Source organism: Acipenser ruthenus, chromosome 6, assembly GCF_902713425.1.
Source record: "Acipenser ruthenus chromosome 6, fAciRut3.2 maternal haplotype, whole genome shotgun sequence".
Taxonomy (NCBI): Eukaryota; Metazoa; Chordata; class Actinopteri; order Acipenseriformes; family Acipenseridae; genus Acipenser; species Acipenser ruthenus.
The window spans coordinates 1,324,896-1,449,427 of NC_081194.1; the positions used below are offsets into that span (position 1 = coordinate 1,324,896).

A 124,532-nucleotide genomic window follows, 5' to 3' on the forward strand; every position below is an offset into this window, starting at 1 on the left:
CTAAATATTTATTTTATTTAGTTTGCTTTCTGCTAATTCTCACAGTTCTTTAAAAATGTAATAAATGCACTTTATAAACATACGTACCCTGTGTGTGTCTCTGTGTCACTGTGTCTAGAATGATGGCTATGTGCAAAAAACAGAAAAAAAACATCTCAGCTCACGTGGACAATCTGTAAAAATAGCTGGAAAAAAAGACGGATATAACAGTTCCTTTAAAGACATTGTAGGGGACACACCCATCATCAAAATAACATATCTTCGTAGCAAAGACAGTGTACATTATTATTATTATTATTATTATTATTATTATTATTATTATTATTATTATTATTATTATCCAGTACTAGTTGATGGTAAAAATACATCTGAATATATGGCTGAAACACATTCAAAGTTATAAATATATGTTTAAACATTCATTCTAATCTCTATAACCCACATACATTGGCAACAAACACGGAGAAAGAATAAAAGAACACTTTCCAATTCAGATTTCTACAGATTCGTTATATGTTCCTAATTACTTACTGCTACATTGTGTTCATATGCAGTTTATAATTCTTTTTATAGGTATCTAAGTCACTGCTAGTGTTTTTTATTATTATTATTTTGTATTATTGCAAAAAAATGTTCTAATATACAACAATAAACAGAACAAGAGGTAAGAGAAAATAACGTATATATATATGTGTGTGTGTGTGTGTGTGTGTGTGTGTGTGTGTGTGTGTGTGTGTATGTTAGGTTTAAATTATAACAAAGATCGGATGTAAGTAATTTGGGGATTTAAAGAACAATAGAGTATTCTTAAACTTGTCTAGGTCTTGTTTGAAAAGCCTGAAAGAAGGGTTAATGTTTGTAAATTTGGATTTATGAATATGAAACTTTCCCAATAACATAATGCCGTTAACAAAACTGGACAGCTTACTGACATTTTCTTCATAACCAAAAATAATATTCTTTATGTCAAATGAAACAAAATGAGAGGTTTTCCTTAAAATAAACAATGAAACATCAGTCCAGAAAGACTTCGTGTAATCACAGATTACAAATAAATGACATGAATCCTCCTCTTCTGACCACAGAAAGCACAGGCACTGGAGATATATCTTTCATTGAGATATAAATCACTGCTAGTGCTATCCGAATGAGCTTTGGAAGAATAAACATCACCTCCCAGAATCCCCAGAATGACGCGTGGATACGTATTTGTGTGGAACGTCACAGAACCTGCGCTGTTTCCCATCGCAACGTTTACACTCGGTAACTTCTTTATTGTAAATACAATCTCGAAACGTCAAAAAGACAGCGATCAGGATAAGTGCAAATTTGCAACTGTTATTAACTGTTTATTGAAAACAATGCCGAAAGCAAGGTAGGTGTTTTCTACGGGTAACTTAATGATATGTGATTCAGTCTGAAAACCAGGACATTTTAGGAAACATAACTCATTCGAGAAGCTCACTTATCTGATAAGTACATGTGATAAACATCATTTATTTTTCAATCGATGGTCCAAATGAATTTGAACTGACCAAACTGTCTGTAGTGGACGGGGGATTATTATACACGGTCGTTTTGCAGCGTGTACTGCTGGTAGTAATTGCAGAGGCATCCTCGTTGCTACAGTAAAATTGGTTATAGATTTTACGAGCTCACTATATTTTCATTACTATTATGTATGTATTATTTGTGACTAGCACAAAAAGTGCAATATTACATTCAAATAATATCTACATGTATTTCAAGGTAATTCAAATTTCATTCGATTAATAAAGTTTTCTTTAGCTGAATTGCAGCGTCCAAATTGCACAGATAATGTCCTCAAAACTAGAATTATTTATTTTGTAATAAATCAAAGTACTTTCTTCCTGTTTTTCTCTTATCTTGTTGTTTTTCTCTTATTTATATGTAATACACATACTGGTTAAAAATAAAAATAATAATATTAAAAACGGAGAGAGAATGTATTAAAATGTCGTGTTTGTGTGTCAGAGCTGGGACAGCAACACTCATTGAAAAGGAGGATTATAAGTGGGTTCCTGTGGCTCGTCCCTGAGTCAGCATTGACCAATCAAGACAGTCTGCCAGGCCCTCCAGGATGGGCAACGCTCCCAGTAAACCACTAGAAAGGAAGCGCAACTCCAGTTGTGATCGCATTCATGGAAATAAGACTCCTGTTGCAGAGTAGCTCCACCCTTTCCAGGTTTTACTACGAGCTTGATTAGCCACAGTGTATAGATAACAAGCTCAGGTGTGTATTTTATTAAACTCATAGCAAAACCAGGAATGGATCAAACCGCTATGCAATGGGAGTCTTTATAAGTAGATGGCTCCAGCTTGGAGATGCATTGTGACAAGCAACAGGTGTGTGCACCACTGGACGAGACACACCTGGTGCTAATGGAACAATGAGCCGGGAGCCGTGTGGTTCTACTCGCTAGTAAGGCTGTTTTGTTCAGTGTTGAAATAGAGCTGTTCTGCTGTTCTGCTGCAGTGACAGCCTGTGGGAGATTGCTGTGGCCGAGGTGCAGAGCCGAGAGACTGAAGGCAGCAGGGAGACGGAGGTCGGGGAGAGAGCCGTGTTCTTCATGGGCAACAAGAGCGGGGTAAACACTCTCCTCATCCTCATCATCTTCATCACAGTACAGCACACCGCTTCAGCATTGTCATTTAACTTTTTATCCATGTGTACCGCTGTAAAAAAAATAAAATAAAACATAGCACAGCATGGAAACTATAAGAAACATTTGTCTACTTGACTCTATTTCTTATAGTTTTAGCTTAGAATTCTGATTGAGGATTTTCAAGTTATGGACAAATCATAGTAAAGCATTGTTAAAGCATAACTGTTCTCTATGCTTTTAGGGCTGTGACTGGGAGATTGTGGTTTTAATTACCAATGCAGCGATTGTACTGACTACTTACAAACCACTCCAAGTAGCATAGTAATGTATTTTAATGGTGTAATATAGAAGGCTGTTGCTTGCAAAGCAGATAAATAAACCACTTTCTCTGATTTCCTGAAGATGTACACAGGCACCCTGCAACAGTTTTTGTAAGCTTGTGCCGTCATTCATGTGTGAATCTCTGCATTTTGTTTCAGTCTGCCCTTCTGTTTCTTTCGCACAAGCATGACCTCTCGTGGTTGTTACAAGGAATGGCAGCTTCTTTTTGTAATACACAAGAACATTTCCCTGTGCACTGAGCTGACTTACATCTTCCGTTTTGAACATTTTTAGGGCAAGACGTCGATTATTCTGAGGTGTCTCGACAGGTATGTGCCAGCTTGTTGTAAACCCACTGATTATTGATAAGCACTGAATACAATTATAGACTACACACCCCTGTTAAACCCATTGATTATTGGTAAGAACTCAATACAGTAATAGACTGCACACCCCTGTTGTCCACTATTTGTTTATTACACAGAGACGAAGCACCGAAACCCACTCTAGCACTGGAATACACTTTCGGAAGGAGAGCGCGAGGACACAACACGGTGTGTAACTGCAAACCCAGCTGGCTTACATATTTCCTATTGTATGTTTACTACCCATGTGTGATGCATTACCTTATGCTGCACTAAACTATGTTGCGCCTGCCATTTATTTTACTCGACTTTCATTAAAACCAATGACAATCCAGCCCACAATTCCATATGGAATTATGGTGTGTTTTCCTGTTTGGCCCTTTTTGGCCTGGCGTGTTTCTTAAAAACAAAAAGAGCTAGTTTACATCGACTCACAATGGTACCTGTATGCTGTACCTGTGGGCGCATGTTCTGTTTATGTTGTAAGGAGCACACGGAAATCTCTCTGATTGTTGTTGGTAAACATTTGTTTCTGTTGCAGCCAAAAGACATTGCTCATTTTTGGGAATTAGGCGGAGGTACCTCCCTCTCGGATCTCATACAGATTCCCATTACAACCGACAATGTAAGGTGAGACATGTTGGTATTATTATTAATGCGCTTCGTAGACAATTCTTCATTCCTGTTCTTAAATGAGCTCTCTAACAGTGGAGGACCCTTTCTGTCCGTCTACAGTTTTCTATTTGATGTGAAACATTTCTCGTTGGGTTTATATTGTACATGCCACTGATGCTGACACAGCCGCTTGTATTTCCTTTCTGAAGGTCTCTGTCTGTCGTTGTTGTTCTGGACCTCTCGAAACCCAGTGATCTGTGGCTCACCATGGAGAAGCTCCTGCAGGTGACGGGAGCCCAGGTGGACAAGGTCTTCACTGAGCTGGTGAAGAGTGACACCAAAGCCAACAAAGAGACAAGACAGCGAGGCGCGAGGACTCTACCAAAGGACTATCCGGTGAGTACCGACTGCCCAGCCTGCTAGATGCCATACATACACCAGGTCTAAACTATATCCATGGTTCCATATTGAATCAGTTTGAGAAAACTCAATACTAATACTGTATAATGCATGCTACAGTCAAGGAGGTTATAAACTCAAAGTGATTCAAATGTAGTTTGATAATGTCAAATGAATAATCCTCACCGAGACTAACACTAATACTACCACACACATTCCATATCTCAACAGGACCGTGAGTTAATTGATCCGTTCCCTGTTCCTCTGCTTATAATAGGAAGCAAGTTTGATATTTTTCAGGTAAGGTTTTCGACTTCTAATGAAATCACTACCAGTCCATTAAAATGTACTTCTTGATTTTATCTGAAGTGTGCTTTGTAATCCTTCCTTGGTTTAGGATTTTGACTCGGAGAAGAGGAAGGTCATTTGCAAGACACTGCGGTTCATCGCGCATTATCATGGAGCCTCATTAGTTGTAAGGAAAGATCTTCTTTTGTTTTAGAGCAGTGAGCTATGTAAAGTCTTCCTCTTCTAGATTTAGTGGTTCCACTCCAGCCCCAAATGCATATTGACATGACTGCAAATATTTGCTCTAAATGACCATGGAAGAGGGGATGTATTGCTGAATGTTTTTTAAAAGTTTTAGGAACCAGTGTCTTGTTTTCCAGCCCGGTCAATATATAATGGTATTGTATTGTGTGTCTGTGCAGTAGCCAAGACTGACTTGATTGTCCTGTTGTGTATTGTCTTCTATTTCCCAGTTCACTAGCAGCAAGACTGAAAGTCTAATGTCTAAGACACGGAGTCTGATTAATCACCTCGCGTTCGGAACAGAAAGAGGGTGAGCACGTGTTGATTTATCTCGTTTAAAAATGTTTTTCTTTATTACTGCTTGTTTTGTAATGCCTCAAAATCCTTCTGTAAAAACTCTTAGCTGATTGTGGGGAAGTGAATTGGGGAAACATGTCAGCGTTGTGCTGTGCACTGCATCCTGGAGGGGAAGCATAACGCACTGAAGTGCGTGCTAAAGGAGTCTTTTCAGAAGCATTGGAATAGTTAGTAAGCATGGTAAATAATGATATAAGCTGAAGCGACAATAGACAATCATAGAGAACACATATGATAGGATTTTAAACAGGTAAATAATTCAACATTGAGAAATATAGAGGATTCCTTTTAGCAGTGCAGTAATGCTTCTGGTCATTGGCTACAGCCCCCTCAATGGGCTTCATCTGGCGCAGTTCAGTCTTCTGTAGTTAACAGTTTGTGTACAGCAAGTGTCTTTGTAAACACTCTGTATATTGCACCTCCCCACACACAGATACAGCACACACGCGCACACACACACACACAGAACACACACACAGAACACACACACACAGATACAGCACACACGCACATACACACAGATACAGCACACACGCGCACACACACACACACAGATACAGCACACACGCACACATATAGAAATGTGGCACTCTTACTCTGTGAGTGCAATGTATATGTTACTAGCACACACGCACACATATAGAAATGTGGCACTCTTACTCTGTGAGTGCAATGTATATGTTACTAGAACATTAGCATAATCTGTCATTTTACTAAGTAATATAATGTCATTGTTCTCCATAACAGTAAATCTGTATCCTTGGACCAGAACAAGCCATTGTTAATCCCTGCAGGGATGGATTCACTGGGTCAGATTGGTAAGCACACTTAGTAGTTGACTTGTTTATTTCTTATTTTTAGTTCATTAGATTGAAATGTTAATGTTAAGTGTGCTTTGTTTTCTTGTTGCTTGTCCTGAGTTAGCATCCTGAAGATTTTCAATTCTAACAGGAAGAGCCAGAGTTTCAGTGAGGACTTGAATGCATCAAACTCTGCTGCAGTTCTGCCTATTATGCACTGGGTGGAGCTAGATCAACACAGTGAATTGAAGTACAATGAAAATCTCTTAATGTGCAACTTCTCATTACAAGATTTGTTTTATTGAATTGTATTTCGTGGTTTTTACTACATTTACAGTAACGTCAGTGCTCTTCATGTTGTCTTAATAACCGTTCCTGTGTCTGAGAGAGTGGTCCTTTATAAGAGGATGTAAGGGGGTCTGCTTGTTAATGCCCAGTCACAACTGCTGAAACCCACCTTCATTGGATACTCTCTATACCATCTACATAATATATTCTAATATTTAATCATATGTGTGTTTAATGTGTGCTCTTTATAATTATGTAATATTGTTTATTTGCCTGTCTAACTACTAAATCAAAAAAATATTATTAAATGCAGAATTTCTGAAGTGTGGGGTTGTTTTTTTATTTATTAAATGCCCACTACAGTAGGTGGTGTGCAGCTGTGGCAAATGGAAAAATCTGTAATTAAATGTTTTATCTGAAAACTAATTTGACAGCCCATCACTGTAATCCTCTCTGATGCTCCTGTCGTTTCCCTGACCGCTGGTGTTTTATTTGCAGGTTCTCCCCCTGCCTCCGATGCTGATATTGGGAAGCTGCAGGCTAAGACCCCCCTGGACCTGTGGAAGAAGGTGTACGAGAGGCTGTTCCCACCCCAGGTACTGCATGTGCTTCTCTCAGACCATGTGGCAGCTGTGTGTGTTTCATACAGTAGCTCCCCAGGACTCAGCACCCCAACAGATCCCTGCAAAGAAGGAATATTCATACGTCCGGTCATTTCAAAGCCTCCTGATGTTGTTGTATTATTATTATTATTTATTTCTTAGTAGACACCCTTATCCAGGGTGATTTACAATTGTTACAAGATATCACATTATTTTTATATACAATTAATTTTTTTTTTTTTTTTTTTTTTTTTTTTACACATTATTTGTACATACAATTACCCATTTATATAGTTGGGTTTTTACTGGAGCAATCTAGGTAAAGTACCTTGCTCAAGGGTACAGCAGCAGTGTCCCCCACCTGGGATTGAACCCACGACCCTCCGTTCAAGAGTCCAGAGCCCTAACCACTACTCCACACTGCTGACCCATGTAGTGCCGAAGGTGCTGATGCGTGGGGTCCGCTGATGTTTCAATAGCTGTTGCTAATGCAAAGGTGTAGGGTTTTGCTGTTGTGCTTATTTGGGGTGTGTTCGGTGGGTACTTCACAATCAGTGACCGGCTGTTTCTGAGTGAAGTGCAGAACTTCGTATTGTTTCTTTTTGTTAGTGTTTTCATGCCAGTTTCTAGTGTAACATGTTTACATATCAAACTCTCAAAAAAAACAAACCAATCTTTAACCTTAGACCAGATAGTCAAAGATTCATCAAACCTGACAAGAGACATTTCATAAGTCATAAAAATTAGATAATTGCTTGCAAACGCAAAACTGTAAAATTACTGTGGCAATTTTTTGGAAGGGTGTAAATTACCCAAAAAGATACCATTACTCCATCTCATCCCAGTAACAACTGCAACTGATTTTAATGCTTATTTGGTATGTTATCGGCCCACTACTGTTTATTCAAATTAGATGGTTTAAGATAGTCCTCTTCCTGTATTTTGCTGTTTGTCATTGATTATCATCTATTTCAGAGTACCAGCACTCTGAAAGACATCAAAGACCCAGCCAAAGATCCACAGTATTCAGAACCTGAGATCGATGCAATGAGAGCACAGAAGGACCAGGTACTCAAACCCTGTAATCTGTATCTGCTCTGTCACTGTCCTCTTACTCAAACCCTGTAATCTGTATCTGCTCTGTCACTGTCCTCTTACTCAAACCCTGTAATCTGTATCTGCTCTGTCACTGTCCTCTTACTCAAACCCTGTAATCTGTATCTGCTCTGTCACTGTCTTCTTACTCAAACCCTGTAATCTGTATCTGCTCTGTCACTGTCCTCTTACTCAAACCCTGTAATCTGTATCTGCTCTGTCACTGTCCTCTTACTCAAACCCTGTAATCTGTATCTGCTCTGTCACTGTCCTCTTACTCAAACCCTGTAATCTGTATCTGCTCTGTCACTGTCTTCTTACTCAAACCCTGTAATCTGTATCTGCTCTGTCACTGTCCTCTTACTCAAACCCTATAATCTGTATATGCTCTGTCACTGTCCTTTTTACTCAAACCCTGCAATCTGTATCTGCTCTGTCACTGTCCTCGTACTCAAACCCTGCAATCTGTATCTGCTCTGTCACTGTCCTTTTTACTCAAACCCTGCAATCTGTATCTGCTCTGTCACTGTCCTCGTACTCAAACCCTGCAATCTGTATCTGCTCTGTCACTGTCCTTTTTACTCAAACCCTGCAATCTGTATCTGCTCTGTCACTGTCCTCTTACTCAAACCCTATAATCTGTATCTGATCTGTCACTGTCCTCTTACTCAAACCCTGTAATCTGTATCTGCTCTGTCACTGTCCTCTTACTCAAACCCTATAATCTGTATCTGCTCTGTCACTGTCCTCTTACTCAAACCCTGTAATCTGTATCTGCTCTGTCACTGTCCTCTTACTCAAACCCTGCAATCTGTATCTGCTCTGTCACTGTCCTCTTACTCAAACCCTATAATCTGTATCTGCTCTGTCACTGTCCTCTTACTCAAACCCTGTAATCTGTATCTGCTCTGTCACTGTCCTCTTACTCAAACCCTGTAATCTGTATCTGCTCTGTCACTGTCCTCGTACTCAAACCCTGTAATCTGTATCTGCTCTGTCACTGTCTTCTTACTCAAACCCTGTAATCTGTATCTGCTCTGTCACTGTCCTCTTACTCAAACCCTGTAATCTGTATCTGCTCTGTCACTGTCCTCTTACTCAAACCCTATAATCTGTATCTGCTCTGTCACTGTCCTCGTACTCAAACCCTGTAATCTGTATCTGCTCTGTCACTGTCCTCTTACTCAAACCCTGTAATCTGTATCTGCTCTGTCACTGTCTTCTTACTCAAACCCTGTAATCTGTATCTGCTCTGTCACTGTCTTCTTACTCAAACCCTGCAATCTGTATCTGCTCTGTCACTGTCCTCTTACTCAAACCCTGTAATCTGTATCTGCTCTGTCACTGTCTTCTTACTCAAACCCTATAATCTGTATCTGCTCTGTCACTGTCCTCGTACTCAAACCCTGCAATCTGTATCTGCTCTGTCACTGTCCTCTTACTCAAACCCTATAATCTGTATCTGCTCTGTCACTGTCCTCTTACTCAAACCCTGCAATCTGTATCTGCTCTGTCACTGTCCTCTTACTCAAACCCTATAATCTGTATCTGCTCTGTCACTGTCCTCTTACTCAAACCCTGTAATCTGTATCTGCTCTGTCACTGTCCTCTTACTCAAACCCTGTAATCTGTATCTGCTCTGTCACTGTCCTCTTACTCAAACCCTATAATCTGTATCTGCTCTGTCACTGTCCTCTTACTCAAACCCTATAATCTGTATCTGCTCTGTCACTGTCCTCTTACTCAAACCCTGCAATCTGTATCTGCTCTGTCACTGTCCTCTTACTCAAACCCTATAATCTGTATCTGCTCTGTCACTGTCCTCTTACTCAAACCCTGTAATCTGTATCTGCTCTGTCACTGTCCTCTTACTCAAACCCTGTAATCTGTATCTGCTCTGTCACTGTCCTCGTACTCAAACCCTGTAATCTGTATCTGCTCTGTCACTGTCTTCTTACTCAAACCCTGTAATCTGTATCTGCTCTGTCACTGTCCTCTTACTCAAACCCTGTAATCTGTATCTGCTCTGTCACTGTCCTCTTACTCAAACCCTATAATCTGTATCTGCTCTGTCACTGTCTTCTTACTCAAACCCTGTAATCTGTATCTGCTCTGTCACTGTCCTCTTACTCAAACCCTGTAATCTGTATCTGCTCTGTCACTGTCTTCTTACTCAAACCCTGTAATCTGTATCTGCTCTGTCACTGTCTTCTTACTCAAACCCTGCAATCTGTATCTGCTCTGTCACTGTCCTCTTACTCAAACCCTGTAATATGTATCTGCTCTGTCACTGTCTTCTTACTCAAACCCTGTAATCTGTATCTGCTCTGTCACTGTCCTCTTACTCAAACCCTGTAATCTGTATCTGCTCTGTCACTGTCCTCTTACTCAAACCCTGTAATCTGTATCTGCTCTGTCACTGTCCTTTTTACTCAAACCCTGTAATCTGTATCTGATCCGTCACTGTCCTCTTACTCAAACCCTATAATCTGTATATGCTCTGTCACTGTCCTTTTTACTCAAACCCTGCAATCTGTATCTGCTCTGTCACTGTCCTCGTACTCAAACCCTGCAATCTGTATCTGCTCTGTCACTGTCCTTTTTACTCAAACCCTGCAATCTGTATCTGCTCTGTCACTGTCCTCGTACTCAAACCCTGCAATCTGTATCTGCTCTGTCACTGTCCTTTTTACTCAAACCCTGCAATCTGTATCTGCTCTGTCACTGTCCTCTTACTCAAACCCTATAATCTGTATCTGATCTGTCACTGTCCTCTTACTCAAACCCTGTAATCTGTATCTGCTCTGTCACTGTCCTCTTACTCAAACCCTATAATCTGTATCTGCTCTGTCACTGTCCTCTTACTCAAACCCTGTAATCTGTATCTGCTCTGTCACTGTCCTCTTACTCAAACCCTATAATCTGTATCTGCTCTGTCACTGTCCTCGTACTCAAACCCTGCAATCGGTATCTGCTCTGTCACTGTCCTCTTACTCAAACCCTATAATCTGTATCTGCTCTGTCACTGTCCTCTTACTCAAACCCTGTAATCTGTATCTGCTCTGTCACTGTCCTCTTACTCAAACCCTATAATCTGTATCTGCTCTGTCACTGTCCTCTTACTCAAACCCTGTAATCTGTATCTGCTCTATCACTGTCCTCTTACTCAAACCCTGTAATCTGTATCTGCTCTGTCACTGTCCTCGTACTCAAACCCTGTAATCTGTATCTGCTCTGTCACTGTCTTCTTACTCAAACCCTGCAATCTGTATCTGCTCTGTCACTGTCCTTTTTACTCAAACCCTGCAATCTGTATCTGCTCTGTCACTGTCCTCTTACTCAAACCCTATAATCTGTATCTGATCTGTCACTGTCCTCTTACTCAAACCCTGTAATCTGTATCTGCTCTGTCACTGTCCTCTTACTCAAACCCTATAATCTGTATCTGCTCTGTCACTGTCCTCTTACTCAAACCCTGTAATCTGTATCTGCTCTGTCACTGTCCTCTTACTCAAACCCTATAATCTGTATCTGCTCTGTCACTGTCCTCGTACTCAAACCCTGCAATCTGTATCTGCTCTGTCACTGTCCTCTTACTCAAACCCTATAATCTGTATCTGCTCTGTCACTGTCCTCTTACTCAAACCCTGTAATCTGTATCTGCTCTGTCACTGTCCTCTTACTCAAACCCTATAATCTGTATCTGCTCTGTCACTGTCCTCTTACTCAAACCCTGTAATCTGTATCTGCTCTATCACTGTCCTCTTACTCAAACCCTGTAATCTGTATCTGCTCTGTCACTGTCCTCGTACTCAAACCCTGTAATCTGTATCTGCTCTGTCACTGTCTTCTTACTCAAACCCTGTAATCTGTATCTGCTCTGTCACTGTCCTCTTACTCAAACCCTGTAATCTGTATCTGCTCTGTCACTGTCCTCTTACTCAAACCCTATAATCTGTATCTGCTCTGTCACTGTCCTCGTACTCAAACCCTGTAATCTGTATCTGCTCTGTCACTGTCTTCTTACTCAAACCCTGTAATCTGTATCTGCTCTGTCACTGTCCTCTTACTCAAACCCTGTAATCTGTATCTGCTCTGTCACTGTCCTCTTACTCAAACCCTGTAATCTGTATCTGCTCTGTCACTGTCCTTTTTACTCAAACCCTATAATCTGTATCTGCTCTGTCACTGTCCTCTTACTCAAACCCTATAATCTGTATCTGCTCTGTCACTGTCCTTTTTACTCAAACCCTATAATCTGTATCTGCTCTGTCACTGTCCTTTTTACTCAAACCCTGCAATCTGTATCTGCTCTGTCACTGTCCTCTTTACTGTATATATTGCTCCAGTTCCAAAATTAAGGTTATTACCAGGTGCTCGTTTCTTCGTTTTGGTTAGTAAGGAACACGTTTGTCTGTGCATTTGCATTCCTTAACAAATCAGCATTTACCTAGCAGTGTCCAACCTCCTAACCTGTCAGATACAAATTACATAGATACAGTGAAAAACGCTGAACAGAATCACTTGTTATTTTTTAAAAGCTTGGTAAGAGGAGTATAAATCTGATTTGCTTTTGTATTTGAAAATGTGTTCCATTTTGCTGAGTTCTGCATGCGCACGATTCCACTTTTGAAGAAATCTTTAGTTTTTCCTGTTATCAAAGGAAACGAGATGGGAAACAGCATCATAAGGAGATGTCTGTCTGCATTAGTGTCCTTGTCTGCAGCGGGTTTTAACGGTCATTCTACCTGAATACTTCAGTTGAAATGTATAGCAGGTCAGTAGGTACATTGCTCTGTGCAGCATACCGCACAGAGGATAAGAGCTTAGCTTAGTATTTGGGTTTGGGTTGAGACTCTCGATAGAAATGCGATGGATTTAAACTTTTCAGGGTTTTTTATTTGCAGAGTAACTTGGAGTGTTTGCAGTTCATAGTGGGAGGAAATAAACAGGTGTTTCTCTAAACGAAGCTGGTTATTACATCATAGGCGAAGGGCTTCTGGGCGATGCGTGCAGGTGTTTGATATAATGGCACAAAGAGTAAACAATCGACATTAGAGTAGTCATTCATCAAGTCCTGTTCTTGTTAATATTTTGACGGTGGTCATTTGAGAATGTTTTGTTCAGGAAATCTCTTACTAACTTCACTTTCAGATAACGCCTAGGTAAAAAGAAAAGTTAGATAATGTTCTGTCCAGGAAATCTCTTAGTAGCTCCACTTTCAGGTAACACTGTGGACTGTTTACCTGTGACGATCCAATCAATTCGCACCACTGCGTCCTCCACCTGTAAAGATTGACCAGAAGTAACCCTCAGTGTTGCCCTCTTGTCTCATGGCCGCTATAGCCCAGCAATCCTTCTTCGTTTATATGCTTCCTTACTGTACATACTGTTCTGGAGCAACCCAGTGTCTTGTGTTGGCTTGCATAGCGCCTTGTATTGCATTGAACTGAAAACACATTGGTTTGTTTTTACTGCTGTCTTTCTAAGGAACTGGAACAATACAAGAGAAACGCATCAAAGTCCTGGAAAGGAATGGACCTGGATTCTCGGCCCAGTTAGGAGTTGCACTTCCATGGTCATCCCAGAGCGCCTCGACTCTCTAGTTAAGAGCAGAGATTCCATGGTCCGTGTGTCAACGGGTGATGCAGTACCATGAAACAATCACATTGCCACACAGAGAGCTACAAACACTGTGACTGTGTTCATGGAGTAGTGTCTCCAACACCGTGATGCAGGAAGCGTTTGAAAGCACACCCTGTACATACGTTTAATATTTTGTTTATAATAGTAATTGAATAAACTATACACAAATGCATTTTACGTAATAGTGTTTTTTTTGTGGATTTATGTTGCAGATTGCATAACAACAGTATATTTTTGGAAAACATATTTTTTTAATGATCAGGTAGAGACGTTCATCTAGTACTTTGGTTATTCCACAAATAACCGAATGAATAGCGAGCGGGTTGCTTATGTCCATTGCTATAAGTGAAATAAGCACAGGCCTCCATGGTTATTCACCATTTGAAATTATGAGGAGACAGACCTTGGACGGAGGGTCTGAGTAGTGAGTGCTGAGTGTATGGAATAGGTTACCAAGCCACACTATTGCTGCTCAATCTTAAAAAAAAAAAAAAAAAAAAAAAAAAACAGTAAGGTAAAGTTGTGGGTCAGTCTGCTAGTATTGAGGAACCAAACTAGCATTGATGGGATCAATGGCCTTCATAACTTTGCTCATATTTTTAGGTAAGATCAAGTACATAGAAAAAACAGGAATGTGCTTGCTCAGAAAGATTGTATAGGGTGTAGAATACAGGACAGATCAGAAGGCAAGCTTGTGCAGAAGCAGGGTGTTTCTGATGGTCCAAGAATGTTACTAACCCACTGGATAGACCCCCTTAAAAAACAGATCAAATAGTTCATAATAATAATACATTTTATGTCATAATATTTTATATATTTATATATTTACAGTACACCCTCACTAACAAACCTGTTGGGGTCCAAGCCTTTTGTTCGTTATTTTGAGGGGTTTGTTATAACGAAAGGACAATCAAAATGAATGATAACCTGTTGGAGTAAGTTAATGGGATGAGATTGTGAATACAAGTAGAATTACACGTAACTGTTTGTCTCATGTATGCAGTATCCTGCCTGTGCTTTATCCAATTCATTAAAGAATTAAAACACAGTACAAAAAGCAAAAATCCCAAACTGAAGCTGAACTTTTATTCAAAATCAATCTGACACGAATCGTTTCAAAGTGCACCATGTTTTTTTTTTCTTTAATCAGTTTTGCTTTGCCGCATGGTTCCTGAACAAGCCAAAAAACCAAGTGCTTTTTGACAACCTATATTCCTTTTTTCAAACGATCAATATAGTTACAAAGCGCACGCTTTTTATTAAGACAAAAGAGGTGGCATCCCATTCGTACAGACCGGGATGTTGACAGTGTGTGCTTATGTTTTTTTTTTTTATTATTTGGGGTCCAGGGGCCAGGTTCGTTATAATGAAGGGTGTTATAGCGAAGGTGTACTTTATTTACAATTGATTTACATATGATAACCTGAGCAACAACGCTCTGGTGCTGGATTGAAGCTAAAGGGGAGCAACAATTGGGCTGGGATTTCAAACTGCGTACTCACTATGCAACCATTAGACCAGCACATGACAGCATTGCAATATGACTCAGTGTGCTGGTAGAGTTCACACAGTGATATATTCATACTGCATACATTACCAAACACAAAAGGCTTAAATACATAAACCCATAATAAATGACAGACATCAAATGATTATCAGGATACAATTGATTGTTTCTGAGTATTTTATTTTTCAGACCAGCCTGAATAACATCAGTGGTTCCTCTCCTCCACATGGTTGGATAAAAAAAACACGTTATGTATTAAAAAGTGTCTTGAAGAAATAAAATCTAACTGACACATATCACTAACTGACACATATCACTAACTGACACATATCACTAACTGACACATATCACTAACTGACACATATCATTAACTGACACATATCACTAACTGACACATATCACTAACTGACACATATCACTAACTGACACATATCACTAACTGACACATATCACTAACTGACACATATCATTAACTGACACATATCACTAACTGACACATATCACTAACTGACACATATCATTAACTGACACATATCACTAACTGACACATATCACTAACTGACACATATCACTAACTGACACATATCACTAACTGACACATATCACTAACTGACACATATCATTAACTGACACATATCACTAACTGACACATATCACTAACTGACACATATCACTAACTGACACATATCACTAACTGACACATATCATTAACTGACACATATCATTTTTCACAGGACGCGTTTTGAATCTTGATGACATTAAACATAAAACCTTGTCTACCAGCAATTGTAATTCCTGCCCATCTCAGAACCTAGAATGATTATAACATATACTTAATGACAGAACCATTAAGTCACAATGAAAGAGCTTGAGAGAGAGGACAGTCTTTTTACCAGTGGATACCACACGGAGCACTAATGCAATACATGATCACCAGGCGAGGGTCAGAACTATCCCATTACCTCATCGTACCAAGCAGCATTATTCAGAACAACAGTGCCTGATCGCCTAACACTGCATGATCAATGAGTTACCGTAGCAGGACCCTGTGGCCACGCACTGTAGAGCTGCCAGTGCCTCATCATGCGCTGCCCTGAGTGTCTGTCTCACCTGAGGAAGCCCGAGTCTGCCAGGATGCCGGCGATGTTGAGCAGAGCCACTCTGCTGTTGATGAGATTGAGGTTCTGGACAATCCACAGTGCAAGCAGCTCACCCACCATATTGGGCACCAGGATCACAGTGGAGAAGCAGGTGAAGCGGGTCAGGTCAAGGTACATCCCCACTGTCCTGGTGCAGGGAAAGCAGGGGGTGAACCCGGACATGCAGCACAGCACAGCACAGCACCGCACAGCACAGCACAGCACAGCACAAGACCATTTCCGGACATATACACTTCCAAGTTGTATTGATTGCATACCAAGCAATGACGTCACTGTGATGAAGTCATTTCCCTAGTGCAGTGACATCAAGCAATGACCATCCACAGCATAGTATGGTAAAATTCAGGAAAGGAGCAACTGTGCTGTATTTTTTGCTCATTGCTCACATCGTGTTGCCTGAGGACATTTCACGCTTGTATTCATAATTGTTCAAAGCGTACAGTGACTTGTAATCTAAAGCAGACTCTGCCTAATGCCTGTCTTCCCCTTGGAGATGTTAACAATCGACAGATTTGGCACCACCTAATTCAAAATAAATGATTGGATTAGTCTATTGCTGTCGAAATTAATGTGGATTTTATCTGTTTGAAAAAAAAAATGGATAGACTTAGTTTTATTTAATTTGCCATTCGATACACATGAATAACCCACAATGGATTATAAAACGGTATCTCAAATTCAGACTCGTTTCTGTCTTAAAGTTTGAGCTGTCCTTCTTAAGAGTGAACTTTTTCTTGATAGATACCAAAAGCCACCGTTCCCAGTAGAGGATTAATCTCAGAACTTTGTCAAATTGGGTCTTAAAGGCCTCAACAACATTGAGTAGGTTAGTTAGGGGATAGTGATCCCATGTGATGTACAGCGAGGGTTACGTGGTGTAGCCGGTTCCTGGAGCGGGACGCCTCGTTTTAAGGCTAGCGCTCGCCCTCTGGGGCACCTTTTGTTTGTAGTTTTTGTACTGTGTTTAATTTTTGCCTTTTGTACAGCTTGCTGTATGTGTTCTCTGTGCGTTACCATGGCTCGTACCGTCACATGACCACCTTTACTTTCATTTCTGTTTGTATTAATAAATCCTGCGCGCCTGTGCCGGCGTTTCAACTCCACCCCCAGTTGTCTCTCTGTGTTGCAAACAGCGGCTATCCACGCACGTGACGTAAGACCCGGTCACAGAGTCATGTACGGGTTAGTATCATGAACTGATGAGCCACTAGGTGGGGATTCATTACATGATACAAGGTAGCCCATCTTAATGCATGTGATGCTATAAAGCTTGTTGTGTTCAGAAATCAACCTGAAGGATGTATGAGAAGCAGTCCTGGAACTGCTCTCTTCAGCTTGCCCCCGTTCACGTACACATCTCCTAGCAGGGTCCCCGTGCTCCCAAGCCGCCCCACTATCGCATCCAGCAGGGTGGTCTTCCCAGAGCCTGCATCATCATCAGAAAACAGTCAGATCAGCAGGGTACTGGGAATGGGAACTGTGGGCTCTATTGCAATACATACCAGAGAACAATCAGATCAGCGGGGGACTGGGAATGGGAACTGTGGGCTCTATTGCAATACATACCAGAGAACAGTCAGATCAGCGGGGGACTGGGAATGGGAACTGTGGGCTCTATTGCAATACATACCAGAGAACAATCAGATCAGCGGGGGACTGGGAATGGGAACTGTGGGCTCTATTGCAATACATACCAGAGAACAGTCAGATCAGCGGGGGACTGTGAATGGGAACTGTGGGCTCTATTGCAATACATACCAGAGAACAGTCAGATCAGCGGGGGACTGGGAATGGGAACTGTGGGCTCTATTGCAATACATACCAGAGAACAGTCAGATCAGCAGGGTACTGGGAATGGGAACTGTGGGCTCTATTGCAATACATACCAGAGAACAATCAGATCAGCAGGGTACTGGGAATGGGAACTGTGGGCTCTATTGCAATACATACCAGAGAACAGTCAGATCAGCAGGGTACTGGGAATGGGAACTGTGGGCTCTATTGCAATACATACCAGAGAACAGTCAGATCAGCGGGAGACTGGGAATGGGAACTGTGGGCTCTATTGCAATATATACCAGAGAACAATCAGATCAGCGGGGTACTGGGAATGGGAACTGTGGGCTCTATTGCAATACATACCAGAGAACAGTCAGATCAGCAGGGTACTGGGAATGGGAACTGTGGGCTCTATTGCAATACATACCAGAGAACAGTCAGATCAGTAGGGTACTGGGAATGGGAACTGTGGGCTCTATTGCAATACATACCAGAGAACAATCAGATCAGCGAGGGACTGGGAATGGGAACTGTGGGCTCTATTGCAATACATACCAGAGAACAGTCAGATCAGCGGGGGACTGGGAATGGGAACTGTGGGCTCTATTGCAATACATACCAGAGAACAGTCAGATCAGCGAGGGACTGGGAATGGGAACTGTGGGCTCTATTGCAATACATACCAGAGAACAGTCAGATCAGCGGGGGACTGGGAATGGGAACTGTGGGATCTATTGCAATACATACCAGAGAACAGTCAGATCAGCAGGGTACTGAGAATGGGAACTGTGGGCTCTATTGCAATACATACCAGAGAACAGTCAGATCAGCAGGGTACTGGGAATGGGAACTGTGGGCTCTATTGCAATACATACCAGAGAACAGTCAGATCAGCGGGAGACTGGGAATGGGAACTGTGGGCTCTATTGCAATACATACCAGAGAACAGTCAGATCAGCAGGGTACTGGGAATGGGAACTGTGGGCTCTATTGCAATACATACCAGAGAACAGTCAGATCAGCGAGGGACTGGGAATGGGAACTGTGGGCTCTATTGCAATACATACCAGAGAACAATCAGATCAGCGGGGGACTGGGAATGGGAACTGTGGGCTCTATTGCAATACATACAAGAGAACAGTCAGATCAGCAGGGTACTGGGAATGGGAACTGTGGGCTCTATTGCAATACATACCAGAGAACAGTCAGATCAGCAGGGTACTGGGAATGGGAACTGTGGGCTCTATTGCAATACATACCACAATGCAAAATCCCATACAGTATGGCTCGGGTAAAGTGCATTCATTGGCTGTTTGCAGTTCTGGAAACCTCTAACTAACTTTTTGGTATTTACACTATGATAGATGCCCATGATCTGACCGCTTTCCACATAGAAGGAGACGTCTTTGAGGATCTGCCAGGTCCAGTTCTTACAATAGGAGGGTATATCCCACCAGGGGCCCACTCGCTCGCTGGAAGAGGAGGAGGAGGAGGAGGAAGAAGAAGAATGATGATGATCGCAGCTCAGTAGATCCTCTGTCAGTTGGATCACTAGTGTAGAATTTTACATCTAAACCACCTCCATACCCAGATTACTGGTGCTGTTGCTACCAATTCATTGGGATCCTTCAAGAGGTGGCTGGGCGTGCTTCACAGAACATTTAGCTACCTGTATTAGTTTACAGGCCCTCTGCAAGAACTTGCAAGGCGATATAAATGGGACATAACAAGGTAACTATTAAAAATGCACAGGCTACTAGCCTTTTCAGAGATGGGGACCAGCAATTCAGCATTACACTTTTCCTAATTTAGACCTGATTAAGCACCTTGGAAGATTGGTCCATTCTGTATTGTGTGTGACGGTACTTTAAATGGTTGAAAGTGATAAAAGACAACATTTGAGCATGTGCCTTTTAATATTACTGGTGTAAAAATGGTTAAAAAAACACTACTTTTTTTTTTTTTTCGCAACCCTTAAAAAAAACAGATTACAAAATTTCAATATGAAAAGCAAAATAAAAAAATGTATTTTACCTGATCGAGTAGGAAACTCCGCTGAGGCTGGGGCGACTTCAACAAAAGGCAAGCTCGATTTGCTTTGGTCTGACTTTTTCAGATATCGATTTGAAGGATTCCTGATAACTTGTCTTCTTCTGAGTATAAGTTAATTTTCAAAATTAGCCCAAACTAAACAAATATACAGTATGTATTTGTGTTATTATTCATTTGGTAGTTACACAAGCTCACATGTCTGTACTGTTTGCCATAATAAATACATGTACTAGCGGTTGTTTGTTCTTATCTAAAGAACATTTGGCCTTATCTATGAATCTAGAACTAAAGTGGAAGGCAAACTTAATTATGTTGTCAGTGCAAAGAGTGAAAGAGAGATACTGTCATAGCGACTGCCTGTTCCTGCTGTAGCTCAATAAAGTGCACGCACCGCAGTGTGCAACACCTTGTAAGGCATCCACAGAGTCGCCAGGGCAAGGGTTATGAATGAAGGAAAACTGAATTAACTACACTGTTACGCTACATGGGTGAGACCAGACCATGTTTCAAGCTGTAACAATGTTTATCATTTATTAGTTCTAAATACCCAAGTTACATTCTACATTGAACGTTATTGTTTAGATACAATACATGCCACTAGCATTGACAGAGATCAGATTACCTGAACCCCTGGAGAGACAGCCTCAGACTGACACATTGATGGTCCACGTTGATTCCTGGAGGTATTGGAGCTTCTATATCTGTGTCACCTCCATGCCTGGTATTTATACTATATGGGCTCAGGACATACATGAGTACAGTTTTTTTTTTGTTATCTTACTAATTATCATTAGAAATTAGTCATTCAGCTGTTACTCCATTGAAGTGCAACCAACCACTAACTACTCTTGTTTACAAGGTTGTTCACCATATCTTCCAGTTCTCTCTCCAGGACACCATGGCTCTGCTCTACATGTGCACTTTCCAATTTTCTGCAGCTTACTAACAGCTCACATGTATATAGTGTGCCGCGCCTCTGAATAGCACTGCTTCATGATGTGCATACTTTGTTTCTTTATGCTGTAGTTCCTAATATACTGTAATGGGTAATAGAAACAAATCGCTCTGATAGAAAACCTTGCATGTACAGCAGCTGTGTCTTTGGTCTACGCACAGAGACATCGTATAATTCTTCTCTGTGGGGATGTGGAAGCTGCAGTATGGAGCCTATCACTGAATTGAGCAGAGGGTCAGTCTGCTTTTAGTCATCCTAAGTCACTGTGGATACTGCAGCTTGATGAATTACGTTCCCCACCGGGAGTGCAATTTATAATTTTTTTTTTGGTAGTGTCACGTGAGCTGTTCAGTGTGTTGATATGTAAATAAATCCTGTTTGCCTGGGCATATCAACTTCAACCTCTGTCTCGATCTCCTGTCTGTCACTCAGCAGCGAATGCACGCACCCACACTGCAGACGGCTACCCTGTCACAAGCATTAATACCCTGTACCTTTCTAAACAAGGGATTTAGGGGAGCTCCCTAATAAAAAATGAATCTCAAAACAGTAACTGTGTGAATATAGTAATTATTACAGCTGTGTATAATGGTATTTAAAACAGGATTCATTCATCTGACTTTTTACATATCCGCCCTTACTCTGGTACCTCCGCAGTCTGATATGCGACGGATTACTGTGCAGACATACACACTCATGCCCGCACATGCACTCAAACATGTATTCACTTTATGGTGGTACCTCCCCTCCCACCGCAAGGTTCTGCTAAGAAACGGGAATGGGTATCACTGGAGTCTGTTTGGTTTGTTACATACAACTGTATGTGTTAGAGTCATGCCAAAAACCCATTGCATTCTAGTAGATACAGCTTAGCTAATACCTGCTATCAGTGTTGGGTTATTGTGCACATTGAGTTCCCCTTCTCTCATCTGACATATCAGTCACCAGTCTCTTCTGCTTGCCAGCAGACAGATCATTAGAGTTGTCTTCTGGGATGTATAGTTCCTAATAAAGTGACCACAGCGAGTTGAAGAAAGCCCAGTGGGGTGGCTTGACTGAGAGAATCTGCCTTCAGTTGAACAAAAGTTTACTAGCTGTAGACTGCAGAGTTTCAGCTGAAGCCCTGTATTCTGGGTAACAAGTATATCACCTATCTGTAATGGATGTGTTTAGCCACTGGAGGTCACTGGTGCTCTATGTAAATGTGCCATCCGAAGAATGGTCACGTTTGATACACATCCCTTTCAGTCAACTTACATACACAGAGCAAACACACAAATGTCACGACCACATGTGTGGCCCCTTTTGGAATAGTGTGTTTACATCCAAGGGAAGAACAGCAACCCATTTATGTACACTATATGTACTGAACTGAGAAATCAGCTGGAATATACTGTTTTAATTTATTTAGACTTTAAAGTATTGCATTGTTCATGTAGTTCATGCATAATTCTATTCTGAGAGGTGTGCTCTGACATGTATTTATGACTTATTTAATTACTGCCTTGAGTGAGGACAGTGCCAAAGATCCTTCAGGAAAGAGCTTTTAAAACACTTTTATGATCTCATCAGGACCTGCTTCTCTCTTGCAGTGGGATCCTGGTTCTCCGAGATCTCCTTCATGGTGGGGCTTGGAGGGGATGATGGTCCAGTTCAAAGGGCTCAAGTACACGGTGCCCTTAGGAAACGCCACCAGTCAGATCAATGGGAAGAGTAAGTACTGCTGTATAATAATATAATGTACACGGTGCCCTTAGGAAACTCCACCAGCCAGATCAATGGGCAGAGTAAGTACTGCTGTATAATAATGCTGCTGTGTAGATTTGTGATTTATAGACATTTGCAACAGGTATATCTGAAGTATAACAAAGGTATTTGTGGAGACACCTTTTAATAGGATTTATTGCATACAAATATTGAATACAATAAATTTATTGAGTACAATAAAATACCTTGGCTTTCGAGACCACAAAAGCCTCAATCCAGACCCAACATGACAATGTTTTGAGATCACTCAGCTACTTGGAACTGGACGAGCTTAGATGGGCTGAACAGTTCAGCCTCAGCACGGATGGTCCAAATGCAAACAGATCCATTTGTGACGTGTAGCAAAACATGATTTAATACATGTTTAGGTATTTAAAGAGCACAAAGAAATCCCCATTAAGCGGAACGGAGTCTAAAAGAGGTTTCGATTAGAAGTCATTTTCAGTATCTTAAATTGAAGAGAAAGACTTTGTCGGAACGTTTGCCGTTGAACGTTTTCAGTTATGACGTTTCTTTTAGCGGCCTTTCTTGTTTTGTAGTTAGGTAAAGAGAACAGGACCAGCGCGGGGCTCCAGGTGGGTTGGTTAGATCTCCAGGATTCTTTGATTCCTTCCTCGATCAGGAGTTCTGAGAGGCTCCAGTGATGTTCTTGTTGCGTGTGTTCAGCAGATTCAGATGTTACATTCTCTATGAGAGAAGTGTTGCATTTCTTACCAGCATACTAATTACAGGGTTTGGAAGCTTAAAGCTACAGTTTGTTGCCTGGTAGGTTGAGGAAGTATATTTTTGTCCATGTGTCTGGAAATCTTCCTCTCCCACACTCCGAACTCACCTAGATGATGGATTCTCAAGACTAATTTCGTTTTTACAGTGTTACATTTCCCAGTTCTTTTATTTTTGTTAAATCAGGTTTTTTATCCATTCATTTTGCCCTCTATTAAAGTGTATGTGTGCTGCGTTTCTGTTCATGGAGCATCACTGGGGTTTCCTAGTAAATCTTTACATCCGTATAACTGTGCAGGTTGCTCTATTGCTCCCCTGGTTAGGCATCATGTGTGCAATACAGTAGATTTGGAATACATTTCTTAAACTCGCAGTAAAACCAGAAATGGATCAAACTGCTATGCAATGGGAGTCTCATTGCTATCCCCTGCAATACCCGGGGCCCTATTCGCCACTGTGATGTAATGACAGGGCATGACTTAGTTCTATTTCTGCAAGATCAAAAAAAAATGATGCTGTAGTATAATCACACTTTTTGTAATCACACCTGTTGGATATGGTCTCTTTTACTCTTGAACAACACTTATTTTCATATGGGGATATACAACTTACATGAATGGGGCATTTTGAACAACATAAAATTAGGGGAAGTGACATATCCTGGTCCAAGTCTCCCGATGAAAAGCTAAAGCAGCATGCCCTGGTGCATTAGTCTTGCAAACTCGTTGTAGAGCCGCTGTGCTGTATCTGCTATCGCCGGGGCCCCCTGTACTGGACACACGGTGTAGAAAGCAGACAGGACAGCATAGACAGGTACAGAGAGCTTTATTATGGGTTCCAGTGAACAGCAGCAGCTGTTCCCTAAATACACACACACACAGGGGTGGCAGAAAGCCCTTGGCAACTAGTTCTACAGCAGGCTGGCACAAAACTGGCAACTATTTCCAGCGCGTTCCACAAACGTGTCAGCGGAACCGCACAATTACCCCCCCCCCCCCCCCCCAAATAGAACTGTGTATGATCTCGCTACCTCTCAGCTGGAATGCGCTACAGTAATTTAGGGACTGGATGCTGTGTTAGCAAACAGCGTTAATGAAAGGATAATATGAATGCAGTCCTTTGCAATGCACAGTGGGGGGTGTAATTATGATGCTTAAAATGCAGAAGCACATGAAAACCTAGCCATGTGAAACATGTATCATAGCAGAGCTGAGAGAGAGCAGGCACAGGCACCGGGGAGCTCCTTCATACCACGAGCCAGCCTCCTCTATATTCAGCACAGTGCAGACCCGCTCTGAACAAAACATTACAATGATACAAGCATGCCCTTTGAAACCGGGGAAAGAGGATTCACGGAGCTCTGTGATGCACTGGGATCTGGACTGCAGCACCAGGTGCAGCTCTGTCTGTGATGCACTGGGATCAGGACTGCAGCACCAGGTGCAGCTCTGTCTGTGATGCACTGGGATCAGGACTGCAGCACCAGGTGCAGCTCTGTCTGTGGTGCACTGGGATCAGGACTGCAGCACCAGGTGCACCTCTGTCTGTGATGCACTGGGATCAGGACTGCAGCACCAGGTGCAGCTCTGTCTGTGATGCACTGGGATCAGGACTGCAGCACCAGGTGCAGCTCTGTCTGTGATGCACTGGGATCAGGACTGCAGCACCAGGTGCACCTCTGTCTGTGATGCACTGGGATCAGGACTGCAGCACCAGGTGCACCTCTGTCTGTGATGCACTGGGATCAGGACTGCAGCACCAGGTGCAGCTCTGTCCCGAGCACTCACCTGTCTTTGCTGTCGCCTGGAATGGCAAAGCTCCTTCTCTGCACCCACTCTGTCATTTTAATCACCAGTATCTATTGTTTATGAGATCACTAATATTGAGTTTTTGTTGCAAGGGTTGTCTTATTTTATAAGTCAGTAACATACGTCCTTCTCTACCATGACTGTAAAAACCAAGTCGGCAGTGTACTGAAAAAGTAAAATCACCATGACCTACTACCACCGTACACACACAAACACACATACACACACACACACACACCTGTGAGCATGCCATTCAGTACAGACACATGCTTCCTATACCTCCACCTCTACCCAGACTGTGATACATTCACACACACACACACCTGTGAGCATGCCATTCAGTACAGACACATGCTTCCTATACCTCCACCTCTACCCAGACTGTGATACATTCACACACACACACACCTGTGAGCATGCCATTCAGTAGACACACTTCCTATACCTCCACCTCTACCCAGACTGTGATACATTCACACACACACACACCTGTGAGCATGCCATTCAGTACAGACACACGCTTCCTATACCTCCACCTCTACCCAGACTGTGATACATTCACACACACACACACCTGTGAGCATGCCATTCAGTACAGACACACACTTCCTATACCTCCACCTCTACCCAGACTGTGATACATTCACACACACCTGTATTTTAAGTTTCTACTATACTCTTACACCCACACCTGGCGACCAATGCTATCTGAAAACCTAAACCTCGAATCCCTTTTCTTCTCATACAAATGTTGTGACGACACAGATCTCCGCTATCCCCCATCGTCGTGAAGCCCATTAGGAAAGTGTTGACATGTTCCAGATTTTATTGGCAAGGATAAATACTTCTGTACAGCGATGTGAGAAGAAATCACAGTAATAAACATTAATCCACAATTTTCAGCAGCAGTATACAGTATATATTATAAAAAAAAATAACAAAACAAAAAGAGCAATGAAATGAGATCTAGTCGTCCTCCGAGAGCTGGTTACTGCTGCCTCGTCTCAGCTTGTCTGCGTAAAACCTGAAGCTCTCCTGCAAGAAACAAATAAGGTAGCTGTTAGAATATCAGAAAGAGCTACTCTATTATAAAGGGTGACTCGCAGCTTTTACCAGGAATGTGGAAACACAATATCGCATTATTTCTCCTTATTGTCATGCGCTGGCTGAAGTTTCTGTACTAAGTCTGAAGTGAATTGTTATCTAGAACATATGCCATCAACTGGACAAATTACTTAATGGTGGTTTAAATCTGCAAGTAAAAATCCAATTGTCTCTCTCCTGATCTGAACTCAGTTGCTGCCTCGTATGCTGTGTTAAGGACGGTGTGATTTTAGAAGGGAACAGATTATAGCTCCTGGAACATCAGATTTAGAATCATTTTTCACTATAGATGTTAGATTCATTTTCATGCTTAAACCTTAGCATTAAAACATTAACGTGGAATGAAGCAACATACGTTCATTTTTATCATGGAGAAGATTACAGACGTGCTCAAATTTGTTGGTACCTCTCCACAAAAAACGAAGAATGCACAATTTTCTCTGAAATAACTTGAAACTGACAAAAGTAATTAGCATCCACCATTGTTTATTCCATATTCAATAGAAATCAGACTTTGCTTTTGATTTTTTATTCAACATAATATTGTAAATAATAAAACAAATGAAAATGGCATGGACAAAAATGATGGGACCGCTAACCTAATATTTTGTTGCACAACCTTTAGAGGCAATCACTGCAATCAAACATTTTCTGTAGCTCTCAATGAAACTTCTGCACCTGTTAACAGGTAGTTTGGCCCACTCTTCCTGAGCAAACTGCTCCAGCTGTCTCAGGTTTGATGGGTGCCTTCTCCAGACTGCAAGTTTCAGCTCTTTCCATAGATGTTCGATAGGATTCAGATCAGGACTCATAGAAGGCCACTTCAGAATAGTCCAATGTTTTGTTCTTATCCATTCTTGGGTGCTTTTAGCTGTGTGTTTTGGGTCATTATCCTGTTGGAGGACCCATGACCTGCGACTGAGACAGAGCTTTCTGACACTGGGCAGTATGTTTCGCTCCAGAATGCCTTGATAGTCTTGAGATTTCATTGTGCCCTGCACAGATTCAAGGCACCCTGTGCCAGGCACAGCAAAGCAGCCCCAAAACATAACTGAGCCTCCTCCATGTTTCACTGTAGGTATGGTGTTCGTTTCTTTGAAAGCTTCATTTTTTCGTCTGTGAACATAGAGCTGATGTGACTTGCCAAAAAGCTCCAGTTTTGACTCATCTGTCCAAAGGACATTCTTCCAGAAGGATTGTGGGTTGTCAATATCCATTTTAGCAAATTCCAGTCTGGCTTTTTTATTTTTTCTTTCAAAAGTGGAGTCCTCCTCGGTCTTCTTCCATGGAGCCCACATTCGCTCAAAAAGCGACGGATGGTGCGATCAGAAACTGACGTACCTTCACCTTGGAGTTCAGCTTGTATTTCTTTGGCAGTTATCCTTGGTTCTTTTTCTACCATTCGCACTATCCTTCTGTTCAATCTGGGGTCGATTTTCCTCTTGTGGCCGCGCCCAGGGAGGTTGGCTACAGTTCCATGGACCTTAAACTTCTTAATAATATTTGCAACTGTTGTCACAGGAACATCAAGCTGCTTGGAGATGGTCTTGTAGCCTTTACCTTTACCATGCTTGTCTATTATTTTCTTTCTGATCTCCTCAGACAACTCTCTCCTTTGCTTTCTCTGGTCCATGTTCAGTGTGGTGCACACAATGATACCAAACAGCACAGTGACTACTTTTCTCCATTTAAATAGGCTGAATGACTGATTACAAGATTGGAGACATGTGTGATACTAATTAAAGAAACTAATTATTTTGAAATATCACTATAATCCAATTATTTATTATCTTTTCTAAGGGGTACCAACAAATGTGTCCAGGCCATTTTAGAATATATTTGTAGAATAAGCAATAAATCATCTCTTTTCACAGCTTCTTTGCTTTATTCTATGACATACCAAAGGCATGCAAGTATACATGATAAAATAGCTTTTAATTTCATCACTTTTAAGGAGGAATGAAGCATTATTTCAATGAGCTGTAAGGGTACCAACAAATTTGAGCACGTCTGTATGTATTATGGAGAATTATGGTGAATAAATAACACTGCACTCCTCCTACTGTGTAAACACTACAGCTGACCCATACTTGACACTCATACAGTATCTTTGAAAATGGTTAAACTTTTAAGAACTATTCATTAACCCCTAGACTGCTAACATGCCTATCATCAATATATCTTCTTATAAACTCCCAACAGGCTCTGCATGTTTTTGCACATGTGACTTAGAACAGAGGTGGGCACCCTGTATTTGTTTGCAATGGAACCAAGTCTTGCTATTGGAACACAAGGCTGTCAACAGAATCAGGACTACGTGGTGCGCACAGAACAGTGCTGCCAATCATAATGCCCTGGGTCCCAGTCCTTAACCACAACCTATGTGCCACTAAGCCCTCTATTGCAAACACATCTCCAAATACCCACTCATTTCCAACAGCAACAGCTTACTGTTTAAATCTGTACTGCACAAAGCCTGGAGAAATCCTTTACATTGCCTTTGTTTAAAAAAGCCTTCTGAAGGGGCGTGCAATTGGATGATTAACATTTCCAGAACACTGTGAAATTCCCTCCATGCCAATGGAATTAAGCGTGATGAAGCGCATATTTAGAAAAAGTGCTGTTTGTTAAATCTGAGCTTGTTATCACCATGTCTGATAACACTGCATACACAGGTATGTGTAACTCTCCTGGGAGGGTTCCAGAAAATACTTAAACTTTAACCAGAAATGCTGGAAATGTCAAAATTATAAGGCCAGAAAGCATGCTAAAACATTGCTGTTCCACCAGCTTTTTGAATCCCTAATTGTAGATTTGGCCTCATTACAGTTTTTAACACTAAATTATAAGTATTTTAAATACCACAATTGTGTAAAAAATGAATTTAAGTCAGGAAGTGGGTTTAGAAATGACCACTAGGGATGTGCAACTGTACTTTGATTTTGAATAGAGATGTTTCCATTTACAAACTCAGTTACTGAGGGCACAGCAACAAATGCACATGTCCCTTCAAAAATTCAGCGCTTAAGGAGTCTTTTCAGAAGCTGACGCACTGATTGAAAAGGGACAGGTTTGCTGGAGCGCAGCACACACAAGACACACAGCAGGATATTAAGAAGGCAATAAATGAAATCTTAGTAAAATATACAGTAGATGAAACAAAGTATCCCTTCAATTTAACAATGAAACACAAACTGTGGTGTTGTGTGATCTACTGGACAGGCAGTATAACTGTGGTGTTGTGTGATCTACTGGACAACTGTGGTGTTGTGTGATCTATTAGTGATGAAATGCACACAGTGAAATGTGTTTAAATGGATGGCGTGAGTGGCATTCACGTTATGATTTTGCTGGGAAGATAAGCAACTGGGCTGTTTATATCCAATTAACCCTTTTTAAGCCAATTACTTTGTAGCATTAGTTTTTTTTTATTGTTATAAATAGAGCACACATTACAGCCCCGTCCCCCTGCGTACTGTCGATAACAGACTCTGGCATTTCTAGGTTTACTAAACAAGCAGAGACAAGCGCCCAGAGGAATGCAGTGTAACCAGCAACCCTCACATTGAGCACAATGAGCAGGCAGGCCAGCTTCCAGAGCGATGCGAGTTGGGCAGGCAGTGCACTGTCATGACAGGCCAGCTTCCAGAGTGATGTGAGTTGGGCAGGCAGTGCACTGTCATGACAGGCCAGCTTCCAGAGCGATGTGAGTTGGGCAGGCAGTGCACTGTCATGACAGGCCAGCTTCCAGAGTGATGCGAGTTGGGCAGGCAGTGCACTGTCATGACAGGCAGGCCCAGTACCAGCTTTATATCCATGTAAGGTGGCACTACCTACATGCTCTGGGAACAAACGCAATCATGTCCTTTTCCCAAGCAACCCTCCTCAGACGAACATCATCTGGCTCTGCTTTTAAGAGATTTATGTTTCATTATAAAATGCAAAGAAACAGAAACAGAAACTGGAGAACAGGTTTTTGAATGCTGTATTATCACAGCGAGGTGTCCTTGCAAGGACACTGTCTGGGACCTGACTGGAATCAGGCTTGAGTATTAGTTAGAACTACAGTACCGTTACCAAACCTGCTTGAAACAATACTTAACACTCGTCTAGACTGGCAAAACAGGTATCAGGAGATATGGGAATGAGGGTCTCAATCCCCAACCCTCCACACCTGCCTTGATTAGCCCCAGTGCATAAGTAACAAGCTTAGGTGTGTCTTAGTAAAAACCAGGAATGGATCAGACTGCTATGCAATGGGAGTTACTTCCATCCCTGGTATGACAGAGGCTGGCATGGGTTCTGTACTGGGAGTGAGTGAGTGGATCCCTGGTGTGACACAGGCCTGCATGCACTCTGTCCAGGGAGTGAGTGTGTGGATCCCTGGTGTGACACAGGCCTGCATGCACTCTGTACGGGGAGTGAGTGTGTGGATCCCTGGTGTGACACAGGCTGGCATGTACTCTGTACAGGGAGTGAGTGTGTACAGTTCCCGTTCTTACCGGGGGCTCCGTGAAGGGGACAGGTTCCCCAGCGCTCTTCAGCAGTAGGACCAGTCTCTTCAGGCACAGCTCGTCAGGCTGCATGTGCTCCTCCTGCTTCTGCTGGTACAGAGCCTTGGCTGCGGCGATGTCATTGTCTAACCCTGGGGTGGGGGGCAAGAGAAACAAATCAGAGGATCAGCACTGCTCTGTGACGGGTAAACACACAACTGGAAACAGTGTTCAGAACCACGGATCCTCAAGAAACTGAGAACAGATCGGAAATGTAGAAGCTTCCTTCAACCACACCCCATGAACCTTCAACCACACCCCATGAACCCTCAACCACACCCCATGAACCCTCAACCATCCATCCCCATCACCATTTTACACTTTTTCACCCAACTTTCTACAATCTCCTGGGAACACTACTAACTTGAGCGAATGTTTTAAAAAGTGTATCTTCAAATGAATTAAATAAATGAAATAAATTTTATTCCGTGCTCGATTAACCCCCCCGAGGGGAAAAAAAGAAAAGTTCTTTAAACGTAACAAAAAATATATGAACTCATACAGCTGCAAGGTCAATCTAAGGAATAACTTTGCAGCAGGTATGATGCATGGATTCTGTCTTCTAATATGAAGAGAGGCAGCCTTTTATATAAAGTAATGACAGCGCACACTATGTGAAATGGCATAAAACACACTTCAGATGACACATCTAACTACTTTAACATGTAACATTTCTGCCCCACCAAACCCCATCAGGATTTCATGAGCAGACACTTGTAAATGCACCAGTGATTAATGGATTAAAATTCAGCACGGCACTTTAAATCTTCTGTTATCAGCACAGGGACGGCTACTGATGCTAAAACACAGCAAGTTACATACTTCTTAGTGCGTAGGCATTTAACAAACTAATGTTTTCACAAAACTGTTCAATGCAAGATACGGCCAGTGAAGAGTTAATAGTTTAAAGATGCAACGGTTTCTGGTGTTTTACGGATCGGAAGAAGCTTTGAAATGTAATCATCTTCAATGGCTTTTTTAAACTTTTTTTTTTTTTTTAACCTGTATTTCACGGTCAGTCAGTCATTTCCAGGAGCTTTAGAACAAATCCATTCAAAACAGAAAGACTGCAACAATGGGGCACTGCTAATGTGTGATTGTACCGTAGCACTTCATGAGGTAGGCGTAAGCCATCTCCTTTTCAGGGAAGTCAGGTAAGATGTCAAGCAGAGCTTTGATCTTTGGAGCCTAAAAACAAACAAACGAGTTTAGTACTTTAATGAACAGTGGACCAACAATTATAACAAAACATAATGACTTGTCAGGCAGTAAAATCCAATGACTATATTTAGCATTTAATAAATGGCTAAACCAATTATCATCATCATCATCAATTAAATGACTAGAGATTTTCCTTCCTTAATCGTTTAAGAAAGCACTTGACGTCCATCTGCTTCATCTTTTCCAAATCAGCGATCAGAATTTCCTCTGAACTATTATGAGCGTCATTGCACTCAGTATTGTGAGACCATGATTTGAAGGAGTCCCATTGTTTTATGGTCCATACTTAGTGCTTCACAAACCAATTATTAAGACTGAGCTCTCCACAGAAGGCAGGTGCTGACAATCAGGTGAGGGTTATTGCTGTTGATCGGGCTAATTTACCATTCCAAGTGAAACAAGTGAAGAAACAGCTGCTTGGGTTTGAGATGATTGCTGCTTTTGTTGGACTCTGGAGAACAGCGATCCACACAAACCCAAGCAGCTGCTTCACTTGTTATGGTAAATCAACCCGATCAACACCAATGCCCCTCGCCTGTGGAGAGCTTGATCCGAATACTCAGATCATCGGTTCGTGCAGCACTAGTGGATACCATCAATGCTCTAAGCTACCAAACCCACACCATGGTTCACAGTGGCTAGAATCACTTGTTTCAGTATTTCACAATTGTGGTCTGCCCCGAGTTGGTCATATTGAACGGTGAAAGTGGTGTCAGTACCTGGTCAGGCTTCTGTGCTGCCCTGGTGATGTAGGCTACCAAGATCTCCTTCTGTTCTCCTACACCGGCACACCTCTGGAGAGAGAATAAAGAAACGCTGATGAGTGCAAAACCAAAACCAAAACATGGTCAACAAGCAGTGTGAGCACAGCGTAACCATCTGAAGGCTCTCTCTCATTCAACAGGTTATTGAAATACTGCTTCACTGCTGCAACCCACTGGAGTAATGACCAAACTCCATTCCTGCTGTAAATCCCTTCTTTTAACCTGCTGTCCATAAGCAGCAGATTTTACCAAGCTACTGAACCCTGTCGAGACCCTGATCACTGCATTGCAGCTTTATCCCTTCCTGGTTACCTATACACTGTGGCTAATCAAGCTCGCTGTAAAACCTAGAATGGGAGAAACTGTAATGCAATAGGAATTTTATTTCCATCCCAGCAACACCTAAGCGCTATGAGGTAAACTATCCCCAAGCGACTGGACTCCCAAACCTATGGACGCTCCAAAGATCGGCAAATTGATTAGGACAGGATGTGAACCTCGCTTGCATGACTCCCCCTCCACACCATACTGCAATGTTTTTGAATACATGAGCCCTACATGGGAGTGATTTCATGAGAAAGATCACACAGGGGGTATTATGATAAGGACCAGACAAGGGCAATGCATTCAAAGGCAATCAGCACTGAAAGCCACAGAACCCAGCCACTGCCGGGCTGAGAATAAAAATATAAAAATACAAACACAACACAACACAACACAACACAACACAACACAACACATTGAGTTTATTCATTTCCAGTTTAATGCATTGTGCAGTTTTCATTCTGTTCCTGTATTTCAGAAAGACTTTTGTAATAACGGGGGTGGGTTGGAGTCTTCTTCAATTATACTGCCAAACACTCACAAGTGAGCTGCAGACCAGAAGGTTAATTATACATTTAATAAGATGTCAGACAGATAACTGCTCATTTCTTCATAAAAATTAAACGAACAGAGCGAGTTCTCTTTAAAGTATAATTATCTACACTTACGCGTACAAAAGGACCGATTTCAATCTCTCAGCTTTTTCTAAAAGCCTCTTTCAGACTGCGAGACAGCCACGGTTTTCTTTTTTTCTTTTCCCTTTCTTTCTCTCATTTTAAAAATTCCGTCATCAAAAGTTAAGACTGCGAAGTTTGTGTGACAGCTCAGAGAGATCAGGCGTCTTCCAATCTTTAGAAATCAAAGGTGGTGCTGGAGGGGGTGGGGTGGGGGTTAGACATGATGAGTAAGATTGTGTTTGCAGTAAGTATAGCCTTGTCACATTTACAGCTTTTTACAAAATGCTGACTTTAATGATGTAAAAACACATGCCCATTGTATGTATGTATGTATGTATGTATGTATGTATGTATGCAGTGGTTTGCAGAAGTATTCACCCCCTACCAATAATGTCACATTTTGTTGAATTACAAATAATGTATGCAGTTGTTCAAACAATCTTTTTTTATTCAAAGCTGTAGTGGTTAAACTGACACTGTTATATGAGAAGGAGGGTAAATGTCAGTAAAACTTGCAAAGAAAATGTACAAAATAAAATGTAATGGTTGCATAAGTATTCAGCCCCTTAAGTCAGTACTTGGTAGAAGCTCCTTTTGCAGCAATTACTGCTTTGAGTCTCTTTGCATGGGTCTCTACTAGCTTTACACAGTAGAATGGTGACATGTTTGTCCATTCTTCACAGGAAAATTGCTCCAGTTCTGATAAGCTTGTTGGGGATCGTCGATGGACTGCAATCTTCAAGTCTCGCCATAAATTTTCAATTGGATTCAAGTTAGGACTTTGACTGGGCCACTCAAGAATATTAAATTCTCTTCTTGTTCAACCTCTCCAGCGTGGCTTTGGCTTTGTGCTTCAGGTAATTGTCCTGCTGAAATGTGAATTTCCTCCCAAGTTTCAGAGTCTTGGCTGACTCAAACAGGTTTTCCTCAAGGATTCGCCTGTACTTTGCACCATCCATTCTCCCCTCTATCCTGACAAGCTTCCCAGTCCCTGCTGAAGAGAAGCATCCCCATAACATGATGCTGCCACCACCATGCTTGACAGTTGGGATGGTGCTGACTGGGTCATGTGCAGTGTTGGACTTGCACCAGACATAATGCTTGTTGTCTCGTCTGACCACAAAACCTTTTTACACGTCTGCAGTATCACCTACATGCTTTTTCACAAACTCCATATGTGCTTTAAGATGAGGCTTTTTTAGTAATTCATTCTTGCCACCCGTCCATACAGGCCAGCTTATTGTAGGGACCGGCTTATTGTTGATGTGTGAACACTGGCTCCCATCTCAGACACAGAACTCATTGTTGGCTTCAGAGTGACATCCCGAACCAGTTTCCCGCTTGCCCGACTGCTCAGTTTGGGAGGACGACCTGATCTGGGTAGTGTTCGGGTGGTATGATGCATCTTCCACTTCTTAATGATGGACTTCACTGTGCTGAGAAGGATAATCAACACCTTTGACATTTTCTTGTAATCTTCTGCTCTGTGCCTCTCTACCACTTTATCCCTGACTTGTTTGAAAGCTCCTTGGTCTTCATGGTTGCTTTGTTGGATCACTATGTGAGTTGCAACTTGAAAGTATTTATATACCCGAGGGACATTATCTACAAGTTAAACCACTTTGGGTACACACAGGCTGAAACCATTTCATTAATTTTGTAACCTTTCAAACAAATAATTTGCCCCTGAGCTGATTTAGGGCTGCAGTAGCAAAGGAGTTGAATACTTATGCAACTGAGATGAATCTGTTTTTTTCTGTAAATCTTACTTATTTATATTCTATATGCTATTTTTAACTTTATCAATGTGGAGTAGTTTGTGTAGATTCTACATGTAAAGTGTAATTTGAAAGCGTCGTGGAGTACGCTCAGGTGCCAACAAAATGTGAAAACTTTGCAAGGGGTGAATACTTCTGCAAACCACTGTATGTATGTATGTATGTAGGTATGTATGTATGTATGTATGTATGTATGTATGTACTTTGTGTATGGTATTGAAGTCATGTAGCTATAGTTATTTTTAGTTATAGGCTAGCATTTATTTATCTAGATTTGTCATTTCCATGGCCAAGTCTTTCATGAAAGTTGCACTATTTTATTCCTGTGGTGCAGACCTACAGTGTCTCCTCCTTTAGCTTACAAGGCAGCAATCAGTCAATGGCAGAAGAGTTGTTTGTTACTGTTTTAAAGTGCTCAAGTCTTAATTTAGTTTTGGGACTATAATATGGACTCTCACTGATGACGCGCATTATACACATATTGCAGACTGAACCCCATGCAAGAACACAACTCAGTGTCAGCAAGACTTAGAGAATGTAACAAAAAGAGACTTCAAGCAGGGAGTTACAGCACTTACTGCCATTATCCTCCAAACACGCCTTGCATACTAAGGTGTGGAATTCAATCACAACAGCCAGTGCCCCTTTGTGACTTGTGGAATTCAATCAAACTCCCAGACACGTCCGAAACACAGAGAGAAAAACGTTGTCAATGTTGGATATGCTTTTCTCTCTGCGGTACGGGACCTCACACTGGACTAGAGCAAGCCACAGAAGAACCTCTTCATTGCCGTGTATCAGACACCGATTCTACATGTTACTTCTTTACCGCAGTATCACAATGGCAAAACAAAAGCACTATGCAGTTAGCACTTCTCTTGCCTCAGGGCTTTTATGTAGAGGGATCCGAGCTTGAAAGAACCATGGGAATGGAAAAGCATTCAGAGCTCAATCTCGCCTTGCCAGTAATCTGATTTTCTAGCTGCATTTTCAAAGCTGTGGCAGGTGTTAAGAATCCCCCCTTTGGATTGTGACTGTTCTGCCAGTTGTCCAGCATTACATGAGATCACGGAGCCAGCTGGCAGACAAAGTGGAGCCGGGTCTGGCAGGACACAGTCTGCGGAGAATCTGGCGGTTTATGAGATCTCTGAGATTGTTTGACTGCCCTCTGCTGGGCTGAGCCTCCTTGCCAGGGCCTGTGTGTATGTATATGTGTGTGCAGTGTGTGTGTGTGTGTGTGTGTACTGTCAATAGCAGAACTGATCCCTCACACATCGCAGTGCTGCAAGGCTAATGGAGAGGAGTGAAGACATCAAAAAGTGCTTCCTTTCTCATTAAGGGACAACATGAAAAGGGTATAAACACAGATCTAATTTCCAGTAGGAGGGAGAGGTATTTGGTTTTAAGAAAATATATATATATATATTTTATTGTCATTATGATACAAACTGTACACTTCAGGATTGTATTTAGATTCCTACACATATTTTTGTTATTATTATTTATTTCTTAGCAGATGCCCTTATCCAGGGCGACTTACAATTGTTACAAGATATCACGTTATTTTTACATACAATTACCCATTTATACAGTTGGGTTTTTACTAGAGTAATCTAGGTAAAGTACCTTTCTCAAGGGTACAGCAGCAGTGTCCCCCACCTGGGATTGAACCCATGACCCTCCGGTCAAGAGTCCAAAGCCCTAACCACTACTCCACACTGCTGCCCTGTTATATGATATCTACGTCTTGCTAATGATACGTTATCTGTATATTTAAAACACTTCATCTTTGGCTCTCTTATAAACCTACTTGACTGATATTAATCGCAAGCCCCACTTTTTTTTTTTTGTTTTGTTTTGTTCAATTTTACTCCAACAACAATGTAATCTATTTGAAAACAAGAAAAGGATTTACTATACACATTGCACTGCAGTGTCTAAAAACACTAGTAGTGAACACAGCAACACACACTGAGCATGGAGTAGGAGTCTGTTCTAACAGGCCCCCCGCGAGACCCTGACAGTCCCAGCTGCTCCAAAGCACTAAGAGTCTCTCCGTTAACTACTGAAGGTCTGGCTCACGATTGGCCACTAGCAGCCAACACATGGTCTTCTGTGTCAAGGCTCACCCTTAATGAATATGCCTCCTTGTTAAGAGGATTTCATGAAAGCAGACTGGGTGTTGCCCGTGACGACGGTGGAGTGTTTACCTGCAGAAGGAACTTGGCGTCTTCAGTCCTGCCAGTGTCCAGGAACAGCAGGAACAGGTCTGTGGCTGGTCTGTACACAGCAAAGTGGTTTGCCAGCCTCTCTGCCATGGTGCTTACTGCCCAACACAGACACACAGCAACATTAAGGGAAGCGCTCTTTAAAAATAAGTCATTAGGGAAAATAAAGAAACCCATGGGGACATATACAAAAAAAGAAATAGTAAAAACACAAGAGATGGGATATATTTTGAACAGTGAAGTAGCAAAGGGCCCTTATGAAGATTTATATACAGTGCCTTGCGAAAGTATTCGGCCCCCTTGAACTTTGCAACCTTTTGCCACATTTCAGGCTTCAAACATAAAGATATGAAACTGTAATTTTTTGTGAAGAATCAACAACAAGTGGGACACAATCATGAAGTGGAACGAAATTTATTGGATATTTCAAACTTTTTTAACAAATAAAAAACTGAAAAATTGGGCGTGCAAAATTATTCAGCCCCTTTACTTTCAGTGCAGCAAACTCTCTCCAGAAGTTCAGTGGGGATCTCTGAATGATCCAATGTTGACCTAAATGACTAATGATGATAAATAGAATCCACCTGTGTGTAATCAAGTCTCCGTATAAATGCACCTGCACTGTGATAGTCTCAGAGGTCCGTTTAAAGCGCAGAGAGCATCATGAAGAACAAGGAACACACCAGGCAGGTCCGAGATACTGTTGTGGAGAAGTTTAAAGCCGGATTTGGATACAAAAAGATTTCCCAAGCTTTAAACATCCCAAGGAGCACTGTGCAAGCGATAATATTGAAATGGAAGGAGTATCAGACCACTGCAAATCTACCAAGACCTGGCCGTCCCTCTAAACTTTCAGCTCATACAAGGAGAAGACTGATCAGAGATGCAGCCAAGAGGCCCATGATCACTCTGGATGAACTGCAGAGATCTACAGCTGAGGTGGGAGACTCTGTCCATAGGACAACAATCAGTCGTATACTGCACAAATCTGGCCTTTATGGAAGAGTGGCAAGAAGAAAGCCATTTCTTAAAGATATCCATAAAAAGTGTCGTTTACAGTTTGCCACAAGCCACCTGGGAGACACACCAAACATGTGGAAGAAGGTGCTCTGGTCAGATGAAACCAAAATCGAACTTTTTGGCAACAATGCAAAACGTTATGTTTGGCGTAAAAGCAACACAGCTCATCACCCTGAACACACCATCCCCACTGTCAAACATGGTGGTGGCAGCATCATGGTTTGGGCCTGCTTTTCTTCAGCAGGGACAGGGAAGATGGTTAAAATTGATGGGAAGATGGATGGAGCCAAATACAGGACCATTCTGGAAGAAAACCTGATGGAGTCTGCAAAAGACCTGAGACTGGGACGGAGATTTGTCTTCCAACAAGACAATGATCCAAAACATAAAGCAAAATCTACAATGGAATGGTTCACAAATAAACATATCCAGGTGTTAGAATGGCCAAGTCAAAGTCCGACCTGAATCCAATCGAGAATCTGTGGAAAGAACTGAAAACTGCTGTTCACAAATGCTCTCCATCCAACCTCACTGAGCTCGAGCTGTTTTGCAAGGAGGAATGGGCAAAAATTTCAGTCTCTCGATGTGCAAAACTGATAGAGACATACCCCAAGCGACTTACAGCTGTAATCGCAGCAAAAGGTGGCGCTACAAAGGGGGCTGAATAATTTTGCACGCCCAATTTTTCAGTTTTTTATTTGTTAAAAAAGTTTGAAATATCCAATAAATTTCGTTCCACTTCATGATTGTGTCCCACTTGTTGTTGATTCTTCACAAAAAATTACAGTTTCATATCTTTATGTTTGAAGCCTGAAATGTGGCAAAAGGTTGCAAAGTTCAAGGGGGCCGAATACTTTCGCAAGGCACTGTAGGATTTCTACACAGGAACAAAGTCCAACAGGGAATTAACCAAATCAGCTGATCAATAAATGGTTAAATACTGAGGGAGCACTGTACCACACTATAGAAACATGATTAAAACAAACCACCCAAGGGAGCACTGTACCACACTATAGAAACATGATTAAAACAAACCACCCAAGGGAGCACTGTACCACACTATAGAAGCATGATTAAAACAAACCACCCAAGGGAGCACCGTACCACACTATAGAAACATGATTAAAACAAACCACTCAAACTTACACTTGTCCAAAGCAGGCTCCAGCCTCTCTTCAATGACCTTCCTGAACATGAAGGAAACACTGCTGACCTGCGGCCCTGACCTCTGACCTCCGCTCTCCGGATAAACAGGGGCTCAATGAACTGCACTGCTGAGTCAACATCATTGCTGGATGTATTGAGAACAGAACAGGAAGAAGAAAGGGGGGGGGGGGGGGGGGGGGCGTGGGGGGGAATAACATTCATTGCTTTGCTTTTTAGCTCTCTGACTCAACAACGATTAAACAGAAACTGAATAAGTGCATGAAAGTTTTATTTTTAACATAAATATTACAGTTCGGATTAATGTAAAAAGGCTCCGGTACTCCATTTAAGCAGCCAGCACTGAAACACAAACTGAAAAGTATTCATGGCTCAGTGGGCAAAACTCTGCGTTAATCAGATGTCTTGCCAGGGTGAACTTTGACCCGGGCTCTGCTTAACTAGCAGTGACACAGATGCTGTTCTGCTGCTGAACAAAGCAGACCGTCGCCGCTCTACTTAAAAGGGTGGCTGACGGACCTCCAAACGAAAATATCACATTAGAGGAACGCAGAGTAAATAATTCAGACTGCAAAGTCATAACAATCTCGCAGATTATTCCATTAAATATTTATGTGGGTACGAGAACGTTTCCAAATACAGTGTGGATAGATGCCCTTTACTGCTGCTGTTCCAGGAGAGAGCTGGCAATGAGAGTTGATGCATTGTTACAGACCCCTCACTCCGCTGTTGGTAACCCAGGCTTTATCTAGCAGCAAGGATCCGGGAGAAAGCAGCCCTTTACCCCTAGATAATTCCCGGTCTTCAGGGAAGGTTGAAGGGCATTTTACTGTAACAAATGAGAGGGCATTGTTGCTGTAAAAACCCAACTGTCTTCCCCCATTTCCAAAATCCAAAAACTAATTTCCACAGCTAGCATTGCTTATTATAGCATATCCTTTTCTTCTTGATATTCCAGGTAGAAACCTGGTGCACTGGGTGTTTCTCAAGGTCTTGTGGATTCTACAGAACCGGTACCACAGTAAATATTTACAACCTCTTTCTGACCCAGAAGGGTAAACCAGTTTGGATCACAGAAATACTTTATCTAGACTTCACGATTGCACGACACAAAAAGACAAAGGTGAAAACGAAATGCATCCATTTTAGGACAGAACGTGCAAAGTCTTCTAAAGTCAGTTTAGTGAAGATTTTCTACTGAAAGCTTCGGTCTCAGAACTATATTGCTATATTGTCTATTTTAGCCTCTGGTTGAAGTCAGACAAACCCTAACCACACTGTGTACTGTAGCTGGGAGGTGCAGACCCTGCAGACAAACCCTAACCACACTGTGTACTGTAGCTGGGAGGTGCAGACCCTGCAGACAAACCCTAACCACACGGTGTACTGTAGCTGGGAGGTGCAGACCCTGCAGACAAACCCTAACCACACTGTGTACTGTAGCTGGGAGGTGCAGACCCTGCAGACAAACCCTAACCACACTGTGTACTGTAGCTGGGAGGTGCAGACCCTGCAATAGGTCTGAGTTCCAGCTGAAACACCGGGTCAGTGTGCAAGCATCTTATAAAACGAGACTGGCCAAAAAACGTTATACCATCAATGCTAACAAAAAAGCAAATGGTAAATCTGTACTGTATTTTCAACAGCCAACCCAATAACTGGTCATTTCTCCATATCCAGAACAGTAAAAAAAACAGCAAGTACATTTTGTGAATTAATAAATGCAATTAAAAAAAACATTGCATCTTGCTTGCTTACTACTTGATGTGCGCGATGGCTGTATTATTGATGAAAAGCATGAGTGATAAATTAATGGACTGTCCCAGGCTTTTTATCATGCTCTCCACTGCCTGAATGCTCTCCACAAATCCTTTCATTCCCAGCGCCTGGACCAGCCTGGTGACAGTCAGCTGTGTGGGGACCTGGTCAGCCTGCAGCATCCCCTTAAGCATGCTCAGGGCACCTGCAACGAGAGGGGAGTGAGAGACTACAGCAGCACCTACAACCAAGGGGAAAGTCCTACAAGCAAACTCTGCAACATGATATATGACAAATTCTACTACAAAAGTGCAGTGTACCAAACTTTAAAACATGATTTTACATGATTTCCTGGAGAAAATGATTGTTGTTGGTATTTTCTAACTATTAAAAATAAAGTACAACATAAATAAATAAAATTAAATAAATAAATAAATAAATAAATACATACACGCATGTATACACACGCATACACAAGCACACATACATACAAAAAAGCCTTAACGGTTTCATAGTTCTATACATTCTATATAAAAGGGAAAGATGATTCCTATCTTAGTATAATAATATATAAAACAGATCAGTTCCCCCTGACAGACGTATTACTACACAATGTGACCTGTAATGCCAGTGTCACTGTTTGGAGGTGTCATGTCTTTCAATTGCATTCAATTCCATTCTCAGTCTTTAAAAGAGGGGGCTGTCAGGGGACTACTTTAGATGTGACACCTGCCATGAGGGCAATCTGAGAAGAGGTGACACTGTCTCTCAGGAGGGATTACATTCATGATGACCTGATGCATCATCATTATTATTATTATTATTATTATTATTATTATTATTATTATTATTATTATTATTATTATTATTATTAATAATATTTCTATAGGTCTTGCTGGTACTGGGATTTACTATTATAAAAGCTGTGACTTTAGGCAAACACTGGAGCGGTTTGTCCCTTTACTTACAACTGTTTAAATGCAGCTACCTGCAATATAAAAGGCAGTTACACTAATAATAGCAGTAAGTTATGTTTAATGGAATGGAAACTGGACTAAGTGGCCAAATGACAAGCGCATTCCTATTGAAGCCGGTATTATAAATGCATGTATAGTAATTTCATGTCTCAGCTCCCACAAAAGGCTCTTGATAAGCAGGCAATTTGCTAAATGGACTCCTTTATAGGAGGATGCGAATAGCACAGCAGTGAGAGACTCCGGAGAAGCAGTGATGTGACGCCGAGGTCACACAGCGTGACATACCTTTCAGATTGTCCCGCCTCACTTGGGTGATGAGGAGGAGGCTGCTGGCCGTGTCGCTCAGAGTGAAGCCTGGGATTCGACTCCCACCTCTGAAAGAAACAGACAATTCCAAAGGAATTACTGACATGCATCTGATGCCATAATAAACGAGTGAGCAGCAAGGTGAAATTAGAGGAGAGAAAAAACAATGGAGACCATTAACTAGCGCATGCATGCATACATACATACATAAACATACATACATAATATTATATTATATATACCCCCCCCCCTCCCCTCCCCTCCCTCCCCGGACAGAGGAGAGACAGCTTTTGTATTCCTCTGTCAAACTGTTTCTTATTATTTCCCTTTTTGGTTTTTATTCTGACAGGGTTGACATGACAGGCAAAAGGAGCTACAAAGAGAATAAGGAAGAGATTTGGGACAGAAATGCTGGCTCTTGTGATTGGAGAAGAACAAAGAGAAATGTGATAAATATATGCATGTGTGTGTATGTGTGTGGTGTGTGAGGGGGTTTACCACTGTGTGTCACTTTGGATGTAAATCACTACATGTGGTCTTTGTAACTACAGTATCAGGCACTCTGTGAAGTTTCTGGTACAGGGCTGGAATTCTAAACAGAAATGTCCTGCAGCTGATCCCCCCCAAAAAAAAATCTATAATTGATTAAGTTTTAAGACCACTAAACTTAGTCCACTTAACCCAGCTACACTCAAGAGAGAGCAGGCAGGGAAACGCATTCCTCGGAAAGACACTAGTGTTGCTGTTTTGGACCTGACAAGGGAGCTGCGTGTATGGAGCTCTGGTGGTTTCAACAGCTGTGTGAAAATGCAATAGCTGTGTGTGTATCTCCAGGTTCAGAAATGTCACGTTCCTTGTACTGTAAAGCAAATGCAGCGAAAGCAGGCCTGTGGATTCCTCCTGGCCCCTTCGGTCAATCCTCTTAATCTCCACATAAGCGCCCTATTGCTCAGTTCGGATGTTTCCTTTGCCCATCTGTCCAAATCTCTTAAGTCCCCAGTTCGGATATGAGACTACATTACACACAACACAGGAATTATTACTTTTTCTCCTACTCCTCGATCTTTGCATCTCTGCAGTGATTAAAACTGTGTACCCCATGTCATAGCAGTAATCTCTGATTCCAACAACAAGAACAAACAAACAAAAAAAAAAAACTGTACCAACCAGCGGGTCAAGACTGGAGTAAAAAAAAGTTAGGCAAATAAAGGAGCTGCGAGCTGAATAGAAAGGAATCAAACAGGGATCGTTTATAACTGGGATTAGCTGACAAAGGGAGTTGGTGTGCAGATATTGTCTTTATTCAGGGGGCCGCGGATATGATCCCTGGCAGGATTTCAAATGATCGGTGCAGAGATGAGACAAGCTCAACTCGGCGAGGAACAACTGCTACTCTGTGTGCAGCTCTGCAGAGTTGAGTGCTGTTCTCTCTTCTAGACCTGTGTGCAGCTCTGCAGTGTTGAGTGCTGTTCTCTTTCCTAGACCTGTGTGCAGCTCTGCAGTGTTGAGTGCTGTTCTCTTTCCTAGACCTGTGTGCAGCTCTGCAGTGTTGAGTGCAGTTCTCTTTCCTAGACCTGTGTGCAGCTCTGCAGTGTTGAGTGCTGTTCTCTCTTCTAGACCTGTGTGCAGCTCTGCAGTGTTGAGTGCAGTTCTCTCTTCTAGACCTGTGTGCAGCTCTGCAGTGTTGAGTGCTGTTCTCTTTCCTAGACCTGTGTGCAGCTCTGCAGTGTTGAGTGCAGTTCTCTTTCCTAGACCTGTGTGCAGCTCTGCAGTGTTGAGTGCAGTTCTCTCTTCTAGACCTGTGTGCAGCTCTGCAGTGTTGAGTGCAGTTCTCTCTTCTAGACCTGTGTGCAGCTCTGCAGTGTTGAGTGCTGTTCTCTTTCCTAGACCTGTGTGCAGCTCTGCAGTGTTGAGTGCTGTTCTCTTTCCTAGACCTGTGTGCAGCTCTGCAGTGTTGAGTGCCATTCTCTTTCCAAGACCTGTGTGCAGCTCTGCAGTGTTGAGTGCTGTTCTCTCTTCTAGACCTGTGTGCAGCTCTGCAGTGTTGAGTGCTGTTCTCTTTCCTAGACCTGTGTGCAGCTCTGCAGTGTTGAGTGCCGTTCTCTTTCCTAGACCTGTGTGCAGCTCTGCAGTGTTGAGTGCAGTTCTCTTTCCTAGACCTGTGTGCAGCTCTGCAGTGTTGAGTGCTGTTCTCTCTTCTAGACCTGTGTGCAGCTCTGCAGTGTTGAGTGCTGTTCTCTTTCCTAGACCTGTGTGCAGCTCTGCAGTGTTGAGTGCTGTTCTCTTTCCTAGACCTGTGTGCAGCTCTGCAGTGTTGAGTGCAGTTCTCTTTCCTAGACCTGTGTGCAGCTCTGCAGTGTTGAGTGCTGTTCTCTCTTCTAGACCTGTGTGCAGCTCTGCAGTGTTGAGTGCAGTTCTCTCTTCTAGACCTGTGTGCAGCTCTGCAGTGTTGAGTGCTGTTCTCTTTCCTAGACCTGTGTGCAGCTCTGCAGTGTTGAGTGCAGTTCTCTTTCCTAGACCTGTGTGCAGCTCTGCAGTGTTGAGTGCTGTTCTCTTTCCTAGACCTGTGTGCAGCTCTGCAGTGTTGAGTGCTGTTCTCTTTCCTAGACCTGTGTGCAGCTCTGCAGTGTTGAGTGCTGTTCTCTTTCCTAGACCTGTGTGCAGCTCTGCAGTGTTGAGTGCCATTCTCTTTCCAAGACCTGTGTGCAGCTCTGCAGTGTTGTGCAGTTCTCTCTTCTAGACCTGTGTGCAGCTCTGCAGTGTTGAGTGCCGTTCTCTTTCCTAGACCTGTGTGCAGCTCTGCAGCATTGAGTGCAGTTCTCTCTTCTAGACCTGTGTGCAGCTCTGCAGTGTTGAGTGCCATTCTCTTTCCTAGACCTGTGTGCAGCTCTGCAGTGTTGAGTGCCGTTCTCTTTCCTAGACCTGTGTGCAGCTCTGCAGTGTTGAATGCCGTTCTCTCTTCTAGACCTGTGTGCAGCTCTGCAGTGTTGAGTACAGTTCTCTTTCCTAGACCTGTGTGCAGAAGGTAAATGTGACCCATGTCAAAGCTCTTGCTTAGAAGCCCTTCAGGGGTCAGCCAGTGTATCCTTGTTTCCTATAGCTGCTGAGCCAGTAAAGGGTTTATTAAGTCAATGCACATGTCTTTAACTTTCATGGCATCCTCCAGGTTGCCTTCGGCCAGCAGAGACTTGATAAGGCTGTTGTAGGCAGTGGAGTGGAGAGCCAGGTCTTTTCTCTCAGCGTCAGACAGGATCCTGTACGCCTCTGGACTGACCAAAAACAAACCCATACAATTAATACACAAGTGATTTGGACCCAGCGCAACATGTATTATTGAAATATTTCTTTAATAAGCAATGTTTCCAGAGTTCTCTCCCGACGTCGTATTATTATTTAAAAGAGAATGAGCCTGTTTCCCAGGGATGGCCTCCCCTTGTTAACTGAACCACTGTTTATATTTGGTAAGAACTGTATTGATGTGCATGTATCCATGACACCAGGGTCAACACCACACCTCTTCTTTGACAGATATCAAAGGGGTCTCTAATGCTCATATATTAGACAGGACCTTGGTTTAATATAGAGGACAGAAGCATGGCTCTACTCTTGGAGTTTTATAACAGCCTCATACCAGGTGCTGTCTCATAATCGGACGTCCTACAGTGAAACAACACACCTTCAATAACTTTATAGGTTTTTGTTGTCAGAAAAGCGCCGCGGAGAAATAAAAACAAACAATCAGGTAAGCAGTGACCTCCGCTCATGTTCTTCTTGCAGAGGGTCATGATGCGGCGCTGGTAGTCGACGGGCGAGTCAGCAGGGAGGGAGGCCGGGGGGCTGGCGGCTTTGCCCTTCGTCTTCTCCATCTCTACAGCCTCCTCAAACCATGCCTGCACGGTCACACACAGAGAAGGGGAGTCATGTTGGTTTTACTTTTAAACAGAATTCTGTTTGCATGTGCTTCCTGCACTGTGTAACTCAAGTCTGTCCAATAGCACTTGTTTGGTTGCACTGTGTGCTGGACATTTGGGCTGTATTCAGCCAGCATTGCCAGCATTACACATTATAACAATGGCAGAAACTGCAAGGAATAAAATGAAAAACAGGTTGCACTGCAATATCAAAGTTTGTCCGTATGTGATTTTGGGAACACTTTAGATTAAGGGGCATGCATGTAATTACATGGTAACTACTGGTGGAATAAGTGTGTAATTGCAATGGTCTGTGCCACGGTATTACCATGTTATTACATCAGGTAACATGATTATGTTGACAAGGTCATTTGCATGTAAGGACACACAAGGCAAGAACCATTGATAGCTAGCCAGATACTACAATGCAATTGCATGTTAATTCATGCCCTGTAATCCAAAGTGCTACCAGAATTGTCTAGGTGTCCTGTTTTAGAATGCTTTAAGGGTTTATTTGTGGCATCTGTGACCCAAAGAGAAGGGTGCATTATTATTAGGGTTATGATTAAGATGATTAGGGCAGTGGTACAAAAAATAAAAGGACACTGACCAAAAACAGCACAAAGTTAAATACATATAAAAAAAAAAGGTTGTTTTACTGCGGCAGAAAGTCGGTCAGATTCACTCATTTGTTGACCGCTGTCTGCAGGAGACGATAGACATATGGTGGCAGTTACGAGTGCAGAATTACTGAGGATTTAAGACCTGCTTACTTGCTGTAAATATCTGGATTTTACTGATCATCCAAAAATCCAATATTGCACCTTTAATAAAAGCACTGTGATTTATGGATCAGACAGAAGACTGATGAGGACCAAGTGATCTCACAAAACCGGCCTACCAAGAAGCCAGCATGGACGGGCAAAAGGAGGAACACTCTCAGACATAACATGGAGAGGGAAATGACTTGCAACGCTAAAGACCAGAGCACAAGACAGCATGGTCTCAACTCACTGCAGACTAAAATTAAGGTCTACTTGATCCTGTATACTTTTCAGTCATTCTGGCAGACACCTGCTCTCATCGGTATACTGCCCCCACGTTATTGCACACTCTAATTTAGGTCAGGGCCAGAAAACGACATGGTATGCCATAACCTCAGCAGCGGTCATGCAAGCTTTTAACACTTTACAAACACGGAGCTGGTTTTCTGATTTTAACTGAATCGTGGAGGGGGCTTTGCTAGGGTGTGGTAGACTTGTCTGAATGCCCTGCCAATAGATTGTACCTCAGGAACCTCGAAGGGCACCTCCTGCCCGGAGCTCATCAGAATGTCAGACAGCAGCCTCAGGGTCCGCTCCCGCGGGATGATGTTCTCCTCCTGCATCTTCATCCAGGTGGCTTCAGCCTTCCTCAAGTCATTGTTCTCCTCTGAACAAGGAGGAAACCAATGCAAATCAGTTAAAAGGGCTAAAGCGTCATCTCCAAAATACTGCTAACACAGATGTTATAAAAGCACCACATGTTACTGTCACGGATTCAAGCAGAAACAGAGTCTATTTTGCGTATTTTGTAAACACGAAGGCAGTGGTGTCCAGTCCTGGTCCTGGAGGGCTGGTGTCCCTCCTGGTTTTTGTTCCAACTGTGCCCTAAATTACTTAATTAGAACAATAATTGGTAATAATTGGTAATAACAAAAACCAGGAGGGACAGCAGCCCTCCAGGACCAGGACTGGACACCCCTGCACTAAGTGAACACATAGTTGGAAAATACTGTATTATACATCAAATGTTAAGCTACCAAACTGATCCATTTTAAACAGATCTGACTTCTTTCAGCATCCTTGCAGCATATGCAGTACAACACTCACCCACTAGCACTGTGTGATTAAAGGAGGGGGTGGGGGTGGGTTAAAGATTTGGAAATTACAACATCTGGTCCCCAGGTGGCACTGCATGCTATTCAGCTGTCATGCACATACTTTAGTTTAAAAGGAATTCCCCTGCTTACTGCAGAGTCTGATGAGACAGTAGTACATCTCGTCCCGATCGCACTCAAACAGCTTCCGAGTCATCTCCACCATGTTCTCCAGAGTCTCCACCTGCAGAAACAACAAGGTGACACGCCGCACTCTCACAGGCCTCTCCACTAGACAGCCTTCACTCCTCTGCACACGTCCCTACAGAACACAGCACTGACCAGAGCGATCCTGCTGTCAAACAGAGCATGGGAGTCTACAGTCTCTCCATGCAGTCTGCGAGATGCAATGAAGGAGCACATCATGGGCTAGTAAAACTATGTTCTGCAAAATATGGACTGTTTATACTGTAAACTAGCAGGACTTTAGCATTCTTTTTTTTTTTTTTTTTTTTTTTATATATTTTTTTTTCTTTTTTTTTTTTTTCGTCGCCAATTATTTTTACCCCGGTTTTCACCCCAATTTAGCATGCCCAATTATTATCTGTATCCCCGGCTCACCGCTCGCAACCCCCCCGCCGACTCAGGAAACGGAGGCTGAAACACGCGTCCTCCGAAACGTGCTCCTTCCAAGCCATCATTTTTCGCACTGCAGATCCACAGCAATGCTACCAGACCTATAGTGCCGGAGGACAACACAGATCTGGCGGCTCCGCTGCAGAGCCACAGGCGCCCTATCGGCCACAGGGGTCGCTGATGCGCGGTGAGCCGTGGATTCCCCTGCCGACCTAAGCCCTCCTTACCCGGGCAGCGCTCAGCCAATTGTGCGCCGCCCCCTAGGAACTCTCGGTCACGGTCAGCTGTGACATAGCCTGGATTCGAACCAGCGATCTCCAGGCTATAGGGCACATCCTGCGAGGAGCGCCTTTACTGGATGCGCCACTCGGGAGCCCCTATCATTCTTAACTATTCACACAAAGAGGTGTTGCAATACCTATGCAAGGGCTCTGTACTATTTGCATGTCCTCTTACTAGCTCATGGTACAGCTGGGTGGTATGGGGCTCCTACCTGGTTGGCAGCGATGCACTTCTCAGAAAACCACTGCAGCCGCCCAGGGTTACTGACAGACAGTTCCACTGTGCCAGCAATAAAGACTATAGAGGTTACTACAGGCAGCTCCACTGTGTCAGCAATGAAGACTATAGAGGTTACTACAGGCAGCTCCACTATGTCAGCAATGAAGACTATAGAGGTTACTACAGGCAGCTCCACTGTGTCAGCAATCCACACAAACCCAAGCAGCTGTTCCTTCACTTGGAATAGGAAATCAGCCCGATCAACACCAATGCCCCTCATCCGATTTCTGTGGAGATCTTAATCTGAATACTCCTATAAATGTATTTGTGAAGCACTATTTGCTACCAATTCTTGCAGAGAGCAACAGCCATTAAGTGGAAGGCAGGCTCTTTAAGCGTATTTATGGGCAGTAAAGCATCCCGTTGTGAGGACGGAGAGCAGAAACCACATTACATACCCTCTCAGGAAGCCTCTGCAGCCCCATTGTTGAGGGCTTTTAAAAACAAGCATCATATTTCACCCTCACTGAAGGTCAAAAGCTGTTCTTAGTTAGCTGGCCAGCATTTCATTCTCTATTAAAGCACTTAAGGACAAAAAAAACCCCAGCAGATATGAGTAAGGTTAGTTTATACTACAAATCTGCTTCAAACTATCTCTTTTATATAGCTACATGCCTGCCGCACCACTTTGGAAATGAGCTCGAACATGAACTATCCTGTTCACTCTTAATTCTGAGCACATCACTTCACATGTACAGTACAAGACAAGTTCGAATAAAGGGATTAGCCGCACTGTAAAACAATGTGATATCTGCAGTTTAGGGCCAAGTTATTAAGACTACGGTCCTATTACGAAGCAAAGTGCAAAGTAAACAATTCCGATACTCTTGTACAAAAGAAAGAATGTCCTAACCAAGTTTCATCACAATTGACCAAGCATGAAGCAGCACTAGATACACTGTATTGAGTACTTAAAAGGGTCTATTACTGTCCCTTAATTCTCCTAATCCCTCAAATAGGAAAACATTCCCGTGCGAAACGACTGATTACGTTCCTGTCGTGCAGTTCTGATGAGCACAGCAAATACAAACAATGTCATAAAAAGAAGGAGAGTCGGCATTCAAATCTTACACGACACAATCCCCCTCCTGACACATTAAACATTGTTCTGGTTTCAATCGCATTTAATCCGCTTCCTGGGACAAGACAAAGTGCAAGCGGTACAAGCTTCAATATGACCTGCGAGCCGCATGCCACCAATCCAGCCCGGTTGCAAATCCCTGGAGCAGCATGCTGCCTGGATGAGCACGTCACTGTGCACAGGGATCACCAGCGCAAGGCCCACATTCCACACTCTCATCTGCGCATTGAGATCTTTATCTTGCACGCAATACCCGTCAATCCTCAAAAGAACACCTTGGTCAGATTAAGTAAATCTCCGGGCTGGTGTGGGATTACTGTACTGCTCCCTCCCTGAGCACAGCGCTGGAGGAAGATGAAGGAAAGCAGCCCCACCAATACAATCAACGGGCACCTTCATCACTAGAGGCTGCGCTTTTCAGTTCAATAGATCTATATATTTTTGTAATTATCATTTCCATAATGGATGCTTGCAAAAAAATAGAGAATACACATTATATATATATATTTATTTTTTTCATTTTTAAATCATACATTTATATTACTTGGATTTTCTAACATCACTACATGTGTTAGTATTAATAAACATGAGCCGAAGTCAAGTGTTTCGATTGGTCAAGTGTAATCATTCCCATGGTTACCAGGCTGCTTCATTATTTAATTTATGCAGCGCTTTTATGGCTCCTCCTGTCAGTGTGAGTTCAGTGCCGGCTGGTCCAGCACAGGTATAGCGGCCTACATAGGAAGAGGTGCTGCTGCTGCTTCGGAGATGTCTGAACTGAAGCACTGCACATACATTCAGTGTAATTGAACTGTGAAGGAGGGTTCATCCGGCTGCCTGGCTATAATTGCACATTTAGCAGTATGACTGCATGGTTGAGGGTATGCTTACATGGTCTTGGTTAGAGTTGCGCTGTTGCTTTGTAATAAGACTGCCTATCTGTGCTGCAATGGTCTGAACTTTACATAAACCAATTTAGCCTTTCCCAAGCCACTAACAGCACTAGATAGTTAGCCTGATGGATTATTTAACACTGCGAATATGAAGGCAGTATCGCAAAACAGATATACAAGGAGGCAGTGCAGATTTAACTATCGGAAGTTTAATTAAACTACTGCAGAAACTGTGGTTTCATTGCATTTAGTTATATATGCAAGATACACAGCAGATCCTGGTTAGAATTGGTATGTAACATCTAGGGACAGAGAGAAAGTTCCCTACAAAAGCAATAGCAGATTTGACATTATCAAATTAAATTGTAGGACCATTTTGATTTAAATCAATAAATGCTGCAATACAGAATCAAACGCTGCCTGGATAACTAAAGAACATCTTTTGACCTCCCAGTTTGTGTCAAACATGATGCAAGTTTTAAAAACCCTCGACGCTTTCACCGAACGAGAGTGCTTTCCAAATTAAAGTTGTTTTCTCAAATCAAACAATTAACAGTTTGAGTGGGTTTCAAGCCCACAGAAAGCCACTTACATTTTTTAAGTATTAAAGAATACATGGAATGTATGTGGTCTCCTGGCATCCTCTTGTGTGTGCTGTTGATCTAACACACGGCTACAGTAGGCTGCTGTCCAGCACTCGCATGGTCTGCTCAACACAGTAGGTTTTTTTAAATTATTATTATTTTTTTTTAAAGTGGTGTGCAGTACTGACGTCTTGCAATCAGCAGCAATTAATGATTAAAAGCCCAAATGAACTGCTCATTATCACAAGTGTTGTGGTATTGCAATAGGGCAATGTGCATGTGTGACGGGTAACATTGTGTGACACACTGCTGTTACTGATTCTGTCCCGGTCGGTGAGATGAGATGAGAGAGTTAAAAGCTCTATAACCACGAATGCAAAAGAGCCTGGTTCTCTTGCATTGTGGTTAAAATGCTGGTTTGTGGTGTTGCAGGTTCACACCCAGCATCCACCCTGTTATAACGAAATTGTAATTGGGTAGATAAACGTTTGAGAATTAAGACAATGTGGGCGAAATTGAGATTTTTGTTTTATTATTATTATTATTATTATTATTATTATTATTATTATTATTATTACTTTATTTTACTTGGATGATTCTGGTTACTGGGTATCCGATTGCTAGAGTTCAATTTTCCAAGTAAACGTCTGGCCTACTACTCCCTGGGGTGTATTTCATATCTAAAACAGAGGCAGCGCTAAATACTGTCAACCCTAAAACTCTTTAAGGGATGGCAGCGGTGTCTAGATCTGCTGGCAATTAACCCTAACCCCTATCTTGTCCGATGACTTCTACAAACTGATAGCCTGACTTTGCCCCCGACCTCATTTCCTTTTCTGTTTCCCCCCCCCCCCCCCCCGCAATATGCAAAAGCCTGTCCTTAAAAAGGAGGCCACGATAGCTTATCTTGTAAACTATGCACACTAAGCCAGATCCTGAGAATTATTCAAGTCCAGTGCATATTAAAAGCAGTAAATCACTTTGTTACATACTAAATGTAACACTACCATTTCTTATCTGCAGGAGCAAGTCGTGTCATTTGATGATTTTTACAATGAGGATCTGTAAAATAACGAAAGCAATCTGGAAAGAGCATGGCTGTAATCCTCAGCCCTAAAACTTTCATTAGGTTCCCTGCAGATTAACGTCATCCAAAGCTACTCAAGTTCAGGAAAGCTGATGACTGTGTAATGTGCACTCACAAGCCTACGCCCTGTCCAGTGGGCTCGCGTGCCCTCTGTGCAGAACATGCTGCAGATCTACGAGACGTAAAACCAAGGTCCTATTGTAAGTGACTCTGAAGCAGTTGTTGATGCATAGTTCAAACCCTAGTCTATGTAAATTACTTTAGATAAAAGTGTCTACTAAATGACTAATTAATAATAATAATAATAATAATAATAATAATAATAATAATAATAATAATAATAATAATAATAATAAATCATCTATTGCTTTGCTTTCCAAAAGATCAGGGGGGGGGGTCTATCCAATCCTAAAGCAGAATCGGGTTACTTGCACTAAGCCCAGTTAAAGCAAAACACTTTCATAGGAATTGATACAGAAATGTTAAGAATTAAACAATACAAATTAAATGAATTTAGGATTGCAGCACTCCAAGTAAAACTGGCTATAGGAACAATCACACATGTAAAAATATAGGGGTCCTTTAAAATATTATAAGAATAAAAAATATATATTTTTATTCATTAACATGCATGTGTTAATTGTAACCACACGCAAAATGTTTAAAACATGTGACAGCATTGAGATTGCAGATCCTGCTTTGAATAAGGGAACGGAAGGCTAAACTTGAATTGAATATTGACATGAATATATTTGACAATGGTGCAGGAGTGAACAAATGTTAAACAAATACAGTGCGCATACCCGAGGAGTACTCTGCAAGGTATGCTGTTATCAACAGATGCTTTTCTGCTTGGAATTGGGAACTGATTTTAAAAAGGAATTAGAAATGGAATTGACCCCAACCCTGAATACAGCTGAAAACGTATGTGCGCTCGTAATAAAATATATTACAGCGGGCTCGTAATAAAATATATTACAGCGGGCTCGTAATAAAATACAAACCGCGGGCTCGTAATGAAATATATTACAGCGGGCTGGTAATAAAATATATTACAGCGGGCTCGTAATCAAATATATTACAGCGGGCTCGTAATCAAATATATTACAGCGGGCTCGTAATCAAATATATTACAGCGGGCTCGTAATAAAATATATTACAGCGGGCTCGTAATCAAATATATTACAGCGGGCTCGTAATCAAATATATTACAGCGGGCTCGTAATCAAATATATTACAGCGGGCTCGTAATCAAATATATTACAGCGGGCTCGTAATCAAATATATTACAGCGGGCTCGGAATAAAATATATTACAGCGGGCTGGTAATAAAATATATTACAGCGGGCTGGTAATAAAATATATTACAGCGGGCTGGTAATCAAATATATTACAGCGGGCTGGTAATCAAATATATTACAGCGGGCTCGTAATGAAATATATTACAGCGGGCTCGTAATCAAATATATTACCGCGGGCTCGTAATAAAATACATACCGCGGGCTCGTAATCAAATATATTACAGTGTGCTCGTAATAAAATATATTACAGCGGGCTGGTAATAAAATATATTACAGCGGGCTCGTAATCAAATATATTACAGCGGGCTCGTAATGAAATATATTACAGCGGGCTCGTAATCAAATATATTACAGCGGGCTCGTAATAAAATATATTACAGCGGGCTCGTAATAAAATATATTACAGCGGGCTCGTAATAAAATATATTACAGCGGGCTCGTAATCAAATATATTACAGCGGGCTCGTAATCAAATATATTACAGCGGGCTTGTAATAAAATATATTACAGCGGGCTCGTAATCAAATATATTACAGCGGGCTTGTAATAAAATATATTACAGCGGGCTCGTAATAAAATATATTACAGCGGGCTCGGAATAAAATATATTACAGCGGGCTCGTAATAAAATACAAACCGCGGGCTCGTAATAAAATATATTACAGCGGGCTCGTAATAAAATATATTACAGCGGGCTCGTAATTAAATACAAACCGCGGGCTCGTAATAAAATATATTACAGCGGGCTCGTAATTAAATACAAACCGCGGGCTCGTAATAAAATATATTACAGCGGGCTCGTAACCAAATAAATACAGCGGGCTCGTAATAAAATATATTACAGCGGGCTCGTAATAAAATATATTACAGCGGGCTCGTAATCAAATATATTACAGCGGGCTCGTAATAAAATATATTACAGCAGGCTCGTAATTAAATACAAACCGCGGGCTCGTAATCAAATATATTACAGCGGGCTGGTAATAAAATACAAACCGCGGGCTCGTAATAAAATATATTACAGCGGGCTCGTAATAAAATATATTACAGCGGGCTCGTAATAAAATATATTACAGCGGGCTGGTAATAAAATATATTACAGCGGGCTCGTAATAAAATATATTACAGCGGGCTCGTAATAAAATACAAACCGCGGGCTCGTAATAAAATATATTACAGCGGGCTCGTAATAAAATATATTACAGCGGGCTCGTAATTAAATACAAACCGCGGGCTCGTAATAAAATATATTACAGCGGGCTCGTAATTAAATACAAACCGCGGGCTCGTAATAAAATATATTACAGCGGGCTCGTAACCAAATAAATACAGCGGGCTCGTAATAAAATATATTACAGCGGGCTCGTAATAAAATATATTACAGCGGGCTCGTAATCAAATATATTACAGCGGGCTCGTAATAAAATATATTACAGCAGGCTCGTAATTAAATACAAACCGCGGGCTCGTAATCAAATATATTACAGCGGGCTGGTAATAAAATACAAACCGCGGGCTCGTAATAAAATATATTACAGCGGGCTCGTAATAAAATATATTACAGCGGGCTCGTAATAAAATATATTACAGCGGGCTGGTAATAAAATATATTACAGCGGGCTCGTAATAAAATATATTACAGCGGGCTCGTAATTAAATACAAACCGCGCGCTCGTAATCAAATATATTACAGCGGGCTCGTAACCAAATAAATACAGCGGGCTCGTAATAAAATATATTACAGCGGGCTCGTAATAAAATATATTACAGCGGGCTCGTAATGAAATATATTACAGCGGGCTCGGAATCAAATATATTACAGCGGGCTCGTAATCAAATATATTACAGCGGGCTCGTAATCAAATATATTACAGCGGGCTCGTAATAAAATATATTACAGCGGGCTTTTAATAAAATATATTACAGCGGGCTCGTAACCAAATAAATACAGCGGGCTCGTAATAAAATATATTACAGCGGGCTCGTAATAAAATATATTATAGCGGGCTCGTAATAAAATATATTACAGCGGGCTCGTAATCAAATACATACCACGGGCTCGTAATCAAATACATACCGCGGGCTCGTAATGAAATATATTACAGCAGGCTCGTAATCAAATATATACGCTCGGTACATTAAAATCGGTCAATTTATGTTTAATTGCAGCTTGCACAATGAAAGCCATACCAATCAATAATGGATTGATTGTTGCACCTCTACCGAACCCACACAACAAAACCAACTCAGTCTACTATGTGGATGTTCTAGTTTTATTCCCCACCATAAAGTATACGCTTCAGAAGCAGAATTATATATTTATTTAAAAAGCAAAATGGAAATAGATTAGGGTGTGTGAAGTGAGGTCAGTTTAATAATTGTAGTTAATTACCAAGCAACAAAGTCCTGTTGAGTGCTGGGCACATAGGGAGAAAAACCCTTTAAAACAGAAAAACAGAACGAGAAGGGAATTCAGATGAGCAATTAGGCAGACGAAGTGTAATTAAAACGAGACAAACATATTGTAGTACCCATGTTATTTCTTACGTTAATTGGCATTAGGATGAAATGTAACATTTTAATTAGGCATAGAGTTTAAAATACTGCATATAGTAATTGATAGATGGACAAGGGGACAGAGATGGACATACTGTAAAGAAACACAGATATGGCCATTGCACAGCGGTTGAGCAATTCCAGGTTTCAATACGCACTTGATTGCCCACAGCGTAGAGGGAACATGCACAGGCGCATCAGTAAAACCTGGAACAGATCAAACTGCTATACAAACAAACTATACATTGTATGCCATTGTTTATAGTGATTACCTCTCAGTTCAATCAGGATGTAGCAACTTCCTAGTGAGCGAGACCAACACCAAACCCTTCTAAGATACACCACCAAGTAGTTCCTGTGAACCCTGTAATCGGGGGCTGTGTGGTCCAGTGGTTAAAGAAACTGGCTTGTAACCAGTCACTGACTCACTGTGTGACCCTAGGCAAGTCACTTAACCTCCTTGTGCTCCGTCTTTCAGGTGAGACGTTGTTGTAAGTCTCTGCAGCTGATGCATAGTTCACACACCTTAGTCTCGTATCTTGTAAAGCGCTTTGTGATGGTGGTCCATTATGAAAGGCACTATATAAAAATAAAGATTATTATTATTTAATATCTGCACAGAGAGAGAAGCAGCTGCGCTGTGGCATTAAGGGACTGATTAATTGTAGCTGAAGTTTGATACATCACTGCCGGCCATTTCATTTGTTGAGCACCAAAAAGACAGAGCAGCAGCTAAATCAAGGGAGATCTGCTGATGTTGGAAGATAAGACAGCCTGGAAAACCTTAATCCCAGCAGCAGAGAGAGATAGAGAGAGAGAGAGAGAGACAGAGAGACAGAGAGAAGCACGTTGACCACCATCTGGCCCTCTTCATTACTGTGTGATTGCCTCTTCAAGCCGCCTTGAAAGGGTTCTATTAACCTTACTGCAGACAAGTGCCAGGACTCATTCCAGTACTTTAGCAGTTTTTAAGCCTTCCTTTTTCATTACATTTCGGTTTGAAAGTGACCGACAGTTTGGGGTTTAAGGTCTGCCAGCTGTTGACATCTGGACCTCCTTGAGCAGTAAATCAAATGAGAGATAGGACATGTAGGGTGGGATAGAAAGGAAAGAAGAGGGAGTTACATTTACAGAGAAGAGAAAAAATAAGAAACGAGACGGAATTACATATGGTAGAAATGACTGCGTTTGTTAGCATACAGGTAAGAGTTATAGTCTATTGTCCCATTTAGAAAATAAATAAAAGCATGTCAGATTCTGATACGCTCAGTTAGATTACTATAAAACAGTCACTCAGGAGCTGCAGCCACCATGGGCAGCCGTACTGAATCTGCAAGATGTTTAAACTGCTCTGTCAATTCCAGTTTGTACTTTTACCATTTGCACCTTTCATATACGATGACTTCATATGGGGACGGATACAAAAAAAAAGAAAAAAAAAAACTCTTCAGTCTTTATATGGGGAGAAATGGAAGATACAAATGCATGATGACCTCATATGAGGATGCCATCTGTCCCCCACTTATAAAGCAATGGAAAACAATTGAAAGCATTTTCAATGAAAAACAGATTTATTATGTGTCCAAAATTACTTGTAAAACTATTTTCAATATTTCATGCATGAAAGGGTGAAACTGCTATTTTGTGTTTTAAATCCTGGTCCTAAGCCCTCTGACTGAGTGAACACTGCCCCATGAAATCAGGCAGACACTGAGGATATGATTGGAGAGGTCCCCAAGCAGGCAATCTTTCATCACAGGCACTTGGTAGCATAGGAGGCACTTTGCCTTCCAAAACAGGGGAAAGGCTGGGCACAGAACCAAAAAAAAAAAAAAACAACTTGTTTTACACCCACTTTCATAAAAAACATTTACAACAGCATAACAATTTCACCCATTCCAGGTTTTAAAAGGAATTTGATTACTCACAGTGTAAAGGTAATACACTGAGGTGTGTCTTATTAAACTAGTGAAACAAGGAATGGATCTAACTGCTTTGCAATGGAAGTCTTATTTCCACACCTGATTGTCATCACTTTTTTTATTTCTTACAGTTCGGGAGTGTTTCTTTTAAGTAACGGATCACACTCTTCACTCCCCTATTGAGACGTCACAGAGACAAGCTCATCAAGAAGGCCGGAGTCAGTGGTTGCTAGACCTCTGCTCAGATTCATGCTGAACGTCTCCAAGTCCAATGAGTGAAACTGATCCAGGCAGTCTGCAGACAGCAGCAGCAGCAGTCATCCGGGGCTTGATCAAGCCAACTCAGCCAGCGCATCCCCGCACACAACAGGCAAGCAGCTGCTCCACACCAAATCATGGCAATCACAAAAGTGCCACTGGACTCCATGGTAATCGAAACACAGGGAACTAGCCATTGGAGAAAAAAGAACAATTCAGAATGACGAATGACCTACAAACCTACCAAGAAATCCACGCGACAAACCCCATGCCATTTTCAGTTCGGGTCCCAGCCTGATTAACACACACAGCTGCTGGGTTTATTATAGAGGACGCCATTTATTAATAAGGAAAACAATTATAATTAAGCCAGACAACAAGCTTATGCTGGTTAACACCGCCAGGGGCTAGATGATAAAAAGCTAGTGATCTGTTGGTTTATTCAACAATTATCATTATACAGCACGGATCTGCAGCTTGTGAACTGCCAAGAAAACAAAGGAATATTTCACTTACAAAGTTTCATGTATTCAACAAACCTCTCTGTACAGATAGCAACAGTAAATGGGACATGTTACACTTTGATAAGGACTGCTGTTTTTACAGCCCTAGGATTTGGGCTAGATTTGAACTGAATGACAGCAAGGTAGAGGGCTAACTGGCTCAAGGAAGTGTGAGGCTGCAAAGCATAAGCAGAATAGCTTAAACACCCTCTATACAGTATTCCAGAGGCTTTCTTTTTTTTAATCAGTGCTCGACCACCTTGCGGAAGGTCCCATGTCGGTTTCCCTTAACACCACTCTCGCTGACTGCACAGGCACTTGGTGGCTTATTTATTTCCCCATATTCTAAGTGGTAATCCTATTGAGAGCCTATGACTAGGCTATAAGCAGTGTCCACAGTTCACAAATCCTTAGTTCCTTCAAAAATGTGTACAAGGTGGATGCCATACTCCTTTGCTCCTAATTTAAACCTAAAGTAAAACCTTTAAATCATATGAGATGTGGTTCTATTTTTGCCACCGAATTCAGTCCCCTAATCTAAGCTGCTTAGAATATTAAAGACAGGACCGGCAAATTTAACGCAGCACACTTGCAGACAGCGCTCTTTTATTATTACTCCTCGTCAAGACGCCTTGCGAATAATCCGAGCCCCGAGCAGCGGAGAATTCAATTCCACCGTCTTTCTTAAGCACCACAACAAAGAGTTCTAAGCAGAAGAGGATTAGCAACTTTACACTCAGGAATGGCGGTGAATTTAATTCCACCCCATCCCCTCCCTCTTTTCCACAATCTCCAGATTTAATATGCAAATAATATCTCTGTCTCGTAACAGTCGCTTAACCCGAACGCACTGCGGAGAACGGAAATTCAATAAGGAGCGAAATCGCGCTCTGACAATTAATTATATGTTGGAAGAATGAAGATGGTACTTTGCACAAGCAGCGGTGTGGTATTAGCTCGCTGCCGCCTTCTTCCCAGTTTGACTGCTGTACAGCCTGAATAGCATTAGTTAGGATTTAGTCTAAATCTAATTTAAAAAGTCGAAATTATTACAGCAATATAATTAAGGATTTAAATAGCTGTGTGCATAGGGCACAAAAGGAGAAATCCCACCTCAATGATTTTGCGAGCCTCCTTGTATTTGCCCGTGTGCATGAAGGCAAAGAAGAGGTCGTACAGCATTGTCAGCTCACCCCGCTCCTGGCTAATGAAATCCATCGCTGAGAAACAGAGAGAGAAATGGAAAAAAATAGATATATTCTGTCAAGAGGTTCCTCGTGGCCGTTCTGTATCTGTAAGAATGCTTGCAAATTTACAAACCATCTTGTATTATTAATTTAAAGCAGGTTCATTTGGTGGCTGTACTTATTACATCTAGATCGGTGCGTACAATATATACACAAAGTGACTCTATAGTGTCCTCTGCTCTTCTGCCTGCCCTGGCACCCAGCCCCTTGATGAAGTGACTCTATAGTGTCCTCTGCTCTCCTGCCTACCCTGGTACCCAGCCCCTTGATGAAGTGACTCTATAGTGTCCTCTGCTCTCCTGCCTACCCTGGTACCCAGCCCCTTGAAAAAGTGACTCTATAGTGTCCTCTGCTCTCCTGCCTGCCCTGGTACCCAGCCCCTTGATGAAGTGACTCTATAGTGTCCTCTGCTCTCCTGCCTGCCCTGGTACCCAGCTCCTTGATGAAGTGACTCTATAGTGTCCTCTGCTCTCCTGCCTACCCTGGTACCCAGCCCCTTGATGAAGTGACTCTATAGTGTCCTCTGCTCTCCTGCCTACCCTGGTACCCAGCCCCTTGAAAAAGTGACTCTATAGTGTCCTCTGCTCTCCTGCCTGCCCTGGTACCCAGCCCCTTGAAAAAGTGACTCTATAGTGTCCTCTGCTCTCATGTCTGCCCTGGTACCCAGCCCCTTGATGAAGTGACTCTATAGTGTCCTCTGCTCTCCTGCCTGCCCTGGTACCCAGCTCCTTGATGAAGTGACTCTATAGTGTCCTCTGCTCTCCTGCCTACCCTGGTACCCAGCCCCTTGAAAAAGTGACTCTATAGTGTCCTCTGCTCTCCTGTCTGCCCTGGTACCCAGCCCCTTGATGAAGTGACTCTATAGTGTCCTCTGCTCTCCTGCCTGCCCTGGTACCCAGCTCCTTGATGAAGTGACTCTATAGTGTCCTCTGCTCTCCTGCCTGCCCTGGTACCCAGCCCCTTGATGAAGTGACTCTATAGTGTCCTCTGCTCTCCTGCCTGCCCTGGTACCCAGCTCCTTGATGAAGTGACTCTATAGTGTCCTCTGCTCTCCTGCCTGCCCTGGTACCCAGCCCCTTGATGAAGTGACTCTATAGTGTCCTCTGCTCTCCTGCCTGCCCTGGTACCCAGCCCCTTGATGAAGTGACTCTATAGTGTCCTCTGCTCTCCTGCCTACCCTGGTACCCAGCCCCTTGATGAAGTGACTCTATAGTGTCCTCTGCTCTCCTGCCTGCCCTGGTACCCAGCCCCTTGATGAAGTGACTCTATAGTGTCCTCTGCTCTCCTGCCTGCCCTGGTACCCAGCCCCTTGATGAAGTGACTCTATAGTGTCCTCTGCTCTCCTGCCTACCCTGGTACCCAGCCCCTTGATGAAGTGACTCTATAGTGTCCTCTGCTCTCCTGCCTACCCTGGTACCCAGCCCCTTGAAAAAGTGACTCTATAGTGTCCTCTGCTCTCCTGCCTGCCCTGGTACCCAGCCCCTTGATGAAGTGACTCTATAGTGTCCTCTGCTCTCCTGCCTGCCCTGGTACCCAGCCCCTTGATGAAGTGACTCTATAGTGTCCTCTGCTCTCCTGCCTGCCCTGGTACCCAGCCCCTTGATGAAGTGACTCTATAGTGTCCTCTGCTCTCTTGTCTGCCCTGGTACCCAGCCCCGGTACCCAGCCCCTTGGTGACGATAGTTTCGTCTGACCTTTCTGCAGGAGTTCAGTCTCGCCCTTCTCCACCATCTTACACAGGACGTCGTGGAGGCGAGGCATCTGGCTATACTTCCTTTGGCAGTCCATAGAAGCCTCCAGCGCCGTGGGCAGGTCCCCTCTGAAGACAGAGGGAGAGGGAGAGGGGTCACAACAAGGTACTAGACCAGGGCTGGCCAACCCTGCTCCTGGAGAGCCGCAGGGTCTTCGTTCCACCCTAGTTGTCAGTTACTTATTATTTTCTTATTTGGTCAACATTAAAAGGGTTGGCCACCGATGTACTGTATTCTGCTACCCCTGACCGTAACCCAATTTGTACACACAATTATGAATCAACTACTTAAATATCTGCAATTTGGAGTTTTCAGGGTTTTTTTTGCATGCAACTTTATAAATGAAAAAGGTACAGTACAGCACTTCAGGAAACAAACTGCTGATGGCAAATCTGGGTACTGTTGCAGAGTGAACGAGGCCACAGATGCGGAGGGTAAAAACCCAAACTCCTTTTGAAAAGCTGAGATATAGAAATAAGAACATAAGTAAGTTTACAAACGAGAGGAGGCCATTCAGCCCATCTTGCTCGTTTGGTTGTAAGCAGCTTATTGATCCCAGCTTCTTGAAGGATCTTCTTGAAATAGAACTGAACTTTGCTGGGGACCCCCGACAGGGGCGTCACATTGGCTCTGACACTGCCGCGGTGGTGGATGGGAAACCAGCAGGGACTCATTCTGCTCATCGCGCAACAGTGAACCCTACTGGCCAGACAACGACAGTGTATAAGAGGCAGGGCTGGTCTCTGTTCTCTGGGATTGGTAGCCCGCCCACCTCTGCTCTGGATTGCTTGGCGTAAAAGTGATTGTGAGATCGGAGGACGCTCACACGCCCTCAGAACGTCTGTGGTGTGGGGAATAACTGGTCACTCTAAATTAAAGAAAATAAATAAAAATAACTTTTTTTTGTTTTTTTTTTCAATTAAATCTATGTTGCTATGTTATGTTTCTCCACATATAAAAGTATGATAATGGTAGCTATGTATGTGCTCATACAGACAAGCAACACGTACACGTACATGTACTGAATGAGTTACATAATAATCAAACAGAAACAATCAGCAGATAATTACCTGCAAATGAGCAATTAGAGGAAGGAAGCTGGCTGTGCTCTTGTGTACCTGCTCCCGTTCCGAAACTAAATTACAGGTTTATTTAAAAAATGCAGCAAAAAAATACGAAAACTCAAGACACGACATGCAACATTACAGACATCAAAAAGGAAAGAATGCTTACAGCCCTCACCTGATAGAGCTGGAGTGCTGATGAATGGGCTCTTGCAGGGATGGAAATGACTCCCATTGCACAGCGGTTCGATCCATTCCTGGTTTCTCTTAAGATGACACACCTGAGCTTGTTACCTACACACTGTGGCTTTATCTAGCTCGTAGTAAAACCTGGAATGGGTGAAACTGCTATGCAATAGGATCTTATTTCCATCCATCATTTTTACGCAATATAAGCAAAGGTCTTTTTGATTACATTATGGCTCACACTTTGTTTCAAGTTCACTACAATTAAAGCAAGCAAATGAAAGACAGAAAAGGGGGCCACAACACTTCTGGGTCATTCTGGGGTAATGCTAACCTCTCCTGTTCTTTAAATCATGTCACAGTGCAGTGCAGTTAACCCACTAAAACTTTTTTTTTTCTGATCAATTGTATCCAATCTAGGAACTTTAACCCCCTCAATCTCACAGTGACATTATGATGGCAAGAATGAAGTGAAATCAAGTGCTCCCCTCCCTCTACTGTGATAGGGGGAAGGAAGGGGAGGTGAAAAGCTGATTGGGTAATTGGAGTGTCAATCAAGCAAGTAGTGAAAGCAGGGAGGTCATGGCGGGCCTTCAAAAACAAAGTTCATTTCTAATACGTGACGGCAACGCTGCAGAGAGCTAGTTCAGAGAGCCGGCAATTCATTTCTAATACGTGATGGCAGCTCTGCAGAGAGCTAGTTCAGAGAGCCGGCAATTCATTTCTAATACGTGATGGCAGCTCTGCAGAGAGCTAGTTCAGAGAGCAGGCAATTCATTTCTAATACATGACGGCAGCTCTGCAGAGAGCTAGTTCAGAGAGCAGGCAATTCATTTCTAATACGTGACAGCAGCTCTGCAGAGAGCTAGTTCAGAGAGCAGGCAATTCATTTCTAATACACGACGGCAGCTCTGCAGAGAGCTAGTTCAGAGAGCCGGCAATTCATTTCTAATACGTGACGGCAGCGCTGCAGAGAGCTAGTTCAGAGAGCAGGCAATTCATTTCTAATACGTGACGGCAGCTCTGCAGAGAGCTAGTTCAGAGAGCAGGCAATTCATTTCTAATACGTGACGGCAACGCTGCAGAGAGCTAGTTCAGAGAGCAGGCAATTCATTTCTAATACGCGACGGCAGCGCTGCAGAGAGCTAGTTCAGAGAGCAGGCAATTCATTTCTAATACGTGACGGCAGCTCTGCAGAGAGCTAGTTCAGAGAGCAGGCAATTAATTTCTAATACGTGACGGCAACGCTGCAGAGAGCTAGTTCAGAGAGCCGGCAATTCATTTCTAATACGTGACGGCAGCTCTGCAGAGAGCTAGTTCAGAGAGCAGGCAATTCATTTCTAATACGTGACGGCAGCTCTGCAGAGAGCTAGTTCAGAGAGCAGGCAATTCATTTCGAATACGTGACGGCAGCTCTGCAGAGAGCTAGTTCAGAGAGCAGGCAATTCATTTCTAATACGTGACGGCAGCTCTGCAGAGAGCTAATTCAGAGAGCAGGCAATTCATTTCTAATACGTGACGGCAGCTCTGCAGAGAGCTAGTTCAGAGAGCAGGCAATTCATTTCTAATACGCGACAGCAGCTCTGCAGAGAGCTAGTTCAGAGAGCCGGCAATTCATTTCTAATACGTGACGGCAGCTCTGCAGAGAGCTAGTTCAGAGAGCAGGCAATTCATTTCTAATACGTGACGGCAGCTCTGCAGAGAGCTAGTTCAGAGAGCAGGCAATTCAAAACAACAACCCACCCAACTATTTTTTTTGGGGGGGGGGGGGGTTTCAGTTAGAAAAACGGGGAGGACAAAAGCAATAGAGCTTACTCTCCAGCGATTGGTTTTAATTGAAATGAAGAGCACCAACATTATGTGTGTAGCTCGAGTCGAGTGGCACTTCATCCAACGGCTCCCTGATTGAAAAGCTCTTTTAAGACTGAAATCATTGGAGTGACGAGGGACAGCACAGAAAAAACAACCAAGCAAATAAAAGTAACCCCCACACATACACAACACACTTCCGCTCAGCCCCCTTCCCCTTCTACTTCCCCCCCACACAAGAAACACACTTCCGCTCAGCCCCCTTCCCCTTCCCCTTCCCCCCACACAACACACACTTCCGCTCAGCCTCCTTCCCCTTCCCCTTCCCCTTCCCCTTCCCCCCACACAACACACACTTCCGCTCAGCCCCCTTTCCCTTCTACTTCCCCCCACACAACACACACTTCCGCTCAGCCTCCTTCCCCTTCCCCTTCCCCCCACACAACACACACTTCCGCTCAGCCCCCTTCCCCTTCTACTTCCCCCCACACAACACACACTTCCGCTCAGCCCCCTTCCCCTTCTACTTCCCCCCACACAACACACACTTCCGCTCAGCCCCCTTCCCCTTCCCCTTCCCCCCACACAAGAAACACACTTCCGCTCAGCCCCCTTCCCCTTCTACTTCCCCCCACACAACACACACTTCCGCTCAGCCCCCTTCCCCTTCTACTTCCCCCCACACAACACACACTTCCGCTCAGCCCCCTTCCCCTTCCCCTTCCCCCCACACAAGAAACACACTTCCGCTCAGGCCCCTTCCCCTTCTACTTCCCCCCCACACAACACACACTTCCGCTCAGCCCCCTTCCCCCCACACAAGAAACACACTTCCGCGCAGCCCCCTTCCCCCCACACAACACACACTTCCGCTCAGCCCCCTTCCCCTTCCCCTTCCCCCCACACAAGAAACACTTCCGCTCAGCCCCCTTCCCCTTCTACTTCCCCCCCACACAAGAAACACACTTCCGCTCAGCCCCCTTCCCCTTCTACTTCCCCCCCACACAAGAAACACACTTCTGCTCAGCCCCCTTCCCCTTCCCCTTCCCCCCACACAAGAAACACTTCCGCTCAGCCCCCTTCCCCTTCTACTTCCCCCCCACACAAGAAACACACTTCCGCTCAGCCCCCTTCCCCTTCTACTTCCCCCCCACACAAGAAACACACTTCTGCTCAGCCCCCTTCCCCTTCCCCTTCCCCTTCCCCCCACACAACACACACGTCCGCTCAGCCCCCTTCCCCTTCCCCTTCCCCTTCTACTTCCCCCCCACACAAGAAACACACTTCCGCTCAGCCCCCTTCCCATTCCCCTCCCCCTTCCCCCCCACACAACACACATGTCCGCTCAGCCCCCTTCCCCTTCCCCTTCTACTTCCCCCCCACACAAGAAACACACTTCCGCTCAGCCCCCTTCCCATTCCCCTTCCCCTTCCCCCCACACAACACACACGTCCACACACACTTCAGCCCCCTTTCCTTTTCTCCCACACAAGAAACACACTTCAGCTCAGCCCCCTTCCCACCCCCCCAATCAATTCAGGAAGAGGCAATCAGTTTTATACCCGATGGAACGTAGCTTAAACGTTCACAACCCCCAACCCCCCATCCCTACTCTCTTAAATCCCCATCAACCATAATAAGGAGCCAACAAGGAGGCTGGTGTTGCAATTACTACTAATCCCCCCCCCCCCCCCCACCACCACCACGACGTAACAGAAAAAAATGAACCATGTTGAAGGCTTTCTAATTTCCCTAGGTACAATTTAGCTGTCACTTGCGTTAACATTTACTCAAACACGCTCCCCGAACAGCACTAAACTCCGCATGTCAAGTACTTGCCAGCCAATTAAGTGGCAAACTACAGTCTCTGTTAAGCAACTGAATGATTAGACAAGATAGCTCATTTCCCTGGCTTCCTTTTGTTCAGGAGAAAAATGCCACATTTACATTATCAGCCTCAACAGAATTTTCTGACAGTGAGGGAGAGAAAGAAAAAAAAGAAAGATTAAAAAAATAATAGGGAACAAAAACACACACATACACACACACACACGAGAAGGGAGAATAGTGTTGCTGCGTGGACTAGACACACCACACAAAGCCTACCATTCACCAATCAGCTGTCAAAAAGCAATAGCTGTGAATGCAACTTAATTACGACCCAATGATCCTTGACGAAAAAAAAAAAAAATCCTCATCTTATCACTGTCCTGTCCCCAGCAGGCAAATGGAACACTTTTGTCCTTCAGCGTTGATGATGCTAAATTCATAATAGCAATAATGGAGTGAGAGACCCAGACTCTCTCTATCTAACTCAAGCACTCCCCGGGTTTAAACCAAAAAACAAAACCAAAAATTAAAATTGAATTAAAAATTACTGCAGCGCTGACACAAGGAGGTGAGAAGGGGACCCAAACCCACTCCCTTTGCATAGCAGCTTCAACCATTCCAGGTTTTACTACAAGCCTGATTAGCCACAATGTATAGGTAACAAGCTCAGGTGTGTCTTATTAAACTCCTATTAAAGCCATTGCTTTGTATGGGGAAAATGTCATCCTCATATGAAGCTATCATGCATTTGCATCTTCTATATGTCCCCATATAAAGACTAGAAGAGAGTTTGTGCATCCATTCCCATATGAGGTCACCATGCATAAAGGGTTACAATGAAAGCATGATAAGAGCATCATTTGTTTTATACCTTACTAATTAAATAGGCCATGCCTCGTTACAGAAGAGTGGGTATAAGGGCCAATATGAGGTGAAATTCACTTGACGATTATTCTGTTTATCTCGGAAGAAATACTCAAAATAAAACTACTCTCGTTTTATTTTCAGTAGCTTTTTATTTGGTGATCCAATAAACAGTCACAAACATAAATGACTGCCCATTTTTTCTGTATGCATTTGTCATTTACCATTCACTTCTCTCCTTTAAAAAGATCCTGCCACATCTTTCTTTACCTTATTAAAATACAGACAATAATTACCAATACGGTTTAATCAATCACAGCTGGTTTGTTTCTTGTTTGTATAAGACTGACGTTTATTCAGTGTCACAGTAAGTCTTCATAAGCAGCAATTAGAAAGTCATTGCGCGTGACATTCTGAAGAGACTCAAGCACCAGACTGACATTTCCCTTGTCCCCTGTCGAATCAGGAATTGACAAAGAAGTGGAAGAACGTTGATGAAAGTGCTGCCAGTAACTGTGAGAGACGGACTGTATTTAAAAAGCTGTCTGCGTGGTCTAGCCTGGGAGGGAGATGTCGGCACCAGCAAGTCCTTCCTAGTCAGCTTTAAATTTAAAAAATAAATAAAAATAAATAAATAATTAAAAAAAAAATGTGAATGATTAAGTCTGACAAACATGAAGCCTTAAGGGTTTGTGGTTTAAATCAGGATCCCAGTGCAGGGAGTCTAGCTGCAGAATGAGCGGACATGGCGTGCTCTCCCCACTGAGGTAACAAATCACGCTGCTCTGATATGCATCGCTTTACATGAAGTCACTGCCCCGTGTGAAACCGAGCTTTCTCTACTATGATTACCACTAGGGGCGAGCAGGAATCGGTACATTTTATATTTAAGCAGTCACTGGTTTTATTTAAGCAGTCACGGTTTTACTGCACGCCTGATTCGCCACAGTGTATAGGTAACAAGCTCAGGTGTGTCTTATTAAAGTCCTAGTAAAAGCAGGAATGGATCACACTGCTGTGCAATGGGAGTGTTACCATCCCTGCTGTGTAGAACTATGCATATATGCTATACGTATAACATTATCAAGGAAAAAGGGTATTCACAAAAAAGAAAATGGTGTTTTGAATAGCCTGCAGGACTTCTGGGTCACGTTAGTCCGTTGTATAGAAACACAATTCCAGAGGACCTCACTTTTTTAAAGAGGAGACGATTTTCTATTCAGGGATACCAAGATATTTAGTGAGAACATTTTAGGGTACCAGTCTACTCATGAGATGTCTTTGCTAATTAAAATATTTAGCATATTTTTAAAAGAGAAACGATGATCTATTCAGGGATAACGAGGTATTTAATAAGTAAGGGGTCTGAAAGGAAAAATGGACAATACAATCCCCACCCCTAGACTTGCTGTAATTTGTTTTTACATAATTAGTGCCGGTACGGTGTGTTTGTGTGTGTGTGTGTGTGTGTGTGTGTGTGTTTGTGTGTGTGTGTGTGTGTGTGTGTGTGTAAAATAAAATGAAAGCCACATTGACAGTGTCTGGGTGCCCCGTGCTGGGCTGCGTGGATCAGAACAGATTTCTTGCAAACAGAGCTGAAATAAAGGTTAAGGTCTAGTGCCGAGAGGCAAGCTTTTTTGTTTATTTGCATATTGTGTTTTAGTGAGCAGCGATACCCATCGGTAGATTAACAGCAAAAAATGATTAATGACGCTGGCAATCTTGCTGCAGCCGCCGAGGGAGGAAGGGTTTTCCAGATCTGTCCCGATATTATTTCTGAACAGCAAACAGGCACACGCGCTGGAAACTTAACACATTTAAATGTCACAGTTTTCTGTTGGGGGGGGGCGGGGAAAGGAGAATTCTCTTGCCACATTATGTAAATGTAATTGCTTTCCATTTATTTCAATGCAGTGTTATAGAGCGTGCATTTATTCACAATAACAGGGCACGAAACACCAATACAAGGCAGTGGTGCAGGTGCGATAGTGGGTGGAGGGAATGCTGAATCGATGAAACTGGGTTTTAACTGGTAACTGAAAAAAACACCCACAAGACCTATTTAGAAAATTTGTTTTTTATTGTTTTGAACAGATAAACCTGGGTTTCGGCAATATTTCTAATAATGCCATTCATTCACTGCCCTTTCTACATAAAGAAAAAATCTTTCAGAAGGCGGGCAGTGTGCAAAGACAATTTTTGTGGACCTACGTAATAGAATACAAGTGACTTGTGACTGGGGGGTGGGCTGAAAAAAACAACAACTCTAGTGTTGTAAGACTATCCTTGTTATTGCTTATTGTTATTGTTTTACAAAATGAATAACTTGTGTGAAATATTAAATTAATAAAACAGCATCAGTATTATGATTAATAAAAGTATACTAAATAAAAAAATACTTACTGTTAAAAGGCTAACAAGTCAATTGGTTAAACTCGTGTATTAGTGTGAGCTGCAGTAATGTGTGAGCTGCAGTAATGAAACTGTAAGAGTATACCATGTCTGCCTCCAGCTGAATTACTGATGCAAGTTACTTCTTCACCATATCCGAACTCCAACATTAGTGTGTCGATAAGCGGGCGGCAATGTGGCATCCAGAGTTCTCCTGAATCCTAATGTGGACATCTTCACTTCAACACAGTAAGTTAATGTTTATATATGTATGAGTAAAACGTACATGGTACTGTATTATAGAAACTGAAAATTGAGTGGTGTTTATTTTTAATAACTGAAAATAACAAACTTACAATTTGAGAGTGTAGATCTTGACCTCACTGTCAATGATAAAGCATTTGAAATGCTCAAACCACAACAGGTTCTACATAAGCAGTTGAAGTACGTTATTATCAGGGTTTTGTCTGTTTCTATTGTCTGTGCTTCCCCGCATTCACGCTTTCCTACACTTGTCTGTGCTTCCCCGCACTCACGCTTTTACACTTGTCTGTGCTTCCCCACACTCACGCTTTTACACTTGTCTGTGCTTCCCCGCACTCACGCTTTCCTACACTTGTCTGTGCTTCCCCGCACTCACGCTTTCCTACACTTGTCTGTGCTTCCCCGCACTCACGCTTTTACACTTGTCTGTGCTTCCCCGCACTCACGCTTTTACACTTGTCTGTGCTTCCCCGCACTCACGCTTTTACACTTGTCTGTGCTTCCCCGCACTCACGCTTTTACACTTGTCTGTGCTTCCCCGCACTCACGCTTTTACACTTGTCTGTGCTTCCCCGCACTCACGCTTTTACACTTGTCTGTGCTTCCCCGCACTCACGCTTTTACACTTGTCTGTGCTTCCCCGCACTCACGCTTTTACACTTGTCTGTGCTTCCCCACACTCACGCTTTCCTACACTTGTCTGTGCTTCCCCACACTCACGCTTTTACACTTGTCTGTGCTTCCCCGCACTCACGCTTTTACACTTGTCTGTGCTTCCCCACACTCACGCTTTTACAGTTGTCTGTGCTTCCCCGCACTCACTTCTCCAGGTGCACAGTGACGAGCGGAGAGCAGAGGTTGGCGGAAGGCTCGGTCAGGCCCATGGTGAAGAGAGCATCCAAGAGGCTCCACACGACCTCCTCCTCCGCACACATAGCCAAGGCGTTCAGGATGTGGAAGAATGAGGTGACGTTGGCGTCCCGCACAGCCACTCCCTTCTCCTTCATTTCCTTCAGGATGCCGAGCACGTCTGCGTCGGGACACAAGAGAGGAACAGAGAGGCAGCGTCAGCACACAGACATGTCAGCCTCCTATTGAACTGGACTGAATCACACAAGCTGCTGTCTTCAAAGGGACAAATCTGGTATTGGGACAGAATGAATGTCTCAATGGTAGTTCTCTCTTGTAAGCATTTATTTTTATTTTTTTTATCTGAGAATACCCGTCATTTAATGTCATACTAGTTTTTTCAACATATAAGAATGGCAACAATTATTATTCTGCATTATACTAAGTGTGCATTTCTAAAATACTCTATTAAGAACAATACAATTATACAAACCAACACTGACATTGACAGCATATTCATTTATCATTTTGACATTCAACAGTTGCACAAAATTCTAAAACAGCTGGATAACATTTATACTCAGACGAGTAACACTAAGCTTGTGGCTTTATCATCTCCATCCATGTGATTCTTACTCTTTCTGTAAAGAAGGCATCTCTTCAGAAATGAGATTAAGCCAAAAAAGGAATTGACCCCAAACCTGCTTTACACTGGGACAGATAACTGGGGTCCAGTGCCTGATTACAAGACAGAATGAGAGAGTAAATGAGAACAGGGAGACAGGGAAGTGTACTGTACAAGAGAAGGAAGGAAGGAAGGAAGGAAGGAAGGAAGAATAGATAGACAGATACATACATAAAAGGCCCTCAGATAAATTCATGTAGGGAAAACAAACTGCTATTAAAACAGCATTTTAAACCCAGCAGGAATGCAAATTCTGGTGTATAATGCCAATTCCAAGTTAATTACTACTTGCATTTCTAAACGAGACTACAATTAACAAGCTCCACAATAGCATGGTTTTTATAATTTCCCTGCAACTGTGACTACAAATTATAGGTAGGAAGAGCGAACCCACCGTGCCCCGGCTCACCCGGCAGCCTGCTCCGGAGTTGAAAGAGCCAGCTAAGTGGAGGCTTTATCAGCCCCCTTCGCATCTGCCAGGCCGAGCCATTGTCTCTCCCAGGCAGATGGTTTGTCACAAGGCCAGATAATTAAGATGTGTTTACACTGTATTTACAGGCAGTCTAATGGCTGGATACCGATAGGGTCTGTTTGCACTTCCGATACTAATTATCCTGGCTGCGGAGCATGTTCAAACGCTGATCAGGCAGCAGGCTTCCCTTGCAAGGTTGTCCACTGCAGTACATGTCCATGAAGCACGTACCGGCAGGCTGCTTAACAGAGTTACTTTTCAGAACGGGATGGCCTTCTCTAGAACACACAAGCGCACGAGCGCACAAGTACACGAGGTCACAAGCACTTGTCCACTTTATCTTGCATTGACGCCTATTATAATAACTTACGATTCTTAACACCAAGCCAAAAAAAGCACAACATATGGTGAATGTTGGAGGGCAACAAATCTCTTTTGCACTTTTATTTGTGGGTCTTTTTCTTAAAGCATTTACATTTTTAAATGTTTTTTTAGGGAAGAGCTAAATCTAAAGTGGCTAAATCTAAGTGAGGGACCAATATGTCTGTTCTGCTTTTACTTCGATGTCTGTGCTTTGTTGGTGTAATGGCATGAGACTTTTCTCACTGGCATGAGAGACAACATAGGTTTCACTTTCCCAAATTCTCCTCCCTGGTGATACGGTCAGCCAACCCTACACCTGCCTTGTCACCATGGAGACGCTATGGGATGCACTTGACTGCTCTCACTGGGAAAGCAGAGCCTTCTTCAGCTGCTAGGCTGGAGTATGTGCCTCCTACACTCCGGTATTCATATCCCTGGTCCCCGATTGTGTGCCAGACTGTTCTGTCCCCTCCGAGTCGCACACTCAGAGCACGGCCACGCCTCTTGTTATGCAAATAAGTTACTAATCCCCTGATGGTTGCTGATGGTGGAGTAATGCGAGGTTGATGTCAGCCCTCTTGTGTTCACTCTGTTCTCGTGTTGAAGAGTTTTCCTGTTTTCAGATGACAGAGCCTCATTGTTTTGGTTTGGTTTGTTTACTAATTGCCGTCGAAAAACAAAAAGGAATCTCAACAGCAGACTTGTGAGGGATTCAGCAGCGGTAGGAACGATCGGCGTGGGGATGGTATAACATTTTGTATAACTTACAGCATGCCAAAAATAGACTGCTACTATACACTGGTGATTTTGTGAACAAATACAAAAGTATCTCCAGGGACAAAGTTTGAAACCTCTCTCAGAGATGGGTCTGTGAAAGACATGCCAGGGGACCCCAGTGTGCAGTGCAGGGTGAGTCACTGAGATATGCCAGAGGACCCCAATGTTTTCCCTAGTAAAGGCTCTCCTGTGTGGAGTACAGGGAGAGTCACTGAGCCCAGTCTCTTCTCTAGTAAAGGCTCCCCTGTGTGGAGTGCAGGGTGAGTCACTGAGCCCAGACTCTTCTCTAGTAAAGGCTCCCCTGTGTGCAGTGCAGCGTGAGTCACTAAGATATGCCAGGGGACCTCAGTGTCTTCCATAGTAAAGGCTCCCCTGTGTGGAGTGCAGAGTGAGTCACTGAGCCCAGTCTCTTCTTTAGTAAAGTGTCCCCTGTGGGCAGTGCAGGGAGAGTCACTGAGCCCAGTCTCTTCTCTAGTAAAAGGCTCCCCTGTGGGCAGTGTGGGGAGAGTCACTGAGCCCAGTCTCTTCTCTAGTAAAGGCTCCCCTGTGTGGAGTGCAGGGAGAGTCACTGAGATATGCCAGGGGACCTCAGTGTCTTCCCTAGTAAAGGCTCCCCTGTGTGCAGTGCAGTGCAGGGAGAGTCACTGAGCCCAGTCTCTTCTCTAGTAAAGGCTCCCCTGTGTGCAGTGCAGTGCAGGGAGAGTCACTGAGCCCAGTCTCTTCTCTAGTAAAGGCTCCCCTGTGGGCAGTACAGGGAGAGTCACTGAGCCCAGTCTCTTCTCTAGTAAAGGCTCCCCTGTGTGCAGTGCAGGGAGAGTCACTGAGCCCAGTCTCTTCTCTAGTAAAGGCTCCCCTGTGTGCAGTGCAGGGAGAGCCACTGAGCCCAGTGTCTTCTCTAGTAAAGGCTCCCCTGTGTGCAGTGCAGGGAGAGTCACTGAGCCCAGTCTCTTCTCTAGTAAAGGCTCCCCTGTGTGCAGTGCAGGGAGAGTCACTGAGCCCAGTCTCTTCCCTAGTAAAGGCTCCCCTGTGTGCAGTGCAGGGAGAGTCACTGAGCCCAGTCTCTTCTCTAGTAAAGGCTCCCCTGTGTGCAGTGCAGGGAGAGTCACTGAGCCCAGTGTCTTCCCTAGTAAAGGCTCCCCTGTGTGGAGTGCAGGGAGAGTCACTGAGATATGCCAGGGGACCTCAGTGTCTTCCCTAGTAAAGGCTCCCCTGTGTGCAGTGCAGTGCAGGGAGAGTCACTGAGCCCAGTCTCTTCTCTAGTAAAGGCTCCCCTGTGTGCAGTGCAGTGCAGGGAGAGTCACTGAGCCCAGTCTCTTCTCTAGTAAAGGCTCCCCTGTGGGCAGTACAGGGAGAGTCACTGAGCCCAGTCTCTTCTCTAGTAAAGGCTCCCCTGTGTGCAGTGCAGGGAGAGTCACTGAGCCCAGTCTCTTCCCTAGTAAAGGCTCCCCTGTGTGCAGTGCAGGGAGAGCCACTGAGCCCAGTGTCTTCTCTAGTAAAGGCTCCCCTGTGTGCAGTGCAGGGAGAGTCACTGAGCCCAGTCTCTTCTCTAGTAAAGGCTCCCCTGTGTGCAGTGCAGGGCGAGTCACTGAGCCCAGTCTCTTCTCTAGTAAAGGCTCCCCTTTGTGCAGTGCAGGGAGAGTCACTGAGCCCAGTCTCTTCTCTAGTAAAGGCTCCCCTGTGTGGAGTGCAGGGAGAGTCACTGAGATATGCCAGGGGACCTCAGTGTCTTCCCTAGTAAAGGCTCCCCTGTGTGCAGTGCAGTGCAGGGAGAGTCACTGAGCCCAGTCTCTTCTCTAGTAAAGGCTCCCCTGTGGGCAGTACAGGGAGAGTCACTGAGCCCAGTCTCTTCTCTAGTAAAGGCTCCCCTGTGTGCAGTGCAGGGAGAGTCACTGAGCCCAGTCTCTTCTCTAGTAAAGGCTCCCCTGTGGGCAGTGCAGGGAGAGTCATTGAGCCCAGAGTCTTCCCTAGTAAAAGCTCCCCTGTGTGCAGGGCAGGGAGAGTCAGTGAGCCCAGTGTCTTTCCTAGTAATGGCTCCCCTGTGTGCAGTGCAGGGCGAGTCACTGAGCCCAGTGTCTTCCCTAGTAAAGGCTCCCCTGTGTGCAGTGCGGGGAGAGTCACTGAGAAGCTGATCTTAGCTGGGGGCCCACACGGGGGCTGCACTGGCCTTTGCGCTTCCGTGGTTTAAGGAGGAAAATCAACTTGGGGTTGTTCATCTGGCGCCAGAAGAGGCCAGACCGAACACATGGGCTGCAAGCCGGAGGTTTGGCAGACCAGCCATTTAGTCGGCCGTTACTCTAATTTAAACTTGACCTACAGTACCAGAAACTACAGTTGTGTACCAAATGTGAAGACTATATCTCAAAGTGTTTGTCTTATTTATATAAAAAAAATATTAAATACTTAACTGCATTAAAACATCTCACGGGTGTGCGAAAATAAGAGAGCATTGATGGGTCGTACATTTTCTTATGTTCTTATATTAAAGTGTACTGTACAGTACCTAGCCCATTATCTACAGTGCCTGCATTCTGAACTGTCCCATGCTGTTGTGAGGCGGCTAAAGTATGCGCAAGGCTGCAGTCAAATCAAATGTCCAGTTAGAAGCATCTCTGCAGAATCAGCTCATATTGATTTCAAAGAAGCACACAATGCTGGCAGCATTACCTTACATGATACCATTCTGAATTTATTTATTTATTTATTTTAAAGGACAACTAAATAATAATAATAATTTAGCCCAGCTTCAACAAAAAAATACATCCAGCATTATTTCACGCTCAATGGGAATTCAAATCTTCACATTCGTTTAAAAAAAGGTTTTTTTTAGGACCAGCTGTCCAATTGAAGTTTCTGATCTCCTTCATGTAATGTACTGAGCCGTTCTGCTGGAGCCCTTGTATCTGAGAATGTATCATTAATGTACTCTTCTGAGGGGAGCAATAGTATTGTGCTCACACATTGTGAGGAGAGTGCTAGGTAAAGGCAGCAAGGCAGAGGCCACGCTGCGTTCCCCAATGCATCAGCAGCTCCAGCCTTTTTGTTCCTGTACTTGACACTGCATGTGCTTCAACAGCACTGACCTCTGGGTAATTTACTTTGCCCCTTTCCATATCTGCTAAATGTGTTCAATTAACTGCGCTCCAGAGAACACAAGCGATTGGCCCACAGGTGTTTCAAATACCACCTAAGATTTAAAAATACACACATTAACCTTGTGTGTGATTCATAAAGCACCACCACACTGTATGGACAGTTTATTGTGGATATTGTTGATAACAATTAGACATTTATAACAGGAGACTCCCGTTGTCCAACCTGCAACTGCCTGCAGTACAATGCCTCAGTCCAATATCTGCAGGTATAATCTCACCAGAGCCCATTTGCAAATTAACTACAGTTAAAGAACCACTATTACATTATTCACTCATATAATAACCATGTGGATTCCCCAGTTCTGCGTGCAGGTTAGCAATAGAAGACTGCAGCCATCCCTTCAGAGCTCTACAGGCAAGCAGAGCTGAGATGAGTCTGCATTGGGATGGAAGACCCCCAAGGAACACCAGCTGTGTTGAAGTGCTGCATGGGGCTGTATGGGGAGGGGGGCACAGAGAAGGCCATTGCTTTACCAATACCCCTGTGTTAGGACCCCGCAAGACACAGCACAGTCAGTGGGGCCGTGCTTTGGATCCAGTGCAAAGCTACGGTCATGTCTGCATTGAGCACTCGCTGAGCCCTGAACACACATTCAAATACTATTCATAAGAAGAGCGGAATGTGGATTTGATATTTTTAAGCACGGCGCACCAGAACTGTTTATAATTTAAACAGTGGAGACAGAAAGGGTTTACAGCGCCCAAGGGCTCATCTCAAGTCATGCATTTCAGTTGTATTTGTTTGCGCGGAGTGTCAAATATGTCGGTTTCCATATTGCCATCTCCCGAGCCCCGCTGCAATCCCTTCCGGCTTGCTGCTCTGGGTGTGACTCAGCCAGCAGACCGGCCAGTCGGTCAGTGAGGAGTGGAGGAGACGCAGGAGCTAATGAGCCAAAACGAAGACATTCCAAAGCAAGCTCCCAAGACAGGGATATGAAATCAACATCAGAAACACTCAGGTCTTATTTAGTTATTTGAAGGCATAAACAAGACAGTATACAAGCTCACTCCAAGATAGACTACAGACAATACAGGTGGTTGTAGCTTTTTACTTGGTGTAGATGAGCACATTTATTGTACAAACCGGCCTCCTTAATACCCCATCTCCCCTACTCAACCACGGTGCTAGCTAGAGCTGTGTTCTTTCTAGAAGAAAACAGCCGCAGGTGCTTTTTATATAATCCTATATATTTAAAATAAATCTTGCATTCCCCCTGGGCCAGAGACAAATCTGAATTAAGGTTATGTTTATAGGTTTTATGTCCAGACATCAGACTTTTTAAAGCAGAACAAAAAATAAAACAAAGCCATTAGTTAGATGTGGTGCACAATCTGTGCCACAAGCCATGATCTTCAAACTCAATTTGGAAAAGACTACCTAATAAGAAGTAGCTGCAGAAATGCAAAAGCCACTGAGCCGTGCAAATGTAAATGACAAGCTTGCCAAGCCATTAAAACAAATGGCCAGCTTGAGAGGCGTCTCTGATTGAATTCACATGCATGTATGTGAAACGTTCAAGCACTTTGAGACATGATATACCATTAGTATCACGTTCGGTTTTGTGATTCTGTTAAAGTGGCAGGGACCCTCTGATGTGTATAAATACAGAATATTAGGTATGAAACTGTACATTGAATGTTGTAATTGTACTGCTGTTTCAAGGCAGTCGTGAAGTGAGCAATAAGACACGAACAGGGGTTGATTGTGATAAAATAGTATTAGGCTAAGTGCCTTTAGCTCCTGGAAGTGCGGTTATTCTACACAACCAACACCCTGGAGTGTCTTATTGCACTTATAAAATGGGTTACTAGTTTTTAGAAATAAAGATATAGACACATTTTTATATAAAAATGAATATAGGTTTATTTTTTCCTAAATATATTACTACGCTAGTATTGTATTGGTGAGGAAAGAATAATCATGTGATTAGTGAGGGAATATATATATATTTATTTATGCTAAGAAATAAATAATAATAATAATAATATAATGTGTTGCTGTCACCTCTTCAGCGCAGAGGGCCAGGATGAGCTGTCTGAGTGTCTCTCCGATAGGTTTGTTCTCTGTCTTCAACTCTGCCAGCTTACTCTCCAGAGCGGACACTTTAACTTCTGATCCCTGAGAGGAATATTCAGAGAAGTTCATTTAATTAAAAAATGCTAAAGGGGATGCCAGCTAAACTGAAAACAGTTGACAGCGTGCAGAGTTGATTACTGAGAGAGGATCCATTTTAGAATTGAGACAAGGAGAGAATGTGGTTCTGGTGACACTTACGAAATGCTAAAGCACCTCGCATTTGTTTTCTGAAATCTAAAAACACAATTCGGTATTCCATATATTAAGTTCATAATATTTAGGAAAAACTAAATGGCTAGTTTTTTGTTATGTTGTAGTCATTTTATAATATTACATCATGGACGATTCCAAAATCAGATTCCAGCTGTAAATACAAATGAGAGACATCGGTATGTAAAAGAAAACCCCCATGACCTTCAACTGTTAGCAGATTTACAATGAGACAGATGCCTTCATGTACCCCCAATTCTGATACTCTCAAGAACTTGCTTAGCAAGTTTTATCACAATAGGAAAGGAGGCAGGAACATGTAAAAACATTGTGACACAGACCGACAGTCAGACAGGGCCTCTACCTACCAAGCTTTATCCTAACTGGTGGTTCTCTAGATACTGTAATCTGTATGAATGCCGTTGCATTTCAAAGCAAACATAAGAGTTTAAGAAGAAAAATACAAAACTGCAAAGGAAATAAAACAAACAGCCTTTCACAAACACTGCAAAGGATTATGGAAGCACGCTCACCAGATTCATTGATCAATCAGTGATGTAGTGCAGCGATGTACTCCACCACCCATTTACTCAAGTGTGCAGATTCATTCACGGGGCAACTCAATGGGCCACTTTATTAATCAATTACACAATGATCAATCAACCACCCACACAGCTAATCAGCCCCATTATTAAAGAGCAGCTGGAAAGCTTCAAGGACAGCATATTAATCTCAGCACTTCCTTCCAAACCACAGACAAGGAGGCATGACTGCAGGTCGCCGGTTCGAGTCCAGGCTATTCCACTGCTGACCGTGGACAGGAGCTTCGAGGGGGGGGCGTCGCACAATTGACTGATCGCCTCCCGGGGGGGGGGGGGGGGGGGGGGGGAGAGTGGAGCTTAGGTCGGCCAGAGTGTCCTCAGCTCACCGTGCACCACAGAGCCCTGTAGTCTGGCCAGGTACCTGCGGGCTTAAAGTAAAACCATATTTTACTTTACATATTTTATCTTTTCTTATCCGAGTGCCACTGCCCCAAGCGTTAAACATTTAACAAAAGTGAAATCTGAAAGATTTCAAAGTTCTGTTCGGTATGACAGGAGTGTAAATGTAACCTCGAGCAGCAGAGGGTGCTACAGGATGAGAAATCATCAAATTCATTCCAGGTGTTGTGCACATGTCTTTCACACTTCTTCACAGAAGCTTGTCATAAGACTATTTGTCTATTTACTTCTGATTTCCTTTCCCCAATATTCCCAAGATTTAAACAATCTGAAAACTCCATCTATTAATTGGGGTTTAAAGTCACAATTCCTTATAATGTTACATCTCGACAAAATAGTTCAGAAATTGCTAGATACACGGCTCGTTTCATCTTCAGTTACATCTAGCTCAGGTAAAGTACAGCAGCCTACGATTAGCGCTAATCGAGGTCTGTGAAACCAACCGAAAGAGATGGAAGATTGCCGTTCCAGAACGCCATCTTTGAATTTCTTTTATTTAAGGACTTATCCCCCGCCCGTCTCCTTTATGAGAAACCTAATTTAAAGTGGGATTCCTTGAATGTGCATTTTCATTTTGCATTCTGAAAATTGCTCATAGGCTTTCAAACAGTTACTTATTTAGCTGTGCCTTATAATATTGATAGCTGTTAAATTGCTGAAGGACAGTTTTCATATAAATCATGATAAGAGGATGTTGTACTAAAAGCACCCTCAAACTCAATGCATCTTCCTGGAGTTCTCTAGCCCTGGTCAAGCCACCAGACCATTTTTATAACCAGTTGTGAACAGCCTTACTTTGTATAATAAAACCCAAAGTGTCAAAGTAAAAGAGTCAAACCCCAGCCTCAGTCCATACATTCTAAGTCTGCCCGCTGCCCCTCTTCTCTAGCACGCTTTCAGATTTCACTTTATATAATTATAGTACTGTGCAAAAGTTTTAGGCAGGTGTGAAAAAATGCTGTAAAGTAAGAATGCTTTCAAAAATAGACATGTTAATAGTTTATATTTATCAATTAACAAAATGCTAAGTGAGTGAACAGAAGAAAAATCTACATCAAATCAATATTTGGTGTGACCACCCTTTGCCTTCAGCATCAATTCTTCTAGGTACACTTGCACACAGTTTTTGAAGGAACTCGGCAGGTAGGTTGGCCCAAACATCTTGGAGAACTAACCACAGTTCTTCTGTGGATTTAGGCAGCCTCAGTTGCTTCTCTCTCTTCATGTAATCCCAGACAGACTCGATGATGTTCAGATCAGGGCTCTGTGGGGGCCATACCATCACTTCCAGGACTCCTTGTTCTTCTTTACACTGAAGATAGTTCTTAATGACTTTTGCTGTATGTTTGGGGTCGTTGTCATGCTGCAGAATAAATTTGGGGCCAATCAGATGCCTCCCTGATGGTATTGCATGATGGATAAGTATCTGCCTGTACTTCTCAGCATTGAGGAGACCACTAATTCTGACCAAATCCCCAACTCCATTTGCAGAAATGCAGCCCCAAACTTGCAAGGAACCTCCACCATGCTTCACTGTTGCCTGCAGACACTCATTCGTGTACCGCTGTCCAGCCCTTCGGCGAACAAACTGCCTTCTGCTACAGCCAAATATTTCAAATTTAGACTCATCAGTCCAGAGCACCTGCTGCCATTTTTCTGCACCCCAGTTCCTGTGTTTTCATGCATAGTTGAGTCGCTTGGCCTTGTTTCCACGTCGGAGGTATGGCTTTTTGGCCGCATGTCTTGCATGAAGGCCACTTCTGACCAGACTTCACCGGACAGTAGATGGGTGTACCAGGGTCCCACTGTTTTCTGCCAATTCTGAGCTGATGGCACTGCTGGACACCTTCCGATTGCGAAGGGAAGTAAGCATGATGTGTCTTTCATCTGCTGCAGTAAGTTTCCTTGGCCGACCACTGCGTCTACGGTCCTCAACGTTGCCCATTTCTTTGTGCTTCTTCAAAAGAGCATGGATAGCACATCTGGAAACCCCTGTCTGCCTTGAAATTTCTGCCTGGGAGAGACCTTGCTGATGCAGTATAACTACCTTGTGTCTTGTTGCTGTACTCAGTCTTGCCATGGTGTATGACTTTTGACAGTAAACTGTCTTCAACAACCTCACCTTGTTAGCTGAGTTTGGCTGTTCCTCACCCAGTTTTTTTCCTCCTACACAGCTGTTTCTGTTTCAGTTAATGATTGTGTTTCAACCTACATATTGATGATCATTAGTACCTGTTTGGTATAATTGTTTAATCATACACCTGACTATATGCCTACAAAATCCCTGACTTTGTGCAAGTGTACCTAGAAGAATTGATGCTGTTTTGAAGGCAAAGGGTGGTCACACCAAATATGGATTTGATTTAGATTTTTCTTCTGTTCACTCACTTTGCATTTAGTTAATTGATAAATATAATCTATTAACATGTCTATTTTTGAAAGCATTCTTACTTTACGGCATTTTTTCACACCTGCCTAAAACTTTTGCACAGTACTGTATATATATATAATATATAAAAGCAATCCGCGGGGCTATGCTTGTAATCCTTCAAGCCCATCAGTGCACAGAAGGCTGGCTTTGCGGGCGAGTTCCAATCCCTGAAATTGAGCCCGTACCAGTGGATCCAGCAGGCGCCGTGCTGAAGCGTCTGTCCCTGTGCAGCAGCTCTGTGATCTGCAAAAACAGGATAAATCACACAGCGGCGCTCGTAAAGACAAACTCGATTCTCAAAGTAATAATGCACTGTCTGGCTAGGTCACTCATCAATTAAACATTACAGGTGTTTGATGTTGGAGGGAGGATAAAACACACACACACACACACACACTGAGCATCAATCCCTCTATACTGCTCCTGCTGTAAAGACCCTTGCTATTGTCAATTAAAGAATGTTCCTTTCTAAAACTATACCTCACCTGACTAAGCGCTTAATGTAAACTGTTAAAATGAATACATCCATGTATTACTATTATTATTACCACCACTATTATCTAATTTTATCTTGGCAAAACCCAAGTCCAATTTTAGCATGAAGTACATAACAGCTGCTCTCATGTAAAATCTTTATGCTTACTATTATTGTTAGTGTACTCTTTCTAAAGCAGACCCTGGTAGTCCAATGACATGTGTAATACATGCCGAAAGCAGCGGCAGGGGAACAGAATTATTATTGCAAACACCAACCCAACACATGTGACACGCTTACAGTACAGTGCGTTTCAATGTAACTTGGCTAGCAGCATACAAAAGCATATTTAACATATGATTAAATCCAAGATGAGAGACTATCAAAAATAAATCAGCACAAAACCTAAACAAGGCATTTTAAGTATGGTGCAGATTCCTATCAGTACTCCAAATTGCTGGTCCCAATGGTGTCAGATTAGTGTACTGCATTATTTTGTACAATCAGTCTCCAGAGTCCTGCCCTGCAAGCGGTTTTAGAGATGCATCAATGCAAACGGCTGATGGGGCATTCGTTTCCATTGCATCCCACTCTTAACCCTGGCTTGCTCACTAAACTTCTGGAATGCTAGGCTGTCAGAGAAGCTAAATATCTCAATGAGAAAGCAGTCTGCTAAGACTGGGAGGCAGGGAGGAGTAGGTCTGAAGATAAAACCCATTTTCAAATTAGTTAGCTTTAAATCGATTCAAATTCAAAAGATATAAAGCCTTGGTGTTCTGTTACAAGCGTGATGATAAAATGCTATTTTAGCTGAAACAAAGACAATAACGAGTGATAAAGGGGAGTCTTACTCCCCCACATACTGTATTCTTGCATGAGGAATACGTCACAAAGACGTGCTTGGAAGATATTTTTATTTTCATTAGTTCTGTTGATGTTTATTTTGTAGCTTCTTCCCTAAAGAAATGCCTTTGGGCAGCTGTAGGTTCAAGTCATTTCCAACGCCCCTTCCAGGCACAAATTTATTTGCGTTTGTTTTGTTTTTTCTATTAAACAAAATAAACCCTCAGGCTCTGACTGGCCTGTACCTTTTCATACAGGATGAAATCTGTACAATAGCATCATAGGAAAAGCAAGCGTTGCGCTGCTTAATGCAGGCTGCGAATGGATTTGAATTTTAAAATCACTGCCCGGGGGGAAGAGGGGGCACGTTCGGGTGACAAACGTTTTGCAGGTCTTCAGCTACAGTGAAGCGAGAGTGATATATAGTAGAAGGCAGCCGGGAGGCACAGCTTGACAGAGATGTGAAGTGAGCAGGGCCCAGGAGCCCTGCAGCGCCTCAGCACTAGTGCTGCTGTAGGGGTTACAGTTTAACCATTGTTCTGTCTTCTAAAACAGAAACACAAAGCCTGTAACAAACTACTCAGGCATTTAAAGAACCCCCTACATCATCATCATCATCATCATCATCACCATCACCATCACCATCATACTGGGTTGGTATAATTAACAATTGTTCCAGACAAAAATTGTTTAAATGTAATCAAATCATAAAAACAAAGTATAACAAATAATAATAATAATAATAATAATAATAATAATAATAATAATAATAATAATAATAATAATAAATTGAAATTCTCCACTTTGAGTCAATCATATCAGAGATATAACATTAACAAAAAATTAATTGTTAACTGTAAAACAGGGACCTAATTTAAATATATATATATTTTTTTATAAACATTTTATTTTTTTATTTTATCAACCCCAATAAATGCCAATGTATTTACCAAAAGATGGATTTTATTTGATAAATAAACGTGTTTTCAGCTGTCATGAGACGAACGCGATGCTGAGTCGATTTCCAGCTGCACTTACCTTTGCCATGGTAGCCACATCTTGAGACCTGTAGGGGGCAGCAGAGGATAAGAAATCAGCAGGGCAACAAAACAAACAGGCAGGAGAAATCCATTTTGGGTGCAGAGAGGCTGAAAACCTCAGAAGCACAGGATGCATTTACAGCAGTAGGCATTAAACCACTTAGAAACCAGTGTCCCTCACAATAATATGACTTGGTGGATTAGTGAAGGGCTCATACACAGGAAAATATGGAACTTTTACAATTTACTGGCAATATGGTCCAACAGTGATTTTTCCAAATGAGTGAATTATCAGGGGAGCCCTTTCTCAAAAAAACTAAAAAATAAAAAATGGAGGAATGCACTCTTTCAGGTTAATTCAAATAAAACATTTAAAATTTGTATCCACAGTGTGTGTGGAACTGTGAGCACTGCCAGTAAAAGTGCAATTCTTCCCAACACAGCGGGTGTGTTTGTGTAAGGGGTTGCAAGGGGTAGGTCTGAATCAAAACCCCACGATTCTAAATTTAAAATGTTAAATTAACTTTCACCCCCCTCCCATGTTGACCTTTGACATCCAGTCACAACGCAAGGACAGCCTGCAGACTGATGGGCAAGTAGACCACTAAGACATGCCCATTATAGAACCGTGTATACTCCCCAATTTATTAGAACACAGATCTAAATGGCTCATAGTTGCAACACTGAAACTGTCTAAACTGTTAATTTTTTTGCGTATTTCAAAACAGTCACTAGGAGAACCACACACTGAATTACCCAAGATGTGTTATGCTGTGGTGTGAGCAACACTTTGTTTAAAGGATTGAAAATGGTCCAAGGTCTAATTTGCACTTGAGGATTTTTAATTGCTTTCATTAAGCCTGCAGTAAAAACAAACAATTTCTTTCGCTGACTTGAGTTGGTTCTGTAGAACAAGAAGCTGAATATTTACAACAGCTGGGAGCAGAATTAAACAGGGGTGTGATTTGCATTGCCCAGCTCTAAATGGGGGGCAGGCCTCAAGGCTGGCACACACCCATATGCATGGGCATACAAAGCAGCCTTAACGTCTTGTAAGGGAGGGCGTCAATGAGGTGAAGCAGGCTGTCCACCAGCACTGCTCCTGGCTCTAAACAAGCTCAATCAGACACACAGCCTGAGCACGGGCTCCTGTACCAGAGATGACACCAGCAATGGGGCAGCATATCTCCTGTACCAGTTTCACCCATTCCAGGTTTTACTACCAGCTTGATTACCTGCAGTCTATAGGTAACAACCTCAGGTGTGTCTTATTAGCATCATAGTAAAACTAGGAATGGATCATACTGCTGTTTAATGGGAGTCTTATTTCTGTCCCTGCTATACCACGGCCTAGGGATTGCAAACAGGGGAAAAGGGAACCTTTGAACTCTCATGCTGTCACTGCGGTTAACAGAAATAGTATTGCAGGATTAAAGGTCAAAATCTCATTCTCCAGAAAGGAGAAATCTCACAAACATTAACAAAAAAATATACATACATTTGTGGCAAATCATTTTAAGCAAATCATGTTGGGTGTGCTCTGCACAGTCAGCACAGTGGACAGGTTAAACAGTGAGACAGCAGTCAGCACAGACACATCAGCAGACAGCGGCACACACACATAAACCAGCGATGCTTCGATTACACTTGCTAGCAAACGCTTTGGGTGGGAAGTACAATGCTCCATAGGGCTGCTGGAGCTACGCCAGGCTGCAATCTCCCAGCTAAGGACTGTACCAAACTGAAGAGTACGTTCCCAGATCTAAATGGGTCACCTCTACAAGTCAATAAATGATACCACAATGAGCAAGAACTTTATTTTGGGACTGCTACCCAAAGCAACCTAAAATACTAATAACTCCTCTGTGTTTGTTTTGTTGTTGCTGCTGCTGAAGCAACCCCAATAACTATAGTAAACAGGTGTTAAATCATTTCCAGAAGCAGGCAGAGCAGACGGGACACAATTCATACAATCCTCTTTCAACTCATCTTCAAAAGAACCAGCCCTATTGCTTCAGGACTTCAACCTCACCTTTTGAACCCTAGAATGAGGCTTCCCCTGAATGAACTCAGCTCCACTGCAGGCATGGTCGGTGAAGACACTGCAAGAAAAAAACGGATCAGCTCAACACTTCAGATAGCACAGGGGAGCTTGTGTGTATTAACGGCATGATCACCATGGTGCAAGGCAACAGGCACCACTGCACTGATGCTGTGGAAAAAAAGCATTAATAAAAAGACAGAACACCAAGTCCTGGCCAATGTAAGCATCAGATTCTGAACTGCAGACACCTGTCGTTTTAGTGCTTGACCATGTGGACGATTTCTTGAATTTTGCATGGAGGCACAACATTCTCAACCAATTGCAACTGGCTTATTTAACCACTTGAAAGTGACCGGCAGGCTTAATTAACCATGGTGTAGGCTAGAAGTAAAGTCCTTACTGTACGTACACTTTGCAAGACTTACATTATTTAAACAGAACAGGGTTATGAAGACGATCTGTATTATTAAATATTAAAAAGCTCTGTCAGCAAAGCACTTCAATTACACTTGCCACATGTTAACTAATGCACTCTTTCACAGTTTAGTTATCAGAGTGGGTCTGCTGATGATTTGAATTACCCTTGCTGAAGCCTGCGGGAGAAACATTACGAGCTGGAGGTGTGACAGATTCCCAGTGCTTGGGGTCTGCAGTACACATTCTGTGTTATTAGATCTTAAAACCCCTGTTGTATGTCAAAACTCGTCACAGAGGGCTGCTTTCTGTCATGCTCTACAAGGCTAGGGAAGGGTTAAATTGTTATGCTAAATCCCATCAGCTCTCCAGCTTCGGTTTACAAGTAGACAGGAGCTAAAGATGGGCACTCCGTCGACTCTCCTTCCTCTCGTAAACCCAGCTAACAAAACCTGGCACTCCTGCCCTCAAAATCACACGCAGCACAGCAACTTTCCCTCTACAGCTTTATTCCACACTGAAAATCTAGAAAATGTGTTTGAAGCAGTCAACGTATAGGCAATGCTGCACTAGAAAGTGACTATACAGCTCAAACACTGACCAATAACCTCCCACATCATACAGGAATGCTGTTTTTGCATTCATGACACTTCATTCTTTATTGCATTCGTTTTTGATTCCTTATAAAAACAGAACAAAAATATTCAGAGTGGATTATTTTTGCTTCAGGAAAAATGTACATGCATATGAAGTCCATTCATTTGAATGGCAAATGCATTCTTTCAGCATTCATTGGGACTCCAGTTTAAATACAAAACTGAAAATGATATTGAATGAATGCTTGCTGACACAGCACCCCATCTTGTCCTTAACTGCCAGTGGCTCTGGCTCTGCACCCTTTCAGTTATGTTACAGCACCTGGACTCGCCCCTGTTAAAGTGTGGCATGTTGTGTTGTGCACAGAGGTGCACTGGGGTGTACTCACGCATGGAAAGAACGCTCTCCAGCCTCCCATTCACTGCCTCCGACCTCAGCTCTGAGGCAGCAAACCCCTCTGTCTCCATGGAGCAGCCCGTCTCCTGCAATCACAAGACAGGCCAGGCTCAGAAACAGCACAGCCTCACAATCCAGCACTCATTATATTCCACTGTTTCAATAACTGGCAGTCTGGGAGGAGAAGTTTAAATAATGATGTTCATTTGGAAAAGTGTAGAAATTATCATAATGCATATACTGCAATAGAGATATGTGTGCTTTATGTGCTACGTGAATCTTAAAACCTCCAAGACACAATAGGAGTCACATTTTCATGGATTAACAGATGAAGAGCGCAATTTCGCACACACGCACGGGGGACTCTATTCACAAAACTGTAAGGCCTGTTTTAAGTGTTTATAAACATTCTTTTTGATTAAAATGTGCTTTAAAAAATGGAAATACACCTCCAACCCTCTCAAAGAGCTGAAAACAAGAGTTCACGAGCTGCTAGCTTGATTTAATTAAATCAAAACAGGCTAAAATAATAAATTAAAAAAAAAAAAAAAAAACAGTCCTTAACTAACTGGCAAAATGATTCCCAAAATGAAACCCTTTAACGGTGTGCATGGTGTAGGGTGCATGCAGTCCCTTTCTGTTAAACCCTTTAATGGTGTGCATGGTGGGGTGAGCATGCAGTGCCTTTCTGTTAAACCCTTTAACGGTGTGCATGGTGGGGTGAGCATGCAGTCCCTTTCTGTTAAACCCTTTAACGGTGTGCATGGTGGGGTGAGCATGCAGTGCCTTTCTGTTAAACCCTTTAACGGTGTGCATGGTGGGGTGTGCATGCAGTGCCTTTCTGTTAAACCCTTTAACGGTGTGCATGGTGGGGTGTGCATGCAGTGCCTTTCTGTTAAACCCTTTAACGGTGTGCATGGTGGGGTGAGCATGCAGTCCCTTTCTGTTAAACCCTTTAATGGTGTGCATGGTGGGGTGAGCATGCAGTGCCTTTCTGTTAAACCCTTTAACGGTGTGCATGGTGGGGTGAGCATGCAGTCCCTTTCTGTTAAACCCTTTAACGGTGTGCATGGTGGGGTGAGAATGCAGTGCCTTTCTGTTAAATGTTAACTCTGTAAAAGAGCAAAGTGAGTGAGGGAAAGGAAGCAGACAGACACTCAGCCGGTCCTCCTGTCCCTACCCTGAGCTTGGTGTGAGCGATCTCCAGGCTGTTGAAGGAGGTGAGCACATAGTTCGTGTAGGTGTCCACGTCAGGCTCCACACCCAGCTCCTGCATGGCCTTCAGCACCTCCATTGTACCTGGGGAACAGAGAAGGGAGTGTAAAGCACACACAGCCAACAAAATAATCCCAGTCAATCTTATCTTATGTACATTCGCACATTTAACATTTTCCTATATGAAAGAAACTTTATTTTAAAAGTGTATTTGATTTTTAATGACATTTTTCACTCCTTTCCAAACATAGAACAAATAACACTTTCTATATGGTTTGCCATTTAATTTCTTGAAAGAGCTCGAACTCCCAGAAACTTCATGCACTGCCTCGCCTTTAAAGTACCAACCGCTGTTTTTGACATGAAGTATCTGAAAGGAACGACTGCTACACTTCCTTCACTGTTAGCTTCAAATAAATTCCTGTTTAAAAAAATTTAAATCACCTTTACTGTATCCAAAATATTGAAAAACATTTTTATTGAGGCTCAAAAGCAACCTGCAAGCCTGCTGCTTTTAAAATCGCAGGTCTAAGTTTATTAAAGTTATAATGCACTCTGATAAGGACAGATCAAGAGAATGGCAGAAACTCATTCGAAAAGAAAAAAACAAAGCAAATCTCCTGCAGTTAGTTGAAGTTTGCAGAGATGCTTTGAAAGGTCAAAGTCAGAGCATGAAGTGAAGTGTAGACAAGGGCAGTGCCTATCAATGAGTGCAGCACAGCCACTAACAAGAAGAGCCAGCTATGCATCCAAGCATGAGAACAGCGCATTTGGAGGGGGGGAGGGGGGGGCTGCTGTTACACCACGGAGAGAGTTTCTATTGTGTGTGCGGCCTCTATCTGAATACGATTGCCACATAGCATACATGTGGACAAAAAAAAATGTTTAGAACCAATAGCTTCTGTCCAGACTTGTTTACTCGTGAAGGATACAAAGAATAAAGCACCTAGTTGGTACATATTTAGTGACGTTCTGAAACACTGCTCAACACCCCAGTAAAACCAGAACACTGTGCACCATTGCATTACGCTTGACAGCAAGACAGCAAGGGATGGAGATTGTATTGCCCATTTCTCCTCACTCAGACCCCTTACTTACTAACTATCCTGGTATTCCTGAATAGATTATCTTCTCTTAAATATGCCACATATGTTACTGAGCAAGACATCTCACAGGTAGAAAGGTACCTTGAAATGTTTGTTTTTTATTATTTCAATGAAAAGTACAATGAAATAGCAGAGTCTGTTCTTTGTAATGCTACAATCTCAGCTTCTACTGTAAATACAAAATAAGGAAAGACAAGTCATTAGGGTGGTTTAGTTCTAGCAGAGACAGGAGCCACGACCCGCTTAATGAAAGCGTGTATAACCTCTGGGCTTTTCATCGGGCTTTAAGATGAACAGAAATAGAAATAGAGAGAGCTATGCAAGTAAGAAATACGCTGTAAGTAACTTCCCATCAAATACTTATGTCCTGAACGCAGGTTGTTCTAATTTAAAGTGAAAAATTACACAGAAGCAACGTTTTTTTTAGAGTCCAAGCCTCAGCACAGCAGAGAGAACATCGCTATGGCAATGGTGCCTTCCTGTGTGCCTGGTGGGTAAGCTCAACTTAATCCTGGGCACCGAAACATAAAAGCCCCTTCACAACAAGGAAAGGGCCTGCTAACTCTCTGCTTGTACTGTGTCAGAAGCAATAAAGAGATCTCACTGCTCAGCAATGACATGTCACAACGCTCCGGGCTGCTAAAACAAAATAGCATATGCTTTTTCAACTTGTCTCCCGTAACTGCTCCTCATCAAAATCCAAAGTTTCCTTAAAGCCCCCTTCTTTGCCCTGGAGTGCCACCTGCGGAAAAGTGACACGGCTCTCAATATTTAATGCAGTGCACAACGGTGCGAGTAATCTAAAGTGAATTCCCTTTGAGCGCTCGCATCTCCATGAAATCAAGTCACTCTCTATCAGTCACACCACCTCCACGGCCTTGCCTCAAACACAGTCCCATTCCCACTCTCCGGCCTGCCCAACCTGACAAAGAAAAGAGCGTGCATTTTTCATGAGATGTTATAGCAGAAAGAATTTGTAACAGTGAATTAAGTTTTTCGCTTCCATTAAGCAAGCAGCAGAACAAGCAAATGGATGTTACGGGCAAGGCATCCTACATGACTTAACCCTCTCCTGCGCGCACGCTGCAAACCATGCGAGCAAACAGGGTCCCAGTGAATTCCAATTCAAAATCAGTTTCAATTCCAACACTGATCAACCCTAACCCTTCAAGACTTAACCCTCTCCCACGCGCATGCTGCAAACCACACAAGCAAACAGGGCTGGGGTCAATTCAAATTTAAAATCAATTCCAACAGATCACTGATCAAAACTGCAATTCACAGCATTCTGTTCAAATTAGCTTCTCACAGTGGCAACAGATTACTTCAATTGAAGTCGCTGTTAGTCAACTAAATTGGCTTCAAATGAAAGCAGTTGAATAAATCGCAAAAATTATTGTGTCTCTAAAATAGCAATTCCAATTCCAATTCCTTCGAAGGAAACAAGTAGGGTTGGGGTCAATTCCAATTCCTTTTTAAAATCGTTTCCTAATTCAAATTCCCTTCTAACAAATTCCAACACATCATTGATTGCAAAATTTCAATTTGCAGTCTTCTCTTAGCTTCTAAATTATAAATTCCAATTCCTTCGAAGGAACTGGGAATTGATTTTAAAAAGGAAGACCCAAACCTGCTAATCAAGCTTTCTCTCTCTTGCTTTCTTTTTTTTTTTTTGTTGAACCCTGAGTGAAGTGGAAATTGTCTGCTACATAAACTGCAGAATCCAGCCTGGGGACTGTGTGTCTGTGCACGGAGTCCGGTTGCTCTCTGAATGGACATCTGGGCCACATCATTAAACAACATTAACAAGAAGCACAGTTGGGTTACTGTATAGTCACAATGAATCATGCTATACAAGGTGCTTGTGTAACAGGGCGGAGGCTGGGGTGAACCGGCACACCGCAAGCAAGCATCTTAACCAAAATTTAAAAACAGCCCGGCACATCTGAATTCGTGGTTTAGAGCTTTTAACCTCATCTCACCTCACAGGGGACAGAATCCGTAATGGCAGTGCATCACACAACACTGCCCGTTACACATCTAATGTAAAGATCATTAAATCTTGTAGAACAGAACATATGGATGAAACGCTCAATCCAGGCTCCCTACTGCTCTCTGGATGAATGCATAATGCAGGCGTTGCAGCTCGGAGGAGCAACACTTGAGATGGAAACTAAAATATTCAAATACAATGAAAAGTGACACAAAATCAAAGAAGCAAAGTCTGAAATCAGCACACACGCTTTCACCCCCGTGAGTCTGGTAGGGATCGGTACGCATGCATTATCCCACAGGGACGAAGGGTTACATTATCGGGAAGGTTATGTTGAGTAAATTTACTCACTTTTATTATTTTTAATAACATATAAATCTGCTCTTTTGTATTTCACCTTTTAAATTTAACAATTTAGTTTTGCTCAGTGACATTGTGTTGTTAAGATAAATATCCATACGTAGCTTTTTTTTTTAATTTATTTATTTATTTATTTTTATTCCAGAGCTATATTACTACAGATTTAATGAAGTTCAAATCAAGGCAAGATGATCTCATTGGTTTTTCAATGCAACCTATCCCATCGCATTCTGGCTTGATAGATTACAGATTTTAACTCATTAAAAAAAGTTTTCCATGCAACTGTTCATTTAGTTACTTTCAGTTCCTGTCGCTTGGGAGTATAGGTACTGCATCACTTCTCAATAAAGCCCTGTATCATGCCGTACACGTGGTACAGGACGGCTGCCTGGCACTCTCGCAGGTTTACTTGCTGTAGGTGCTGTGCTGTAGCTTTTTCTCTCACTGCTGCCATTTGACAAAGTGCCCCTGTGAACGAGAGGTTTCATCTCTGGGGCGTTCTCCATCATAAATATTTGACTTCAATAAATTCCGTAAAAGCCTTCCCATAATATCCCCCGGTTTCACATGGATTTCATGCAACAATATTTCCCATATCGCTTTGTCCTTCGCATCGCATGACAGGGCAGGAGCGCTGGGGACTCAGGCTTTTGAGAAGGGCTGGCAGGATGCTTCCTGAGAGCAGAGGAGGCTTGGAAATGGAAATCGCAAGGCAAAGACATTAGACAGAACACAGCGCTGCCCTCAACAGTTTCTGCTTTCAAGTTTTGATTGGCACATCAGTACCTGTCAGTGTCACGCTTCCTGGCATCTTCTCAGTCTTATTCTAGACATCGACTCAGTGTGCTACTGCAGAGCTGTAATTAAGCACATGGGACTTCAGCTGCTGTTTATTTTTACTCTGTACAGTACAGTCTGTTTAAACAGGTACGCTTGGTTAACTTTTGGCAATTTGTGTACTTATTTGTTTTAGCAGTCAGGTACTTTTGAAATGTTTTTGACCCATAAAGAGCTTTATAGGATTACTTTTGTTGTTGCTGGGTGCAGAATCTGCCCGGCCACTAGTAAGCCACAGTGTAAGTGTGACATTTCAAACAGACATTAAACCAGGAGACTGTCCTTCAGATATTCAGTTCAGTGTATCTCCAGGATGATCGTGGCCAGAGCATGCAAGGGAGGATAGTAGCCAATGGCTCAACTCCAAGCTGCATGGTTACAGTATAGTATAGTATCCAATGTGCTAACAGACCTTGAGAATTCTTCTCTTTCTGGTGCTGCGCGAGGAGAGGCCAAAAATAGTGTGTTCTCACCGGCAGCCCTTCCTCCGTAATCACCTTCATCAGCTCCACCGCCATCCCTGTGGAAAAAACAGACAGGGATCGACAACACCGGACAAGTTTAAACTCTGGAGGGTTTACTGGACCATCGCATACACAGTGGGACGCTATTAAAGTTAATGCCCCTCCAGCACCAGAACATAACTACCACGTTTCAGGGCATGGGCAAGAAGTATATAGAACAACAGTATATCGTAATAAATGCCTATCAAAACTGGACAGGTAGTTCCCAAGATATCACCACCTCAGCCAGATCAGGGGTCAGTAATAGGAAAAAAATAAAATAAATCCATATGGAGAATTGGAATCTGACCACGGGGACGTTTTATTAATAACTCTAGTCCTGTGTTTCATACAGCCTCCTCACCTGTCTTTTTGGCATCCAGGGTGCAGCAGAGGGTGAAGGGCAGGGCTGAGACATGCAGGCCACCCTCCTGGAGCTCTCTGCAGAAACGCTTTAACTTCTCCACCGGGTGCGGAACAAAACAGAGAGAGAAACATCCAGTCTACAGAAACACAGAAACCCGGGGATAGCTGCACACAAGGCTAGGGATCTGGACAGAACAATAAGTAAGACTCCCATTGCATAGCAGTTTGATCCATTCCTGATTTTGTTACGAGTTTGAGCTTTTACCTGTACACTGTGGATAATCAAGCTTGTGGTAAAACCTGGAATAGGTTTTAGGACAACGATTTCACTTTCATCTATTAATTTATTTTAATTTCAATCCAGTGATTACAAGGCTTGTATTGAGGGATAGAACCCAAACCAAACACAAGGATGAGCAGAGGAACGCACTGTGCAGTGGCGTCAGTATGAACCCCTAGGCGCTGTGCAGTTCTCCTCACCTCACCTTGTCCATGTTGACGCAGTGGCGCAGGAAGAAGTTGCCGAGGTCTGGCGTGTCTCTGTTCTCGGGATGCAATGTGGGGAAGGTCTTGAGCAGCTGGAAGGCTGTGTCCTCCAGCCCCTGCGTGATGAGGCTCAGGCACAGGTTCATCGCGTCTGAGAGACAGACAGGACAATGACATGTTCAGTGATGACACCACAGTGAAGTCTCCAAGCCCAGTAGCCCAAGTTACAGACTAGCAGAAAGGTTGTGATGCAAAATGTCAACCATACCTTTTGAGCAACGTGTCCTATCAAGATAGGACTGGAAACTTTGTTTTTGGGCAACATTCTACTGTATACCTCCAGTTGCATCTATTTCTGACATGGTGCTGTGCTGACTTGGAACTAAATGCTTATAGAAGGTGTAACCAGGCGATATAGAAATACTATGCAACTACTGTACTTAGTATGATGTAACAAAAGGGAGGGCTTGGTAAAAACAAATAAACCACAACTTTTGTATCTTTGTCTACAAGTGGAAGCAGATGTCACACAGACATCATGCTTGAAAAAGTCCAGTCCCTGCTGTTAATGTTGTAATTTCCTCCTGATGTTGATATTGCGCATTGGAATATGAAGTCTCACCAGGAACATATCCCCGGTCACGTCTCATGCGCTCTGCGATCTCCTGCACATGCTGGTGCTGCCCAGACTTGGCCAGGCTGAAGACGATCTGCATCAAGTCCCTGTCCAACAGACTGGCATCCGTCTTCTCAACCTTCTCCAGGGTCTGCCATTGAGATGTCAAGGAGAAAGAGGGTTCAGAATTGGGAGTCTATAGTCTGGAAACACTAGAGGCTGTAAATGTGCATAAAATCATGAACCAGTGTTTCTCTGTTGTAGTGTGGATTACGTACAGCTCATGCAGTTACTGAGTTAGTTTGGATACTATTATTATCATCCTGACATCCCTTTGTTTGGGATCCCAGTAACTCCCCCAGCTCTGGCATGGCCGGTCCCAGGTAGTTGAACACTGCCTCTGTGATGGGAAGATCTTTGCTCTTCATAAAGCCCAGGATTAGAGATGTGTAGAGATGTGTTTAATGTTGCAGCTGCACCCAAAATCAGTCAACAGTTGTTGTTTTTTTGCATGTATGTATTACTATATACAGGTCAATTCATAATTCATGCAACAGTGTAAACAGTCTAAACATTGAATAACCCGGTAACCAGTACCCAGTTCCAGCAGCTTTTCCCAAATGCGGTGTTCTAGCTCAGTGCGCTCGGACAGGTGAATCTCCGGAAGCAGAGAGCCACAGCTCCGCAGCAGGAGCAGAGCCTGGTTTCCACTGGGATATCCTGGGGAGGGGAAGAACAACAACCTTTACTTGGGACACCATTCACTGCAAGTGTGCTTTTATCAGCAATCATGCTCATGCCAACTGTGATTTAACTGTGATTTAAGCCATGATGTTACTACTAGAAGACAGTCAGAACCTGTCATCGCAGCGGCTTCGGGGGACCAATCCAAACAGCTTCTGCCAACATTAAAGCAGATTATGACAATGTGCATTGTATATTTCTACACTAGTAGACATGTTCCCAGGAACATAATATCCCATTTTCGTTGATAATAATCAGCATTTACTCATGTGAAACTACACAGTGAGAATTTCAGTATCGCTCTATTGTCTGCACATTCAGAATGCTTGGTCTCTCTGATTTCGATCCAGGGTGTTCAATGTGTGAGGAGCAGTCCTGGCGCACCTGTGCGGCACACATCGTGGAAGATCTTGAGCAGCTGGGTCTTGGTGATGCGCCCGGTCCTCCGCACGGAGCTGTCCAGCTTGTTGAGAGCCCAGTCAAACTGCTCCGTCTGGCGGGAGTGCACAGCCGAGCTGATCTCATCCCGAGACGCCCCCTTCTCCTGCGCGGCGATGGTCAACAGACGCACACCGCCGCTGCCACTCACACACCTGGGCAAGCAAGAACCAACAAAGTGAGGGGGAGACAGGACTGGACAGTGGACAAACAGTGGGGAGGCACGGTCTTTAGCCATATGGGCATTTAACCGTACTCATTTCACTGCCAGATTAATCAGGATTATATTTCAGAATAAAGGATTTTTGAATAGTCCATGTTTATTCCAAGACAGATCCTGCTCTGGTCTCAGGTTGTGAAGCTCAATCTCCTGATGTGATGCAGCAACAACAAAAAATCCAACCTGCTATTAAAAATAAAATGAAATACTGTATCGACATCATATACTGCACGCAACCTAAAACATGTAGCATTTCAGCGTTCCTTATACAATACAGCGACCCGTGCAGTGTCAATACAGTGTACCCACAACAACCGCACAGTCCAGCATGGCTTGCTACTGTACGGGACAGGTACCTGTTTACACTGGTTCTGATAACGACACGACCAGGACATCCTGCGATCCCTCTGCAGCTAAGAGTCCGGGTACCGAGCCTGCAGAGCGGGCCGCCATGGACAGTCGCTCTGGCGACCAGGAGCAGAGTCGGGGAGGAAAATCTCAGAAGCCGGGCGGACCTCAAGAGCGCAGACATGTTTAACTTGGGCAGTGACGGAAAGTAAGGACATGCGCACTTTGTGACAGGGTCAAAGTTGCTCTCCGTAAAATCACAGACTCGACACCGGAGAAGGGGAGGGGGGTACCGAAACTCAACGGTGGTAATGCTGACTAAAGAACAAGATAAATATAATATTTTCATTAAATCTGTATTTTCAATTATATAAACACGGTTGTGTTTTTTTTTGTTTAATTTAAAATAAAATATGTGGTTTATTGTATTGCTACTTTTAGCGGAACCCCCTATAAACTTTAACATTTACCATACCATTAATACTCGGACGACTGCATGTTTGCACGGAGTTTTCTCTCTGGCACTCATATTTAAAGCATTTCAATGGATTCATTTGAATTATATCAGCTCATTTGTATGCCTATGTGTTATCAATTTAATGTTGAAAATTGTGAACTCTTTTTAATAAATAAATAAATAATCAAAAGTCTATTTATTTATTTAATACTTTACTGTTTTTACTGGTCAGTAATAAATTAGTTTATTTAGTCTGCGATAGTACACTGTTTGAGTTGTTGTCCTTTTGAAAAGCAGGTTCTGAAAGCTAGGCTTAACGATAAGCTCAGGTCTCCTTTTTATGTTTAACTTGGTTATCAATAACAAATAAATAGCACACCAGCGAGCCTGGGAAATGAAAACGGGCTGGAGCACTACAGTAGGCGTATACAATCTGCACCCCACAGCAGTTACTGACGGTAGTTTCTCTTGATTCCTGAAGAGGGAGCTCTGATTCCAGTATAGTTATGCTCTAGTAGTCTACACAAAGGAACATCCCTCAGAAAGTGTCTTCAGGGCATCATATGATTCTTAAGGGTTAGGGTTAGATTTTAGGGCTGGGCTTGCTTAAGGTTAGGGTTGGGGTTGGGGTTGGGGTTGGGGCTGGGTTAGGGTCAGAGTGGGTTGATGTTGGAGAGGTGACAAGCTTGGGAAGTGAAAGGTGGGCGTGCTTGGCAAATGCCCTGGAAATATATGATGCCCTGAGGACAGTTTCTAGTGGATATTCCATTCCGCTGCACCCTGTACATGCTGATATGGTATCTGTATGATTTATATTGCTGGTGCTGTCACAGGACTGTTTAACCCAGGTTTGATGGGCACCGCAGCCTCTCGACTCACCTACAAATACGATCGACATGATTTGCTTATCGGGCAGTACTTTTATTTATTTATTTATTTATTTATTTATTTGGTTAATCAATCTAATCAAATACACTTAATCTAAAGTATTATTATCGAACAAGGTCATTATTTCAGTGAATTCTCCAAGTTTGAAGAAATGTAAATTGCCCTCCTCCATAAATGTACTACCTGTTCAATTTGCAGCTTGTATTTGTTAAATTATGCAGGGCTACCAGAGTGTTTCAACAAAAAGGATCACAATGCAAAGATACCAAACACATCACCCAAACCAACAGGAATTGTGCTTATATTCTCCGAAATATCAGCTGCATTTCAAACATGGAAGAACATTTATTTGGATTCATTAAACACATTCTCAAATAACATTTATTTGGATTCATTAAACACATTCTCGGTGAATACACATTGCTCTAATGTGTGTTTTTTTTTATTGCATGGACCAACACAGCCATGGCCCAGCTAAACATGTTATGAATTGGTTCTTTGGTCGAGTATGTGTTGAACAGAAGAGTTATATTTGCTGAAAGAATCAGGCACGTCTCGAGAAGGGACCGCGGTTTCCAAAAGGACATGTCAGCTGAAAGAAGCACGTTGTAGAAATAATCTTCAGAGGGATCAATAATTAACTAGCAAATGCAAGGTACGCCGCCAATAAAACACTTTACTGTTTTTTGCTTTTTTTGGTTTGTTTGTTTGTTTTTCTGAATGAACATGAACAGCTGCAATATTTTTACACTTTATCATTATGGTTTTTAGGATATTTTCATTTATTTATTATTTTCCCTTGCTAGTACTTTTATACAAATTCACCAGCTGAGAGTTATGTGAGTAGTGGAGGGAGTCACACTGTTAATGTACAGTACAGAGAGAGAGAGCGATGTTATTTCCAAATCATGCTGGGTCCTGTAATGGTTGGGTATAGCACTAACAGCAGTGAGCCCATGAATCCTGCATGGGCCACAAAAGGTGCAAGATTAGAACAGTGTGTTGTGTCCACTGAGATCCTGTCTTGTTCTGACAGCAGCGCAGCTACGTGGTGTATCTCTCAACACAGAGATGTGTGAAGACTACAAAGTGGAAAGTGCTTCCCGAAGGGTCGCTGGTGTCTGTCTACATCAGGAAGAAGTGCCATTCAGACATGAATTCCCATGTGTGTAGTTCAAGGGGACTTCAGAAAACGCTGTTTCAGCACACACACTCTCGCAGTAAGCCTTGCAGGGTGAGTTATACAGTCAGGGGGGCGCAGGGAGATGTCCTGGCTGGGGATTCCACAGGGAGCGTTGTATTGGCTCTCCCGTGAGGGCGCCCGCTGACCGTCATTTTCATGAACTGTTGTGGGGAATAAGTAGTCATTTCAAAATTGGGAAGAAAAGAGAAGTAAATTAATTGGGCACTTTAACATTAAAGCAAATTTAACAAGAAGGCTAAAACCACTTTCACTTAAAATTGACTTTTATTTTTAGGAATCCCATGTCCACGTTATTTATTGCAAAAAGTATTACTCCAAAATCAAACACACTTACAAAAGTGTATTTTGTTTTAGTATAGCAAATAGCACTGCATTTAAGGTAAGGCTTTCTGTGAACAATGTACTTGGCAGCTGTACTGCACACACGCCACTAGCCTGAGTGCTGTTTGGTGCAGCGTGGGGTCTTGTCTCTGAGGTTACCTGGCAGCCAGGCCTCCTGTAAGCCCCTCTCTTCCTGTCCCTGCTCCAGGCAGACTGTTCGCTTGGTTTAACTCTGGAAACACAGTTTAATTGTCTCTGCTTGTTTCTACCAGCCTCACGAGGCATAGTTTCAGGCCCTCTCTCAGCTTCCTGAATGTAAAATCTCATAACAGCACTCCATACCTCCTGTGGGAGCACGATAGGGTGCTTCAGAAACCAGATCTGCTCCTGTTCTTACTGGTTTACTGCTCAACCCTTTAACCCAGGAGGAAATGAGCTTCAGTGAAACTCTTCACCTGTAACTCCCACACCTCACAGCACTATCAGGGTCCAAGCACACCTCCCAGATAAACCGTTTTTAAATACCGGTATATTGTTGTGAACAGGGTGGCTGCAGGGTGGAAAGGAACACACACAGACAACAGTACTGGCGGGTGAAAAACTGAAATGCTACAGCGTTCAGCTTTTATTAAATAATAAAACAAAAGATTTTAACAAAACAGAACACCAAACAAAAAGGGCACATTGGCCAAACAAACAGAACCAAAACAAGTATTATGCTGGTTTTCAGCCAGCATGTATAGCAATTGTTTACTTTAGCTTAGTTTTTCGCTCCTCCCTCCTCCCTCCTCCCTCCTCCCTCCTCCCTCTCTCCAATCTTGAAAACTCTTTTCCGAGTGCAGCCAAATGGCAGATCTTTTATAATTTGTGACCGATGTACTGACAAACTATCAATTATTATATTATCCCTCGGTCACATTCTGCACGGGTCTACCAAGTCTGCATGACTGTCAGCGAGTTAAACAATCAGTAGCTGACAGCCATGCATCCACATGAGGTATTTAAAACAACAATAAATACGAAACAATACCATGGCGGACGGCATCTCGCTCGTCCTTGCCAAACAATAAATCAAAACACGGCTTTTCACCGTCATATATAATCCAAATCATAACACTAAACAATAATAAACAAATGGACGGGACACTCCGCCACAATTGTATACATCTATTTTTTTAACAATGTTAAATATTGATTTCCTTTGTTTGCAAGCCTTCCCCAGATGAAGCTCTCGAGAGACTCAGATCACACGTCAGTCTGTGACCCGGGCCTGCACTGAAGCTTAATGTGCACAGCAGTGGTTTAATGTGAATACAGAGCTGTGAAAGCAGAAAGGACATAACGTAATCTATTTCACAGTGCAACCGCTGTTCCTTCTACAGGATCTATATATAGAATAAGTTCCTATAAGCTAATGCAAGATCTTCTGGGTATGTGTCATCAGGCTTCTGGGTGAGGGAGCATGCACAGTGGTGCACTGAAGCGTGGGTACATACATATATATATATATATATATATATATATATATATATATATATATATATATATATATATATATATATATATATATATATTTATATACACAGGGCATACATGTTTGTGGAGTTTGTGTGCCTATGAGCATCATCATTGTTCATACTGTATGCATGCATTTTTACATCCAAAGAAGAAGAGGAGGAGAACGTGTTTATTGTCCCTTTTTACTGAGATGCTCGATGGCATACATTCTGTGACAGCCCTGCAGTGTTGTACAGCAATCGTCTGTGTCTGTTTTTCACGAGGGCTGAAGCCTTGAAGTGAGTTTCAAGACCTTTGTTTTAAAGCTGCTCGCACTCTAATCACCTGAATATTAGGTTTTACTGTCATGAACATTTACATTTATACAATGAGCATTGCATACCATTTCGTTCTACTTTTAATTTATATTGTGGGCAAATTCTGGGCTTGCTTTAAAAGGATGTCCTTAGTCCTTCATGTCTGCATGCACCATATATATATATATATATATATATATATATATATATATATATATATATATAGATATATATATAATTTGTTTATTTAACAGACGCCTTTATACAAGGCGACTTACAGAGTCTAGGGTGTGTGAACTATGCATCAGCTGCAGAGTCACTTACAATTACATCTCACCCAAAAGACAGAGCACAAGGAGGTTAAGTGACTTGCTCAGGGTCACACAATGAGTTAGTGGTTGAGGTGGGATTTGAACCAGGGACCTCCTGGGTACAAGCCCTATTCTTTAACCACTGGACCACACAGCCTTCTAATATATCTATTTACTTAAAATCAAATCAACCCTTAATCCAAGTCTCTAATTTACTGAATGTGATGTGACGGCGGCTGCAGTTGGGTTTATCAGACATGTGACCACGGCTGCAGTTGGGTTTATCGGGGATGTGAAGACAGCTGCAGTTGGGTTTATCAGACATGTGACCACGGCTGCAGTTGGGTTTATCAGGGATGTGACCACAGCTGCAGTTGGGTTTATCAGGGATGTGACCACGGCTGCAGTTGGGTTTATCAGGGATGTGACCACGGCTGCAGTTGGGTTTATCAGACATGTGACCACAGCTGCAGTTGGGTTTATCAGACATGTGACCACGGCTGCAGTTGGGTTTATCAGGGATGTGACCACGGCTGCAGTTGGGTTTATCAGGGATGTGACCACGGCTGCAGTTGGGTTTATCAGACATGTGACCACGGCTGCAGTTGGGTTTATCAGACATGTGACCACGGCTGCAGTTGGGTTTATCAGGGATGTGACCACGGCTGCAGTTGGGTTTATCAGGGATGTGACCACGGCTGCAGTTGGGTTCATCAGACATGTGACCACGGCTGCAGTTGGGTTTATCAGGGATGTGACCACAGCTGCAGTTGGGTTTATCAGGGATGTGACCACGGCTGCAGTTGGGTTTATCAGGGATGTGACCACGCCTGCAGTTAAGTTTATCAGACATGTGACCACGGCCGCAGTTGGGTTTATCAGGGATGTGACCACGGCTGCAGTTGGGTTTATCAGGGATGTGACCACGGCTGCAGTTGGGTTGCTTTCTGTTGTTTTATATACGACTCTGTGATAGAAAGTTAAGATATGCAAACTTCTAAACATGACCTGATGCACCAGGCCTCCTCTCTAAAGCTTTCCAAGATGACTCTTGCAAACGCTCTCGCCACAACACAGTTCATGAATCAAAAGACCTCCCCAAGACCTTCACTGGCTGCCCAGTAAAACTGCCGTACAAACCATGCAAAGGTAAGTATCCCCAAAGAACAACCCAAATATAAGCATAAACCTGAATCCAGGTCGTTCCCCCAAAATTGAAACTTTCATCTTTGGTAAAAAAATACTCTCCTGCATATGACACCCCTAGAGTCAGACTCATCCTCTCAATATACTAAAATGATGCATCTGTGACCACGGCTGCAGTTGGGTTTATCAGACATGTGACTATTGCTGCAGTTGGGTTTATCAGGGATGTGACCACGGCTGCAGTTGGGTTTATCAGGGATGTGACCACGGCTGCAGTTGAGTTTATCGGGGATGTGACCACAGCTGCAGTTGGGTTTATCAGGGGTGTGACTATTGCTGCAGTTGAGTTTATCGGGGATGTGACCACAGCTGCAGTTGGGTTTATCAGGGATGTGACCACGGCTGCAGTTGAGTTTATCAGACATGTGACCACGGCTGCAGTTGAGTTTATCAGACATGTGACCACGGCTGCAGTTGGGTTTATCAGACATGTGACCACGGCTGCAGTTGGGTTTATCAGGGATGTGACCACGGCTGCAGTTGGGTTTATCAGACATGTGACCACGGCTGCAGTTGGGTTTATCAGGGATGTGACCACAGCTGCAGTTGGGTTTATCAGGGATGTGACCACGGCTGCAGTTGGGTTTATCAGGGATGTGACCACGCCTGCAGTTAAGTTTATCAGACATGTGACCACGGCCGCAGTTGGGTTTATCAGGGATGTGACCACGGCTGCAGTTGGGTTTATCAGGGATGTGACCACGGCTGCAGTTGGGTTGCTTTCTGTTGTTTTATATACGACTCTGTGATAGAAAGTTAAGATATGCAAACTTCTAAACATGACCTGATGCACCAGGCCTCCTCTCTAAAGCTTTCCAAGATGACTCTTGCAAACGCTCTCGCCACAACACAGTTCATGAATCAAAAGACCTCCCCAAGACCTTCACTGGCTGCCCAGTAAAACTGCCGTACAAACCATGCAAAGGTAAGTATCCCCAAAGAACAACCCAAATATAAGCATAAACCTGAATCCAGGTCGTTCCCCCAAAATTGAAACTTTCATCTTTGGTAAAAAAATACTCTCCTGCATATGACACCCCTAGAGTCAGACTCATCCTCTCAATATACTAAAATGATGCATCTGTGACCACGGCTGCAGTTGGGTTTATCAGACATGTGACTATTGCTGCAGTTGGGTTTATCAGGGATGTGACCACGGCTGCAGTTGGGTTTATCAGGGATGTGACCACGGCTGCAGTTGAGTTTATCGGGGATGTGACCACAGCTGCAGTTGGGTTTATCAGGGGTGTGACTATTGCTGCAGTTGAGTTTATCGGGGATGTGACCACAGCTGCAGTTGGGTTTATCAGGGATGTGACCACGGCTGCAGTTGGGTTTATCAGGGATGTGACCACGGCTGCAGTTGGGTTTATCAGACATGTGACCACGGCTGCAGTTGAGTTTATCGGGGATGTGACCACAGCTGCAGTTGGGTTTATCAGACATGTGACCACGGCTGCAGTTGGGTTTATCAGGGATGTGACCACGGCTGCAGTTGGGTTTATCAGGGATGTGACCACGGCTGCAGTTGGGTTTATCAGGGATGTGACCACGGCTGCAGTTGGGTTTATCAGGGATGTGACCACGGCTGCAGTTGAGTTTATCGGGGATGTGACCACAGCTGCAGTTGGGTTTATCAGGGATGTGACTATGGCTGCAGTGTGGAGTAGTGGTTAGGGCTCTGGACTCTTAACCGGAGGGTTGTGGGTTCAATTCCCAGTGGGGGACACTGCTGTTGTACCCTTGAGCAAGGTACTTTACCTAGATTGCTCCAGTAAAAACCCAACTGTATAAATGGGTAATTGTATGTAAAAATAATGTGATATCTGTATAATGTGAAATAATGTATAATGTGATATCTTGTAACAATTGTAAGTCGCCCTGGATAAGGGCGTCTGCTAAGAAATAAATAAATAATAATGGCTGCAGTTGAGTTTATCAGGGATGTGACCACGGCTGCAGTTGGGTTTATCAGGGATGTGACCACGGCTGCAGTTGAGTTTATCAGGGATGTGACCACGGCTGCAGTTGGGTTTATCAGGGATGTGACCACGGCTGCAGTTGGGTTTATCAGGGATGTGACCACGGCTGCAGTTGGGTTTATCAGACATGTGACCACGGCTGCAGTTGGGTTTATCAGGGATGTGACCATGGCTGCAGTTGGGTTTATCAGGGATGTGACCACGCCTGCAGTTGGGTTTATCAGACATGTGACCACGGCATTAAAGAATGTATCATTATCGACTGGTTTAACCTCTCCAGGTTTCCAGCTGTTGTTTTATTTTGCTGCTTTTTCTGACTGCAAAGCTCACAGCAGTGATTCCCCCTGTGGCATGCATGAGCTGCTCTTCCATTTGCATCCAGAATACATTACTGCTCAATCTTGCCCCGGGAGTCTGGAGGGATTGAAGGTCTTGGGAGACCGGGAAATGTGCTTTTTACTCGTCTGTTTTAACAGGGTGGCCTGAGCTGCTGGCATTATGGAAAAGTGCTGGTCTTTAGCGGCCCGCGGCCAGGATGCTGTCAGTGTTCTCTAGGTGATCCTCGGCTCCCCTTGCGCCCCAGCAATCTCTGACAAGCGAATGCTGTTCTCCGGGTCTCCTTGTGGAGCTGCCTGGTCACCAATCTCTCTGCATTCTGCGAAAGCACTGAACACCGACAAGGCTTTTATTTATAACCGCTCGCACAAAGTAGGTGAGTCGTGTTTTTGACATTCTTTTTGAAGTCTTTGAGAGGTACTTTTAGTGCTTTTGATGGCTTGTTAATCCCCGAATATTTGACAATCTTCTTTTCAGATAGATACGCAGATTACCTATAGTGTAGTATTTGAAATAATTGCATGAATGAACCTAAAAAACGATTCTTAAAAACAATAAAAAATATATCTTCAAAAAAGGATTTTAACAAGCGAAGTGTATGTTAGTGATCTGGCAGTATTTGCCTTCATGACTCAACTAAATGTTATTTGGTTCTTTTTAAAAGCCATTACATGGGTAGCAGCCCAGTCCGCTAATGGGCTGAATGACTGCCTCTCCTTCCAAAATGTTCCTATGTTCTTTGTTAAAAAGTAATCTTTGAGGGTCCCCACGTGGCTCACGTGGTAAAAGCACAGCCGAGTGGTCTGCAGGGTGAGTCTTACAGCATAGGTTCACGTCCTGGCTGTGCAAAGTCGCTGGTTTTCGCTGGGGATTCCGGAGGGACATCACATTGGCTCTGGCACTCTTGCAGGTTAGGGAGGTAAAACCTGTGTGGGGAATTGGCCATTCTAAATTGAGAAGAAAATAATTTTAAAAAATAAGTATTGGTGAGTGAGCATTGTGGAGGGAATAACAAGGCGAAACAGAGATGCTCCACACTTGCAGTTATTCTTGTCCACACCAGTAACCTGCTAGAACACATGTGCCACTCACAGCTGGCCCTGCTCCTCTGTGCTCTCCATGGCCCTCTCCTTAAAACAACAAGTCACAGCCGAGGTGCAGGCTGCAGTGAACCCCGGACCACAGGTGCTAAAACATCCACTCCTCTCTTTCCTTTGACTCTTTCAGTCAATGTGTTACACCGAAGACAGGTTGCACATTGCAGTGTGTGCTAAAAGCATAAAGAACATGTGCTGTAGAGGGAGCGATGTGTGGCAAGTAAATGATGATTCAAATCCATTCAATGTGAGCATGGGGAAACACAGGGAGGAAGCATGCTGAGAGTAAAGTGAGTTTAACACCCCCCCCCAAAAAAAAAACAACAAAAAAACACTTACTGCATAATTATTCAACATGGAAACCCAACAGCCTTCTATATGAATATACAGCAGGGATTATTTAAATGGGAATCAGTGCTTTTTTGTTGTTGTTTTTTTTTTTTTAATAATTTAGTCGTTGCCAATTAGTTTTTATTATTTTCTGCCCAATTTGAAATGCCCAATTATTTTTAGGCTCAACTCACCGCTACCACCCCTGCACTGACTCGGGAGGGGCGAAGATGAACACACGCTGTCCTCCGAAGCGTGTGCCATCAGCCGCCCGCTTCTTTACACTGCAGACTCACCGTGCAGCCGCCTCAGAGCTACAGCGTCGGAGGACAACGCAGCTCTGGGCAGCTTACAGGCAAGCCCGCAGGCGCCCGGCCAGACTACAGGGGTCGCTGGTGCACGGTGAGCCGAGGACACCCTGGCAGACCTAACCCTCCCTCCCTCCCTCCCCCCAGACGACACTCGGCCAATTGAGCGCCGCCCCCTGGGAGCTCCTGTCCACGGTCGGCTATGGAATAGCCTGGACTCAAACCGGCAACGTCCAGGTTATAGAGCGCATCCTGCACTCTAGCGAGTGCTTTTACTGGATGCGCCACTGGCTAAACCGAGCAGGGTTGTGCTGGGGCAGGCAGTCTCAGATCAGAAGCTCACAAAAAATCAGAAATATATATTAAAATACAAACAAACAAAAAATTGCCATGCATTGCCAAGAAAAAAAAATAAAAACCCTGCTTCAGGCCCAAAATGCAAAGTGATGCTGACTGTTCAACCTGGATTGCGTATGTGTTTCATGTTGCATACATTTCCACATTAGTTTGTACTGTTTGTGCTCCTCTTAAATGACCTGTTCTGAATTGCTCACATCCCATATCTATCCTAATCTTAGACTTTCTCAGCTAATACTCTTTTACTTGCTTCAGTCATTTTGACAGTATAAACATCCATAAGTGTTTTGTAGATACTTTGTAGATACTTCAAATAATTTACTGTACTCAGTTTGCCCGTTTCAGTTCTGGTACCACTCTTGTAAATCAGAAAAGCCAGTGGCAGAAAGTCCAGGGTGAGGGTTCAGCGTTGTGTCCAAATGTATTCAAACCTCCCATTGCTTCTGTAGTTTTCATTTATTGTGCATATGAAATCAAACCACTGTCACTGAATAGCTTAAAAACTGACAACACAGGCAAATTAGTGATTGTCTAATTTAATTGATGACTTTAATATACCATTCATGCAATTCATGTAAAATAATAAGAGAAAAGGAACACATAGCCACAAATGGCAAAATGCATGAGACTTTATAGAAGTTGTTTAAGATTCCTATTTAATGCTCAAAGTGATCTAACATTTTCACACACAAGTACCTATTGTTTCTTTATCGCGATCAGTAAAAATTGAAGTTCTCACGCCCACGAGTTTTTCATGCAGGTAGATATATAAAAGACAAATATTGAGTTGTTCTAATAATGTGCACACTACTATATGTAGCAAATGGAAAAGCAGAAACAATATTCAGGCTGTCCCTGTTGGTTTGCGCTAGGATGAAGGTACTGGTCTTGACAGACAATGTTTTTTCAGGCACCTACATGAAGACCTGCTGAGTTTCCCCTGAACTAAATGGACCTGCGAGAAACCTTGCACACCTCAGCCTGTACAGCGTGGCCTGGCAGCTGTCGGCCTGCAGCACTGGCGAAGTTAAACAGGCCTCAAGCACACAGCGCCAGTAACGCAGGGTGACCTCAACACCCGCCATCTTCCACAGAGCGGAGAGATACTCAGCTGCTGTAGGGAAGTGGTTCTAACAGCATGCCACACTGTTCACATCACTTTGTATTAGCTGGCACTGTCCATCACACAAGGGAGCACGTCTCCCTTGTCTTTTCTGGTTGGCCTTTCAAAGGGAGGATGCTGCCGTTGTTTTCATGTCCCCTTCTGAGACGTTACTACACCCAGCATGCTCACTGGTGGCAGGATGCTTTTATTAACCTTTCAGTTCCAGCTGCTGGGCTGCGTTTAAACATGACAGAACCAGTAAGGATTTCCAGTGGGATTGTCTAGGAAATGTATGGCACATTTCTGTTTATAATTCATGTTTTAATGTATTCCTTTTTTCAAGGGAGCGTGTATAAGAAACAAACGATGGATGTAATTGTATATTTCTGAGGGCATGTTTTTTTTGTTTGTTTGTATTTTAATATATATTTCTGACTTTGTGAGTAATTCTTGAAATGGGCCAATACTCACAGGTAATCCGTACCACCCTTTCTCAGTTCTAAAGATTTGAGTACCAGCACTTGTTTGCCCACAAATTCCTTTGTGTTGAAAGTTCTTGATACAGCAATGCCCCACAGTATGTTTTTTTTCTTTCTGGAACTGAATTCTTCAGAATTTAAAAAGGTAAATCATAGTTAATACCGGCACTAATCATGACATCATGTAGTTCAATAACTTGTGATGTCACCTCCCTTTCGATCGTTGATGTCTGTCCACAGGTTTTAGCATTATATTATGAGTCTCATTAACCCTAGCTTTCTCTTGAGCCCCATTTTGAAGGGCCTGCCCTTGCTCACTCCTCTCAAGGTGTCCGTTGTGTCTTTTTCATTCATCAGCCTCAGCTGAGCTCCAGGGGCTGAGGTCCGGAGCAACGTCCAGAGAAGATGCCCTCATTAATACTGCAATTCCATGAAATACAAGGCAGATCCCAAGGATTTCAATATGAATGATGTCAATAAAGGCAGCCTGGCTGCATTACTTGCGTGAAAAACCTGGAAGGCAATTCCTGCTAAAATCTAATGTGCACACAGGTTTGCAGTTAGACCATGATGCTTGTATTAATAATTCAATGCTGGAGAGCGTACACAGGGCCCTTTTCAGTTAGCTTTTAACTGGGAAAAAACAAATTAATGCTATAAACAAAGCAGTGCTTGGGCAGCTTTTATTGTTTGTTTGTTTGTTTTATTGTCAATGAAGTGTTAAACAGATCTAAAAAAAAATATCAAATGTTGTACTTTTTAGTGCATGAATTCTTATTTTCTTGAAATGCTTTTCCCATCTCAATTGAATTGGGCTTCTAACCAAGCCAGCATTTGTGCTGTACATACAGTGGTGTAAATACAGCACAATAATATCCCCTCCCTCCCAACTGCCCGAAGCCGCTCCATTTCCATCCCCTGCCCGCTCCACCAGGCTCTCTCACACTTTGCCCATTTCTTCCTGGCATTAATGTGTCTGTTGCTTCAAATCCTGAGGAAAGCTGCAGTCTGTTTGCAAATCCAGAGGAATGGTGCCCCCTTGGGGAATCTAACGTGACATTACAGGGTGTACAGGAAGTGAAAGAGGTTCGCTTGAAAAAAGTTTCAGAATTGAAAGTGAAAGGTGTCTGTTTATTGTTCAGTGACTTTCTTCAGGAGCCATTACAGAGAGCAAGGCAGGGTGTGGCTTTGTACAGAAATGGCAGCAAACACTTCTCATCTGGAAGAAGAGCTTTCCTGTGCTGTGTGCTGTGAGATTTTCAAGAATCCTGTAACTCTTCACTGTAACCACAGCTTCTGTAAAGCATGTCTGGATCAGTGCTGGAAAGAGAAGGAAACTCGGGAGTGTCCCGTGTGCAGGAGGAGGTCCTCACTGGACAATTCTCCTGTGGATTTCAGGCTCAGGAATATTGTGGAGTCCTTCCTTAAAGATCACAGTCAGAAACCTCCAGCACCTCCTGGAACGCTCTGCAGTCTGCATAGGGAAGAAAAGAAGCTGTTCTGTGTGGATGATAAAGAGGCCGTCTGTGTTGTGTGTCAAACTTCAAAGAAACATAAAAATCACAATCTCTGCCCAGTCGAGGAAGCTGCACTGGATTATAAGGTTTGAAAAACAAGCAAAAAAAATAATATCCATGATATTACCCTTTAAAATTACTCCTACACTTTTTTCTGCAGTACGGACTAACTAATCATGTAAAATGCTGCTATTGTGCTATTTGTATATGCTACATAACAAATGTAGCATCTACAACGATGTGGCCTAGTAGGGACCGACCTGTCTTCAGTGGGTAGAGTTGGTTGCCCACTGTATTTCTATGTATCAGAATAATGCTCAGTTTTGCTGCGTTGTTCCTTTGCCACAGTCCTTCCTCTTCCTGCCTCTCTACCTGCTCACCTACGGTGCCACAGCTGCCAGGCCATTGGGAACAGCTGGATTTGGAGAATTATTTTCTGGATTTCTTTACATTTTGATTTATTGTGTAAACATAAACTCCCAGTTTGACTAGTTCCTTGATTTAAAAAAAAAAATTATACTTTTTTGTATTCATTATTTATTTAGTAACCCCTGCCTTTGGGAGTGTTACAAAAACGCATTTTTGTTCATTATTATTTTGGACTGATAGTTAAAAATATATATGCTCTGTCACTGAAACTTATTATTATTATTATTATTATTATTATTATTATTATTATTATTATTATTATTAATAGATACAAATCTTATGTTTAAGTTAACTAGGTTTCATTGCATTTCAGGAGGAACTCAAGACTGCGCTGAAGCCCTTGAGGGACAAGCTGAAAACCTTTAATAAAGTTAAAGAAGAATGTGATGAAAAAGCAGAGCACATCAAGGTAAGAGAACTAGCTTACTGATTTAAACAATACACAACATACATTTTCACTGGACACCCAAACTAACTCTAAAGTGTTCCTTTTCTTGTATAGAAACAAGCCCAGCAAACAGAGAAGCAGATAAAAGAGGAGTTTGAGAAACTTCACCAGTTTCTACGAGATGAAGAAAAGGCCAGGATAGCTGCACTGAGGAGGGAAGAGGAACAAAAGAGAAGAATCATGACAGAGAAGATTAAAAATATTACAAGAGAAATCTCATCCCTTTCAGACACAATCCGAGTCATAGAACAGGAGCTGGAAGCTGAAGACATCGTCTTCCTGCAGGTAGTGATTGTTTAACTGTGTGTGACATGTTCTTATTGTGAATGCACAGTGACTAGCACAGGGTACAGATGATTAGACATGTGCCCATACAATGTGTTTGTGCAATGGAGACTGCAAGGCTGGTACAACACTCACACACCAATATCCCCCCCAGTCGCTCTGCATTGGTAGGAAATGGAGAACATCTGGAGCAGCCCTGCACTTGTGGGACATCTTGCTCATTAAAATAATGTGCATGTATTTGAAGAGCAGCCCTTATATATTCAGGGATAGCAAGATACTGAGTGAGCAAGCGAGCGAGCGGTGAGAGTGGATAAAACAGGCATCAAATGCATTTCCTTCCATCTGATGATGTAGATATCCTTCTGCCTGAAGTGTAATGCTGGCTCCAAGTATCAGCCTATTTTGCCTCCCTGGCACATCAGCACACACAATGGCTGTAATGATGTCTCTGAGAAACCGGGTTGTGGAGTGTGCCACAAATCCTCGACAACCCACCTCCACTGGGTAAACCTGGACACTCCAGCCTCACTGTTCTGCTTCATTAGCTAGTTGAGCATACCGAAGTTTCTTCCTCTCATACGCCTCTTCCACAGCATCCTCCCATGACACTGAGTGACGGAGTACTCCCTGCCCCTGTGCATATTATGATTTGTACTTTGTTTTGTTGTATTATCATGTATTGTTTGGCAGGACGAGCGAGGTGCCTACCACCATTATCTGTTATTGTTTAGAATTACCTCATGACAATGCGTGACTGATCAGCTACTAAGTATATAATTAGCTGAAAGACACGCATCTTATTAAACCCGTGCAGAATGTGACAGAGGGATAATAAGATCATTGTTAGCTAGTTAATCCCTCGGTCACCACTATAAAGACCTGCAGCTTTGGCTGCAACGGTTAGAATGTCTAAGAGTAGAGAACGGCAGTAAGAGGAGATAGCAAAATAATTAAATAACAATTGCTACGATACTTGTTTCATTTATAGTTTGTTTTTTTGTTTGGCCAATGTGCCTTTTTGTCGTAGTGTCTAAGTTTCGCCCCGAAAAAGCCTATGTGTTGTGGTTTCATTTCCTGGCCTGACGTCACTGCATGGCCATCCTTTCACACACTGTTAACTCTACCAGATGAACAAGCCATGCTGATCCAGACCCCAAGAAAATATCAGGTCAAAGGTTAGTGGTGGCAATATCAGGTGGAAAAATAAGCCATTGACCAACATCTGCCAGTATTTTCCAGTCTCTAGCAGCTTCCAGTTGTCCTAGACAAGTTTTGCTTTTAATGCCTTTTCTTGGAGGTTGCTCCCCTGAACGGAGGAATGTTGTTCTTCGTGTGTCATATATCGGTGGCAACCTGTTGGTCATGCTGCGCTTGTCTTCCAATGCCAAGACCAAACATCACAGCACCTGGTCATGACGCCAAGTTAACCGTCCTTGGCTAAGACCCACCTTACATCCTGTCAAAATGGGTCTTAATGTAGCTGGCAATGAACAAAAAGGACACCATGGATCCTCTCCTATCCGTAGATTAAGGTTCTGTGTTGATAGGAGAACATCATATGTTGACCAGATGAAGAAACTGATCCTGCTCTGTTCCATTGTCCATAGATCTCACCAGCCGATCTTGCGTTGTTCCACACTCTCCCATTTCATCCATTCTCCCTGCTTGGCCTGGGAAACTGCCTTTACGCACCTCATCCTCTCCTCCTGCTTTTGCACCTCGTTGACTACCAGCTTCCTCCGTTGAGCTGGGGCTGCTTTGTGCCATGTAGGAGGAGCTAAACTGAGACCAAGGCCTCCTCTTCCATGCTGTACTTGCCCCATGATATCACGGATACAAAGAGCTGCACACTTTTTTCCAGTTTTCAACACAGGTGCCGCCTACCTCACACATTCGTCATGTGACTCTACCAATGTCATTTCCAATCGAACATTGGCGCACTTAAACTCCTCGGTTAGAGCTGAGACTGGCAGCTGCAGTATCCCTTTACCATACAGTCCCGCTATGGTGAGGCAGCGTGGAATTGCTTACCATTTCCTGACGTATTTATTTATTTAGCAGATGCACTGATTAATGCTTCCAGCTTCTCTACTATTGTCAAGGGAACCTCATACACAGTGAGTGGCCACAGAAGTCTTGGCAGTAGACCAAACTGAAAGCACCAGAGTTTAAGTTTGCCCAGTAAAGCGCTGCTGTCTATGCTCTTCAACCTGTGCACTGCTTATTGTCTCACTTCTCCCACACAAACTGTGTCCTTTAGATCCCCATCATACCATCTCCCAAGACTTTTGACTGGCTTCTCAGACACTGTTGGTATTGCCTCACCGTTAATGTAGAACCTCTTATCCACTACTTTACCTTTAATTATAGAGATGCTCCTTGATTTAGTGGGCTTGAATTGCATTCGTGCCCATTCAATGTTATTGATTAGTTTGCCCAATAACCGATTAGTGCAGGCTACTGTTGTCGTCATGGTTGTCATGTCATCCATGTTTGTTCTAATTGGTGGCAGTCACATTCCAGAAGCCAAGCATTCTCCTCCCACTACCCATTTTGATGCCCTAATAATTACTTCCATTGCCATGGTAAAAGCCAGTGGAGAAATGGTGCATCCTGCCATTATTCCAATTTCTAGGCATTGCCATGTAGTGGTGAATTCTGAAGTTGAAGAACAACATTGCAAATCTCCGAAGTAGGTTTTCACTGAGTTTGTTACTGTCCTTGGTACACTGAAAAAATCATATGCATTGAACCATATGCATTAGCTAAATCCAGGAATGTCACATAGAGAGCCTTCCTCTCCTTTTTAGCTGTTTGAATTTGCTGCCAGATCACACTGATGTGCTCTAAGGATCCTGGGAAACCTGGAATACCAGCTTTCTGTACTGAAGTGTCAATGAAGTAGTTCTTCAATAGGTAAGCTGACAATCTCTGAGCAACAATGCTGAAGAAAATCATGCCTTCCACGTTTAACAGGGAAATAGGGCGAAACTGACCGATACTCATTGAATCTTTTTCTTTGGGTATAGACCCCACCTGCTCGGCGCCATGCTCTTGGTACAACCTGTTTTTCCCATGCCACTTTCATCAAGCATAAACACAGAGTTTAACATGGAAAGCTGGGCATCGTTGCTGCTGTTTTATATAAAATGTGTATTTGTGTTTAATAATGTATTGAAGTATTTTCCTTGTTTGTTTCAGAAGTACAACGACACAAAGAGAAGGTATGTAAGATATGGCCTGTCTTCCTCTCTTGTATTGTATTGAATGCAAACACAGAGCAGCACTAACTCCTGAATATGATTGCAGAGCCGAGTGCACACTGCAGGATCCACAGTGTGTTTCAGGAGTGCTGATAGATGTAGCCGAGCACCTGGGCTCTCTGAAGTACAAAGTGTGGGAGAAGATGCTGGGGATTGTTCAATACAGTGAGTCCTGTGGGGCAGCATCACAAAGGAGGGGGGGGGAGGGGTGCATATAACCACAATCCACAATGTGTGTAAGCAGCAAGATACAGCTCTCTACAATCAATAATAATACACAATGAAATGTACACACCTGTAGCAAATACACTTCTATCCATAACAGAGATCATCTCTCAATTCAATATTAAAACGCTGTGAGCTGCTCATAGTATTGAGGTGAGCTGGAAGAGCATTCCAAGAGAGCAAAAGGCTTTCTGATCCCATGTTGGTCTGCATTAAAACTCCTTGTAAAGAAGCTCCTGCAGTAGAACACAGACTTCTCTGAGTTCAGCCCATTGTCTTGGAATGCTCCCAGAGCTCTAAGAATGTTAGTGCTGAGCAGTGTCCCAGTGTTCTATTCTAGAGCTCTGTGATAGAACTCTGTGAGCAGCTACAATTCTCACTGACCAGAGTTCCGGAGCCAGAGTTCTACTCAAATCACCCAGCCAGACATTAGTTCAGCATTTATATACTGTACACCCTCTCAGCCAGTCAGGGCAGGGTTTTTACACACTGTGATTAAACATGTTTACATGCTGTTTGTGTGAGATTGACAGGCACATTTCTGTCATTTATTTAATGATGAATAATAATATATGGAATAATGCATTATAATGTTAAATGTAATGTACAGCTCCTGCCTCCTAATGTATTTCAATGCTTTAGTGTGCAGGTAGATGTTCTCATTTCTAACCCTGTCTCTCGTTTCCTCTCTCAGCTCCAGTGACTCTGGATCCCAACACAGCACACCCTGCTCTGATACTGTCTGAGGATCTAACAAGTGTGAGATACAGCAAGGAGAGACAGCAGCTTCCTGACAACCCAGAGCGGTTTGATTCCTGTGTCTGTGTGCTGGGCTCTGAGGGATTCACTTCAGGGAAACACTGCTGGGATGTTGAAGTTGGAAACAAAACTGACTGGGATCTGGGTGTGACAAAAGAGTCCAACCAGAGGAAAGGGAAAATGACTCTGAATCCAGGAAAAGGATACTGGAGTCTAGCCCTGAGGGATGGGGATCAGTACTGGGCATTGACCTCACCACAGACACGACTCACTGTGGAGAAGAAACCCCAGAAGATCAGAGTTCAGCTGGACTGTGATGGGGGGGAGGTGGCATTCTTTGACTCCAGTGATATGAGACCTCTCTACACTTTTAAACACAGATTTACTGACAGGATGTTTCCATATTTCTCTCCTTGCTTAAATAAAGATTGGAAAAACTCAGCCCCCCTCAGAGTGTGCCCTGTGAAGACAGTTATAAAAGTGGACTAGCCCAATGTGTTCAGGATGAAGGACAGGGCTGTATAATAATAATAATAATAATAATAATAATAATAATAATAATGAATTGAAAAGAAATAATATATATATATATGCATAGAAAACCGGTGCTGTTATGTTTTACTGTTTGAAATTAGACAGAAGTTGATATTGTCTTGTATAACCTGTTTGATCCACTCCTATGCCACAGAGAATAAGAAAGGCTCAGGCTACAAACTTGTTAAGTTAAATATTCTGTAAATAGTCAGCCTCCTGAATCCATGACTGTAACAGGGGAGATCTGGACTGACTGTCTGGCACATCCGTATTACTGCAGGTAGAGGGCAGCAGTCTCGTGGGATCCGCCTGTCGGTCATGGCAATGACACGGAGAGGTGGGGAAGAGGGTGTGTGTGCTTTCCCTCTCTCTGAGTGGCTGAGGGGCGGGCCTTGGGAGACTGCTCGGCCCATAAGATCTGGTTTGGTTGGGTGCTCGGGTGGCCGTGTTTGGGGAATACCCAGTGACACTGACGAAAGACGTCAGTTTTAAAATAAAACGAGGCCAAACTGGCTGAGAGAAACAGCCGGCCTTAAAATAATTTATCGAAAAAGACATAACAGAAATCACCACGTACCCGAGGGGACGTGCTTAGTTGTACGGGGAACTCCGGCCATCCCAGTGTATAGAGGGTAATTGAGCGTAGGACGGAGGCCCGTTCTGACCGGCTTAGCGGCAGTGGGGGCACTGCGTAAGCAGCACTTTTTGTTTGTAGTTTTATTACTGTGTTTTATTTTCCCTTTTTCTTTCGCCTTTGGTTTTCATTATTATTTGCGAGCACTTGTTGTGCCTATACCTGTATTGGTAAACGCCGTGATTCTGGTTACTGTTGTCAGTATCCAGAACACGGACAACAGCGCCATCTACTGCATCAAATAAATCAGTACGCCTGAGCGGCGCTACAAATAAAGTACTGTCTCCTTGTGTCAGTGAATTGCCCACCACCCTTCCACACGTGGTGTCAGAAGTGGGATTCACTGGCACTGCCCACATAAAGCAGTGCAAAATCAGGGAGCAGAATGGATCCCCAGCAGTTCACCACCTTAATGGATCTCCTGCGGGAAACCCTTACTGCGGTGGTGCAGGAGAGTGCAAGAGCTGCGGGGCCAGACCCATGGCTACAGCAGCCCACGAAAATGACGGCAGAGGACCGACCAGAAGCATACCTGGAGGTATTTGAGGCGATGGCGATCTCTGCCGGGTGGGCCCGCGAGCAGTGGGCTAGCTACCTCCTGCCCCAGCTGACAGGGGAGGCACAAGCGGCGGCGAGGACCCTGGATCCGGCGGCAATGATGGAGTACCCCACGCTGAAAGCTGCCATCCTCAACCGCGTGGGTGCGACTCCGGAGGGCTACCGCCGCAAGTTCAGGGAGGAGAACTTCTCGGCAGAGGAACACCCCAGGGTCATCGCGCATCGTTTGCAGGATTACGCGCGGGGATGGTTGAACCCGGGAGCCACCACCACTGCCAGGCTGGTGGAGGTAGTGGTGGTCGAGCGGTTCCTGCAGTGCTTGCCTCCGGAACCGCGGGTGTGGGTGCAACGGCAGGCACCCGCCACCCTAGAGTTGGCGATCCAACTGGCAGAGCAATACCAGGCAGCGGAACCAACGCCCGCTAAGCTGCCTGGAAACCGTGCTACACCAGCATCACCCCCTCTACTGGCCCCATGGAGGGCGAAGGGACTGGGGGGAAGGGGTAGCAAAGTCTTTGGACGGAGTGTGGCGGTGGGAGCTCCCGGCCCGAGAACTGGGGCAGAGTGGGGTCACCCACGGGCTGCTGCGGTGTTGGACCGGGGTCTCGCGCGGCCACCCTACCGTCGATCCCCTTTGATGGGTCCTGTGTTTCGACCTCCTGCTGAAGCTTCATGGCGAGAAACTAGTTCACTGATGTGTGGAACAAGCTGGGAGGTGAGCCACATCGACCGGGATTGCCCCGCTATGGGATGTGACGTCATTCGACCAGGTAAGACTGTTCCATTACATCAGTCACTCCAGCAGACGGGTTTTGTGATTCCTGTGTCAGTGGATGATACACAAACCCAGGCTCTCTTAGATTCAGGGTGTAGTCAGTCCCTGATACAAGAGAGCTTAATCTCACCGGGGCATAAGCAAATAACGGGACAGGTGCATATAAAATGTATTCATGGGGATGTGCGCACTTACCCCAAAATGTACGTAAATCTGAAAATTGGCCAGCAGGTGACGCGAGTGCAATTGGGTTTGTGTCCTCGGTTGCCGGTACCGGTAGTTCTGGGACGGGACTGCGAGCAGTTTAAAAATTGGTTGGCTGCTGTGGCGGCCCCGTCCTCCTTATTGGCTAAGAAAGAGGAAGTAATTGGCGAGATCTTTCCCTTTCGTGACCCGGATTGCTATTGCCACAGATTTAGACCCCGCAAAACTAAACGGGAACGCCGGGCCGCTAAGAATGAGGGCTGGCAATGGAGGGAGTCCGAGAAGTTTCAGGTGGGGGCGATTGGTGAAGAGACTGGAGGGGAGGCCGCGGAGTCAGCGCAGGGGACTGGCTCTGCTGCCTCCGCTCAGGACCGACCTGATCCCGAGCTGGAAGCCATGGGAGCTGATTTTCTAGCTCGTTCCCGTGACTTCCGACTCGAGCAAGGGCGTGACGACGTGCTGGGCAGGCTCTTTGACCAAGCAGCGGTGGTTAATGGTCGTGTGGTCGAGCCCAGACGCGCCGCCACGTACCCTCACTTTGAAATTGATCGAGACCTGTTGTACCGTGTTGAAAAATTACCCAGGACGGGGGAAGTGCGTCACCAGTTGCTCATTCCTCAGCCCTTTAAGGAGGATTTGTTGCAGCTTGCCCACGCTATTCCCCTGTCTGGTCATTTGGGAAGGGACAAGACTAAAGCGAGGCTTGTGACACGGTTCTATTGGCTGGGGCTGGATGGTGACGTCAGACGTTTTTGCGAACGCTGTGGGGAGTGTCAGAAAGCTAGCCCTAGAGCCGTCCCACGAGCCCCACTGGTGCCATTGCCCCTAGTGGAAGCTCCGTTTGAGCGTATTGGAGTAGATATAGTGGGACCGTTAGAAAGGAGTGCGGCGGGATACACACACCTATTGGTCATTTTGGATTATGCTACCCGTTATCCAGAGGCCATTCCCCTCCGATCTGCGTCTGCTAAATCTGTTGCCAACGAGCTCGTGAAGGTTTTCTCCCGGGTGGGGATCCCCAAGGAAATACTGACCGACCAAGGCACCAACTTTATGTCCCGGCTAGTCCGCGGAACATGTAAACTTTTGGGGATTAAGACCATTAGGACCTCGGTTTTTCACCCCCAGACTGATGGTCTTGTGGAGCGCTTTAATAAGACCCTCAAAAACATGTTGCGCAGATTTATTAGTAGTGACGTGCGTTACTGGGACCAGCTGATTCCTCCCCTTCTCTTTGCGATCAGAGAGGTACCCCAGGCTTCCACGGGTTTTTCGCCATTCGAGTTGCTGTATGGTCGGAGACCCCGGGGTGTGCTCGATCTGGTCAGAGAGATGTGGGAGGAACAGCAGGACAATTCGACCAATACTGTCCGGTATGTGTTGGACCTGCGCAAACGTCTTGAGTCTGTGGGAAAATGGGCGCATGACAATTTGCAGCAGGCTCAGCACAGACAGGAGACCCAATATAACAGGGGGGCTCGGTTGCGCACGTTTCAGCCGGGGGATAAAGTGCTTCTATTGTTACCCAGCTCTGAGTCCAAACTTCTGGCGAAGTGGCAAGGACCGTTTGAGGTTACACGCCGGGTTGGGACGGTGGATTATGAGATCTGCCAGCCGGAGCGACGGAGAGAAAAGCACATTTACCATGTAAACCTGCTGAAGCCTTGGTTACAGCAGGAGGCTTTGTTAGCGGCGCCAGCAGATGACGTCACCGACCTGGGACCTGATCTTTCTGTGTTGGCGAAACAAGGGTCGGTACAGATTGCAGATAATCTGACACCAACACAGAAATGTCAGGCGCGGGCGCTGGTGGCGGAATTTCCTGATGTGTTTTCTCCCGTCCCGGGGCAGACTCGAGTAGCCCACCATCACATTGAGACTGAGCCGGGGGCGCTAGTTCGCCAGAGGCCGTACCGCATACCTGAGCGCAAAAGGCAGGTAGTAAAAGCGGAGATTGACGAGATGCTCAGACTGGGGGTAATAGAGGAGTCCCAAAGTGACTGGAACAGTCCGATTGTTTTAGTGGATAAGCCGGACGGGTCAACTCGATTTTGCATTGACTTCAGGCGGGTTAATGAAAAATCGAAGTTTGACGCTTATCCCATGCCTCGGGTAGATGAGTTACTGGAGCGTCTGGGCACGGCTCATTTTATGACGACACTGGATTTAACGAAGGGGTACTGGCAGATACCCCTGACCCCGGAATCCAGAGAGAGGACGGCGTTTTCGACTCCCTTCGGGTTGTACCAATTTAGGACCATGCCCTTTGGGTTGCACGGAGCACCAGCCACTTTCCAGCGGATGATGGATCGCATTTTGCGGCCCCATCAGCAGTACGCCGCTGCTTACATAGATGACGTGGTTATCCACAGTGAGGACTGGCCGAGTCATCTGTGTAAGGTAGCGGCGGTGCTGCAATCCTTGCGGGAGGCTGGGCTCACTGCTAACCCAAAGAAATGTGCCATTGGGAAGAGTGAGTCGGAGTATTTGGGGTATCGAGTAGGGAGCGGCCAGATCAGACCGCTGATTGCTAAGGTGAAAGCCTTGGCTGACTGGCCGGTCCCTACGACCAAAACCCAGGTGCGCTCTTTCTTGGGACTAGCGGGCTATTACAGGAAGTTCATCCCGAGCTTCGCCACGCTCGCTGCTCCCTTGACAGACCTCACCCGGAAGGCTGCCCCAAATACGGTTCAGTGGACGGAGCCGTGCCAGAGGGCCTTTCTCGCTCTGAAGCGAAGGCTGTGTAGCAAGCCAGTGCTATGCAGTCCTGATTTTAGTAGGAGGTTCACCCTGCAGACGGATGCGTCAGAGACAGGTCTCGGGGCAGTGTTGTCTCAGGAGGTGCGGGGAAGCGAGCACCCGGTCCTGTACATCAGCAGGAAGCTCCTTCCCCGCGAGAAAAACTATAGTACCATCGAGAAGGAGTGTCTCGCAGTAAAATGGGCAGTCGAGTCACTCCGGTACTACCTCCTGGGGCGACACTTCACCCTGATTACGGATCATGCCCCCTTAGCATGGCTTCACCGGATGAAGGATAACAACGCCAGAATCACGCGGTGGTACTTGGCCCTGCAGCCCTATGCCTTCAGGGTAATCCACCGAGCAGGGAAACTGCATCAAAACGCAGATTTTTTCTCTCGGGAAGGCATGGGGTTGTAGGATTTTCGAATGGACCGGTGGTGCCATTCTGAGGGGGAGGATGTGTAACAGGGGAGATCTGGACTGACTGTCTGGCACATCCGTATTACTGCAGGTAGAGGGCAGCAGTCTCGTGGGATCCGCCTGTCGGTCATGGCAATGACACGGAGAGGTGGGGAAGAGGGTGTGTGTGCTTTCCCTCTCTCTGAGTGGCTGAGGGGCGGGCCTTGGGAGACTGCTCGGCCCATAAGATCTGGTTTGGTTGGGTGCTCGGGTGGCCGTGTTTGGGGAATACCCAGTGACACTGACGAAAGACGTCAGTTTTAAAATAAAACGAGGCCAAACTGGCTGAGAGAAACAGCCGGCCTTAAAATAATTTATCGAAAAAGACATAACAGAAATCACCACGTACCCGAGGGGACGTGCTTAGTTGTACGGGGAACTCCGGCCATCCCAGTGTATAGAGGGTAATTGAGCGTAGGACGGAGGCCCGTTCTGACCGGCTTAGCGGCAGTGGGGGCACTGCGTAAGCAGCACTTTTTGTTTGTAGTTTTATTACTGTGTTTTATTTTCCCTTTTTCTTTCGCCTTTGGTTTTCATTATTATTTGCGAGCACTTGTTGTGCCTATACCTGTATTGGTAAACGCCGTGATTCTGGTTACTGTTGTCAGTATCCAGA

The 124,532-nt window shown here is 43.5% G+C and overlaps 3 protein-coding genes and 1 pseudogene across 3 annotated transcripts in view; 3 read left to right on the top strand and 1 right to left on the bottom strand.

Annotated features, from left to right (window-relative positions):
• The window catches only part of LOC117410480 (pleckstrin homology domain-containing family H member 2-like), a 56,194-nt gene extending 56,112 nt beyond the window's left edge, over positions 1 to 82 (top strand). Inside the window, exon 30 of the mRNA XM_059024810.1 lies at positions 1 to 82. This exon is cut by the window's left edge and continues 2,313 nt beyond it. The gene's annotated coding sequence lies outside the window, so the exon portion shown is untranslated.
• A 1,115-nt stretch (positions 83 to 1,197) lies between these two features.
• On the top strand, positions 1,198 to 13,818 carry dync2li1 (dynein, cytoplasmic 2, light intermediate chain 1). Its single transcript, XM_034017741.3, has 13 exons — positions 1,198 to 1,375; positions 2,498 to 2,609; positions 3,243 to 3,277; positions 3,433 to 3,502; positions 3,855 to 3,943; positions 4,138 to 4,324; positions 4,559 to 4,627; positions 4,725 to 4,802; positions 5,089 to 5,168; positions 5,963 to 6,033; positions 6,802 to 6,899; positions 7,881 to 7,973; positions 13,491 to 13,818. Exons 1-13 carry the CDS (start codon positions 1,362 to 1,364, stop codon positions 13,560 to 13,562), a joined length of 1,068 nt encoding a protein of 355 aa, XP_033873632.3. The 5' UTR covers positions 1,198 to 1,361; the 3' UTR covers positions 13,563 to 13,818.
• Positions 13,819 to 26,213: 12,395 nt separating this feature from the next.
• On the bottom strand, positions 26,214 to 99,093 carry LOC117411290 (leucine-rich PPR motif-containing protein, mitochondrial-like; annotated as a pseudogene).
• A 13,085-nt stretch (positions 99,094 to 112,178) lies between these two features.
• LOC117410612 (zinc-binding protein A33-like) lies at positions 112,179 to 118,586 on the top strand. The gene is made up of 6 exons (XM_059024812.1): positions 112,179 to 112,684; positions 113,341 to 113,436; positions 113,530 to 113,760; positions 116,965 to 116,987; positions 117,073 to 117,191; positions 117,946 to 118,586. The coding sequence occupies exons 1-6, from the start codon at positions 112,280 to 112,282 to the stop codon at positions 118,497 to 118,499; spliced, it is 1,428 nt and encodes a 475-aa protein (XP_058880795.1). The 5' UTR covers positions 112,179 to 112,279; the 3' UTR covers positions 118,500 to 118,586.
• Positions 118,587 to 124,532: the final 5,946 nt, after the last annotated feature.

What these genes read in the sequence shown, in the direction of transcription:
- LOC117410612 (XM_059024812.1), top strand. Translation starts at nt 112,280, where the DNA reads ATGGCAGCAAACACTTCTCATCTGGAAGAAGAGCTTTCCTGTGCTGTG. An exon ending in TACAACGACACAAAGAGAAG is followed by an intron (nt 116,988 to 117,072) that starts GTATGTAAGATA and finishes ATATGATTGCAG; the next exon opens with AGCCGAGTGCACACTGCAGG. An exon ending in GCTGGGGATTGTTCAATACA is followed by an intron (nt 117,192 to 117,945) that starts GTGAGTCCTGTG and finishes TTCCTCTCTCAG; the next exon opens with CTCCAGTGACTCTGGATCCC.
- dync2li1 (XM_034017741.3), top strand. An exon ending in CTCTACCAAAGGACTATCCG is followed by an intron (nt 4,325 to 4,558) that starts GTGAGTACCGAC and finishes ATATCTCAACAG; the next exon opens with GACCGTGAGTTAATTGATCC. An exon ending in GCAAGTTTGATATTTTTCAG is followed by an intron (nt 4,628 to 4,724) that starts GTAAGGTTTTCG and finishes TCCTTGGTTTAG; the next exon opens with GATTTTGACTCGGAGAAGAG.